The 121,896-nt window shown below is 36.4% G+C and overlaps 1 protein-coding gene across 1 annotated transcript; it reads right to left on the bottom strand.

Moving 5' to 3' along the window:
- Positions 1 to 287: 287 nt before the first annotated feature.
- Positions 288 to 112,179, bottom strand: LOC150079440 (polypeptide N-acetylgalactosaminyltransferase 13-like). The gene is made up of 12 exons (XM_090383718.1): positions 111,762 to 112,179; positions 101,330 to 101,498; positions 91,955 to 92,121; positions 90,001 to 90,056; positions 72,146 to 72,297; positions 64,823 to 64,993; positions 47,959 to 48,076; positions 30,863 to 31,043; positions 22,169 to 22,308; positions 20,384 to 20,482; positions 14,156 to 14,290; positions 288 to 812 (listed from the first exon to the last, which is right to left on the bottom strand). Exons 1-12 carry the CDS (start codon positions 111,982 to 111,984, stop codon positions 666 to 668), a joined length of 1,758 nt encoding a protein of 585 aa, XP_090239844.1. The 5' UTR covers positions 111,985 to 112,179; the 3' UTR covers positions 288 to 665.
- Between the last annotated feature and the right edge of the window lie 9,717 nt (positions 112,180 to 121,896).

Below are 121,896 nucleotides of genomic sequence, written 5' to 3'. Positions count from 1 at the left end.
AACAAAGGTTTGGGATAAAAAAATAAAAATAAATCACTCCATATTGATTGGACTATTCATACACATTTTCTTTGATAATATCCTAAACCATATTTTCTCTTTTCTGCTGAAAAAGACTATATTTGAAAAAGGTATGAGCAATAGTGACTAACATAAACTTATTATTGGCAACTGTAGACATATCCCATTCCCAGAAACAACAAAAACAACAAAATTTTCCCACTGTATTACTCAAAATATCACAACCTTCCCAAAACCTCTAATATACAGGAACATCATTAACAATTTTAAACAGCTTAATAAGTGGAATGTTTTAATACTGTCAACACCTTTCTCTCTCTCATCTTGTCCTGCCCTACTAATGTTCAATTTATTGAAGAAGTCACTGTTCATATTTTGAAGGCACAATTGTGGAGGAGAGAGAGAGAGAGAGAGAGAGAGAGTAAGGAAATGGAGGAGAGGGGTGAATATTTTAATGTCTTGTTGTTGATGAAAAACCATTTTTTTACAAATCAAAAGCACCACTTTGGCAGCAATCCTGCTTATACAGTTGTAATGGAAGACCATGCCTAAAGTCTAATGGCTGACGGACCCACCACTTTATTTCAACTGAATGATAAATGAGCACTGTTCAAAGGATGAAGGCGAGAAAGTAATTTGGCATGTTATGATGCTTGCCACTTGAATCTTCCTTGCATTATCCATTTCTGGGAGTCACGTCCATCACAGTCTTTCAAAACTGGTAAAGAAACTTCTCTATCATCTGGTTTATCTAAACATTTCCCTGTGTTTGTATGCTTGATAGTCTGGCTCTAAAATAAGTAAAATACAATTGTTTGTTTATACATATTTTTAAAAGTATTTATTTTTAATAAAAGAAAAATGCAAAACAGGATTAAATAACAAAATTAAAATAACTAATGCTAATTTATTTCCCTTTTAATAATTTTAAAATATAGTGCAGTTACCATGTTTAATTAGTATTAAAATGCCATATAAAGTAAGGAAGTGAACTTATTTTGCAAAAAAAAAAAAAAACCCTCACATAATTCCCATCACCAATAAGTGCCTATCCAATTCCCTGAATTTTGGAAAAGTCTGCCTTGACCAACCACAGGCAACTTATTCCAATGTTCCACAATATGCCCAAAGGTAAACTCCATAAATATCTATTCCATTGTTCTTTACCTAAAATTTTATAGTTATGCCCTCTGATTCTTGTACTATACTCACCAGTGAGAATATTCCTTTCACATTTTATTATTCCCTTTATGGTTTAAACACTTCAATCAAATCCCTCCTAAGATGTCTAGTTACTAAGCTCTGAAGACCACATCTTCAAAGCTGTTCCTATGTGGAAACAGTTTAAAAGGGGTTGTCTTCAGAGCATAGCAGAAAACTCAGAACTGGCATAGATCAGTTCTGAGTTGGCTGCTACAGATTATAAAAAATTGTGATAAGTGCTCTTCACCAATCAAGTTTGTTTTTGTTTTTTTGTTTTGTTATTTGGAGCATTAGCAACTAAGGCCATATTGCTTCGGAATATGTGGTGGTCATTCCCTGACCTTTCCGCATCCTCTGTATTTGGTGGTGACGGGCTCGAACCGCGGTCTAACAAGATTGTTGTTGTGGGGGTTTTATGGCGCATAAGCTGCTTTGGCTATAATGCGCCTATTCTTTTATTGTAATAATATATAAGAAATTCTTGTCACGTCAGAAAGGGCAGTAATCAGAAATGACTAAAAACTCCAATTTGTTTCAGAAAGTTAAAAAATTCCGGAATGTTTGCATTGTCACCAATGATATTCTCTAGAGTTATTGGTTTTCGAGGGTTAACCAAAGATTGTATTTCTGTTTTGTTTATAGTATGGACATTCAATGAGAATGTGTTTCACTGTCAAATTTAGAGAACAATGTGGACACTGTGGTGGATCATCTCCTGTGAGTAAATGAAGATGGGTCAGGTAGGTATGACCTATTCTTGCTCTTGAAAGAATTACTTCTTCCCGTCTTGATGTCCGGACACTGGAGAGCCAGATTTTCGGAACCTGTTTAATCTGTAAGAGTTTATTATTCGTTTGGGAATGCCATAGTGCTGTCCATTCTGATAGGCATGCAGCATGAATCATTAGTGCACAGTCTGAGGCTGGAACAGGGATATTGGTTAAATCTAAGCTGGTTGGGTTTTTTGCAGCTTTATCAGCCTGTTCATTGCCTAAAATACCAGAATGTGCTGGTATCCAGCAGAAGGTGACCAGTTGGTGATGTTCTTTTATCTTTAGTAATAATTTTCTAATCTCATTTATAACAGGGTGAAATTTATCTGAGGAACTACACAAAGCCTTGATTGAGCTGAGGGAATCAGTGTAAATTACTGATTTTAAAGAGCAGTCAGAAGGGAGATTTTTTAAAGCTAGTTTAATTGCGAATAATTCAGCTGAGAAGATACTGAATTCAGGAGGAAGGGCTGCTGATACAACTGTATTCGGAAACACTGCAGCTGCTCCAACTTTTGAATTGGATTTAGAGCCATCTGTGTATATTGGTAAAAAATCAACATACTTTTGAGTGTGAACAGCATGAACTTGTCTGATATTTGATGATTGCAAAACATTCTTCCCCCACTGACAGAGGTAAGTGTCACAGGTTGGTATAGGAGGTTGAACCCATGGTGGTTGAGTACAAGTGGCTACTTGTTGTACGGAATGGATGGATATATTCCAAACCTGCAGTAGTTCAAGAAGGCGATGACCAGCTGGTTTTCCTATGCTAGGTTTATTTCTATACAGATTTTCTAATGGTGGATTGAAAAGATAAGGTTGAATGGGATGCGAAGCACAACTTTGTATCTTGACAGAATACTTTAGCAATAGCAATTTCCTACGTAAAGATAGTGGCGGCTCGTGAGCATCAATGTAAAGGCTATGTGCTGGCGATGTTCTGAATGCGCCAAGTGCAATCCTCAGTGCACTGTGTTGTACTGGATCAAGCCAGTGTAATGCACTCTTTCTGGCAGAGTCATAAATGGGAGCTCCATAATCAAGACGAGATCTGATTAACGCCCTGTATAATTGAAGAAGGGAGGTACAATCTGCACCCCACGTTTGTGCAGATAAGGCTCTGAGTATGTTTATCTTTTTTAAGCAGGCAGTACGTACTTTTTTAATGTGCTCTAAGAAATTTAGCTTGTTGTCCATGATTAAACCTAGAAATCTAATGTTACTAGTGACTGGGATGGAGATATTAGAGATGTAAAGTTCAGGATCCAGATGAAGTTTGCGTTGTCTACAAAAATGGATAGCAATTGTTTTCTGCTGCGAAAGCCTATAGCCGTTAAGACTGGCCCATTGCTGTATTTTATTTAATGATATCTGAAGCTGTCGTTCAATAGATCTCATATTTTGGGAATGACAGGAGATGGAAAGGTCATCTGCATAAAGGTAAGTTTCTACAGTATTTGGAAGTTGTTTAGTGATAGAATCTATTCTTAGAGCAAAAAGAGTGGCACTCAGTACTGATCCCTGTGGAACACCTTCTTCCTGAATGAAAGTTGTAGAGAGGGCATGTTGGTATCGTACTTGAAACGATCTAGTGTGTAGAAAATGCTTTATAAATATAGGAAGGTTGCCCCGCAGACCAAGAGAGTAAAGATCTCTTAGTATGCCATACCACCAGGTAGTATCAAAAGCCTTCTCTATATCTATGGAAACCATTACTAGATGTTCATGCTTAATAAAGGCATTACGAATGGCAAATTCAGCCTTCACCATAAGGTCCAAGCATGACCTGTTTTGACGAAAGCCATACTGACTATTGCTCATTAACTGTTCAGACTCAATGATCCAGACGAGTCGACAGTGGACAATTTTTTCTAGAATTTTGCTGAGGCAGCTTGAGAGGGATATTGGTCTATAGCTAAGGGGATTGGTTGGATCTTTTCCAGGTTTTAGGAATGCCAAAACAGTAGAATGATGCCAAGAAGTTGAATAGACGTTTTCTAGAAAAATACGATTGTAAAAGAGCAGAAGGAGATGCAAAGCTTTGTCATCAAGATGTTGTAGCATGACGTAATAGATTCCATCTGGTCCGGCAGCACCATTGTGGGCTGTTCCGATCACATGCAAGAGTTCGGAATATTGTAGGGGTTTGTTATACGGCAGAAGGAGGGCAGGTTGGAAATTAATAGAGTGCTGTTCCGCAGTGTTTTTAATTCTCTGGAAAGGTGGAGTATAAGCTGCTGCCGCTGAGATTTCAGCAAATGTGTTGCCCAAAGCATTTGCGATATCTAAAGGACTAGATAGATCTTGCCCATTACAGGACAATATTGGTGAAGGCACAGTAGGAAACTTACCAGAAAGCTGTCTAATTTTTTTCCATATTATTTTGGTGTCAGTGTTTTTGTTAATGCTTGATGCAAAACGGATCCAGGATTCTTTCTTGGCTTGCCTTTGTATGAAACGTGCTTTTGCCTTTGACATTTTATAATTTATTAGATTGGGTGTTGTTGGATTTTGCCGAAACAAATTCCAGGCTTTATTTTTTGCTTTTTTGGCTTTTGTGCATTGCTCATTCCACCAATAATTATGATGTTTACGAACCGAGGGATTTGAGAGTGGTATTGTGTCTTTAGCCACATTTAGGAGATGTGATGTGATGTATTCTGTCACATTATCGATAGGTTGGAGACGGATTTTTTCCTCATCAAAAGATATTGATGACCGGAATTTTGCCCAGTTTGCTCGGGCAAATTTCCATTTTCTGCAGGGTTCAGCTGGAGGAGGCTGTGCTATTAACAGGTTGCATACGATTGGGAAGTGATCACTACCCATTGGATCATTTAAGACATACCACTCAATGGTCGGGACCAGTAATGGAGAACAAATGGAGAGATCTATGGCTGAGGTATGTCCATTTGGGAGCTGAACGCGAGTGTGTGTGCCAGTATTGAGTATGATGAGGTTTACGGCCTCTATTAGGCTCTCAATGAGTCGACCTCGTCTATCTAATTTAGGATCGCCCCATAAGGGGTGGTGCCCATTGAAGTCCCCTAAAATACAGAGAGGTGGAGGTAACTGTATAAGGAGATCTTCAAGATCTTTTAAACAGTAGGTATGGTTTGGCTGTAAGTAGATTGATACTAATGTTATTTCAATATGGAGCATTATACGCACAGCAACAGCTTCTATTTCAGTTTGAAGTGGAATATGTTTAGTTGGGATCTTTGAATTTATCAGGATTGTGACACCACCATGGACAGCATTTGTTGTATTACGATCCCTTCGAAAAAGGCAATAGTTTTTTATCGATGGAGATATTTGCAAAGTTAAGTAAGTTTCCTGAAGACAAAGGGCTACTGGTGAAAACCGATTTATTAGATCTTGGATATCGTCTGTATTGCAACGAAAACCTCTGCAGTTCCATTGTAAAATACAAGGCATTATCTGTGTTTAGTTGATGGAGCTGATTCTGACTGCTTTTTGAAAGTGACTGGTTTATGGCGTTCCAATTTCTGTTTGTCTTTTTTTTGGAAGACTGGCCGACCCGTGTCCATTTCTTCTTCTTCAGCATGTATTTCTAAAATAGGATCTTCCTGTATAGATGTGCCAACTGTGTCCATGGTTGTGTCCTGAATATTTTTCACAGTATCTGTGTTTGTAATACAAGATGTGGTAGCAATCACTGGTGGAGGAATTACCGCTGGTATTGTCAGAGGTGTATTATTTGCTTGGTCTGTGGTCTTGGATTGTTGCTTGCGTACAGTTGGTTGCATCTCAGAGAGGATATGTCTGGCCCAATCAGAAATTGATTTATTAGTGGGGACTGTGACATCGGTTTGAACGGAGACTGCTTGATATTTTTTTACAGCATTTGCATAGGTAATATTCTGGTTTATAGTTGGTGCGACTAGTTTTCTTGCTTGGTAACTGACTTTGTTTTCAACCTTGTATTTTACTATTTTTTTCTCGGTTTTCCACTTTTCACATATTCGTCTACTGTGGAAGCCTTGCGTAGCCTATCGGAATCAGCAGCAAACTGCAATAATAAATATCTTCTAGCCATCTCTGTTGACTTCGCTGGGGCGTTCGACACCATTTGGTGGCCGAGCGTACTGGCAAGACTAAGGCTGGCACATGTGCCGATCAACTTATATTCCATAATTAGGTCTTATCTCTCCGAGAGACGCATCATCGTGGAAGCACCTTATGGTAGAGTGAATCGTGATGTCCACAGGGGCTGTCCCCAGGGTTCTGTTCTGGGGCCGCTCCTGTGGAATATGGTTTTGGATGGGTTCTTGGCTTTGCACCTTGGTGATGTGCGCTCCCAGGCCTTTGCTGATGATTTGGTCCTCACCATTGCTGCAGATAGCCGGGCCCAGCTAGAGGAAAAGGCCAATCAGGCAATGCTGATATTGCAAAACTGGACCAGAACCCACTGCCTGACGATATCAACAACAAGGACGTCCTCTGTCCTGCTAAAAGGCAAGCTTGATATACGTAGACCGCCACAAATAAAGGTGGGACCTACCACAATAAAATTAGTGACCCAGTTAAAATATTTAGGAGTTATACTGGATGGTAATCTTACTTTTAAACACCATCTAACTTATATCAGAGCCAAAATCAAAAGATACTCTGGATTGGTGGCTAGGATCGTCAGGCGGGACTGGGGGTTAAACCACGCACCCTGTCATTGTTTTATAAAACAACCTTCCTACCGATCATCACTTACGCCTCAGCAATATGGTTTTCCAAAACAAGAACTGTAGTAAACCGACGCATCCTTGATGCAACGCAAAGAACAATCCTACTGACAGTTACACGTGCTTGTAGGACAACCAGTACCCACGCGCTGCAGGTCTTGGCCGGAGCTCTTCCCCTTGACTTAGAGATCATGCGTAGGGGAATGAACTACCACATAGAGAAAGGAATATCTTGTACATACCATGGCTATACCGTGGACGTTAATGCACCACAAAAAAATGAAAAGACAAGGCTGCAAAAACACCTGATGCAAGTTTGGCAGGAGCGCTGGGCCAACTCAAATAAGGGAAATATCACCAGGAAATTCATTCCGAACATCGACAGGATGTACCCCAGTCCCCCAACTTGGTTTCAACCTGGCTTATACACCACCTATTTAGTGACTGGTCACGGGGCCTTTACAGCCAAGCTGGCAGCGCTGGGGATTGAGGTGGATCCGAGATGTGCCTGTGGGGAGCTTGAGTGCTGGGAGCACATTATGTATGATTGCACCCATTATGAGGATCTCGGGTGCAGACTGATCACTGCAATACACTACCTCCCCAAGAACTTGGACTCACATCTATTGGACTCACTTGAGGAATACAGGGAGCTAAAGGAATATGCCCAAAAACTATTTGGTAGGCGTAAAACATTGATAGCCATCTACAGAAGGTAAAAAAAAAAAAAAAAAAAAAAAAAAATACAGAACATGCGTGGAGAGGACTCAAGGAGAACCTCGCCCAGGAACCTGCTTACTACTAATCATCTAAAACCAGCGATCGCAAGAATAACCCCATGGAGCTGCGGATCTTCCCATGATGAAGAGAACCACAGCCATAGCTAACAGACCAACAATGGACCTGACCAGTGTTCATAGCTGAGGAAAAATATGGCTACCAATGACAGAGAAGACCAACGAAGATAGAGAACTCCAAGTTGCTGCCTCAACGGAGCCATATTGGCTCTATGCTCTGCACTCTCTTGTGCAGTGCAATTCTTTTACTCCCACACCCGGCAGGGGTGGGAGGTGACGGCTTGCTGTCGCCTCTCTTCCCTGCCACACCATTTCTTCCCTCTGGTGGGGCATGGGCATGCCCCACTGAAAAATTGGGGGTCACCTACCCTATCGACCCTCTTCTTCCTATTTCACCCACCAGCCTTTATTCTCCCCTCCCAGCACTTTTTCTTGCACAGCGTATAGCCCTACACGTCCAAATTTAAATACACCAAAAAATTTCGCCCAACCTTTTAGGCACTTCAGAAACAGGCTTTCAGCGTCAACCCCATATTAGTGCTTTAATGTAAGTGATTTAAAATCAACCGCGGTCGTTCCAATTTTATTTTAGGTCCTAGCCACTAAAATCCCAGGAAAGTAAGTGGCAGGACCAGCCAGAGTACAATTGACTCGATGGTAACACCCGGCTAGCCTCCACGTGGCGAGGTATGGACAACGTCTGGTCCCATTAGGGGCCTGGCGGCCAATAAGCCGGATAAACAATGGGCACAACATATAACACTACTCATGACCCACACACTTCTAAATCTCTGGCTTTGACAGGGTACTGTCACCAATACATAGAACATTCGCGGAGATGGGAGAAATCCCAGGAGCCGCTAGACCCTCAACATACCTCATATCTTCGAATATGCAGGATGGTCGCCTTTGCAATTTGTACATGTCATTTTTGTAGCAGTACAGTCATTTTGTATATGGTCTGAGGATCCACAGTTGGGGCAGACAGGAATTCCTCTACATACAGTTTGAGAATGCCCATACTTTTGGCATTTATAACACCTTAAAGGGTTGGGAATGTATGGGCAAATGCGACAAAATAAATAACCTGCTTTTACAGAGGAGGGTAAGTTTGGCGTATTGAAGGTGAGAATAATATTTCTTGTCGGTGTCAGTTGATTATCTTTTTTAATCATTATTCTTTTCGCTTCAATTACGTTCTTTCCCTGCAATTCTTGGGTTATTTCTTCTTCGGTAACATTTTATAAATCCCAACTCGATATGACACCCTTAGATGAATTTAGGGTTGCGTGAGGTGATATTTTTACAGGAATTCCAGCAAAGCTTGTTAGTTGTAGAAGCTTTTCAGAATGTCTTTGATTCATGGTTTCTATAAGTAAGTCTCCTGATTGCAGTCTCTTCACCGTCTTGGGAGATCCTGCTATACCCTCCAGATGTTTCTGTATAACAAAGGGAGACAATTTGCTCATAGGCTGGTTACTTAGAGAGTGAAAGATTAAGAAAGATGGGCAGGGTTGCTCCATCCGATCTGTCTTCAATCTCTTTGGGTTGTCATTAATTATGTCATTTTGGTCTATATTTGCCATTTTTGCTCCTTTTTGCCCATGGCAAGAGGACTTTTCTGCCAAGGTTTCCGGCCCCGCCACGGGGAGGCAGGAGCAGTGCCGCAAGGAGGCCAAGTGGTTAGAAAGGTTAGTTGTTAGTAAAGAATATATAATATATATAATAAAAAGAAAGGTGGATTTCCTTTCTCTGTCCTTACTTGATACTTTACAAGTGCGGAACTTATTTATGATAAATAAACTGCTTATACAAAACGATATAACTTAAAAAGAACTTTTCTCTCTCAGAAAGATCACTGTTTGATTCGCACTAGATACGCTTGACCTCGGATTCGCTTGGCACCCGGGGCCGGTCTAACAAGAAGCGTGTGCTACATGCTGCTGCTCCTTCCCACCTGGCTACGGAGGCGCCGCCAATCAAGTAACCTCTCTTTGAACCCTCTCTAGAAGTTCTATATTTTTCTTTAGGTGCGATCTCCAGACATGGATACAATATTTCAAGTGTGGTCATGCCTTTGGGTCTATGTCAATTTGTTGCAACACAATTCATTGTATGACAGTTCAGTACAAGACAGTTTGGTGTATGCAACAATTCAGTGCATAGCAGTTCAGTATATGAGACAATCAGGTGAATGACATTTACCTGTATGTGACAATTTAGTGATTTTTTTTTTTTTTTGATTTTGATAGTTGTTGGCGCATCGGCTTCTGTGGCCATATTGCACCTCCCAAGGTTTTTGCAGTACTTTGATCCAAGCCCGAGGCGGGAATCGAACCCGCGACCTTTGGGTTGCCGGGTAGGTACTTTACCCACTCGGCTAGCCCGGTCGGCTGACAATTTAGTAAAAGATAATTGGTGGCTACATATCACACAGAGAGCAGAAATTAACAAAACCAACAAAGTAAAAGGTTTAAGACAAGAAAAATTTTGGCAATTTAGAAAGGAGGAATGCAGAAACTAAAAATAATTTTTATTTTTTCTAAACTTGTATCCATATATAAATGGAAAGAAGTTTATTTAAAACTTGTATCCATTTATTTTGTATAAAAGGATTCACACCAATCTTTCTCATAGGCAGGTTGAAAAGTGACTGTGCCTATTTCAACCATATTGTAATGCCTTTAAACCAGATAAGATTATAGTTACTCTTTTATGAAGCAAAAAAGCAGGCAAAGACAAGTAGTAGTAGTAACATGTGATTCAAGAAAGCAAGTGTATGAGCTTATGCAGCATCAGCCAGACAAAAAAAAAAAAAAAAAACACCATTCCCTCCAAATGCCTGTCCAGTTCCTCTTTAAATTAATATAACCTATCAACTTGCATAACAACAGATAGAAGTTTGTTCCCGCAATTAACCACCCACTGGCTAAGGGAAAATTTCCACACATCTATTCTACATCTGTCTTTACTAATTTGAATTTATGCCCCCTAAGGTTCGAACAAGTGGAAGGATCCCATCAGAATTCAGCGTGCTCAACCCATTGAAGGCCTTATACACCTCGATCAGATCACCACGCAGGTGCCTAGTCTCCAGCCACTGCAATTTGCAGAACTTTAGCCTCTCTTGGTAAGAGGATCCCTTCATTCCCCTCACCAATCTTGTTGCCCTTCTCTGTACATGCTCAAGCAAATCGACATCCTTCCTAAAATGAGGCCTCCAGACCTGTACGAAGTACTCAAGGCGTGGCCGGACCATTGCCTTATACAGAGGGACAATCACCTTTTCCCTGCTAGCAAAATTCCTATATATCATTGACAAAACCCCATGACCTGGCCTGGCAGCCTGTCTGCATTGCTCAGAAAACTTCATATCTGACTGCACAATTACTCCCAGGTCTTGTACATTATCTACCACACAGTTGGTATGTTTCTCTGGGGTTATTTCTACCCATATGCAGTACTTTGCATTTGTCAAGGTTAAACTTCAGTTGCCACTTCTTAGCCCATCTGCCCAAAATTTCTAGATCCTGTTGCAGTAGCACACTGCCATTACTGTCATTAACAACCCTGCAAACCTTTGTATCATCTGCAAACTTCGACACTAAGCCTGATATACCTTCATCAATATCATTGATAAATATACAAAACAACAGTGGACCCAACACCGAACCCTGATTGATTGATTGTTGATTGTTATTTGGTTTTTAGGAGCATTAGCAACTAAGGCCATATTGCTCCGGGATATGCGGTGGTCATTCCCTGACCTTTCCGCATCCTTCGTATTTGGTGGTGACGGGCTCGAACCCCGGTCTAATCAAGAAGCGTGTGCTACACACTGCTGCTGCTCCTTCCCACCTGGCTACGGAGGCGCCACCGAACCCTGTGGGACTCCACTAATAACATTAGTCCACAAAGAGCAGCACCCATTGATTACCACCCTCTGTCTTCTCTTACTCAACCATCCTTTTATCCATTGTAGCAACTTACCTTTAATACTATTCTGCTCCAATTTGTACAATAGTCTTCAATGCACAACAGTGTCAAAAGCTTTCCTGAAATCCAAATATGATATCAAAAGTATGTTTTGCATACAGTTCCTTTGTAACCACATCATCCTATCAAATTTGTCAGACAAGACTTTCCCTTAACAAACCCATGCTGTGTCTGAATTATTGCTGCAGTCTTGTCTAGATGATCCTGCAATGCATCTTTAACCAGTGACTCCATTATTTTACCTGGAACAGAAGTTAAACTAACTGGTCTGTAATTACTCGTGCCACCCTTCGATCCCCCTTTGTGAATTGGGGATACATTTGCACATCTCCAGTCTGTGGGGACCTCCCCTGAGTCCAAGGATGCCCTCATAATTATGGCTAATGGTTTGCTTAGTTGCTTTGCCGCATCCTTTAATATAACTGGATAGATCCCATCCACCACAGGTGCCTTTCTTATGTTTAACTTCAACAATTTCTCCTCCACTTTGCTCTCAGTTATTACAAAATTAATAAGCACCCTGCTACAATTTGATAACCTTCTGCCATTTTCAAACCTTAATAACTCCTCGTGTGAATGTAGATGCAAAATACTCATTCAGTTTGTTTGCTATCTGAGCAGGATCATCAACAGTCGAACCACTGAATTAAGTAATCTGAATTTGGAATTACGAGGAAAAAATAAAAATGTGGGTGACATGATTAATAGTATTTATGCATAATAAAAAAATTAATTTTTGGCAATGGCTAATGATCTAAAAGAAAAAGAATTTGATCATTTTGCAAATATGCAAGGTCCTTTGCAAAAATATCCTGTTTTTGAATGTAATGGTGAGAAATATGTTTCTGAAATTGAAAGTTGTGGATGATTTTGAAACCAGATTCGGTAATTTTAAAACAATTGAAGACATCGTTAAATATATTTCTTATCCATTTAATGTCGACTTAGATACGAGACAAATTGCAGAAAAAAAAAAAACACTGAGATTTTTCACACGGAAAAGATATTACTTGAAAATGAAATTATTACATTGTGAAACGATATCTTCCTAAAAGCCAGCTCATCAGAAAAAGACTTTTGGAAATACCTTTGCCGAGAAAAGTACCCAAATATATATATATATATATATATATATATATATATATATATATATATATATAAAAAAAAAAAAAAAAAATGCAGTGAATTTTTAAATTCTTGTTTGGTTCCACATACCTATGTGAATCGGCCTTTTCGTATTTGAAACAAACAAAGACAAAGCATTGCTCTACTCTTACAGACTTGCATACAGAAGATTCTTTATGGTTGCAGTATATCCCCGAGTTTGAAAGCTTGGCAGATAACACGAAGACACAAACTTCAAATAAATTAAAAATTGAAATACGTATGAATTTAAAATAAGAATTCTGAATTGTATTAAATTTTAAAAACAACATTTTTCAATATGTGTTGTTGTTGTTTAGTTTTTTAGGAGCATTAGCAACTAAGGCCATATTGCTCCGGGAATATGCGGTGGTCATTCCCTGACCTTTTCCGCATCCTCTGTATTTGGTGGTCACGGGCTCGAACCCCTGTCTAATCAAGAAGCCTGTGCTATGCACTGCTACTCCTGCCCACCTGGCTACGGAGGTGCCTCAATATGTGTTGATTAATTCTTGAGATGGTAGATCGTGGCACATTTTGAAAAAAAAAATGTAGTAACAAATTAAGTTGACCACCCCTGTTCTATCATATCAGCTATCAAATGGGGTATGACACGATGTGGATCCCCCTAACAGAACTAATACTTTTATTTAATAGTAAACTTTACTCTATAATGAACAATTTTATGCACACCATTAATATAATTAATTAATGGTGTGCAGAGTTTAAGCTAAAAATCATTTTGTTTTTAATCACTAGTTTTACAGTCTGGCTGGAACTGACAATTTCAGGCAGTTGAAACTGTCAGTTATCCAACTTTAGGATAACTAAAAAAAGTTATAAAGCAAGAAAACTTGGAGATGGTAATAAATGAAACAAGTACAGCTCAGAAAATTTATGAATAAAAGTTTGAGAGTGACCTTTAGATCTGGCATATTCTTTTGTTTATGACAGCATATTTTCATCATTCATTATTTCTGGAAAAATGAGATCACATCTAAATGGCCAATTTTAGAAATATACTTTGAAGATTCTGTTTTATCAATCTTCAGAGCGGTGTTCTGAATGGAACATTAAAAATCTGGACAAAAAAAAAAAAAAAAAAAAATTGGATGAGGGAGAACAAGATCGTCAACTATACTGATATTCAGAATTAAACAGTTACCCTGCAAAAGCATTTTGCAGGAATAGCAAAATGTACAGAAACTGATTCCCAAATGTGGTTGAATTAACCCTCCCCCCACCCTTTCATTTTTTGTAAACTGCAGTGTAGAACTATAGTTCTACACTATATACTCCCATAGTGTAGAACTGTAGATGAAAAAAATAAAGCATTTTATCAAAATACATTTAAAAAATTACTCTTAATATTATACAATGAGATAACAGCTGAAAATGATTAAGCTTAATTAAAGTTATTAAACTCATTTTTTGAATGAGTTATTATTAATTAACAGACTTTCCATTACATTATAACATTTTACTGTATAAATCCAGCTAGAAATGTGGTCACACTTACATCTTTGTTATAAGTCCATAACTGATTTCCTCCCATCCCATGGCAACGTATTAGCTTTACTGGACCTTTTGGGGAAGCCGAATCCAGACAACTGTCATCTGACATTATTTGCTGACGTTTAGTGTAAGCAAAAACCTAGATTAAAAAGATATCAAACTAAAGTTTAACCAAAGAAGCACATTTAAAGAATTAGGACATTAAGCCTCATGTCTATCAAAGAAAGCTACCAAAGTAGTAATGGTTTTGGGATTATATTTCATGCAGGTATCAAAATAATCTGAAAACTGCATATATCTCTTAATCGCTTTAACTGATGTTACCTAATGTTTCAAATAAAAAGTCAAATGTCAAAAGTTAAAAGAAAACGTTATTCATTATAAAAGAAATTGCAAGCACTCTTTATACAGGCCAGACAAAGCTTGTCTGAAAATACAAGTATTTTACATGGTGTTGGTGTCTAAAGTTATGTAATTCACAAATTGCATTAGTGCCATTGTAAATAACATTATACTTCTCTTTAAGTAGGTATTACCTACCTAAAGAGAAGTATAATGTTATATAATGCAGCACGAAGGTAATTTGTTGTGACAGTCAAACAACCTGAGAGATCAATGCCATATACAGTCCATTCCGGTTATTTGGGACACATCAGGACTAGTGCATTTTGGCCCGATTACGCGGCTGCCCCAATTATCCGAAGTTTCGCGTAAATAGTTAAAAATACAATGTACCCTCCCCCTTTTAACAATTGGTTCACTGTACAATCAAATCACGTTACGATGCAGTCACCATAGTAAAGTACTGTTCGCTATACGATGTGCAGTGAGCACGCACGCATTGCTGCTCCTTCCCACCTGGCTACGGAGGGGCCTGTGCAGTGAGCGCCTGTCATTGTGATCACGTTTGTGAACTGAATTTTAATTCTATTAAACAGTATTTCTAATTAGCGAAAATAGGAGGAATATTATCCACAGGCTATAAAAGCAAAGATATATTAAGCAGAAATTTACCCTTTATTACCTTACCAATTAAAAATACGTGAAAATCGGAAGAATATACGTGATGATCGGAATAATTAATACGTACGCAGTGTCGAGTCACTTTAGTGTGACATAAGCATTGGGAGATCAAAATTGAGAGTAGGAGTGTGCTATAGGCCTAATGACTCTGATGATTATAATAAGAAACTGTACAGGGAAATAGAGTGGTCCAGTAAATCAGAGAGTCTTATAATGGGGGATTTTAATTTCCCAGATATTGACTGGAATTTGGGGGCTGGTCACTCACACACTAGCAAGGCTTTTGTGGATTTATTGGATGATTTTTTTCTACATCAGCATGTTCGGGAGGCAACTAGAGGGAGTAATACTCTTGATTTGATTATCAGTAGTGATTCTTCATGCATTAAGAATCTGCAGATAAATGAACCACTAGGTAGCAGTGATCACAGTGTGCTGAAGTGGGATTTACTCAAAGAGGTAAATACCATTAGGGGAAAAGGGAAGGGTTATTGCTTTCGTAAAGGCGACTATGATCGACTGAGACAGTATTTAAAAATTCTATGCAGTGGGACCAACTGATGATGTTACCAACAGCAAATTCAAAATGGGAAGCATTCAAAGAACTTATCTTGGAAGCTACTAGGCTTTACATACCAACTAAGAAATATTGTTCAAGGTTTAGGCCTAAATGGATGTCAGATGAACTAATGAGACATATGGCAGAGAAGAAAAATGCATGGGATACATACAAATTAACACGTGACACAGAAGCCTATGATAGATACAAGTTGATCTGTGACAGTATTTAAAAATTCTATGCAGTGGGACCAACTGATGATGTTACCAACAGCAAATTCAAAATGGGAAGCATTCAAAGAACTTATCTTGGAAGCTACTAGGCTTTACATACCAACTAAGAAATATTGTTCAAGGTTTAGGCCTAAATGGATGTCAGATGAACTAATGAGACATATGGCAGAGAAGAAAAATGCATGGGATACATACAAATTAACACGTGACACAGAAGCCTATGATAGATACAAGTTGATCTGTAAACAAGTTACAAAGGAGGTTAGGCAGGCGAAGGCAGATTACGAGAAATCTTTGGCAAGGGATGCAAAGAAAAACAGCAAAGAGTTATTTACTTATGTAAACTCTATAACAGTTGACCCATCGATATCAAGTGGACCAATCTGATGAATCAGATTGGTCCACTTGATATTGATGGGTCAACTGTTGATGATCCTGCTCAGGTAGCTAACAAACTAAATGAATATTTGCATCGACATTCACACATGAGGAGTTATTCAGCGAGGGGAATGCCCGAGGTGTATTCAACTCTAGCAGTAAGCTAGAGAACCTTGTAATAACTGAGAATAAAGTGGAGGAGAAATTGTTAAAGATAAACACAAGAAAGGCATCCGGGGTGGATGGGATCTATCCAGGTATATTAGAGGAGGCAGCAAAGGAAGTAAGCAAACCCTTAGCTATAATTATGAGAGCTTCCTTGGACTCAGGGGAGGTACCCACAGACTGGAGATGTGCAAATGTCACACCAATTCACAAAGAAGGATCAAAGGCTGACACAAGTAATTATAGACCTGTGAGTTTAACTTCTGTTCCAGGAAAATTAATGGAGGCACTAGTTAAAGAAGCACTGCAGGATCATTTAGACAAGACTTCAGCTATAGTTGGGACACAGCATGGTTTTGTTAAGGGGAAGTCATGCCTGACCAATTTGAATGGATACTATGATGCAGTCACAAAGGAACTGGATGCAGGGAATAACTTTGATATTATATACTTGTATCTTAGAAAGGCTTTTGATACTGTTGCACATGGAAGACTGCTGCACAAATTGGAGCAGTGTGGCATTGGAGGCAAATTGCTGCTATGGATAAAGGGGTGGTTGAGGGGCAGAAGACACGAGTGGTAATCAATGGACACTGCTCATCGTGGACTAATGTTATTAGTGGAGTCCCTCAGGGTTCAGTATTGGGTCCATTATTGTTTTCTCTATTTATAAATGATATTGATGATGGTATGTCAAGCTTAATGTCCAAGTTTGCAGACGATACGAAGGTTGGCAGGGTTGTCAAGGACACTACTGACACTACGCTGCTGCAACAGGATCTGGAAAGGTTGAGCAGATGGGCTGAGAGGTGGCAAATGAAGTTTAACATTGACAAATGTAAAGTACTATATATGGGAAACAGCAACCCCAGAGCAACGTATCAACTCGGTGGTACTACACTGACAGTGGTAGAGAATGAAAGGGACCTGGGGGTGGTTGTGCAGGCAGATATGAAGTTCTCTGAGCAGTGCAGAAGGCTGCAAGGGTAGCTCATGGCATATTGTGAATGATATATAGGAATTTTTATAGCAGGGATAAGGAGGTGATTATTCCCTTGTATAAGGCAATGGTCAGGCCACACCTAGAGTACTGTATACAGGTCTGGAGGCCTCATTTCAAGAAGGATGTAGAGCTGCTGGAACGAGTACAGAGAAGGACAACAAGATTAGTGAATGGAACAAAGGGGTGCTCTTACGAAGAAAGGCTTAAGTTTTGAAAATTAGTGTCTGGAGACTAGGCACCAGCGAGGTGATCTGATAGAGGTGTATAAAGCCTTGAATGGTTTGAGCATGCTCAATGCTGATGGGATTCTTCCTCTTGCTCAGAATAATCACCTGAGAGGGCATAAATTCAAATTGAGGAAAGACAGATGTAGGATAGACGTGCGGAAATTTGCCTTTAGCCAGTGGGTGGAACAGACTTCCATCCCTTGTCGTGGAAGTTGATAGCCTAAATAAGTTTAAGGCTCAGCTGGACAGGTATTTTGAACGAACAGAGGGGTGAAGTGGAAGTGGTTATTTTTTATTTATTTATTTATTTTATTTTTTTTTTTTGGCTGATGCTGCATAAGCTTGCATTCTTGCATCAAATGCCTCTACTAATGCTAACAGGTGACTGCTAATTGTTTTATGGTTGTGACCTCCAAGAATTTCAACCAAACCACGTAGTACTGTCGGAGACAATCATAAGGTAATCTCCAGTGATGCGGTCTCCTGCCCCGATTAAACAGCGGCATGCTGTCCCAATTAAGCGAAGTAAACCTTGGCTATTTTCTCAATTGGTTTCTGTTTTTTAAGATTCACCCCAAATAAACAGCTGCCCCGATTAACCGGTGGCCCAAATAATCGGAATCCACTGTATATACAAAGACTTCTCATTCAGACAATATTTTCCTTGTCCGGTTCCTCTATATAAAAAAAAGTGCACACAATTGCTGTTATAATGGATATGTGATCCAAAGAGCATATTATGTTAAAGATAAAACATTGTTAATCTAGGTAAATTAATGTTTTTTTTATTTTAAGGATTTGTCAAATTAGTGCTGCTTTCATATGTGTCATTTTTAATATTGTCTGTATTTCACAATTATGTAGAAAATGAGAATAACATACAATATTTAACACAACAAAGAATGAAGATTTTCACAGCTTCAAATGGTGTTAAGACTCAAAGAAACGGGAAGGGAACAGTTTTATAAAATTTAGTATTTGCTTGTTGTTATACAGTTAATATAATTAATGTAAATTTATTACTGTACAACTTATCCAGTACCATCATGCTTTACTTTCTTTTTTCTAGAACAAGCTAGTTAACTGGCTAAGTAAAAAGCATTTTTCTTAAGCTAACAACAATATACACTGCACTACCAAAATATTACAGAATGTATCTAATAGCATATACATTCACTTTTTAATAAGAGTAACAGTGGCAATCCTGCATGGCATGGATTCAGTTAGCTGCACTTATTTTTTTATTCTCAGTAATGTATAATTCTTGTACTTCACTGGCTGCTAACTATACTGCACTAGTTCAGTCCATAGTCTTTTGTTGCATGTTTTGTAGGCAGAAAAATCTAGAATAACTCATGGGGTAAAATTTCTATACTTCCTCTGCCAGAGTATGGCTAACTATAGCTATAACTGAGGAGACTTTTAAGAATTCCTGTGATCTCCAATGGGAAACAAACACTCAAACCTCTATATATGGGTAACAAGAGGTTCTCACAAGAGGTTATTCCATTTCAGTTTGAGAGCATATTCTTTTGTTTTTGAACCCTATCTCAGATCCCACAGATTCTTGATGTGCCTAAGCAAAATCCAACTGCTTATTGCTGAAAAAATGCTCTGCATACCATTCTGCACAATTTGCATGTCCTGTGGGCTGCAGTACTGTCATTTGGAAACAATTCATCACCATCTTGGTACAATGTCACCATTATGAGGTGAACTTAGTTAATGCTTGTTCTACTTTTCTTGTGTTAAATCTTTTTATGTCGTCTTTGATGTTCATAGTTGGTGTTCACAATTGACATTCATAGTACTCCTGATCAGACTACAAATAATTAAATTACAGGTTTTTGATGGTGAAGGGCAGCCAGAGTGAGGATCATATTCAATGGACAAATGGTACTTTTTAAACTCTGAGAACCACTGAAAAGTCTTTGAACATCACATAGTACATTTTCCAAAAGAGGTTTTTTAACATTTTCGGGAATTTCTTTTGTACCTTTCACTGATTTGAAACAAAATTACTACTCAGTAAAATCACATTTTAAAATGCAATGAAACACATAAAATACCTATTCACTGTGAGCTAATTCAGATTGACTGCAGATAAATGGGCAAATCACATATTACTGTGTCTAGAAGAGTCATTGAATGCGTCGCAAGAATTCGTAACTCTACAATGATGCAATTTCAAAATAAGAAATCAGTCCTCAAACTTTTAGATCACACTTCACATGCTGTTGGAAAAATATCCCTTCTAATAGCCTAGTCTGCAGCAGACCACAAGGTCAATGTAACTTTCTATAGTAAAAAGAAGACTGAGTTTGGTGATCACCAAATACTGTGGTCTTGTCTACAATGTTTCCTGATTTTTATATCTTCAAATACTTTCTTATTTTTAAAATTTTTTATTCACAAATTTATTATTTCTATAATTTTATAATATTACTATATATACTGTATTGTAATTAACATTATGAGTTGTTAGCACAATATCGCTGTGTGGGTTATCTTCCACATAAAACTGTTTCATATAAAGTCATTATTTCTAGGAATGTATCATTGTCATGTGAGGACTACTTGTATTTACATTCAGATTTTTTTTTTTTTTTTTTTTTTTTTACCAAGGAGTATAAAATATGGTTACCTGATTGCCTCCCAATCCATGACAAGAACCCATGGCTACATTTTCTCCACTCTTCCGGCCAAATGTATCCAAACAGTTTCCTGTCTGTACATTTTTTATCTGAAATACAAAGAAAGGCTATTTCAGTAGTTATCAATGCAAGCATCTATAAATCACAATTTGAAAGGGAATGATGGATCCCCCTTTATTAAAAAAAAGTACAGTTTTAGTGATATTTAGATATTACTAAAATTATTATCCCAATTATACACACTTCTGTACTTACATAATTATCCATATTTGAGGGTATGTACCTTAATTTCTTTGTTGGTTGAATTCTAAGAGCATTGTATACAATCCTTATTTTCGTCAAAGGCTGTCATATTCATCTTTTTCCATGTTGAAAAAGTTAGATCAGCTTGTGCTACAAAGCAAAATTTTTTTTTTCCAGAAAGCATTCAGGCAAAAATTACTGACCTAGAAATTGGTTTAGATCATAAATAACAAATACATTCCAATTCTGAATTTGGAGCACCTTCTAGACACGCCAAATATACTGGGAAAGTTTGAAGACGGAGAACATGGATCAATTTGAGTTCTTGAAAAAAGGGTCATTTCCCTTGAAGGAATTAAGTCTGGGAACTCATCTGGCCTCAAAAGCCTACCCTCTATATGCAGCATATATGGTAGGATTACTGAAAGCAGAATTCACCAAGTTCTAAAAGAAGTAGTTAATTTTGCTGACTATATAATATTGTATTCGATATAGTGTTGCCAAGGTGACATATTAAAAGCTGCCAAACAGACAATTAGCAAATCTGACATTGCAATATAACTACTGCTTTTCTGCAGCTCTCTCCTAAGCAAAATCCAGAAGATTCCAAGTTCAGCAAGCTGAGAAAGCTAGCATCTTGCAGACTGACATACTGACGAAGAAGAAGAGAGAATAATTATCAAAATATCTGAGTTCTGCATAATTATTATAAGTGAATTAGGAACTGTAAATATACCTCATATTTCTTATATACCTCCACAACTCCTTCCTGCAACCTCAAAGAGCATTCTCAGTAAAAATTCCCTGAACCATCATATGTCTTATCAAAGTTTTCTGCTTCTTCATTAGATACCTGTTTTGCTCCTCTATCAACAGAACCATAAAGCAAAATATAATTCTAATGTCTCTTCAATAGTTTACTTGATATTTTGAAATGCAGTATGTGTCCACCTTGTTTACAGATCTTAAGGGAATGCATCATCATTTCAGAGGCCTATTTTTGAGAGTAAAATTCCTCTTCTTCAAAAAAGTATAATCAGTTTTTCTTAGGAGTTTGAACATATACTGCCATTCCTTGGCCAAAAGCATGCTAATGTCAAAATGGGCATGGTAATGCTCAGTAGCATAGTTACCTAGAGTATACTTGAGTGTTAGATATTTTTCAATGTTATCAATGTTAGATATTTTTCTAAATGTAGAATAGTGTTCTTTTAATTATTCTATACTTCCAAGCAATGTTTTTTCATCAAATATATAGAGTAATTTTCATTAAATATTATTTTAATTTCACTAATATTTATGAGCCCAATGAGTAAACTACACACTGATCCCAAAGCAAATCACAAATTAATTTTTTTTAATTTATTTCATTTTCTTCAAGTTTGTCAAACCATGCAGATCAAGAGGTAAGGCTCAAAACACAAGTATCTGAGACTTACCTCTTCTACTAAGTTAATTATTCAACATGATTTGAAGCATTATCTACAAATACAACAGTTAAATATTGCAATTAAACTATATGAAATACCAACCTCTCCTAAATAATAATAATCAAGTGGCATCTGTGATTCTGGATATATATTTTCAAGGTACCATCTAAACGATTTACACTTCAAATTGTTTCTAAGGTTCTTACGTGGTGTAACATCACCAACATCTGCTTGTTTGGCCCCTGTTATTATAAAAAGCAATAATGTCAGATTACAATATAGTTACAAAAGGTCTACCACACCTGCCAAAAGTAAACCTAAAAATTTGGTAATAACCTAAGATATTACTGGGAGTTCAAATCCAGATAAATATCTAATATGCCACAAGCTAAAATAAAGAGAAATACTAAATTTAACTTCATTTTGGCTTGTGTCATTACTTTTATCTGTTACTGATGACAAACCTTCAAAAATGTTGTCACCACTAACAGATAAAATTAACTTAGTGGTAAGAATACATTTTTAATCAATAATGTGTGTATACTAAATCAAATGCTTAGAGGTTTGAATTCTGCCTATGCATGGATGAGCTTTTTCCAATAATTTTTACTTAACACTTTTACTGCTGACTTTTTCAATGACCATTTTTGACCCAGGATTGAAAACCGTGGGATTGAGTCAATCTGGATTGGAGAAAGCAGTGACATTTTTGGGCTTTCTTTTTACTATGACTGAATTAGTTAGCCTCCAGCAAAGGTTGCTTGACAAAAATATCTAGTTTTTCTTCTGTCAAATTGGAAGAAAAAAAGTTTCAAAAGTTCAATGGTTTATCCCTCCAAGTGGATTAAAAACCCAGTGCCATATACAGTGGAACTTCTCTATTGCGAACTTCTATTAAACGAATTTCTCTATATACGAATTCGCAAAACATTGCACCTTGAAACCCCATATAGTGAAGTGTTAGTCTCTCTATAATGAATTTTTAAAAAAAATTAGTAAAAGCATTTTTGAAGATTTTCAAGCATTTACTGCTAAACAGCTGCTCAAATATACGGCCTCCTTCCCTCCGAAATTGCTCATTAGCATCTGGAATTAATCATCCTTTTAGTGAACACTTGTGGACATTGACGTCCATAGGAGAGTCTTTGTTTCATTTTTTTTACAGTTATAAAACCAAATGGGTTTTCTTAAAAGTGGTCATAAACTACAATAAGTAAGGTAGTTTTGTAAATTGATGTTGGCTAAAGGGAAAACAAAATTCGCTGCAGTAAATCTTTAGCATGCTGCAGCGGAAAATACATAGAATGCTTCCATAGTCAGTTTTTAGTAACGCCTACTGAGTGACATTCGCTTCTCACCTCAACCGTACCATGTTACCTTCCTGTCAATAATTATATGATATGTCCGTTCTCATCTAACTGGACTTCCAGTAGATGGTTTCATGAATTTTTTTTTTTTTTTTTTTTTAAATTTCATTCTTTTAGAACAATTTGTCATCAATCACAGGCTATATGCTCTTGTATTTTTTTTTTTTTTGTCTGAAAAGTAACATACATTAACCATAAATTTTCTTTCGTGTATATATGAATGAAAGCAGAATAAAAGAAATTCACAAAGTCATATTTCTTCAAAGTGATTGATAGGAAAGGTCACATGATACTATTGAATTGGCAAGCGAACATCATTGAGTAGGCGGTACTAACAATTCACTATATGGCCAGCGCAGTGATGTTTGCAGTGTATGTATCAGCAAGAGCTGCAGTCGAGTAATTTTTACAGTTGTGGAAACAATGTCGAAGAGAAAGTGTTTAAGTATTAATGATAAAGTAAAGATTCTTCATGATACTGACCAGGGTTTTAAAAAAAAAGATATTGCAGAGAAATATGGCATACCTGCAAGCAGTTTATCTATGATTTCAAAAAAATTGAGAATCAATTTTAAATGCAATTGAAGGAAGAGCAGACAAGAAGCGAATTAAGTTGTGTATATACAAAGATGTTGATAAAGCTGTTCTAAAATGAGTGCAAATGATACCTGAAAAGAATATACCAATATTTGGTCCAATAATTAAGCAACAAGCTCTGAAAGTTGCACAGTCCCTTGGACATACAGAATTTAATGCGAGCACTGGATGGTTAGATAAATTTAAGAAGTGCCACAGAATTGTGGAAAAGGTTATTTGTGGAGAAAGTGTTAATGTAAGCAAAGAAGATTACAACAGTTGGAGGAACAACACCTTAAAGAAGATTTTGGAAGAATATGGACCTAAGGATGTTTTTAATGCTGACAAAATGGGTTTATTCTTTAAATGTTTACCGAATAGAACACTTGTTTTTAAGGATGATAAATGTTTTGGCAGAAAACAAAGCAAAGAAAGAATCACTGTGCTAGTTGTTGTAAATATGACAGGAAGTGAAAAATTAAGACTTTTAGTCATCGGAAAATCAAAAAACACAAGATGTTTTTTAGAGGCACAAAATCTTTGGAAGTTGACTACGTCTTTAATAAAAAAGCATGGATGACAAGTGATATTTTTGAAGAATGGATATTAAAACTAGACAAGCGTATAACAAAAGAAAAAAAAAATCGTGTTGGTGCAGGATGTGCCGGACTGACAACTGTCCGGCACATCCTGCCAGTATTTCTGCCAAACTTAAGTGTGAAGTTGTTGTTTTTACCACGAATGTAACACCAAAACTCCAGCCAATGGACCAAGGCATTATTAAAAATTTTAAATTTCATTATCGAAAGAGAATAATAATGAAGATTGTCAATGCGTTATCAGAAAATAGAAACTTGGAGGTTACAATTAACCTTACAGATTGCATCTCTAAACTGGCAAAAGTTTGGACAAATGATGTCACTGAATACACTATTCAAAATTGTTTTTCAAAAGCGGGATTTGCATTGAATACAGAAGTCAAACAACTGGACAAACAAGATGAACTGCCCCTTTCACAACTGAAAAACTTGGATATTATTAGAATCGTCCGGAAACATCGAAAATGAAATAACACTGGATAGTTATTTTACATAGATCAAGATTTGACTACAACAGAACATTCAAATCAAGATGAAATACTGCTGAACAGTGTCAGATGTGACCATGATCACAAAGAAATTAATGATGACTCTGAAGATGCATCAGAACAACCCGTAGAAAAGTCAACTCGCAAAGAAATGATTTACGCTTTTAAAACAGTTTGTCTGGGTCTACAGTTTTGTGAAAATGTTCCTGATACTGTTTTTAATGCTCTGAATAAATTTGAGGTTTTCTTTGAGAATCAGACATTTTTTAATTGTACTGTGCAAATGAAAATTACCAATTTTTTAATTTGTGATACTTACCAGCGAAAATTGTGTAAACGTAATTTAAATAAGTATGTTTTTGAATATATTTTAATAAAATATATTAAATATTTTATTAAAATATATTTAATAAAATATATTAAAAATAAATGTAGATTCGTTTTCATTTTCTAATTAGATAAAAATTTCTAATAAAAAAGATACTCTGTATAACGAAATTTCTCTATAACAAATTTTTTCGCTGGATTTATTGAATTCATTATAGGGAAGTTTGACTGTATTTGTATAATGAAACAGTGTAATGTTGATTGAGCTAATCTCAGACACCATGCAATTAAACTTTTTATTCTGCAAAGCAGAGTTGCTGAGTTATTTATCTAGTGCATCAGAATCTAAAGCCATATTGAGCAGTGTGTGTGCGCGCGTGTGTGTGTGTGTGTGTGTGTGTGTGTGCGCGCGCGCGCACACACATTAATAGGTCAGCATGTTGTGCAGGCTGAAAAATACTGAAAAGCTCGCATGGGAAAGTTATATTCCCTCAGCCTGAGATTTGATAATTACAGCCCCTGATTGAAACTAACATTTATAACACATGCACTGTAGGCAGAATTGATACATCAGATAAGCTGAAAACAGAACATTTGCAGACTAAGGTCTGCGTATATTCTATTCTTATGGAATTAGCACAGATAAGCAAACAGAATTGCAAAGAGCTTCAAGACCTCATACATTGTACTGTTACAGCAAGATATTGTCAATTATGGAGATTAAAAGCTATCCACAACTGGAAAACTTAAGAGTTATGGGAAAAGCAGGCTTCAGTTCCTGACTCCACAGTTTGTATACAGAGTGTGTGTGTGTGTGTGTGTGTGTGTGTGCGCGCGCGTACACACACACACACACAACCTAACAGGCTGAATGCTTGAATCAAAATAAGGTGAAAACACTCTGGGGGAACATTTGGATTAAGGGCTTCATTTCCAAGATATAATGCAAAACTTTTATGACATTACTTGGGCAAAGCTGTAGGCCAGCACAATGTTTAATCGGGATTAGGACACCAATACCTACTATACAATGTGTATCCTTTCAAACTCTGCAACGTGTCCAACCATTTTCATTTTGAAGATGGTTGGACATACAAAAGACTAGACATTATGTTTTACAACAGAATTAAGGTGTAGGAGTAACAAAGGAACTGGATACCATCTTCAAACCATGCCTTTTATTAAAAACAAAAAGGACTGCAAGAATGAAACACCTGATGAAGGCTGGGAAAATCTACTACATTCCTACAAGTGTTCTCAATGTTAGAACCTTGAATAACACAACACCACAGCAGGCAGAGGTGTCTAAGAATACTGACTTGGTTGCATGGCAATGTATTTTTGTCAAGGATTAAAATTGCTACACGTATTTCACAAGTTCCACCAAATTATGGGGTGCTGAAACGAATATTAACTTTAAATATCGCCAAAAGGAAAAAACCCAGAGAATTAAGACCAGGAGACATAAGTGGCCATGGTAGAGCATTGCAATCACCAACACATCCTAACCATTTTCCTGAGAATCTTATTCAAAAAAACTGTGCTGGTTTCATAACAGTGCACCCATACACCTTTGAACCAAAATGTGCAGGTGCACCCTCATGTTGAAACTAGAGCAGTCTTGATGAACCATCAACAGAACACCTTCCATCAGTATTAGTAACACTTCAGTTAGAATGATTTTTTTTTTTAGGAGCATTAGCAACTAAGGCCATATTGCTCTGGGATATGCGGTGGTCATTCCCTGACATTTCTGGATCCTCCGTATTTGGTGGTGACGGGCTCGAACCCTGGTCTAATCAAGAAGCGTGTGCTACGCACTGCTGCTCCTTCCCACCTGGCTACGGAAGCGCTGTTAGAAAGATATCTAGGCTTATTAGCGGCAGTGTAGTAAACACAGCCAAATGATATATTCTCCTAAAATGCCAGCTCAAACATTACCTGATGTCACTCTTCAATTGAGGTTTTGGTTAACTGATCTTAGACAGGATGCAGGATAACCCCCCCCCACCCCAATTATTCTGGGTTTCTGCTCACAAAACATGTAAACTGGCTTGTGCTTCTACAAACAAATAAATTATATGCATGTGAGCAATAATCCTCTCTGCCATCAAAATAATAATTTTAAAATGAAAAAATGTGGCCCAATAGTCTACAGTAGATCATCTTTCTGTAGTAATCAAAACAATTAGGATAATCTGAAGGCTGCAACTCTTCTACCAGTAAGTACTATAAAGGTCACACAACTTTGCTCATCGACCGGGCTAGCCGGGTGGGTAAAGTGCCTGGAAAAAAAAAAAAAAAAAAAAAAACTTTGCACCACATGCTGGTTTGGATAGTCTCTGGATGCAGCCAAAATCATCATCCTACTGCCTATAAACTACCTGTAAAGTTTCTATGAATGTGTCAATTCCTTCCTCCTTGACTGTATATATATGCCTGGAGTACACCTGCCATTCATCTTCTGTGCATGAATTTGACTCTGCCTAATCCCCTCCACCTCTCATCAATCTGTGATCAAGATGCCAGATCAAATTCATTCATATTTGGATGATGGACTAGAAAGCAGTGGACATATTTTGCCATATTTGCGAAATTGCCTTTAAATGCATCTAACATCGGGTACATGCTAATGTTAGAAAACCAAGTCAAAACAAGGATAAATTAATATTTAAAAAGTGTTGATTTTCACAAAACTTCAAAATTTTGTAAATGTTCAATACACAGAGCACACTGCCACAGAAATTCGCTATCTGTAGCCAGAAAATTCACTACTGCAGACCCATGCACCTTTGGCATAGAGAATATACTGCATGAGCCCAGCATATCCCGAAATTTACTTGTGAAAATGATTAATCAAAGGGCTCAATGCATTTTTGTTAATGATATTACAATTTTGCAATTTATTTAGTATGCATACCCCCATAGCCATATTTGGCTATTGTCCTATTAGGACAAAGTCTGCTACACAGTTAACAGAAAGAGATTGGAGATATTTATACCAGTTTCTGCATACAAACCTTCATATCATTGTGTTCTAATTTATTTCAGCATACAATTTCATTCAATGAATGGAATGACAATTTAGTGTGCATTTCATGCTTCTTGGACAGAATGAGCATGAAGGAGATGCCCTCTTAGAATATGCAGTGACTGGAGATGAATACTGGTGCGCTATTACAAATCAAAAAGCATATGTGTAATCTAGGTTGCTGGGGACCATACCACACTAAAGTTACTACCAGTGCACACCATCCATAATGGTAACAAAAGCATTCCTATATGCTTACAGTAGCTTACTTTTGATGTGCCATGTTCCAAGAAAGCCCCAATTACTGTTCACTCTGGAGTTACTTGGAACATTTTCAACATACACTGATCACAACTTACATCATGAAGTATGTATGACATAAATATTTACATAAACATTGTTTGCACATTTCTGTGATCCCCAATTTGTGTGTGTGTGTATGTGTGTGTGTGTGCGCGCACGCACACACACACACGCACGTACGTGTAGTCGCTGACCACCAATTTGGCTTAAGATATGTTGAGTATAAATGTAGGGCTCACTTTTAAACTTTTTTTTTTTAATCAATATTACCTTATATTATTATTAAAAATATATTTTTATCAATATATAAAAATTATATATGTATGCATCTCATATATAATAAGATACATATCATATATTGTTTGCATTTAGTTATTGATTATACAATATCAATAATTAAAAGTTTAAATTTTTCCTTATTACTCAATGTGTGCATGAAAACGTTAGGAGGGCACCTTCCTATAGGTTGTGTAATTTGTAAATAATAAAATAAATTAAAACATATGTTAGTGCTAAAAATAAAACACTAATTTACAATATACAAATTCCTCTCTTCCAATTATTGTCTCACCACTAACTTAACAACTATTAATATGAATTCCATCAGTTTCGATCCACTGATGATACCTGGGCTTATATTAGTCATCTTCAGATAAATTCCATGAACTTTGGAAAAACTAAAAATAGTTGCTCTTGATATGACATTTTTCATAAAGATCTAAATAAGCATTATCTCATGGAACGGCTTGCAACCAGCAAGTCAGATTTCTCTCAGCTTGCTCACTATATATAGACAGATTGCTCTTTGTCTTTTTAACTTCTCAACTTATGCCGGAGTTCCGCAAGATTCTGTTTCTTTCACCTACTTATCCCCCCCCCCACACCTATGTATTGACCTTTCATTGACTGGAAATGAAATCCATAGTTTTGCTGATAATGGTATGCTATATTCCAGTTTAAACTCTGCTCAAACAGTTAACTTTTTGAACATCCATTTCAGTTCCTTAAATGCTAATCTCTTGATAATTCTCCAATGGGAAAAAAAAAAAAGCTCAGTTAACTTCAATCCTTTTAAAAACCAAGTCCTCTATATATATATATATATATATATATATATACTTCGAGAGAGAGAGAGAGAGAGAGAGAGAGAGAGAGAGAGAGAGAGAGAGAGACTGTTGCTCCAGCACAAATCTACCCTATCATGGAATGTTTCTAACTAACATATCTGAGGTAGCAATTCCAAAATCTCTTAAAATCTAAGACCATCCAAAAGAGGCCTGTCATGTTAATTATTCTTCACTCACAAATGAAGTCCACTGATTGTCAACACAAAAATGTCCAGTTTCATTTGTATGGGCACTGTTCTTCTGAATTAGCATTTATAACTGCACTTTTTTTTTAATTAGTCTGAATTACTTCTGCTAATCTAGCATTGTTGTGATTGACAATTTTACTTGTGCCTCCAGGAAATGTGACCAAATTAACTTTTCCTTATTGTATTTTATCCCTTCTACTTTTGTTCTTTGGAACAATCTTCCTTTATGTGTGTTTCCTAAAAAATTACAAGTTATGGGAATTCGAGTATCTTCTGTTTTTTAGACCTTCAGCCTCCACACAGTACTCATGATACTATAGATTTCAATACCTTTAGCATTAAAGTCACTATGGAGAAAAAAAAAACACAGAAATAATAATTTAAAAATAAATGGTGCCCATATTTATTTTACTCTCATGACTGAATTAGAGTCTGTACATTTATATTTTATTATAATAAGATTCTGCCTATTGGTGCAGAAATGTGGTGGAAAGCAAATTTTGAAGAGCACCTGACTTATGATGGACAAAGCATGACCTTTAAATATTTTCCATGAATAATCAAAAAAAAAAAAAAAAAGAAAAAAGATAAACCACATTTGGAGATGTGCTATTGTATTTAATTCATACATTTTCTCTCCTTGCCCCTTCCTCCACATTTCATGGTGAATTTAAAATAAGCCATAATTAAATAAATAAAGAGATATCACTTTAAATTGGGATCATATTAAATATGTTACCAATACATTTTAAACTTTTTATATTGAATTATATAAATAAGAAACACTGGCCTGGATTAATAGCATAGTAAAATTCCTTCCATTCATCTAACCAAACTTCTGCTAATCTAGCATTGTTGTGATTGACAATTTTACTTGTGCCTCCAGGAAATGTATATGGAGTAGATTTACGAAATACATGACCAACATGAGAGCACGTAACTATTTCTAGTGTTCCTCCACACATCCATATCTGTAAAAAAAGTTATTTATACAATATTATTTATAATTAAAATGAATTGTATTTGAAACAAAAAGTTTCAAATGTGTGTATGTAACCCCCCCCCCTCCCAAATTTGTTCATATTATTTAATTTCCCTTTCATTTATGTATAATTTTTTTTTTCATCCTTTGTACAGGGTGTCTCAAAAATATTGGTACAAACATTTAGGGGAGGTAGGTAACAACATCTAAAGGAATGTGAATCGCATAGGAACCAGAAACGTCATGGGAAAGTAGTAGCAGAGGCACAAGAAGCAGAAATGACACAAGACAGTAATTAGTGGCAAACATTTATTTGACATAACATTAACAATGGAATACGAGATGGATGCATTTCATGATGTTACAACATCTTGAAGATTCCACCATGAGACGCGATGCATGCATGAATGACACCGACGCAGCATGGATTGGCGGGCACGGTCGAACACACCTGGAGTTTCTTTGACAGTAGCAGCAGTGCAGACGAGTCTTGCCACGAGATCCATTTCCGTCTCCACAGGCGATTCATATACAATAGATTTGAGGGCCCCCCCACAGAAAGAAATCAAGGCTCGATAAATCAGGTGAGCGTGGGGGGGCCAGGCAACGGGTCCACCACAGCCAATCCATCGATGCCCAAAATGCCTGTTCAAATGGTCACGAACACACCTTCCATAATGGGCAGGCATCCCGTCATGTTGAAACCAAATGTTGCGCCTCACATTTGCTGGAACATCGTCAAGTAACCCTGGTAGAACTTGCTCAAGAAAGATCCGATATTTAGCAGAGTTCATGCGGGATGGTAACAGGTATGGGCCGACTAAGCAGTCACCGACCATACCTGCATTTACTGCGAAGCAATGTGCCGCATGGGGGCACACACCGTGTGGGTTGTCGTGAGTCCACACATGAGCATTGTGCTGATTGAATAAGCCTTCCCAAGTGAAATAAGCCTCATCCATGAACAAAATATAGACTGGAAAATTGAAGTCTTGAACACTTGCTTGGAGAAACTACTGCAGGATGATTTTGGGGGAGCAGTAACTGAACCCTTTGGAGATGAAAGGGGTGTAAGCAATTGTGGTGCCAGACATGCTGTACACTGCAACGAGACACTCCTAAGGCAGAGGCAATGGCACGTGTGCTGGTAGTAGGATTATTCTGGACAGCATTCAACACACTTTCTTCCATGGCGGGAGTTCACGTCGAATGTGGTCTGCCCGCACTACTCCTGTTACCTCTAAATGACCCATAATCGCACAAATGTTGATGCACACATGCAAACAAACGGTGGTCTGGTACATGTCTGTCTGGGAAGCATTCTCCATAAATTCGTTGAGCGGCTCGTCCATTGCCCTCTACTAATCCATACACTAGGTGCATGTCTGCCAGCTCACAGTTTGTATATCGATGCATGCTCTTCGTGCGGCGACTACTGCTTGAATGAGTAAACCAGAAATTTTCCCTCTTGCGAACTGATGAACAGCACCATGTACCGACTTAAGGTGACATTTCCGATTATGGATTCCTATGTGATTCACATTCCTTTAGATGTTACCTACCTCCCCTAAACGTTTGCACTAATATTTTTGAGACACCCTGTATATTATTCTTTTCTACATCATTGTTTCTCAACCCAAAAATGTATGTGGAGAGGCAAATTAATTATATAATTTAAAAAATTTTTTTGGCATTTGTTAAATTCTTCAACCAACAAAAAATATAATAAAATAAAGTGTAAAATGTTTTCGGGTCAAACGGCAGCAGGGGTTTCCCCCATCTCCGCGTATAAAATAATGAAATTTTTTCACATTCATTAATGTTTTTTATCATCAAATCAAGCAACAGAAATAATATATTTTTAAATAGTACAGTAGCAGTTATAAAATACTTCTGTAATGTCAGTCAGCCTACAGCCACTAAACAGCATGTCTCTTGCATGTCATTTGTTGTGTTATGTTTTTCAAAATGTTGACAATAGTGCAAAGATATTTTTTAGTGGAGTTTCTTTAAAAATGGTGATTATAGTATTTTATACTATAATAATAAAAAAAAATAATAAATACATATATAATCATAAAAAAAGTGATAAATACACAGAAGAAATTAAGCAAAAGTTCCAGGAATGGTTTCCAGGTGTAAGATCACCTCACTAATACTTTCCAAGATTTAGTGGGAAAATTTTACAAAACCAGTTCTGCACATGATGTTTACAGAAGTCGAAGGCAAGAAAATTAGAAGATAAACAAGAAAAACAGGCTAAGTTGGATGACATTAGAGATCAAATACTGCAAGGCTCATCAAAATCACACAGAAAATTAGTGCAACAGACTAGTTTAAGCTAGAGGTCAACTAAAAAAACTGTTAAAGGAGGAACACCAAAAGAAACTTACTGTTGATAGTTTAAGAATTTTATTGCACAATACAGAGAGGATATTTTTGACAAACTTTTACATATACGAGGCCTAGTTCCACCTATCCAAATATATAAATTCATAAAACATGTACCTGTGGTGTTCAGAAAATCTCCATAAAATACAGGGCATACCTTTATGCATACAAAATCATCATTTGGGTTGTGATTTCAAGAAAATATCATTCATCTCATCTTTTGAGGCAACAACTTCAGAAATTTTATACCTATTTGTCACATAGTTAAATAATATCAAATACAGAATGCATGTTTCCAACAAGAAAGTGCCATGGCGCACGCACACGCTGAAATTATTGAAAGAAGTTTTCACATACTGCATCATTTTGAAAGAGCTCTGGCCTCCACTTTCATCTGGTCTTGTGCCACCTGACTTCTTTTAGGGAGCAGCCAAGTTCAAAATTTAAGAAGCAGAGGATAATCACAATGTGGTTGTTTATTTTTTTTCTCACTCACTAACTTTTCAGTTCTTGAATACATAGGGGCCAAAACAGTAACCGGCCGATTCCTTTGTTTTGATTTTATTATTTTCATGGTTGTGAAGTGATTTGCATAAGAATATGGTTGGGAAAAAAAAGGGGAGGGGGAGAATCTTCATTGCTTTTTTGTGGAGCGCTGGTTACCCCACCTTTACTTTTACCCAAAACTGAGTTATGTTTTTATTGAATTAAAGAATGAGTTTAATTCTAAATCTAGGAAGAGTTCAATCAGTTTTTCCTTTTCGATGTCTAAATTTGGGCTTTCCACTAATGGACTGATAATTCACTAATTCCTTGATTACGGGTCTTCTTTTCTCATAGATTATTATTATTATTATTTGTTATTTATTTGGTTTTTAGGAGCATTAGCAACTAAGGCCATATTGCTCCGGGATATGCAGTGGTCATTTCCTGACCTTTCCGCATCCTCCGTATTTGGTGGTAATGGGCTCGAACTCTGGTCTAATCAAGAAGCGTGTGCTACACACTGCTGCTCCTTCCCACCTGGCTACGGAGGCACCTTTTTCTCATAGATGATTCAAGAAAGCACTTCCAGGTGTTCACAGACAATACTCATGATGCTTCTAATATCCATATTTGCTAAGCTAATGAAATCTGAAACAATGGGAATCTATTGAAGTGTCCAACAGAAAAACTAATCATACTGAACAAGGGAAAGCCTGCCAGGAATAGATTAGTGGATAGGCTGCATCCAATTATATTAAAGAATGTGGCACTATTACATTAGGAATGTTACTGAGATCACTTGATTCTGGGATGATTCTTTTGGACTGGAAAATTGCAGTCTTGCACATTCATAAAGGAGGGTCTAAGTTGGAAATGGGTAACTACAGACCAGTGAGTTTGACTTCTATAGTGGGAATTGGTGGTGTTAAGGATGTAATACAGTCTTTTCAATTCAATCTTGACAAGAATGAAATCATAACGGGATCAATGGTGCAGATTTGAGTAAGTCTTGCCTGACAAAGTGATTTACTATGATGAAGTAATAAAGCATTGAAATGCAGGAAACAATTTTTACACTGTACAGCTTGATTTTAGTAAAGTAATTTTAGCAGTCCCTCACTGGGGAATCAAAGATTAAGGCCTCCAGAGAGAAACTACTGCACAAACTGGAGTATGGGAGTATGCTGGGATTACTGAGTTCATTAAGTAGATCAGGGGCTGGAGCAAAAAAGAGCAAGGTGAGATTCTTCAGGATTCACTGTTGGAGTTCCCTTTTGTTTCTGATCCTCCTCAATGAAATTTATGAGGGGTTATACAGGGAAAACTGTTAAAGTTTGCTGATGATTTAAAAGTAGACGTGCGGAAATTTGCCTTTAGCCAGCGGGTGGTTGGTTGGTGGAACAGACTTCCATCCCTTGTGGTGGAGGTTGATAGCCTAAATAAGTTTAAGGCTCAGCTGGACAGGTATTTTGAACGAACAGAGGGGTGAAGTGGAAGTGGGCTTTTTTTTTTTTTTTTTTTTTTTTGGCTGATGCTGCATAAGCTTGCTTTCTTGCATCAAATGCCTCTACTAATGCTAATGCTAAGTACATAGGATGTTAAATAAGTGGGAAAGAGAGCCCATGGTAAGCTCCTTCCTTCTTTCTGAAATAAAATTTTATTTAGAAGGAAATTCTGTAGGTTTCAGCCATTGCTTCTACAGAAATGGCAACCATATTTCAGTATTAGTAGCAAAATGATGAAAGGAAGCAACCTTATATACAGCATCAACCAAACAAGCAAATTTTCACACATCCATCCTGCAAACATCTTTTCCAATTTAAATTTATGTTCCCTTGTGTGTGTGTTTCAGAAAAAGGGTAAGGATGCCATTAGCACTTAATTTACTCAATCCATTTAAAGCCTTAAGCACTTCAATCAGGACTCCTCACACACATCTAATTTCCATATGTTGCAATTTACAGAACAAGTCTTTCTGGGTAAGAGTACCCTTCTGTGTTTTTAATCTTGTTGTGCTTCTCTGCACAATTTCAAAAGATCTATATCCTTCTTAAAATGAAGATTTAAGATGCAGCCTAACCATTGCCCCTGCCGGAAAAATTCCTATATATCACTGACAGAATCTTATGAGTTCGTAACAGCCTGTCTGCACTGCTTCATGTCAAACTGTAAAATTATCCCTAGGTCTCTTTCATTTTCTGCTATCTTGAATGCGATACCACCCAATTGGTATAAATCTGTGATTACTGCTACTCAAATGTAGTACCTTGAATTTATCAATATAAAACCACCCAATTGGTATGTAAATCTAGAAATGCTGCTATCCAAATATAGTACCTTGCATTTATCAATGTCGATTTCCACTTTTCAGACCATCTGCTTAACGTATCCAGGTGTTGGTGGAAGTGGAATAGCATATTCTGATTACTCTTATTAACTGCCCTGTTAACCTCTGTATCATCAGTAAACTTGATATGCCTTCATCAATATCGTTAATAAATACTGAAAGCAGCAAGGGCCCTAATAATGAACCCGGAGGGATTTCTTTAATTATATCAGCTCCTGAAAAGCAGTTTCCATTAATAACTACTGTTTCTTGCCACTGAACCATACCCTTATCCCAATGTAGGGTATCCAGTCATCCCAGTTTTCAGTATTTCATCCTGGTGTCCTGAAAGTTTATTTTTGGGATTTCCAGCTTTCCAAAATTTTAAACATAATACCTACCCAGCAGTTTTATCATCTCCATTTTCATTTTCTAGTCTCAAACTACATAGATACCAAATACTACCAACTGTGAATACCTTTATAAAAGGCATTCATATTTCTAGTGATGGAAAAAAGATTTATGCATGTAAGTTCATGGATGGTTGATTCTAAGAAATATTTATTTTGGAAAAGTTTTGAATGCTTTATATTCAAGCAATTTTTAAGTATGAACCTAATCTCTGAAAAGCAATATGGGCCGAAGAGGGAAGAACAGAGATGCAGTCTACAAAGTTATAAACTGTGCATGAATATTTGAGGCAGATATCCTGGTTTTATTCATAGACTTCAAGGGTGCATTCAATGCCCTGGTAGGACAGTATCCTATGCAGAGCTAGAATTGCTCTTTGTCCCAGAGATTTATATTCCATCTCAAGAGATCATTTCTCAGACAGAAACACTGTTGTGAGGACCAGATTTGTTGAGGAGGTATACACTTCGTGGAGCTTGGACATCTCTAAGGGTTTACGTTCATGCCCACAATGTTGAGTATCATTTAATATGGCTCTGGAGTGTAATACGAAGGGAGTGGAGATGACCTGGTCTTTTTAGTATGTAGCCAGAGCAGCAGAAAACAAATGGAAGACAGAGTTGCAACTATTCTGGGACAGCTTTTCAAATGGTGTCATCAAAGCTAGTTGTCTCAAAGTCCAAGATGGTGGATGTACTGTTGAAAGCTTGTCTTAGTTTGACTCAGCCACCTCTTGTAAGAAATGGAGATTTTTCTCTTAGAATGTGCACAAGATTATGATCTTGTATGCTAGGCTTTGGAGGGCTGTCATATCAGAATGGAAGTTGAGGGTAGGTCACCAAACCTGCTCTATGAATATTTATTTCTCCATATCATGACTTATGCCTCTGGAGACTGGTGTACAAGAATTGTTAATAGTGCAGTCAAGATATTTTGTCTGCTTAGCATTTCACACTTCTGAGCATAACAACTTGGCCTTGCCAAATGGTATCCAGGGATGCCTTGAGTGTAATAACCAGTAACTTGCTAGCAGATCTATTTGTGATCCAGGCTGGCTTGGTTTAAGGTGTTAGAAGAAATCTCTCCACGGAGACTGTGTGTATAAGATCATGCCCAGTTGATGGGGCAAGCGTACCATCTGAGCAGAGGCATACCAACAATGAGCTGATGTCAATATGGCAAGATACTTTGAAAAAGAAAGATTTACCTTCCTTCTTTCAATAGACTACAGGCTTAGATCATGGTTACAGTTTGGATTGAATTTGTTTTCTATAGTCCAGACCAACCTGATTTGAGGTCTTGGCTGAATCATCTGGATCTTTTTCTGGCTCCTCACGTCATGCTTCATTGCAATAGTTATGTAGATTTAAAAGAGCATCTTGAAAGAGAGAGTGTATTGAAGATAATCTATTTCAAAAATTCAACAAGTTTTTAAAAAGAGCCTTAATGCCAAATAATAAGTAATCCTCCTCATAGGGATGGAAACTTGGAGCACTGGATGAGCAATTTCCTTACCCCAAGGTTGAGAGGCCAGCTCCCCTGTATTCAGATATTTTAAGTTATATGAATTTATATTTCACCAAGTTTAAATTATGCATTTTGCAAAATTGTCAATAATCAACTCAAATGATGACATCCTCTGTGGTATTTGAACACTTGTCTTAACATTACATGTACAACAGTTTCCACCTCTTACTGTCCATTTTGTTGGGGTACTTATTTAATTAACACAATTAAAGAAACTGTGCCGAATGAAGAATTGTTGCTAGTCAGAGCTATTTGGGAAGTTGATTATACATAAACTTATACAGCAGACATATAAGCTTGCCTTCTTGCATCATTTGCCACTACTAATACTATATTGGAGGATTTCAAGTATTGCACGAAACAACGTGTAGAATTGGCTTTGAGACAGACATCACGTAGATGATTAATTAGAATTGTGTAGCATGCTTTACTCAGCACTCTGTATATTTTGATACTCTTCTCCAGAGCTGCACTCTGTTTTCCCAGAATAGCACTATTTACTCCAAATGCCTTGGAGGGGTTACCATTAGGAGGTGTCTGGCTGCCTGAGAGGTTCTGTTGAAAAAAAAAAAATAAATAAATAAAATAAAATTATCATAATCTCTTAAATTTTCTAATCAACAGCAATTCACAGCACTTGCCTTCAAAGCTGTATTCTCTGATTTCAACCAATTTTGAAAGAAAATGGCCGATAATTCAGTCAAACCAAAAATGCAGCAAAGGAATTCCAGTTTAAAACAAGAAGAAAATTTGAAACATATCTGTTTATTGACATTTCTGTGTTAATTTTTCTGTGGCAGAAGTTTCTTATGTCCATAGCTGTAAAACACTATGGTTATTCAATGCTATAGGCAGAAAATATATCAATGTAGTCACTGCATTCTTTCCTGCATATAACAAAAATATTTGCTTTATACATCACCCTGCCCGGTGGTGTTATTGAAATGAGAGAGCTCACTTGGGGATTCTAATTAGTACTTTGAGTAGTACTCGGAGTACTTTGTGCTGCGCAGTACTTAGTAGCACTGCTCAAAAATGCTGATGCTGTTTTCAGTTTAGTTTTGGTTTACATATAGTTTATGTGCATTTTGTATCTGAGTGATTGATTTTTGCTTATCATGTAGGGAGTTTCAACTTCTCTTTGTTTTAAAATGGCCTCAAACAGATCAAGTGATTTTAAATTTGGGATGGCACTAAATGTAGCGCCATCCCGAATTTAAAAATTCAACAGTATCACAAGATGCTATTATAAATAATGTGAGTCCAGTATATATACAAAACTGCATAATTTTAAAGTAATTGTCCTTGCATTTCATTGAACATATACTATATTTATGTTTTATCACATGATTTATGCACTTAAATTTTATATTTAAAGCTTTAAATATTTCTGCTACATTTAATATTGTTGTATAGAGAAATGGTACCTTAAAATCAACCATAAATATGGGTCATGCCAACAAGTTAAATTTATTTACATAATGTAAATAATTTCAGACTATAATAGTCTATGAATGAATCACCCCCTGCTTAATGCGGATTCACTTAGCACTCTGTTTTCATGGGCCCAATTAAGAGTGCTAAGTGAGAGATGCCCATAGTCTGCTGTATCCAACTTGCAGAAACTATTAATATTAACAGTGGAAAACGATGTGCAAAGAAGCAAGCTTATACAGCAACAGAAAAAAAAAGAGACAGAGAGAAGAAGAAAAAAAAAAAAAAAAACACACTTCCCACATTACTTGTTCATCGGCGCCTCCATAGCCAGGTGGGCAAGAGCAGCAGTGCGTAGCACGCGCTTCTTGATTAGACCGGGGTTTGAGCCCGTGCCCACCAAATATGGAGGATGCGGAAAAATCAGGGAATGACCACCGCATATCCCCAGAGCAATATGGCCTTAGTTGCTAATGCTCCTAAAAACTAAATAACAACAAACAACAACTTGTTCATCCTCTCTAAGAGCTAAACAAAATATTAAATTATATGAGGGCATGTATAGTCAGACACATGGGTTTTTTTTTTTGGCTGGTGCTGCTGCACTACTAATACAAACTCAGTTTGATGTACATTGGACACAACTGATTATTATTTATAATTAAATGCCATGTCAACCATTTGAAACTATTTCACGCAAATCTTGAAATTCCCCACTTTACTTCCCGCGTATCCAGACTGGTGGCAATTCTTTAATCAGTACAATTTCTTTAACTATTTATCTTCCTGCCACAATGATCACTAATTATACATGTTAATAACAATGATTAAAGAGATATAAGCATCAGGTGTTTATCTTTTTTTCTGTTTTCACAGAAAAACTTAAATATGAACCTTTAATTATAATCGTTATAATTATGTTTTAGTGTATATTAACATAAAATATAAATGTAACCTTTCACCATAATTATATATTTTTAATGTTACATAATTAAAAAACATCTCATTACATATGTTAGTTAGTTAGTTAGTTATTTGGTTTTTTACGAGCATTAGCAACTAAGGCCATATTGCTCCGGGATATGCGGTGGTCATTCCCTGACCTTTCCACATCCTCCATATTTGGTGGTGACAGGCTCGAACCCTGGTCTAATCAAGAAGCGTGTGCTACGCACTGCTGCTCCTTCCCACCTGGCTACGGAGGCGCCACATATCTAAGTGTTTCTATCAATATGAAAACAAAGGGAAATGCTAGATGCTTATATCACTTAATCATCATGACAGGGAGACAGTTAAACTAATTGTGCTATATAAAGAATTGCTGCCAGTCACAGATATTCAAGAAGTAAAGTGGAGGATTTCATCTTGTGTGAAACAAAATATGAAAATGGATTTTAGATGGTTGGCATGGATGCGATTAATTATAAACTGTCAACTTTGTCCAATTGAGAACAAACAGGTTAGTTAAATAAGTATGGCTGAAACAAAGGACAGTATGAGATGAAAATGCAGTATATATTAGGAGAAACGTTTGACATAATTCCTTCTTTGCTGGCAGCTTTCTAACATTGCAGGAGACTGTACTTGTGATTTACTGTTGGGTACTTGACATACCTCAGCATGTAGTACTAGTGGCATGTGATGCAAGAAAGCAAGTGTATAAGCTTATGCAGCATCAGCCAAAAAAAAAAAAAAAAAAAAAAAATTCACACAACCATTCCCTCTAAATGTTTGTCCAGTTCCTCCTTAAATTTATTTAACCTATCAACTTCCACAACAACAGATGGAAGTTTGGTCCAGCAATTAACCACCCGCTGGCTAAAGGCAAATTTCCACACGTCTACTCTACATCTGTCTTTCCTTAATTTGAATTTATGTCCCCTTAGGTTTGTAATCTGAACAAGTGGAAGAATCCCATCAGAATTCAGTGTATTCAACCCATTCAAGGCCTTATACACCTCAATCAGATCACTGCACAGGTGCTTAGTCTCCAGCCACTGAAATTTGCAGAACTTAAGCCTCTCTTGGTAAGAGGATCCCTTCATTACCCTCACCAATCTTGTTGCCCTTCTCTGTACACGCTCAAGTAAATCTACATCCTTCTTAAAATGAGGCCTCCAGACCTGTACGCAGTACTCAAGGCGTGGCCTGACCATTGCCTTATACAGAGGGACAATCACCTCCTTTTCCCTGCTAGCAAAATTCCTATTTATCATTGACAAAACCCCATGACCTGCCCTGGCAGCCTGTCTGCATTGCTCAGAAAACTTCATATCTGACTGCACAATTACTCCCATGTCTTTTTCATTTTCTACCACCTTAAGTGTAGTACCACACAGTTGGTACGCTTCTCTGGGGTTACTTCTACTCATATGCAGTACTTTGCATTTGTCAAGGTTAAACTTCAGTTGCCACTTCTCAGCCCATCTGCCCAAATTTTCTAGATCCTGTTGCAGTAGCACACTGCCATTGCTGTCATTAACAACCCTGCCAACCTTTGTATCATCTGCAAACTTCGACACTAAGCCTGATATACCTTCATCAATATCATTGATAAATATACAAAACAACAGTGGACCCAACACCAAACTCTGTGGGACTCTACCAATAATATTAGTCCACTAAGAGCAGCACTCATTGATTACCACCCTCTGCCTTTCCCCACTCAACCATCCTTTTATCCATTGTAGCAACTTACCCTTAATACCATTCTGCTCCAATTTGTGCAATAGTCTTCCATGCGCAACAGTGTCAAAAGCTTTCCTGAAATCCAAATATATGATATCAAAATTATTTTTTGCATCCAGTTCCTTTGTAATCACATCATAATATCCTATCAAATTTGTCAGACAAGACTTTCCCTTAATAAACAAACCCATGCTGTGTCTGAATTAATGCTGCAGTCTTGTCTAGATGATCCTGCAATGCATCTTTAACCAGTGACTCCATTATTTTACCCGGAACAGAAGTTAAGCTAACTGGTCTGTAATTACTCATGTCACCCTTCGATCCCCCTTTGTGAATTTGGGATACATTTGCACATCTCCAGTCAGTGAGGACCTCCCCTGAGTCTAAAGATTCTCTCATAATTATGGCAAGGGTTTGCTTACTTCCTTTTCCTCCTCCTTTAATATAACTGGATAGATCCCATCCACCCCAGGTGCCTTTCTTATGTTTAACTTCGACAATTTCTCCTCCATTTTGCTCTTATTACAAAATCAATAAGCATAATTTTGTAATAACCTGATGTAATTGAACACGAGGCTGATTTCCTGCAAATAGCAGCTACCACTGATTAGTCAAATTTTTGTTGCAAAGAATGAAAACCGTATTCAGAGAGATTGGTGGCATAGTCGAGAATGGCAAGTCCACTATCATTAAAATTAATGGGATAAAGTTTTTTCACAGAAGTACCACAGAGAGCAGTGCCACAATGGGCACTGGGTCTTCAGTGGTACTGAATGCAATTCAGGTGTTTCCTGGTAGAGGTTGCAGACAGAAGGAGAGCCATGCTGGATGCACTGATGCTGCACTACATTCTACCAAACAGCCACATTATTTCTATGGATTATTTCTGGTGTATGCAAATATCAATCAAATAGTGAATGGAGTATAACAGCACTCCATCACCATTCACCAAACAAACTTCACTGATCCACAGAATGCTATGTCCACACTAAGAATAAGAAAGCATGTAGATGCATGTAAAATGCAAACTGAAGAGAATCTTTTTATGTTTAGAAACCTTTTTAAAAATGAATGTTTTTTCCAAGCGCCTCACAGGCATTAGTGAGAATTATGGATTATAGCAGCATTTACAAGTTACAATATTTTTATTATTATATTAATTTAATAATAATATATTATCATGCATAATTACATGATTATGCATGATAATAATAATACATTGCAACACATGCATCTCTAAGTATTTGCATGTAGATTCCAATACCACCAATTTTAAACACACACGCCAACCGTTTATGACTGATTGAATAATGAAATAAAATAAAATAAAATGACAGAAAAGACTGTAAAATAATATTTGCAAAAAACTTTTAATTATTTACAAAAAACTAAACTATAACAAAAGTAAAAAAGTTAAAATGCATTAAAATATAAATATAAAAGCGATAAAAAGACAATAAAAAACACTACTAGAGCTTTCGGAGGTGTCTTCCTCCTTCCTCAGTAATAGTGAGACTTAAACAACACATCCTTAAATACCAGGTTCACGGCACATGTGGATGACCAGGCACATACTCAGCATTCCTTTCACTTGTACCAGAACCGGAAGTGGTCTGGACACGTGGAAAATTAAAACGTTTATCTCTTGTCAAAACCACCGCCTCAAAAAGGGGGTGAAGCCTAACTCCCCTGTCTCTGTTTATACTATTGTTACCAGAGGATCCAATCCACAGACTTTCCAGCCACTTACGGTCCCAGAATCTATGCGCCCGGTCAAGGATGACAGCGTTGTCATCCTTGACCGGGCAAGGATGACAGCGTTGTCGGGGGAGATCTGGTGTTGTTTTTCCCAATAGTGCTCGGCAATGGTGGATTTATTGAGCTCTGTGGTCCGTATCGCTCGTGAATGTTCCCCCAGACGTCCTTGAGACGCCGTCCTGTCTCCCCCACGTAACATTCCCCACACTCCGGGCATGTGATCTCATATACGAACCCACTACTAGAATCCCTAGTAATGGGGTCTTTGACCTGTGACACTACTGTGTGCAACCTCCGGCCCGGAAGCTGCACACAGCGTGTCTGAAAGTCGCGAAGCATCCTCGCAATGCAATCTGACAGGCCCGGATAGTAGGGAACATACATTGTGGTAAGCGGTACAGGCGGAACTACCCGATTGGGCTCTTCCTCTCTGTTGTATTCATCAATGACCCTCTGGGGGTAACCGCACCTCATAAGATCCGCCGTGATTTGCCTAATTTCCTTCTCCCCCTCCTCAGGGGTACTGCAATGTGTTCTCACCCTACCCAAAAGTGCTCTGGCCACACTATTTTTATGTTGGACAGTCTGTGCCGTCCTATAATGTGTGTACTGGCCCCTACACATTGGTGTCCTAAAAACCTTAGTTCTAAGTCTGGGGCCTTCCCTATATACCATTATGTCCAGAAATGGGAGGGTACCATCTATTTCTACCTCCGAGGTAAATTTTATAAAGGGAGAGAAACCATTGAGAAACGAGACCACATCTTCCTCTCTCCCCTTCTTTACAATAGTAAACGTGTCATCAACATATTGTTTCCACTTACGCATAGGGAACTCCAATCTTGCGAAAACCCTATTCTCAAATTCCTCCATAGCCAGATTTGCAACAATGGTGCTGATTGGAGAACCCATGGCTGTACCGTGAACCTGTTTATACATCACTCCTTGGAAAACCAAGGTTGTACTAGAAATACATAATTCAACAGCACCACATATATCTTCTATGTTTAGGTGGGATCTAGCACTTAAAGTATTATCCTTTTGTAAAGCCAACCTTACACATTCTACCCCATGTGCTATGGGGATACACGTAAATAATGATATAACATCTAATGACATCATCATCTCGTCCTCCCCTATTTCTTGACTCCTTACAAAGTTCACAAATTCCGCACTGTCTCCAATGACCAACGCGGACCGCCTCACAACCGGGGAAATCACCTGCGCCAGATATTTTGATAAAGCATACGTAGGGCTACCAATGAAGGAAACTATGGGCCGTAATGGAACATTCTCCTTGTGTGTCTTAGGTAACCCATAAAATCTGGGCAGTCGACACCCTGTTGCATGCATGGACCAATACTTGTCCTTTGGAATCTTTTCCATTCTTAGCCAGGAAAGTAGCATCTTATTTACACGCTGTTCTAAGCTAGCCAAGGGGTTTCTGTGGACAATCTTATAAGTACAATTATCACCTAATAAGTCTAACGCTTTCTTGTGGTAATCTTCTTTGTTTAATACCACAGTTGATCTGCCTTTATCTGCTGGTAGGATTATAATATCTTCGTCCCGTTTAAGTTCTTCTAGTGCTTTCTTCTGTTTCGGGGTAAGATTTGGAGCAATCGTTTTTGCTTGGCCCAGGATGGCGACAGCTTTAACACGAATTTGATTAGCAATATGTTCAGGTAACTTGCTAATTTCCCTCTCAATACCCATAGATGTTTCGGTAATTGGAGGTTTAGGGGGTAGCAATGCAAACTTAGGTCCAAGAGCCAATAGTCTCTCTTGTTCTTGGGTTAACGATTTGCCACTTAAATTCTGAATAAAGTTGGAATGGTCGCTACCCCTAAATACAGTGGACTGCTCCTCTAATAACGTGTGAAACTTCCTAATATGTCTCTGTTTATATGAATAGGTAATCCTATTCGTCCTCTCCAGAACTAACCTCTTCACACCTATCAGGTGTAGGGGGGGACAATCTACTACTAATATCACCTAATGCTACATCAATCAATCTCCTACTATGTCTCAAGTCATCATGAAGTTTCTGAATCCATGTATTCAAAACCTTCTTTTGATACCATGTGATAATCCTGGACAAACAGGCATCTTTAAATGGTGCCTTGATCCTAAATCCATGTGGCATAAGATTATGATCCCTGCAACGGTAGGCAAACCTTAAGTGCTGTTGCTGTTTGGACTCAGCTATGCTACATCTCTGGAACCTTCGGATGTGCCGCAAAACTGTATGGCCATAAACATTAACTATATCTGCAATAAGGCCTCTGAGGTTGGGATTATTCATACCACCAATTTTAAACACACACACCAACCGTTTATGACTGATTGAATAATGAAATAAAATAAAATAAAATGACAGAAAAGACTGTAAAATAATATTTGCAAAAAACTTTTAATTATTTACAAAAAACTAAACTATAACAAAAGTAAAAAAGTTAAAATGCATTAAAATATAAATATAAAAGCGATAAAAAGACAATAAAAAACACTACTACAGCTTTCGGAGGTGTCTTCCTCAGTAATAGTGAGACTTAAACTACACATCCTTAAATACCAGGTTGAGCTCTGCGGTCCGTATCGCTCGTGAGGGGGGGGAACATTCACGAGCGATACGGACCGCAGAGCTCAATAAATCCGTCATTGCCGAGCACTATTGGGAAAAACAACACCAGATCTCCCCCGACAACGCTGTCATCCTTGACCGGGCGCATAGATTCTGGGACCGCAAGTGGCTGGAAAGTCTGTGGATTGGATTCTCTGGTAACAATAGTATAAACAGAGACAGGGGAGTTAGGCTTCACCCCCTTTTTGAGGCGGTGGTTTTGACAAGAGATAAACGTTTTAATTTTCCACATGTCCAGACCACTTCCGGTTCTGGTACAAGTGAAAGGAATGCTGAGTATGCGCCTGGTCATCCACGTGTGCCGTGAACCTGGTATTTAAGGATGTGTCGTTTAAGTCTCACTATTACTGAGGAAGGAGGAAGACACCTCCGAAAGCTCTAGTAGTGTTTTTTATTGTCTTTTTATCGCTTTTATATTTATATTTTAATGCATTTTAACTTTTTTACTTTTGTTATAGTTTAGTTTTTTGTAAATAATTAAAAGTTTTTTGCAAATATTATTTTACAGTCTTTTCTATCATTTTATTTTATTTTATTTCATTATTCAATCAGTCATAAACGGTTGGTGTGTGTGTTTAAAATTGGTGGTATGAATAATCCCAACCTCAGAGGCTTTATTGCAGATATAGATTCCAATATATTGTTTTAATACAATTATATGTAATATGTTATGATTCTATTTTATTTTCTCCCCCTTTTTTTTTTTTTTTTTTTAAAGAAAGTCATTCTTCAGATAAATCTATATAATGAAGAGTATGGTATTGATACATTGCAAAATTAAACAAGGCAGTTACACCATCTACTGACAAAGGTAGAACTGGATCATGCTGTTTAAATGCAAGATTACCATATTAAATCTATAAAATGTGATATTTTATCATGTTCAATAAACTTTATGCTTTTAAAATGTTGCTTATCATTTTATTTGCAAATTTACAATCATGCCTTGGCATATAATTTAGTTTCACGGTTAATCTGCACAAACCTGTATTAAGACATGAACACAAGACAATTTTAGTTTTTTAAATGTTACGGTTATTCAATACAAATCACAGATGGGTAATGGACAAATTCTAAATTCCACTGTTTCTCTACATTCCTTAGAGTTAAGGAAGTGTGCCTACAACAGACTACATGTAAGACAGATTTAAATTAAAGTTTTAATTTTTAAGAAATATTAACATTTACAATGTATTAAGAAAACAGAGCAAGAGTAAAGCATTTAAATATATAACCTACCCTAAATGAAAGCTCCAAATTTTCACCTCCCCAAATATCCATGCCTTCGTCATATTTTCCTAGCTCTTCAAAATAATCACGGTCGATTGAAAATAGTCCCCCTGCCATTGTGGGAGTTCTGCATGTACATTAAAATAAGAATTTTAGTCAACAAACATAGAAAAGAATAATGATAAAATATTAAAATTTTCTGAAGCTCATTTACCAATGATATGTTTTCAAACCCTGTAATTTATATAAATTGTTGTTTTTAGAGGAAGATCTGCAAAAAATAAAATCTGAGACAGCAGACCATGAAAATCAAGAACTACTCGTCTAAATGAGTGATCAATAACTTTAACAAAATTAAATAAATTTCTTTTAATTGCCAAATTTTCCTATCTGAAATTTGTTAATATTCTTAACTAAATATTCCACATCAATGGTTCATTCATTCATTTTCTTAACTTTTAAACAAGAGCATGGGGGAGGGGGATTATATTTCCTCTCCCTGCAAGATGGTCCAGGTAGCATATTCACTTTTTTTTGGAATATAGTGAATATGTAATAGATAATGTTGCAAGGAGAGGAGTATATCCTCCCTATGTCCTTTTTTAAAAATTGGAAAATGAATGAACCAGAAAATTATCACTGCTTCCCTTTTCACATTGTTACCAATAATCTTTCAGGGATAGGGAATATATCCTCCCTTATGTCCTTGTTTAAGTATCACAGAAGTAATAATTAGAGAGTGCCATGAAGAGAAGTAATAAAATAATATCCTGGTTCATTCACTTTTTTAATAAAAAAAAAAAAAAAAAAAGGGAACAGAGGAGATATATTTCTTATCCCTGCAGAGTTATTCACTATGTTCAGAGAGCCTAATATACATAGCACTTCGGTCAGATAATGGAAATTTCAGGCTTTTACCAAAGTGAATTGGTAAATCCCAGGATTTACAAGATTTCGGACATTTACATTATCAAATATATTTCCAGAATATGGAAATTTCCTGTCACTTCCCAATACAGCCTTTTCCATAGTAAATGTCACTTCATTGATTTGGTAGGAAGCCAGGTATTAAATTAAAAAACAAAAAAAAAATTTATGAATTAAAACTGCAAACTATAATTCTTAAAAAACAATGTACAAAGTCATTACTGACAAGAGACCTGCAAATATTAAGCTTTGTACATATCCTCCTTCTCACCACAATTAGAATGAAGAGGGAAGAATTTCATAAAACTATAAAAGTTAAGCTATACATACAGTTCTGTCCCACACGGGAAGAAATATAACCTCGGATTTCTAATTGTTCACTATAAAGTATATCGCAATTGGCTTCAATTAAAATCTTCAGCTTAATCTTCTGCCTACTTTAAAGCTTGGAATAGTCAAAAACAAGTTAATAATAAATGCAAAATCAATTTTAAAAAGTCCAAAAATAGGAAACTTGCTTCTTGTACAAACCACAGTAAACCTCAGTCTTTTTAAACACATAGGCCACAACTGCTATCCATCCATACTTATACCTCTGTTACACCTTGATAGTTTTGTTACATATTCTGTTGGAATCAGATCTGGACTCTGCAACAGCTAAGCCAATTGTGAAACCTTTTCCTCAAACCAGAAGCATATGTTTGGCTTTGTTAAAATAAGATAGATCATACCTTTTTGTAGGAAATTTCTTCACCTGATGCTCACATCAAACTGATCCTGTTAATATAATATAATATAAAAGATCTAAGTTAATAATGCAAAAATATCCTCATTAAAAGATTGTAAAATTATGCATTTTTTTTTATAAAACTAATCTTGTCTTCAATTCCCATTGTCTACTTACTGCAACCAAGGAAGAGCAAAGTATAGCCCATGTACACCAATCTAAAACAAACTAAACCCAAACAGCAATGATAGACTAGAAACAGAAGACAATTGTCAAACTATCCTAGTTTCATGGGATACATATAAATTAACACGTGACACAGAAGCTTATGATAGATACAGGCTGGTCTGTAACCAAGTTACAAAGGAGGTTAGGCAGGCGAAGGCAGATTACGAGAAATTTTTGGCAAAGGATGCAAAGAAAAACAGCAAAGAGTTCTTTACTTATGTAAACTCTAGAAGGAAGGGGATGAACCAGATTGGTCCACTTGATATCAATGGTTCAACCGTTGATGATCCTGTTCAGGTAGCTAACAATCTAAATGAATATTTTGCATTGACATTATACATGAGGAATTATTCAGGGAGGGGGAATGCCAGAGATGTATTCAACTCTGGCAGTAAGCTAGATAATCTTGTAATAACTGAGAGTAAAGTGGAGGAGAAATTGCTGAAGGTAAACACAAGGAAGGCACTTAGGGTGGATGGAATCTATCCAGTTATATTAAAGGAGGCGGCAAAGGAAGTAAGGAAACCCTTAGCCATAATTATGAGAGCTTCCCTGGATTCAGGGGAGGTACCCATGGACTGGAGATGTGCAAATGTGACCCCAATCCACAAAGGAGGATCAAAGGGAGAGACAGGTAATTACAGACCTGTTAGTTTAACTTCTGTTCCAGGGAAATTAATGGAGGCACTGGTTAAAGAAGCACTGCGGGATCATCTAGACAAGACTTCAGTTATAGCTCGGACACAGCATGGGTTTGTTAAGGGGAAGTCTTGTCTGGCTAATTTGATTGGATACTATGATGTAGTCACAAAGGAACTGGATGTAAAGAATAACTTTGATATCATATATTTGGACCTTAGAAAAGCCTTTGATACTGTTGCACATGGAAAACTGCTGCACAAATTGGAGCAGTGTGGCATTGGAGGAAAATTGCTGCTATGGATAAAGGGATGGTTGAGTGGGAGAAGACAAGAGTGGTAATCAATGGACACTGCTCTTTGTGGACTAATGTTATTAGTGGAGTCCCTCAGGGTTCAGTGTTGGGTCCATTGTTGTTTTCTGTATTTATAAATGATACTGATGATGGTATATCAGACTTAATGTCCAAGTTTGCAGACAATACAAAGGTTGGTAGGGTTATTAATGACACTAATGACAGTACACTGCTGCAACAGGATCTAGAAAAGTTAAGCAGATGGGCTGAGAGGCGGCAAATGAAGTTTATCACTGACAAATGTAAAGTACTACATATAGGAAGCAGTAATCCCAGAGTAAAGTATGAACTCTGTGGTACCACACTGACAGTGGTAGAGAATGAAAAGAACCTGGGTGTAATTGTGCAGGCAGATATGAAGTTTTCTGAGCAGTGCAAATGGTCTGCAAGAATAGCTCAAGGTGTCTTGTCAATGATATACAGGAATTTTTCTAGCAGGGATAAGGAGGTGATTATTCCCTTGTATAAGGCAATGGTCCAGACCTGTATACAGTACCTTGAGTACTGTATACAGGTCTGGAGGCCTCATTTTAAGAAGGATGTAGAGATGTTGGAACGAGTACAGAGAAGTGCAACAAGATTAGTGAATGGAACAAAGGGTTGCTCTTACGAAGAAAGGCTTAAGTTTTGCAAATTACAGTGTCTGGAGACTAGGCACCTGTGAGGTGATCTGATTGAAGTGTATAAAGCCTTGAATGGTTTGAGCAAGCTCAATGCTGATGGGATTCTTCCTCTTGCTCAGAATAAATCGCCTGAGAGGGCATAAATTAAAATTGAGGAAAGACTGTTGTTGGACAGATGTGCGGAAGTTTGCCTTTAGCCAGCAGGTGGTTGATTGCTGGAACAAACTTCCATCTGTCTTTGTAGAAGTTGATAGCTTAAATAGATTCAAAGCAAAACTTGACAAACATTTGGAGCGAGTAGATGGGTGAAATAAGGGGTTTTTTTTTTTTTTTTTTTTTGACTGATGCTATATAAGCTTGCTTTCTTGCATCATGTGCCTTTGCTAATGCTATATTAAAATATTTTTGACTAGACTTCTTTATACATGACAAGGTATTTCGGTTATGAACCGTGCTCACAAGTAAAGTAATAATTTAAACAATATCCACTCTCTTATACTTTAAAATTAGTACCGTTTAGTTTCATTTCAAATGTTTCAGCTATTAACAGTTTTATGTATTCATTGTGTATTAATTAATTTAGCCTCATTAAAAAGAAAAACATGGTTTTCCTGGATGGCGTGAAAGGAAAGTTCAGATGCACCTGTCCTTTTCACCCTCACAAATGCCCGGTGTCGTTGTAAATGCATCGAAAGATAATTTTGGGTAGAACCGATGTAAAAAGAGTTGCATTCCCCACAAGCAATGTAGTAGTAGTGGCATATGATGCAAGAAAGCAAGTGTATGAGCTTATGTAGCATCAGCCAAAAAAAAAAAAAAAAACACCATTCCCTCCAAATGCCTGTCCAGTTCCTCCTTAAATTTATTCAACCTATCAACTTCCACGACAATTTGTTCCAGCAATTAACCACCCGCTGGCTAAAGGCAAATTTCCGCACATCTATTCTACATCCGTCTTTTCTTAATTTGAATTTATGCCCCCTTAGGGTCGTAATCTGAACAAGTGGAAGGATCCCATCAGAATTCAGTGTGCTCAACCCATTCAAGGCCTTATACACCTCAATCAGATCACCACGCAGGTGCCTAGTCTGCAGCCACTGCAATTTGCAGAACTTTAGCCTCTCTTGGTAAGAGGATCCCTTCACTCCCCTCACCAATCTTGTTGCCCTTCTCTATACACGCTCAAGCAAATCGACATCCTTCCTAAAAATGAGGCCTTCAGACCTGTACGCAGTACTCAAAGGGATGTTCATCATAACCTCAAAAGTCAATCATACTGCATGATGGAAGAGATGGGAAAGGGTTGACCAGAACTTAGCTCTAGAGACTAAACATGGGTTCCACCACTTCAAGCCTCCAATAAGCAAAATGGTGGTATTGCACCGGTTGATGAGAGTCATCTACCACCTAGTACTGCCTGGTAACATAAAGGGGCGGCATTCCTCCATGTGGTGTGGGCGTCACACCTCTACCGCTGCTTACGTTCATTCACATCTGGATGGTCACCCACCATGTACTTGTGCATGGAGGTTATATCCAGGATTACTAACAGTCCCACCATCGTGAAGGTGCAAGCAGAGGATTTGGCTGTCACAGACCGTCCGGACTTCGCCGAAATTGGGTCCACTTGGCTTGAGTGTTACCCAAATATCAGTTCCATCATTATAACTAAAACTAAAAGTTTAACTTTTAGTTTTAGACTCACAGGTAGCAAGTACAGCTTATCTGGCATATCTGAGAGAATGTCTGTGACAACCTCAAGGACTGAAGACTATATTGGTTTGCTCCATGTTAGAGACTGAGGTTGGTTTCCTTTGCCCTCGATATTGTCTGGAGTTTACTTGTCAACTTTACAAATACAGAATTCAAAATAGTTGTGCAACTATTTTGAATTCTGTATTTTTAAAAATGTTAATAAACTGTTCATACCATTGTTGTACATAAGGAACTTTAATAAAATATTTATGTGTAGTGTTCTTACTAGGAGGAACCAATTTGGATTTTTGTTTCACCTGTCACTGAATGTTCCTAATTATACCTAGTGTATATCCCCTCTTTAAAATCTTATTGTAAGTTCCCTGTGTTCGTCATTAAGAGTTTCTTGTGTAGAACTCTGTAAAAGGGTTATCTTAACTCTATCGAGCAATTACACTTAAATCCTTATATTCCTGGGTTAACATTTTATGGTAGTTACTTAGATGATATCCTGTATTTCACATGAAGACAACGTAAATAATCTTATGTGTTCTTTTAATAATATACACACAAGACTTAAATTCAGTTTGGAAAAGGAAAAACCAGGTGAGAACTCTATAAATTTTCTTAACTTTACATTAACAAGAGTCAATGATGAGAAAAAAAAACCTTTTACGTATAAAAGGAATATCATTTTTAACCAATTTTATAATACTTACAGATGCAGTTCTACACAAGAAACTCTCAATGACGAACTCAGGGAACTTACAAGATTTTTAAACAGGGGATATACACTATGTATAATTAGGAATATTCAGTGACAGGCAAAACCAAAATCTGAATCAGTTCAGCTTAGTAAGAACACTACACATAAATATTTTATTAAAGTTCCTTATGTATAATAGTATGAACAGTTTATTAAAATTTTTAAAAATACAGAATTCAAAATAGTTGCACAACCGACAAGTAAACTCCAGACAATACTGGGGGTGAGGAAACCAACCTCAGTCTGTAATATGGAGCGAATCAATACAGTCTATAACATTGCTTGTGGAGAATGCAAATCCTTTTACATCGGTTCTACCCAAAATTATCTTTTGATGCATTTACAACAGCACCAGGCATCTCTGAGGGCAAAAAGGACAGGTACATTTGAACTTTCCTTTCACGCCATCCAAGAGAACCATGTTTTTCTTTTTAACGAGGCTAAAGTAATTAATACACAAAATGAATACATAAAACTGTTAATAGCTGAAACACTTGAAATGAAACTAAACTGTAATTCTATAAATGTGCGGAAACCATACAAAATTGAGAACGAGAGTAGCCTTGTGCAGGCGAAGTTTTTTAGTGCTCCTGGAATAGAGAAGTCTCCACTGAACGAGAAGTTTTTAGCCATATTTAGCTGCTTTATTGACCAATTGTTATATCAAATTATTTTCTATAATTAGCTTATAGACCTAGTTAGGATCCTTAGTTTATTCTGAATTGAGACAGCGAGATTTGGAAGTTAATTAATTCTTAAGTGTCTGTAGATTTACCGTTCGTAAGTTGCCGCCACTGTTATACGATACAACGTTATATACCAAACTAGATAGCGTAAGCTTAGTATAGTATATAATATAGTCGATTAATCAGTAAAATATATTACTCTTGTTAAACTTCATTGTCAATTAAATTGTACTTTTTAACTAAATACATATAACGACTTAGATTACAAACATAACATAATTAATTAATACATAACTTGATATGGAAGTTATATAAATGGAACTTGTAGATAATACTCGATACTGAAAAATATATGTGGCGTTATAACTGTGTTGGAATACAAGTTTAGGGTTATAATTTTGTACTGAAATTGAAATTTTATTGAAATTAAATTGAAATCAGACCAGAGCAGCAAAGCAAAAGGCTTAAGCTAATGGGATGATGTGGCTCAGGGGAGAACTGAGAAGGGGGCAGTTGCCCTCTGAATCACAGCCCTTTAAAATGCACTGCTTGCATGATGTTTGTGGAGAAATCAGGTACGGGACATATTGCCATGGGGAAATGTCTTTGTGTGTGCGCGATGTAAGGAAATCAGGTGACAACTCAGCGTTATTATGGGCCTATATGAGAGCTTGAAGGACAGGATGGATGCCCTTGAAGAATCTAAATTGAGGGGCCCATCAAGCTCTCAGCTGCCCACATCAATGCCAGAGCTTGACCTTGGTCATCACGCAACACAGCAGCAACCCCAAAGCAGAATGCACTGGTCCCACAGGAACTAGTAGTTGTTGGTCACTATTGTCAGGGAAACGGGGAACATGCTTTGTGAAAAGGATAGGTGGAACAGGACCAGGGTCAAAGGTTGATGACATTGTAGAGCGGATATCATCTTTTAAGGGCACAAAAGGTGATATAGTTGTACACGTTGCCACTAATGATAATAAGAGTAGAAGACCGGCAGAATTACTTAACAAGTACAGGTCACTGTTGAAAAAAAAGCCATGAATTAGGATTGAATTTGAAAGTGTCTGCAATTCTGCCCGGACACGATGGGAGGGAGTATATGATGAGAGACTAGTCGATCAATTTGGCCCTGGAAAGATTGTGCAAGGCTCAAGGGATAGAATTTTTTTCAGCCTGCTCTATACTTGTTAACAGGAGAGACTGCTTCTACAGGGATGGGATACACTTAAATAGAAAGGGTGCAAGAATATTTGCTGATGCTATCAAGGCACTGTTAGGCAGAGGTGAAAAGTGATTCTCGCACTGCTTCTATTGGAATGAGCAGCAGCTTGGAAAACAAGATGCAGGATATTTCAGAGACTGCTGGGAGTCATTGCAGTACAAGTAAACACATGGGTTGTGTTAGGGTAGCTAAGAATAAAAACAGGTGCATGTATACTTGCATGTACACCAATGCTAAGAGTTTGGTAAATAAATTTGATGAATTTGAGGTATTGCTCAAAACATCAAAGGCAGATATTGTTGGAATATCAGAGACGTGGTGTCACACAGATATAAGGAATGCAAAACTGAAATTTGGGGAGTACAATGTGTACAGAGAGGATAGAGAGGATAGAAAGGGAGGAGGGGTTATGCTATTAGTTAAGAAAAACATAAATCCAAGGAAGTGAAGCCAGTCGACATCGCTGAACAGTGCAGTGTCGAGTCAGTTTGGTGTGACATAAGCATTGGGAGATCAAAATTAAGAGTAGGAGTGTGCTATAGGCCTAATGACTCTGATGAGTATAATAAGAAACTGTACAGGGAAATAGAGTGGGCCAGTAAATCAGGGAGTCTTATAATGGGGGATTTTAATTTCCCAGATATTGACTGGAATTTGTGGGTTGGTCACTCATACACTAGCAAGGCTTTTGTGGATTTATTGGATGATTGTTTTCTACATCAGCATGTTCGGGAGGCAACCAGAGGGAGTAATACTCTTGATCTGATTATCAGTAGTGATTCTTCATTAAGAATCTGCAGATAAAGGAACCACTAGGTGGCAGTGATCACAGTGTGCTGAAGTGGGATTTACTCAAAGAGGTAACTACCATCAGGGGTTTTTGGGGAAGGGTTTTTGCTTTCGTAAAGGCGACTACGATGGTCTGAAACAGTATTTAAATTCTATACGGTGGGATCAACTGATGATGTTACTAACAGCAAATTCAAAATGGGAAGGATTCAAAGAACTTATCTGGAAGCTACTAGGCTTTACATACCAACTAAGAAATATTGTTCAAGGTTTAGGCCTAAATGGATCTCAGATGAACTAATGAGGCATATGGCAGAGAAGAAAAATGCATGGGATACATATAAATTAATGGGTGACATGGAAGCCTATGATAGATATAAGCTGGTCTGTAACCAAGTCACAAAGGAGATTAGGCAGATTATGAGAAATCCTTGGCAAAGGATGCAAAGAAAAACAGAAAAGAGTTCTTTACCTCTGTAAACTCTAGAAGGAAAGGGATGAATCAGATTGGTCCACCGGATATTGATGGTTCAACAGTTGAGGATCCTGCTCAGGTGGCTAACAAACTAAATGAGTATTTTGCATCTACATTCACACATGAGGAGTTATTCGGGAAGGGGAATGCCAGAGGTGAAGTAAACTCTGACAGTGAGCTAGATGATTTTGTAATAACCGAGAGGGAAGTGGAGGAGAAATTGTTGAAGATAAACATAAAAAAGGCACCTGGGGTGGATAGGATCTATCCAGTTATATTAAAGGCGGCAGCAAAGAAAGTAAGCAAACCCTTAGCCATAATTATGAGAGCTTCTTTGGACTCAGGGGAGGTACCCATAGACTGGAGATGTGCAAATGTGACCCAAATTCACAAAGGAGGATCAAAGGCTGACACAAGTAATTATAGACCTGTGAGTTTAACTTCTGTTCCAGGAAAATTAATGGAGGCACTGGTTAAAGAAGCAATGCAGGATCATCTATACAAGACTTCAGTTATAGCTCGGACACAGCATGGTTTTGTTAAGGGAAAGTCTTGCCTGACCAATTTGATTGGATACTATGATGCAGTCACAAAAGAACTGGATGCAGGGAGTAACTTTGATATTATATATTAGGATCTTAGAAAGGCTTTTGGTACTGTTACACATGGAAGACTGCTGCACAAATTGGAGCAGTGTGGCATTGGAGGAAAATTGCTGCTATGGATAAAGTGATGGTTGAGGGGGAGAAGACAGAGTGGTAATCAATGGACACTGCTCATCGTGGACTAATGTTATTAATGGAGTCCCTCAGGGTTCAGTGTTGGGTCCATTGTTGTTTTCTGTATTTATAAATGATATTGATGATGGTATATCAAGCTTAATGTCCAAGTTTGCAGATGATACAAAGGTTGGCAGGGTTGTTAAGGACACTACTGATGTTATGCTGCTGCTGCAACAGGATCTGGAAAGGTTGAGCAGATGACTTGAGAGGTGGCAAATGAAGTTTAACATTGACAAATGTAAAGTACTACATATGGGAAACAGCAACCCCAGAGCAACGTATCAACTCTGTAGTACTACACTGACAGTGGTAGAGAATGAAAAGGACCTGGGGTAATTGTGCAGGCAGATATGAAGTTCTCTGAGCAGTGCAGACAGGCTGCAAGAGTAACTCATGGTGTCTTGTCAATGATATACAGGAATTTTTCTAGCAGGGATAAGGAGGTGATTATTCCCTTGTATAAGGCAATGGTCAGGCCACATCTTGAGTACTGTATACAGGTCTGGAGGCCTCATTTCAAGAAGGATGTAAAGCTGCTGGAACGAGTACAGCAAAGAGCAACAAGATTAGTGAATGGAACAAAGGGTTGCTCTTATGAAGAAAGATTTAAGTTTTGCAAATTACAGTGTCTGGAGACTAGGCACTGGCACGGTGATCTGATAGAGTTGTATAAAGCCTTGAATGGTTTGAGCATGCTCAATGCTGATGGGATTCTTCCTCTTGCTCAGAATAATTACCTGAGAGGGCATAAATTCAGATTGAGGAAAAACAGATGTAGGATAGATATGCAGAAATTTGCCTTTAGCCAGCGGGTAGTTGGTTGGTGGAACAGACTTCCATCCCTTGTTGTGGAAGTTGATAGCCTAAATAAATTTAAGGTTTAGCTGGATAGGTAATTCGAACGAACAGAGGGGTGAAATGGAAGTGTTTTTTTTTTTTTTTTTTTTGGCTGATGCTGCATAAGCTTGCTTTCTTGCATCATATACCTCTACTAATGCTAATGCTATTTCGGACTTGTGAGCCTTTACGCGCATGTGTGAATAGCGCGATTCACATTGGTTAATGCAAATAATCTTGTCGCACTGCACTAATTTTAAAGTATAAGGGATATTGTTTAAATTATCACTTTACTTCTTGTGAGCACAGTTCATAACCGAAATACCTCGTCATGTATAAAGAAGTCTAGACAAAAATATTTTAATATAGTTTGACAATTGTCTTCTGTTTCTAATCTATCTTTACTATTGGGTTTAGTTTGGGGTAGATTGGTGTACATTGGCTATGCTTTGCTCTTCCTTGGTAGCAGTAAGTAGACAATGGGAATTAAAGACAAGATTAATTTTATAAAAAACCGCATAATTTTAATCTCTTAATAAGGATATTTCCGTGTTATAAACTTAGGTCTTTTATATTATATTATATTAACTGGATCAATTTGATGATCATTGGTGAAGAAATTTCCTAAAAAAAAAGGTATAATAATCTATCTTATATTTTAACAATATTACTTAAAGTAGAAAAAACTGGGCTTCATCGCTCTTATATTTTGAAATCTTATTTTGGCTTTGTGGAACAGATTGTTTGATTTTGGTTTTGTTGGCACATCAGCAACGGAAGCTATAGTGCATCAAAATTCTACTGGGACAGAGCATTAATTTTCTAGAATATGACAAGTTGGGTACCAACAGTATTAGAAAAGCTTACCTGCCAGATAGTTGTCCAAAATATAAATATATGACACAGCACTGAGGGTTTTGATGCTTTCTGATAAAAAAAAAAAAAAACAAAAAAAAAAAAACATCCAATGATACTTTCTCCTAAAACCTTAACTATTGGGATAATGCAATTCAGAAAGCAGCAGCATTCTCCGGGCATTCCTATACCCCAAGTCAACTATTGAATTGGAACAATTTTCAGCAAGACTTGTGCACTATAGGCTTTTAACCTAACGGACCAGGGTTCATGTTCCTGTTCGGGCGTTCAAATTTTGGTCCTTGAGGTTGTCACAGACATTCTCTCAGATATGCCAGACAAGCTGTACTTGCTATCTGGGAGCATAAAACGCTGATGGAACTGATATTCGGGTGACACTCAAGTCAAGTGGACCCAATTTCGGCGAAGTCCGGACGGTCTGTGACAGCCAAATCCTCTGCTTGCACCTTCACAATGGTGGGACTGTTAGTAATCCTGGGTATAACCTCCATGCACAAGTACATGGTGGGTGACCACCCAGGTGTGAACCAACGTAAGCAGGGGTCGAGGTGTGGCGCCCACACCACATGGAGGAACGCCGCCCCTCTATGTTACCAGGCAGTACTAGGTGGTAGACGACTGTCATCAACTGGTGAAATACCACCACTTTGCTCATTGGAGGCTTGAAATGGTGGAACCCATGTTTAGTCTCTAGGGCTAAGTTCCAGTCAACCTTTCCCTATCTCTTCCATCATGCAGTATGATTGATGACTTTTGAGGTTATGATGAACGTCGTGGCAAGATCCAATATTCCTTACATTTCGAGGGTACAGCTCTAAAACGGTGTTCGCAGGCCAGCCGGTAGTTAGTACACCGGACTGAACCTATTGGTAACTCTCTAGGAAGCTTCCGGTTCAGCTAGTGTATAATCTTGCTGCCTCTACTCTGCCAGATAGTGACTGGAGGGAGTCCGAGTAGTGTGTATGCGGGGAGCATTGTCGAGGCCACGTTATGTCAAGGATCTGGGTATATTCTTACCACATGTACACCATATCCAAAAATTTCATTACTTCATACAGCATGTCCCACCTACTTTTTCTTACTATTGAATACACCATGAATTGTCAAACTAATAGAGCAAGCTTATCTGCGAAAAGATCTAAACCTCCCAAGGACTTCCTAATTCATTTCACAAATATACGTGGTCTCAATTCTAATCTCAACAATGTCCATTTCCACTTGCAGTCTGCCAAACCCCATGTACTTTTTCTGACAGAATCTCAGTTATCGGTTGATTCATCTACTGCTCATCTCAGATGCCCAAATTATTCGCTGTATCATTCCTTTCGCCTCAAAGGTGGTACTTGTGCATATGTCCGTTCTGATATTCCCTGTCAGAGACTTGGCAATTTGGAATCTCCTCTCTTTGATCTTCTCTAGCTTAAAATCTCTCTACCTCATTGTGTCAAATTCATCTGTTGTCTCTACCGTTCTCCCAACTCCACTAATCACTTGGAGCTCTTTGACTTCCTCTCTTTGCAACTTGACTTTCTCCAGTCCAACTTTCCTAACAGTGAAGTAATTTTACTTGGTGATTTTAATGTTCACAACTCCAGCTGGCTTCCGTTTTCTAGTCACACCGACCCAGCAGGTCGAGATGCTGAGGCTTTTGCAATTACTAATGACCTAGCACAGATTGTCCATTTACCTACAAGAATACCGGACAATCCTAATCATACAGCCAATACGCTTGATCTTTTTCTCACAAACAACCCTTCTAAGTACACAGTCAAAGTGAGAGGTCCTTTAGGCACTTCAGATCACAACTTGGTGATTGTCTCTTCTCCAATGGAACCTTTATCTCATGGCTATTCCCAACCACGTGTTGTTTGGCATTACAAGAATGCAAAATGGGATGACCTGCGAGACTTCTTTTCTTCTTTTCCTTGGTCGGATTACTGTTTCAAAACTTCTGATGTCAACGTTTGCTCAGATCGTGTCAGTGAAATTATTCTTGCAGGAATGGAATCCTTTATCCCACACTCCACTTTAAAATCTCGTCCTTATCTAAACCTTGGTTTTCCAATAAATGTGCTAAGGCTGTCCAAGAGAAGAATGTTGCATATCGTAATTGGCTTGTTTCTAATTCTTCAGTTTCATTTTCTGCCTACACTAAAGCTCGCAACAGATGTAAAGCAGTTATTAACCAGTCCAAACTAGAGTTTGAACAGGCTAAGAGTAGAAAACTTGCTTCTTGCCCTAATGGTAGCCGAGCATTCTGGTCTCTTGCCAAAGCTATTGGCCGCAACTTTTGCCCATCTTTGCTCCCACCTCTGTCCAAACCAGATGGTTCTGTTGCCACTTTAGCCAAGGATAAAGCTGACCTGCTAGCATCCCATTTTTCTTCCAGCTCACGTATTAATGATCTTGGTAAAACACCTCCCACCATTCCCAACACGCTCCATTCAATGCCTCCTGTGGTCTTCCGTCAAAAGGATATCAGAAGGATTTTGATGAATCTTGATGCTAAGAAAGCTCCAGGTCCTGATGGTATTTCTCCACTTGTTCTCAAAACCTGTGCTCCTGAACTTACTCCTATTCTTTGCCGCCTTTTTTCAATTTTTTATTCCAAAGGTGTTTTTCCTTCTGCTTGGAAATTTGCTCATATCCAGCCAGTTCCTAAAAAGGGTGACAAATCCCTCCCATCCAATTATCATCCCATTGCAATTACTTCTACTCTTTCTAAAGTAATGGAGAAATCAATTAACCGCCAATTCTTAAACTACCTAGAAACCTTCCGTCTGATCAACGATCACCAGTATGGATTCCGTCAGTGTCGATCCACTGGAGATATTCTGGCTTATGTTACCCATTTATGGACTAATTCAATGGAAAGGTTCGGTGAAACACAAGTAGTTGCTCTTGACATCTCAAAGGCTTTTGATCGTGTTTGGCATAAAGGTCTTCTAAACAAGCTTCCATCTTATGGTTTGCCAACTGTTTTTAGTAATTGGTTATCCAGTTTTCTCTCTGATCGCTCACTGAGGGTGATGGTAGATGGCTCTCTGTCTTCTAACTTCTCCACTAATGCCGGTGTCCCCCAAGGTTCAGTTCTTTCCCCCACTCTTTTCCTCTTGTATATCAATGACCTTCTTCCATTGACTGAAAATCCTATCCATAGTTTTGCCGATGATAGCACATTGCATTCAACTTTCCATTTTGAGAAACCTTGTCCTGCTCAATCTGCTTCAACTTCTCGAAAATCTGCTACCAATTCCTTAAATGCAGATCTTCAGGTAATTCTCCAGTGGGGCAAAGACAACTTAGTTGATTTCAACCCTTCTAAAACTCAGTCTTGTCTTATATCTCGCAAAAAGGATTCTTCTGCTCCTATACTTATCTTTAGTGACACTCCGATTTCTAGGCAAAATGATATCTCTTTTGGGGATTACCCTGACTTCTAATCTCTCTTGGCATAAGCACATTACAAATATTGCTTCCTCTGCATCTAAAAAACTTGGTTTTCTCTTTCGCTCTCGGTGTTACTTTTCTTCCAAACAGCTTCTCACTCTGTATAAATCGCAAATTCGCCCTGCCATGGAATATTGTTCCCATATCTGGGGTGGTACCCCCAAAACCTCTCTCCGGCTTCTTGATTCCATTCAGAAGAGGGCAGTTAGGTTAATTAATGATTCATCTCTAACAGAGTCTCTCCACTCGCTTTCTCATAGACGCACTGTTTCTGCTGCATGCCTCTTCTACAGATACTTCCATGGGCACTGTTCTTCTGAATTGGCTTCTATAATTCCTGCTCTCTCTTTCAAAACAGTCCGAACACGTGCCGCCACCAGCCAACATCCATTTACTGTCCAACTTCAAACCCACAGAACCAACTTTTCATCTTCCTCATTTATTCATTCAACTGCCGTTTTCTGGAACAACCTTCCTTCATACATATTTCCTGAAAATTACAATCTACAGAAGTTCAAGTCCAATGTCAACAAATATCTTCTTTCGTCTTCTTAACCTCAAACCCAAGCACGGTACTAAGTACTATAGGTTCTAATACCTCTCGTGTTTGGGGTTCACATAAAAAAAAAAACTATAGAACCTCTTTCCGCTGTTCTAAGAAGTGCATAAATAATGGGCTATACAACACTCTAAATAGCACCTGTTTGTGTTTCATTGAGCTAATCAGCAGAGCACGCATGCATGCACACCCCATCCTACTAGAAATTTAGAGCTCAGATATCAGACTTTGTAGAGATACCTAAAGGAAATGATGCAACCACCTTTCGGAGCTTACCTCTCTATCATTTATTTTCTTGGCCTACCAGATTGTGATGTAACTGCTCTATTGCCCTTAGTCTTCAAACTTTTCGTTTCACTTACTGCTCACACTGAAAGATAGTCTTCTGTAGTATGCAATGACAAATTACTGACACTGATCAACCAATAACCATACCTCTTTGGAACTCCAAGCCTCTTACTACAACTCATACTGCTGCTATTGTTTTCTCTCTCTCTCCTCTGCCCTCCTCTGGTGTTTCCTACACTCTTTTATATATGTTCCTAATCATACACCCAGTTGCTATTTCTTATTACCTTTAGAGTGGCATCCAAATACTTCTGAGAGGATAATTTAGTACTCGAAATGAAAAATTAAGATTATTATAACACGGCAGTATGGAAAGTTTTAAATATTAAATGTGGTTTGTCCATTATGGTTTAAAAACAATCTTTTTTGGTGTTGTGTGAAAGTTCAGAAAATGAACAAACTTGACAGTATAAGCAAACGAAAGAAACAGTATAAAAATACACCACAATAAATATGAAAAGTAAAGACAGCATTTCAAAAATGGCAGAGAATAAATAGCAGCTGCTGTACTCCACTATTATTGGATGTGTATGTTATTTAAAATTTAAATTAAAAAAAAAAAAATATATATATATATATATACATATATATATATATATATATATATATATATTTTTTTTTTTTTTTTCATGTTGTAATGTACTCTGCAGTTGGGATGTTAAAAATTCACTACTATTCACTATAAAGTAGCACATCTCAACTTATACCTTCTAATTTTGGCTAAGAGAATTTAGTTTTATTTTACTATTGAAATACTACAGAAAACAAATTCAGCACAAACATTATCAGAACATCAGAACAAATATTCAAATAGACTTATTGTTAATTATAACACAGAAAAAACCAGAGAGCAATATGACATTGAATTCTCTTTAAAAACAAATACCTAAGAGGAAGTGTTCTGTCACCACCACGACGATCTACCTCTCTTTGTGGAACCCTATACCACCGAAAATTTAACTTCCAGTTGAATCCTCCCCATGTCATATCAGAAGCAGGAATATACTCAAAAGTTTCGTCACTTATAACATCAATGATTGGGCATACTACACGAGTTCTGAAACATACAATAATATTCTGTTAGGCAAAAAAATATTCCATTTAAAAATATTTTTCTATTCTGTTCTTGTTTGAAAAATATCAGTTAAAAAGGAAGCATATTTCAGATTACATGTTTGTTTTTAACAACAAAGTTTTTAAGTACTTTGTTGATAATTACTGTGTTGATATTATTAATTAATTATTTAATTAAAGATTAATGAGATAGAATAAATCTCAGAAAATCTTACAAATCAATACATTATTTTCTCCTGGAGGTGATGGCATATACCCAGTAATTTTGAGGAAGGCAGCAAGAGAGTGCATTGAACAATTAAGGTTAATTCTGAGGACATCTTTAGCCCCAAGAGAAATTCCTTTGCACTGCAGATGTGCCAACGTATCACTAATACACCAAAGCAGTTCTAAGAGTAAAGTGAATATCTACAGACTACTCAGTCAAACTTCAGTGATAGCGAAAATCATGGTGTCAATGATCAAGAGTGCAATGTAGGGATATATATACAGATATGGAATTTTGAAGGATACACAGCACAGTTTTGTTAAGGAAAATCATATATAGCTAACTCTTAACTATTTTTACAATCACTCATTGTCAGAATATAGGAAATAATTTTGACATCGTTTATTTGGATTTTAGCAAGGCATCTAACTCAGTTCTGCACAACATATTACTGTGTAAGCCAGAACATGTTGGGATCACAGAAAAGATCCTAAGGTGGATCACAGGGTGGCTGTAGAGCAGGGGGCACTGAGGACCATAATTAATGGCCCTTGGCCCAACAATCACTCTGCAGATTACTCTTGAGCCTGGTTTAACATTAGTGGGGTCCCCAAGAATTGGTTCTAGGACCACTGTTGTTTCTGATTTTCATATATGGCATTGACAAAGGGATAGAGGGCATATTGTCAAAATTTGGAGATGATGTGAAGGTCAGGAGAGTGATTACTGATCAACACCCAACAGTGCACCTTCAGGGCAACTTGGATAAACTTCAAGAATGGTCAGAAAAGCAGCAGCTATGTTTAAGTACAGTTAAATGCAAGGTAGGTAAGTAAATAAGGCAATTTAAGATTTCAGTTAGAGAAGTGGCCAGTAAGGAGACCATACCCAAAAAGAAAGACAGTGAGCTTCTTGAAAGAGTCCAAAGACAGTAACTCAATTGGTACGATCCACAAAAGAGTGCCCATATGAGGAAAGACTCCGAATTTGTGGGCAACAGAGCTTGGAAACTAGGGACCATAGAATGGACCTGATTAAGGTCTATGAGGTTCTGAAAGGGGATAGTAAAATGAATGAAGGCAAAATTTTCATTGTTATAAATGATTCCATAACTAGTGGCCATAAATTAAAATTGCAGGAAGGTAGTTTAAGACTGGATTCAAATGAATCCAATCTAAAATTCCTTTCTAAATGAATCCAGCCTAAGGCTCTTTCAAATGAATCATTCAAAAATACCTCATGTAAGACCATTAACCCCATCAGCAGTCACTGAATAATTTAAATTCCTCCATGTGCACAAAAAATTGGAAAATTTGGAAAAAGAAAAAAAAAAAATCAAAATTAAAAATTGTTAATTTTTTAATGACATCAATATATTCAATCTTTTCTGGACAAATATAAAAAAAAAAATGTTCTATATTAAAAGCATATATGTTTAATTAATTTTTGAAAATTAAAACTCCCTTTAGACTTGTCACCAAGCAAATGTAAATTTAAAAATCATGCGTTCAACCTAAGCGTTGATTCGAGAAGAACCTGTCCGTAACAGGACAGCTCACTGCATGAATTGTGAAGTGTGCAAGTAAACAGTTTGATTCCAGATGATGCATCAATATCATGAAGCCAGAGGGCATTACTGATTGGATGAAATGCATGCGGCAGTAAAGCCGGATTACTATCAATAACTCTTCATGACATATATCAATCAACACATGCATATAATTAAGTTTAACTTAATCATGAATTTTTTTTCTAACTGTGCGATAATTAACAGATATTTCTGGAATTTTCTGCAGAAAATTCACAGAAAACATTTAACAACAGGTATTAGGAGTTTCAGCTGCGTGGGCAGAGTAGATGAAGCACATATTTCTGAAATATTGGCAGGGTTGAATCAACCTCATGTGACTAGTACAGAATTAAAATCATTGACAATATTCACATGGATAGATTATGTCGACAGATCATGTTAAAGTGTTCTAAATACAGGCTGGCCTCAATTAACGCGATTAATTCTTCCCGCGAGCATATCGCACAAAACGGAAACACGTTAATCGAATATAACAAACAATCAATAGGAAAAATTATAATTGGTCAGTGACCTTCAGGAATGTCCATAAAGAATTTTAAAAATACCTGTTAAATAACTTTTTAACTGTATACCATGTAAAAGATAATAAAAATAATTACAGAATTAAATGTTTATTGCATAAAATACATATTGAAGAAACTAACTATTTGCTACGAAAAAATTGGAACACAGTCGTTTGAACAGTTTTGGCTTTTTTTTTCAACATATAATTTCTGATAGCTGACAATAAGCTTCTCTAGACCCTGGTGAAATAACACGCTTCTTTCGATGTTAGGATCAACATCCATTACCTTTTTTTTTTTTTTTTGGGGTTCTCTGCTATATGAAAGATTTCACCTAGTTCTTTCCATTGAGGTAACATTTTCATCTGGCTCACACTCTTTTTCTTCAGCTTCTTCGTACGCATGCTGTTCCTCTAATTGAAGGAGATCATTGTCACTTAGCTGTTCTGAATGCAAATTCAGTGATTCTTGAATGTTAGCTGTATCCAAGCTTTTGAAACCAAGGTCATTACCAATAGTAGTTATGTCTTTAACAACTTTTTGAGCTACATCCTTGCTCATATTGCTGGCTGTCACTTCTTCCCATGCTGTATGAATGTTTTCAATGCTCACTCATATGTTATATTTTTTCCAAAATTCCGGTACAGAAATTGCATTGTCTCCTGTTGTAGCTTCAAGTGCCTGTACAAATGTTCTACGGAAATAGCAAGCCTTGAAAGTCGCAATTGTCCCTTGGTCCATGGGTTGCAATAATGAAGTCATATTCACAGGTAAAAAAACAACTTTCACATTTTTATTTAAGTCGCCAAGTGCAGAAGGATGTCCAGGTGCATTATCTAAAAGCAAGATTATTTTTCTTGCAATAGGCTTCAAACTGTTGGACAATTGCAACTTTCGAGGCTTGCTATTTCCGTAAATTTCAAATAGGGATTTGGTCATCCATGCTTTTTTATTTGAATGCAAAATGACTGGAAGTGTTCGATGGCTGTATCCTTTTAAAGCCCTAGGATTTTGTGTACAGTACACAAGCACAGACTTCAATTTAAAATCACTTTCAGCATTATCTCCTCATCAATCTCAATAAAGTCTCATTCTTTTGAGACTTTATACCCAGGTTGTGATGCTTCATTTACAGCCAAATAAGTTTTAGTTGGCATTTGTTTCCAAAATAGGTCCATTTTGTCTGCATTAAATATTTGGGGATCGTGGTATTCACCATCCTAATTGATTTTTTTGCAATTCTGCAGGAAATTTGGCTGCTTCCCCCGTTACTTTAACATTATGCAGTCCTGCTTGATTTTTGAAACGTTCAAACCACCCTGAACTAGCAACAAACGTTTCAGTCTCCCCTTGATATTTTGTTTCTTTGAGCTTAGTAAAAATGTTAATAGCTTTGCTCTGAATATTTTCCTTAGATAATGGAATTAATTTTTGATGATCTTCTATCCAAAATGATAAAAGACTTTCAATTTCAATCATTATTGAAGTTCTATTTCTGGTATTTTGTAAAACAAAAGAAGTTGATGAAACTTTACCTTTCTCTTTATATCCGTCTTTATGGCTCAAGACAGTTCATACCGTAGACTCGCTGTATCCTAGATCTCTTGCAATTTTCGAATGGTTTGCACCACTTTCATGTTTTTTAATAACTTCGAGTTTTTCAGCTAAAGTAATAACTTTTCATTTTTTTTTTATTGCAATCACATTGTTTTTCACTCTTTCTTTTATCCATAATTAACAGGGGTAGAAAATCAGAATTTTTAAATGTATCTACATGTGACTTTATTAGCAAACGACAAGCAAGTAACACGTTTGCTTCCAATGGTTGAAGGAATACACTGCGGCAGGCAGCGGGCTTGTTTATTGGCTGCTTGTTTATTGTTAAACAAACGCTTGTTTATTGGCTGCTTGTTTATTGTTAAACAAACGCTTGTTTATTGGCTGCTTAGCACGATTCGAATCATTTTCAACTATCACATAAAAAAAGATCGCGTTAACTGGAAATTTGCATTGAGTAAAGTAAAGTGGTATAATTTTTTCAAATAGCAGTAATTGAAAAACACATTAATCGAATTCGCATTATGTGAGGTCTAGTTGTAACTAGAACTAAAAACAAATGCATAATGCTGAGCTTTGTAGCATGGTACCTGTTAGGTTCACACACTAGTGTTACAAGTAAAAATTAGAGAAATGTGGTGTCTAGCATGAATTAACTCATCTTGTTGACGAGTCAATTCATGCATCTTGATGCATCTTGTTGCACAGATAAGGATTGTTGTGCTGGAAACTGCAGCTGTGAAATCTGCTGTATAAAAAAAAAAAAAAAACCTCTAGAAAACAATAAAAAAAAAAATGATAGCAAGTAAAAATTTGTTTATATTTAGGGATGTAAAAAAAAAAAAAAAAAAAAAAAATTCAATTCACAGCTTTTTATCTTTGACAAATAGTTAATGCAGGCTCATTATTTTCAAGAGGAACCGCACTGGTCCTGTGCCACCAATGCAGTGTTAAGATATACAAATGGAACTATAGTTCAAGTAAAACATCAGGGTAATGAATATACACTCAACTGTGAGTGAAATGGCTTTTAGGCATTCCATTTTGAAAATAATAAAATGAGCTAATGTCATAAAAATAACAGTCCACAAGCTACAAGACACATGCTAATCTAATCAGCAACATTTTTCTCTACTATGTTGTGACAGTGAATATCTGATATTCATGAAAGCAGTGAACAAAGTATCATTACCTGTTTGAAACTTTTGTCTCTTCAAACAATACCTAGCGAACACCAAATGTGCAAGTTTAAAATATAGAACTATACTGGGGGGGAGGAAGCAAGAAGATACTGTCCTAAAATAGGAATATCTGGAATACTAATTTTTGGAAATTTACACTAATCTTGCTTCCTGCAATTCCTACCTCTGTGTACTTCATCCTCACTAAAATATACAGTTTTTTTATGCCTCTACAGCCTTCCCAGCATACTACTTCACTTAGCCCTATAATGTGCATTCCTTTCATTTCCATCTCATGTTTTAGGTTTCTCCAGTCTTTATATTCCATGTTCCTATTTAAGATCTTTCTCTCTTCCTCATTCCTGCATTTTAAGAGGATTTTGATGCTTGCAAACTGGGGAGCCATATTCTCTCCTGCCAGTAAGGTCCCCAAGCTTCCTTCACTCACAACAGCATTTCTATATTATAAATAAGTAAATTATATATATATATATATATATATAGAATATCATTAGAAAAAGTAAATCAATCCAATAATAAGAATACCATCAAGGACTTAAGAAAACGCAAAAAAAAAAAAAAAATTATTATTATCGCTTTTTACCGACAATCTAGATGACTTCAACTGGGGCTAACCACCCAGAATGAAGGCAAAAAACGACAAGAAGTTCTCTGTTTCTGTGATGATCAATATATGCTAAGTAATTTAAATCTAAACCAATTATAAACCAGTATAGGCCGAACATAAATCGAATATAAATAAATCGAATGAAGATAATTAATTAAGAAAAATTTTGAAATATTAGAATCAAAGGTAAGAAATATAAGTAAAATATAAATGTAAGCATATATTAATCATCGTTGACCCGACAGAGAACGTAATTTAAGGATTAAAACAAGATTAAATATATAATACATACTACATTTGACCGTATCTAGGACATAATGTAATAGTCGTCAAAATAATATGTGGTGCCCCCTATGTGATGGATACGGTAAAAATAAATAATTAAATTAAATTAACGCAAAGAGAAACATGCAGATAGTAAGAAGAAAAACTAAAGGAGTAGGAAAAATAGAACCTGAACTCCACAAAGGCGAAAAATAGTGGTATAGATAAGAAATAGTTTCTCCTACGTCCTCGGATTGCCCTAATAATTTCGGAGAAATAAAAATAAAGAGTGTAGGACAGCTTAAAGGCATTACAAGATATAAGTTGTGGCTCGAGTATGCCCGAGCCACAACTTATATCTTATTTTGACGACTATTACATTATGTCCTAGATACGGTCAAATGTAGTATGTATTATATATTTAATCTTGTTTTAATCCTTAAATTACGTTCTCTGTCGGGTCAACGATGATTAATATATGCTTACATTTATATTTTACTTATATTTCTTACCTTTGATTCTAATATTTCAAAATTTTTCTTAATTAATTATCTTCATTCGATTTATTTATATTCGATTTATGTTCGGCCTATACTGGTTTATATTTGGTTTAGATTTAAATTACTTAGCATATATTGATCATCACAGAAACAGAGAACTTCTTGTCGTTTTTTGCCTTCATTCTGGGTGGTTGGCCCCAGTTGAAGTCATCTAGATTGTCGGTAAAAAGCGATAATAATAATTTTTTTTTTTTTTTTTTTTTGCGTTTTCTTAAGTCCTTGATGGTATTCTTATTATTGGATTGATTTACTTTTTCTAATGATATTCTATAGACATTGTGGGTGTATTGCATGATTGCTTGCAACTGCATTAACCCATAAATATTAGTTATTGTCTTTTAACTTTCTTGCTTTGCTTTATTTCTTGCTTTCCTTTTATCACTAATATAACTATTAATATATATATATATATATATATATATATATATATATATATATATATATATATATACACACTGCTAATATCTGAACCAAGTTACCAGTAAAATAATCAACAAGACTTAACACTTAGTGTAACCTTAACATCTGGAACTTTCAAACAGTCTTTATACCTTTTCTTAGCATTAAAATTATAGATTAAGAAGAGTTAAAATTAACATTTAATTAAAAAAAAAAAGGTAGAGTAAACGGCAGAACACCATACCTGTCATCAGCAACCCTTGCTAACAAAGGTTCCAGCCATCCCTGGGTACACTCACAGTGTGCATCAAGAAATGTTATTACCTGTCCTTTAGTAATAGCAGCTCCAAGCAGGCGAGCTCGTATTAGCCCAGATCTCTTTTTTGTCCTCAAAACCTGTAATGGATAAAGAAACAGGAGGAATAAGTTTAATCTTGATTTTTTACATACACAAAACAGAACAAAATTAAAAATAAATATCAACAGTTAGTCACAGCTACTGCTGCAAAATACAAAGTTAGTGGGGGGGGGATAGAAACACTTTCACACATCTCATGCATCACTGGACTATTTTATGTTCATCAAACTACATGAAGCTTGCATCTGATTAATGGTTTTATACTGATCGAATGCTGGTGTCAATCAAGCTATTGGGTGTTTGCATACTGCCTGGCCACTTTATTAGAACCATGGTAATTTGAGATACATGCAACAATCTATGCAAAACATTTGGCATAGATTATTGCATACAGTCCAAGAGTAAGATGTTAATATTAGTACAGGTAACCCTCATATAACGAGGGACGAGGCTAGTAGGGGCCCGATGTGTTCAAAGCCACTGTGGATTTTTTATTATTTATTGATTTGAAATTATTGTTTTTCTAAAACTTTTGATTTAAATTTAGTAGTATAGCATTATTTTGTGATTTTCTGATTAATTTGGTGTATTTATTCTTTACTCGGCCTTTCAATTACATAAAAGTATTGGTAAGGGTATCCACGTGTTACAAGTCACAACTCCACTGAACAACAAGTTTTTTTTAGCCATATTTAGCTGCTTATTGAATATTGTTTACATCAAATTATTTTTTGTAAGTAGCTTATAGACCTAGTAAGGATCATTAGTTTATTCTGAATTGAGACAGCGAGATTTGAAAGTTAATTAATACTTAAGTGTCCATAGATTACCGTTCGTAACTTCCCGCCTTTGTCTTTGTCATACGATCGTTATATATCGAACCTAGATAGCATTAGTATAGATAGGTTATAATACTTTCAGTGATCTGTAAAATCTATTAAACTTGTTGAACTTCGTTGGCATTTAAACTGTACTTTTAACTAAATACATATACCGACTTAGATTACAAACGTAACATAATTAATTAATACATAACTGATACGGAAGTTATATAAAGGGAACTCTGAGATAATTAATACTTGACACTAAAAAATATATATCCCGTTATAACTGTGTTGGGAGATAAGTTAGGGTTATAAACTGAAATTGAAATTTTATTTAAATTAAAAGAAATCACGACTCAGACCAGAGCAGCAAAACAAAAGGTTCAAGCTAATGGAAGTGCTGTGGTACAGAGGAGAACTGAGGGGGGCAGTTGCCTTCTGAATCACAGCCTTCTAAAATGCACAGCTTGCATGATGTTTGTGGAGCATTCAGGTACGGGACATGATATTGCCAAGGGGGGTGTGTTTGTGTGTGTGCGATGCAAGGAGTGTATCGAAATCAGGCAACAACTCAGCATTCTTATGGGCCTATATGAGAGCTTGAAGAACAGGGTGGATGCCCTCGAAGGAACTAAATTGAGGGGCCCATCAAGCTCTCAGCTGCCCACATCAATGCCAGAGCTTGCACTTGGTCGTCGCACAACACAGCGGCAATCCCCAAGATTTTTTTTTTTTTTGATTTGATAGTTGTTGGCGTATCGGCTTCTGTGGCCATATTGCACCTCCCAAGGTTTTTGCAGTACTTTGATCCAAGCCCGAGACGGGAATCGAACCCGCGACCTTTGGGTTACCGGGCAGGTACTTTACCCACTCGGATAGCCCGGTCGGCTGCAATCCCCAAGGCAGAATGCACTGGTCCCAAAGGAACTAGTAGTTGTTGGTGACTATTGTCAGGAAACGGGGAACATGCTTTGTAAAAAGGATAGGTGGAACAGGACCAGGGTATGTCTGCCAGGGGCAAAGGTTGATGACGTTGTAGAGCAGATATCATCTTTTAAGGGCACAAAAGGTGATATAGTTGTACACGTTGGCACTAATGATATCAAGAGTAGCAGACGGGCAGAATTGCTTAACAAGTACAGGTCACTGTTGAAAAAAAGCCGTGAAATAGGGTTCAATTTGAAAGTGTCTGCAATTCTGCCCAGACACGATACGAGGGAGTATATGATGAGAGCCTTGTCGATCAATTCGGCCCTGGAAAGATTGTGCAAGGCTCAAGGGGTAGAATTTTTTTCAGCCTGGACTGTACTTGTTAACAGGAGAGACTGCTTCTACAGGGATGGGATACACTTAAATAGAAAGGGTGCAAGAATATTTGCTGATCTATCGAGGCAGTGTTAGGTGGGTCGGAAAACTGCTAGCTTGGGGGGAGACAAAGACGAATACATTAACAGTAGCCACTGGCAGAGGTGAAAGAGATTCTTGCACTGCTTCTATTGGAATGAGCAGAAGCCTGAAAAACAAGATGCAGGATATTTCAGAAACTGCCGGGAGTCATTGCGGTACAAGTAAACACATGGGTTGTGTTAGGGTAGCTAAGAATAGAAATAGGTGCATGTATACTTGCATCTAAACCAATGCTAGGAGTTTAGTAAATAAATTTGATGAATTTGAGGTATTGCTCAAAACATAAAAGGCAGATATTGTTGGGATATCAGAGACGTGGTGTCACACAGATATAAGGAATGCAGAACTGGAATTTGGGGAGTAAAACGTCTACAGAAAGGATAGACTGGATAGGAAGGGAGGAGGGGTTATGCTATTAGTTAAGAAATACATAAAATCCAAGGAAGTGAAGCCAGTGGACATCGCTGGACAGTGCAGTGTCGAGTCAGTTTGGTGTGACATAAGCATTGGGAGATCAAAATTGAGAGTAGGAGTGTGCTATAGGCCTAATGACTCTGATGAGTATAATAAGACACTGTACAGGGAAATAGAGTGGGCCAGTAAATCAGAGAGTCTTATAATGGGGGATTTTAATTTCCCAGATACTGACTGGAATTTGGGGGCTGGTCACTCACACACTAGCAGGGCTTTTGTGGATTTATTGGATGATTGTTTTCTACATCAGCATGTTCGGGAGGCAATTAGCGGGAGGAATACTCTTGATTTGATTATTAGCAGTGATTCTTCATGCATTAAGAATCTGCAGATAAATGAACCACTAGGTGGCAGTGATCACAGTGTGCTGAAGTGGATTTACTCAAAGAGGTAACTACCATTAGGGGTAAAGGGAAGGGTTATTGCTTTCATAAAGGCGACTACGATGGACTGAGACAGTATTTAAATTCTATACAGTGGGACCAACTGATGATGTTACCAACAGCGAATGCAAAATGGGAAGCATTCGAAGAACTTATCTTGGAAGCTACTAGGCTTTACATACCAACTAAGAAATACTGTTCAAGGTTTAGGCCTAAATGGATGCCAGATGAACTGATGAGGCATATGGCAGAGAAGAAACATGCATGGGATACATACAAATTAACACATGACACAGAAGCCTATGATAGATACAAGTTGATCTGTAACCAAGTTACAAATGAGGTTAGGCAGGTGAAGGCAGATTACGAGAAATCTTTGGCACGGGATGCAAAGAGTTCTTTACTTATGTAAACTCTAGAAGGAAGGGGATGAATCAGATTGGTCCACTTGATATCGATGGGTCAACTGTTGATGATCCTGCTCAGGTAGCTAACAAACTAAATGAATATTTTGCATCGACATTCACATTCGAGGAGTTATTTAGTGAGGGGAAAGCCAGAGATGTATTCAACTCTAGCAGTAAGCTAGAGAATCTTGTAATAACTGAGAGTAAAGTGGAGGAGAAATTGTTAAAGATAAACACAAGAAAGGCATCCGGGGTGGATGGGATCTATCCAGTTATATTAGAGGAGGCAGCAAAGGAAGTAAGCAAACCCTTAGCCATAATTATGAGAGCTTCCTTGGACTCAGGGGAGGTACCCACAGACTGGAGATGTGCAAATGTCACCCCAATTCACAAAGGAGGATCAAAGGCTGACACAAGTAATTATAGACCTGTGAGCTTAACTTCTGTTCCAGGAAAATTAATGAAGGCACTAGTTAAAGAAGCACTGCAGGATCATTTAGACAAGACTTCAGCTATAGCTGGGACACAGCATGGTTTTGTTAAGGGGAAGTCATGCCTGACCAATTTGATTGGATACTATGATGCAGTCACAAAGGAACTGGATGCAGGGAATAACTTTGATATTATATACTTGGATCTTAGAAAGGCTTTTGATACTGTTGCACATGGAAGACTGCTGCACAAATTGGAGCAGTGTGGCACTGGAGGCAAATTGCTGCTGTGGATAAAGGGGTGGCTGAGGGGGAGAAGACAGAGAGTGGTAATCAATGGACACTGCTCATCATGGACTAATGTTATTAGTGGAGTCCCTCGGGGCTCAGTGTTGGGTCCATTATTGTTTTCTGTATTCATAAATGATATTGATGAGGGTATATCAAGCTTAATGTCGAAGTTTGCAGACGATACAAAGGTAGGCAGGGTTGTCAAGGACACTACTGACACTATGCTGCTGCAACAGGATCTGGAAAGGTTGAGCAGATGGGCTGAGAGGTGGCAAATGAAGTTTAACATTGACAAATGTAAAGTACTACACATGGGAAACAGCAACCCCAGAGCAACGTTTCAACTCTGTGGTACTACACTGACAGTGGTAGAGAATGAAAGGGACCTGGGGGTGGTTGTGCAGGCAGATATGAAGTTCTCTGAGCAGTGCAGACGGGCTGCAAGAGTAGCTCATGGTATATTGTCAATGATATATAGGAATTTTTCTAGCAGGGATAAGGAGGTGATTATTCCCTTGTATAAGGCAATGGTCAGGCCACACCTAGAGTACTGTATACAGGTCTGGAGGCCTCATTTCAAGAAGGAAGTAGAGCTGCTGGAACGAGTACAGAGAAGGGCAACAAGATTAGTGAATGGAACAAAGGGGTGCTCTTACGAAGAAAGGCTCAAGTTTTGCAAATTACAGTGTCTGGAGACTAGGCACCAGTGAGGTGATCTGATAGAGGTGTATAAGGCCTTGAATAGTTTGAGCATGCTCAATGCTGATGGGATTCTTCCTCTCACTCAGAATAATCACCTGAGTGGGCATAAATTCAAATTGAGGAAAGACAGATGTAGGATAGACGTGCGGAAATTTGGCTTTAACCAGCGGGTGGTTGGTTGGTGGAACAGACTTCCACCCCTTGTGGAAGTTGATAGCCTAAATAAGTTTAAGGCTCAGCTGGACAGGTATTAGAGGAAGTGGTTTTTTTTTTTTTTTTGGCTGATGCTGCATAAGCTTGCTTTTTTGCATCAAATGCCTCTACTAATGCTAATTGCTAACATGGTAGTTAGGTTCCTATAAAATGTTGTGTTGTGCAAAACAGTGTTATACGGGACTAAGAAGAAGTACAAAAATGGGGGTTACATTCCAAACAGTAACAAAAATACACCCTTTCGTTAACAAAACTAACAAAAATACACCATTCTATATTTTGTGCATTTTCTGCTCCTTTAAAATATGAATAATCTGGGTTTGTTTGCTTTTGTTTGATAAATCTTTGTGAATTTCATTGTATAGAAATAAGCATTTTTGAAGCCCTTTTGAACTTTGGGCTCCTTTCATTCAAGAATCTGCATTCAAAAAATAAGATTCTAATTGCTCGGCTAACTTTATGCCATCCCGTATGCTTTTTGGTGTAAAATTTGGAAGTTTAGAATTTTCATCTGCACTATCATCCTCTGAATTGATTTGGCTTTACCTCCAATGCCATTTCCACCAAATCAGTTTGCCAGCCTCTTTTTCTACTAGTAATTCTTGAACACCTTCAGTTATCATATCTATTTTTATTTTTTTAAGAGCATCGGCAACTAAGGCCATATTACTATGTGTTTATTGTCTATAAATTACGTGTGTCTTGAGGTCAATTTTCTGTTTTGTTGAACGAAAAACACTAGTTTCTGGGAGAAAAAATCATGTTACCCTCGCCTGACTAACTCAGTCACTTGGTTTCCACGGTGTGAAAAATACGAATAAAAATTCCTTCCATCATCAACGGGATTCGAACTCAGTTCTTGAATGGAGTGGCGGGCGATTCTATCAACTGTGCTACCCATGAGGGCTTCAGTAGTCATATCAAAACCTTCCCCTCCTACCGATGTAGAAAGTTCTACTATTGCACCGATTCTGTTTTCTGCCTATTTGACCATATTTCCTGAATGAACTGACTCTGGCCATACAATTTTACACATGCATTTAACATTGACGGTTTTATTTCTTTCAACAATAAAGCTATGATTCTGATATAGTCCACAATTGAGAAATGTTTCCATGCCTCCATTACTTCAATATATTCAGAATCAAATTTTTTTCAAAATCCTTTATAACGATTTTATGATGTAATAGTTTTAAAGGTGGATATAATGCCTTGATCTTATGGCTGAATGAAAGAAGTTGTATTAACCTAGTACAGTACAACTGTGGTGGTAGGAACATAGGTACAAATGTGGTGGTAGGTGGATGACGTAAATCTTTTGGATGGCCTGGTGTGCTATCCAATAGTGATAAAACTTTGAAATCTAGATTTTTCCACAAGTTCAACAACACAGAACGTAACACGGGGATCTCCCAACAAAATAAAATACAGGGATTTCTCAATAATATCTGTTTTGACTAGTGAGTGAACAGTGGGGATTCAAAAAGAGTGGAAATGTTAAAAATTTACACTCAACATAATAGCAGGGTTTTCCTCGCACAAAAATACCCGTCACACGAGGTTTACCAAAATTCTCTAACCGTGTTAGAGCGAAACCATGTTGTATACAACTACCATGTTGTGTGAGGATTGCTGCAATTTATCAATCGTGTTAGAGCGAAACCGTGTTGTGGAAGTACCACGTTATACGGGGGTTGCCTGTATTAGCAAATGATGCAAACTTATACAGCAGCCAAAGAAATAAAATAAAATAAACAACAAAACAAAAAACTTCATAGAGATCATTCATATTATTCTAAGATTATTAATTTATTTTAAGTTATTCAACTCTCCTTGCTTAATTAAGTGTGGTGTGTTATAATTTTCTGATTAGTAGTCCAAATCTATTAAAGTGGATGGTCCAGCAGAGTCTGCATAAGAAGAATCTTGCTACATTCATTCCACAGTTTTGATTTTAAGGAATCGCATATAGGTAAGCCTTCATTATGTGAAACAGGCTTTACTGCAGAAGATGTATTGGGATATTTTAAGCCGTGCTTGCTTTTTTTGGACATCCCTGATATTAGTGACTTGACTTTACTGCAGGCTAGTTTGGTTACTGTAGATTTTTGTGTCCTGTCTAAACCTTACACAGCATCTCTTAGATGGCATAAAAAGCTTAGTAGATTCTATGATTATTCCCTGAATGCTTCCCATTTAGAATTTGCAGTTGGTAATATTATCAGTTGGCTCTACTGAAGAACATTTAAAAATTTGTTTAAAACTGCTGTAGTCACCTTTACAAAAGCAAAATCTTTTCCCTTTACCCTTGACAGAAGTTATAACTTCAAGAAGATCCCACATCAATATATTGCAATCACTGCCACCTGGTGGTTACTTTATCTGGATATTCTTAATGCATGAGGAGTCCCTGCTGATAATCAGATCTATAGTATTAGTTGCTGACACAGTCGTGCTACTATGTGAGTGACCAACCCATAAGTTTCACTCAATAACTGGGAAGTTAAAATTCCCCACTATAAGATATTCTGATTTACTGGCCCACTTTATTTGTTCATATAATTGTTTGTTATATTCATCAGTCATTTGCCCTATAAACACACCAAACTGACTCAACACTGCACTGGCTATCCATGTCAACTGGGTGCACCACCTTAAATTTTAAAGGTTTCTTAACCAAGAATATAACTCCACCACTTATTTCTGTCCTGTCTGTCCTGTGGTGACCGAAGGGGTGGAAACTGATGATTGGTTTAGTACTGTTCAACGGATAGTTGGGGAACTTTTTCCTGAGGATGTGTTGGAGTCGGATACAGTTGATCAGGCCAGAATACGTCTGAGTAATCTGGTGTATGATGGTTCATCGGAGATAAGTTTGTTTTCGTTGTTTGAGCTGGGGGTAGCCACCGCGAGGTTGAACACTAAAAAATGTCCAGGGTTGGATCTGTTAGAAAATAAAATTGTGTTGAAGTTTTTTGAGGTCTGCCCAGATGTATTGCTCAAAATGTATAATAAATGTTTGTTGGAGCGAGTGTTCCCGAGATCGTGGAAAGTGGCTCTTCTCAAGATTCTACACAAGCCCAGTAAGCCTCGTGATGATCCTCGAGCTTATAGGCCAATTTTGCTTTTATCAAACCTCGGTAAGCTGTTCGAGAGGTTATTGCTTTCTAGAATAGTTGACGTCCTGACTGTTGGTAATGCTGTATCGAATTTTCAGTTTGGCTTCAAGAAGGGTCATTCGACCGAGGAGGCAATATTGACATTAATTAATCATGTGAAGTCCTCTTCCGAGAAATATGTTTTGGTTATGTTTGTAGATTTTGAAGGTGCTTTTGACTCCGTGTGGTGGGAGAGTGTTCTGAGTGTTTTGAGGAGGTCTGGCTGTGACCGGTATTTATATGGAGTAATACGTTCATATTTTAGAGATAGATTGGTAAAGGTATGCGCGAAGCACCTAATGTATAGCTATTATGTAGGCCAAGGATGTCCACAGGGATCAGTGCTGGTCCAATTTTTTGGAATGCCGTACTGGATCAGTGGTTGCAGAAGTCTCTAGCTATAAGTTGTTTCCGTGTGGCGTACGCGGATGATTTGATTGTGGGGGTCCCGGGTGGATCTAGAATTGTGTTGGAGCATAGAATACAGGAAGTTTTGGTGGAGCTTGCTGATTGGGCTGCCTGGAACAAGTTGAAAATTTCATCCACAAAAACTAAATTCATGGTATTTAAAAATCATTTTAATTATAACCGCCCACCTAGAGTAGTTTTTTTTTTTTTTGATTTGGTAGTTATTGGCGCATCGGCTTCTGTGGCCATATTGCACCTCCCAAGGTTTTTGCAGTACTTTGATCCAAGCCCGAGGCGGGAATCGAACCCGCGACCTTTGGGTTGCCGGGCAGGTACTTTACCCACTCGGCTAGCCCGGTCGGCCCTAGAGTAGTGTTAAACAGAAGGCAAATTCCTTTTGTGTCCAACATTAAGTACTTGGGGGTGATACTGGATAATAGGATGAGGTTCCATTTACATGTTGCACATTTGAATGACAAAATAAAGAAGTTTATTTACTCAGTTGTACGAATTTCAAGAAGAGAATGGGGTCTTAGTAAAAAAACTAAGAGTTTATATTACAAGACGATCTTTTTACCAATTATTGCTTATGCTGCCGGTGTATGGATTGCGGATGTGTTCAAGGCCAGAATCCAACGTAAGTTAATGTCGTTGCAACGTTCTATGATACTGACTTATTTGTATGCACCACGGACTGTGTCTACGGTGGCACTTCAGGTGATTACTGGATTGTTACCTCTGGATTTATATGTGGTCTATAGAGGAATGATGTATGCGATGCGGAAAGGTATTCCTGCACAATATCTAGGGATGTCATTGAATCTTACAGCTACAGTTAAAGAGGAGAAACTTCGAATTTGGACTGGGTTGGTCGGAATATGGAGAGCACGGTGGAGTTCTTCAGAGGTGGGAGAGATAACCAGGAAGATCATTCCTGTGGCAGATTTTGCCATTACTAAACCGGTGTCGTCGTGGTTCTATCCGTCTATGTATACCAGTTTTTTGCTAACAGGTCATGGGTCGATCAGAGATAAACTGTATTCTCGAGGGTTGGAGCCGGATCCATGGTGTTCTTGTGGAGCGGTAGAGACTTGGCAGCATATTTTGTTCTCTTGTCCTTATTATAATGCTGAACGGTGTCTTTTGGGAAAACAGATAGCTAATTTTAATGAAGATAACGTACATAGATTGGTGCAAGGAGTTAACAACTTTCAGGCCTTACAAGAGTATGCAAATGCTGTGTTCCCTAAAAGATCTATCATACGAAACCTCACGGACATTGAATTGGCCGTCTACAACCAGAATCTTCATTGATTGCATCAGGGCTTGGGAGCTTCAGACCTGGAAGCTTTTGGTCGGGTCTGGGGCTCCTGGGCATGGACCACTTAAGTGGTTTTTTTTTTTTTTTTTTTTGTTCGGCTGTTGTTCAGTTCTTGGATTTGTGCGGACAGCTGGCACTCAACGGTCTAGCACTCTCTCTGTTGAGTGTTTAATTGCGCTTTGGCGCTTCAGCTTTTAAAGACAGAACCAGGTCCGGCTCCACGTGCCAGGGACGGGCATCAGATTGCAGTTGAAGAGTTCAGCTGCCTTTCTGATGGCAAAGTGACCTGACATAAACAACATACTACATTCACAAACATCTCTCTTATATTTACTTTTATTCATTCCTATTCAAAATTTCTTGTTTATACACTTAACTTAGCTTAGATTATGAACTTAACTTAAATTTTTTTTTTTTTTTTTTACTTTACTTCTCTTTTCAAAAATATGTTTTGTCTTCTTATTTCTTAGCTATCTTTTTATTTATCAGATCCACTTTACAGATTTTCTGTTTTAAATGATTTAGGTGGAGATGGGCATTTGCCTGGGAACCACCCTGAACCAGTACACACACACACACACACACACACACACACACACACACACACACACACACACACACACACATCCTTTCTACATCGTCTGCGCAGGTGGCAACTTGGGATGAAAGCTCACTCAAATGAATGAAATGTCCTTTCTACACAGTCTGCGCAGGTAGCACAGTGGTATCGTCACCATCCTCCCCACACTGGGTGGAAAAGGCCTGGGTTCAAATCCTGTCGATGACGTGAAGAACTTTAATGGGCTTTTTTCACTCTGTAGCTGAGTTAGTTGGTCTCAGGCATAGATAGCAAGGTTTTCCCCCAGAAACTGGGGTTTTTTCATCCAGCAAACACAGGCAAATCAACCAGAGAACACACGCAATTTACAGACAAAATACATATATGGGTATATATTAGAAATAATGGGTGGCCCTAATATAATAATTTGATTTGTCCTTTCTACACCCAAATCGGTCCCCTCGTTTTTAAGCCTAATTTGAAAATTGCCCCCTGAAATAAACTAATTATTTCTATAATTTCTACTGAATCTACAAAATTGAAACTCTCAATATACATAAACAGAAGTGCTTTCTTTGATTTCCCAACTTTAAATTTCAGAAAAAACTATTAATTAATGCAAAAACAGCAAAAATGTAAGATCAAGTATGCATTTTTTAAATTATTAGTAGGCATTGACCTTGATTATAGAATGCGTCACTGCATTTGTTTGAATTTACCACGTGTGTACGTCACTGCATGCTAAAGCAAATCAACTTACACAGAACCATGAATTACACTGAAGCCGACATTAGTCATCCTGATACAGGGGGGGGAATGCATGCAACTGTTTCTTGGATAAGACGCAATTGCACATTATTGCTTCATTACAATATTTTGCTTTATTGCTTTACTGTAATTGTTGTAGGCAACAAAATCAGTACAACACATTTTCTGGATGTATATTTTATCTTCTAACAAAATTTCCAGAAAATATTTCTATCGATAGCTGCGTTATAAGTTATAAAATAATTTGCTATTGTGTGGGTAGTGGAGAACATTTTCTGCTTCTAGCATGTACTTGTCAATAATCCCTCTGGAAATATTGGCAAGTGAGCTGCATTATAAATTTCAAACATCGCTGTACAGCTTGTCCTTAAAAGTAAATGACTATGGTTGCTTTCGAGTGACCAGACGTTTTCGCCTTGTACAGATGTTTTATTGTGGAAAGTTCCTTGTGGTAAAATCAATCAGTAGTACTTTATTGTACCTAAAGTAATTCGTTATGGTGTGGGAATATAAATGGTTTTTGCTCCTAATTGATGTAAGCACTTTCCATTTTCCCAAAGCAGATCATCTGAACACAATGTAAATTAGAAGACAATAAAAGAGTTGATAAATAGTGCCATCTGGACAGCAGTCAAACAAACAAATTCTGTTTATACTCTGGGACGACCACACAGTCAGAGGAGTTCACAAGATAGAGAGAATACAAGAAACAGCACTGCATTTTGCAGTCACAGGCTTGATTGCGTGAAATAACCTTCCCACAGTAAAACAGAAGAAATAGGGAGTAAATTTATTTTTCAATAGGGTATATCTTTTTATTGCAGCTCAAAACAGGAAATGCAGACTTCATAACAGCATATGACACTGGATGATGAATTTTTCTTGGCTTGTGTAATAAAAAGAATTTCTCCCTTCGTGATAACATCAAATGCATACCAAGGAAACATTGAAATATTTTCTAACAATAAAAAAATAATAACAATATATTTTGAACAATCCACCAGTAGGCGTAGCATTCTTTATATTGTTGACAATATAAACAATGCTTTATATTGTTGACAATATAAAGAATGCTAATGATACATAAAATGATAACAATACATGTTTCAAAAAACAAAAAAAAAAAAAAAAAACATTCATAGCAGATGATTTTTTTTTCTTTTGTACAACAGTTTTAAAAGTTTATAACACAACTATCAATAGAAATATTTTCTTGAAATTTCATTAGAAGATCAAATATATATCCAGAAAACGTGCTGTACTGATATTGTTCCCTAAAAACAATTACAATAAAGCAAACTTTTTTTATTATTATTAAATGCACATTGTAGTAATTAGTTTTTACACCAGTTTCTTCTGTTTCCAGTGTGGCTTCCAATAGATGAATTTTCTTGGTTTTGTGTTAGTAGATACAATACATATTGAAGAAAGGAATACAGTCTTTTTCCTTTTTCAAAAACAATTGTTGCGATTCTTTTGTTTTTTTCTTATGCCAACAAACAGTTGCGTGCATTTTTTTTCCTTGCCTTCTTGATAACACTTTACGAAAAACTATGATGCAATGCCAAAGAAGCGTTCACAGTGCAGTGTAAAAATAACTCCCTTTTGTAAACAGAGGAGCATGCTCATCTAAAAAACAAATGAACAGAGTATTGTGTTTCATGAGCATTAGGCTAGTTAGGATGGGGGTGAAAAAAAATAACTGAAAAAGGCTTAAAAAAATGCACAATTGATGGTACATTTTTGTTGTTTTGATAATGAATAGAAATTTCTGAAATTTGCAGTGGGAAAATTAAAGAAAACAGTTCTGGCTCCAGCTATACTGAATTCAGCTCTGTGGATAGAGTAAAAATTATAGAATTTATTAGTTGAAATAAACTGGGTAAATATTTACCTCAGAAGATGCATAAGGCTTACAAATTATAAATTGGCTAGAAATATGTACTTTAATTGTATATAGAGAAAAGAGATTGGCTTGGAATTGCCTGATCAAACAGACTTTAGATAAAAAAACCTTTAGGATTAGCTTATAAGCTTGTTGTTGAGAAGATCCATCCGGATGAAATCTTTTCATCTGTCTTAAAGCCTGACAATTCTGAAACACTTTCATGGGAGGATTACATAAATGCAATTCTGGATGATTTTATTAAACAAGATGTTACCATACCTGAGAGTTCTGAGCAAACCCTTCACAGAATGGACCACTTAATGTATAAAGAACCTGATTTTGAGGAGGATTTTTTGCTAAATGAAGTTGGCTCTGTGGCGTGTTCAATGAGAGATGTAAATGTCCTGATCTTGATCTAATGGAAGTAACTATTTTGAAACGAGTTTGGGCAAAGTGTCCCCAATTATTCCTAAATTTATTTAACACTTGTCTTGGTGAAGGATCCTTCCTTATTTCTTGGAAGAAAGCAAATCTCTAAATTCTTTTGAAAAAGTCCGGATAAACCAGCTAATCAGGCTTCCTTGTATCATCCCATTGCTTTGCTTCCAGTCCTTGGCAAGGTACTGGAAAAATTAATTGTAGAAAGATTCACAAAATACTATAGCAATAAAAACTTACAGGTACAGAATCGATTTGGCTTCACAAAGGGTAAATCCACTGTGGATGCCATAAAGTATATTATGGATTCAGTTTCAACTTCTTCTAGTAAATATATCCTCGGCCTCTTCGTGAGGCCTTTGACACTGCTTGGTTGTAGAGCGTTCTGGTGAGGTTTCAGAAGGGTCTCTGTGCTCTTATATTGTCTTATAACTAATTTCCAAAATAGGTTTCTTGTTGTCTCACATGGATTTAGTTCTGTTACGAGACTGGTGACCTGCAGCTGCCCCCAGGGATCCATTCTTGGACCTATCTGTTGGAACGTGGTCCTTGATGGGTGGCTGGCTAATGAATGTGACAGAATTATAAAGGTGGCATATGCCAATGACTTTGTTCTTGGAGATTCTAGACTTGAACTTGAAACTCGTGCAAATGATTTGTGTCAGACACACAAGTTAAAGCTTGAAATTTCAATTATAAAAATGAAACAATGTTAGTTATGGGTAGAGTGGACAAAAATAGAAAAAAAAGGTTAAAACTCTGACCGGCAAGTCGATCAAAATTACAAAGGGTTCAAGGGGTATAAAATCTTCCACACTTAAAACAATATTGTAAGAGTATTTTTATTCCTATAGTATGTTATGCTGCAGGTGCATGGGGCTCCAGCATAAGTAGATCATTGGTAAATAGATACTTAACACAGGCACAAAGGTTCTTTCTTATAGCTACATCTAGATCTTGCCGGACAATATCCACTTCGACAATTCAGGTTTTGTCTGGTAAATGACCAATTAAGTATGAGGTTATCTTCAACTACTTACAGTATCACAGAAGGAAGGAGCTGCCTGTGGTACTTAATAAGTATTATATCAATTTAAACCTCTCTACAAAGGATGACATATCTAGAATAAGGAATCAATTTATGGGAGAATGGCAAAACAAATAATCAAATGCCTTTACAGGAACAGTTACATTTTTGTTTAGGCCAAATGTGGCCAAATTTAATAAGTACCAATTGTCATGGTTCAAACTTGACCTTTTTGTTGTCTGGACATGACAGTTTAAACTCAAAGTTATTTTCTTCGGGTTTAGCTGTCTTTCCAATGTGCAAATGCGGCTTTCCGGAGACTGTCCAACATCTAATTTTTCAATGTAATTATTATGTAGATTTAAGAGCTGAGCTTCAACTGTTAACTAGAATATATGAATATATGATCAATGTGACTTAACAAAATTCCTTGAAAATCAGAATTACCTGCTTTGGCAAGTTTTGCTGACAGGGTTTTCCGATGCAGGAAGAGAACTGTTGACACAATGTTGTGTGTGTGTGTGTGTGTGTGTGTGTGTGTGTGTGTGTGTGTGTGTGTGTGTGTGTGTGTGTGTGTGTGTTGTTGAATAAGAGTGAGGTCAAGCAACTGTAGATGAAAATTTAAGGTGATAAAGCAAGGTGCTTGACATCCGAAGCTGATGTTGTTATTTGGTTTTTAGGAGCATTAGCAACTAAGACCATATTGCTCCAGGGATATGCAGTGGTCATTCCCTGACCTTTCCGCATCCTCCGTATTTGGTGATCATGGGCTCGAACCCCAGTCTAATCAAGAAGTGTGTGCTACGCACTGCTGCTCCTGCCCACCTGGCTATGGAGGCATCATCTGAAACTGATGATCAAGTGTAATTGTTACCAAATGCTGGAATGTTAACCTCCCAATTCAATGTGAGAACACTACAAAAGGCATCAAGTGCCCACACTATATAAAGAACTCAACAAAAAATGCCCTATGGGTGTAAGAGACCTTCATATCTCACACACTAACTAAAAAATACTGCTTTATTGGTTACAAAAAAAGAAAGGATGGGGGGCAATGAGTTCTGATTTATGCTTTTCAGCACTGATGAAAGCAAACTACAAGGGCCTGGAACCATCCTACTGTGCACCAACAGTACAGATTACTGGAGGTGTAAGGGTGTGAAGCACATTTTTGTGATGTATCTTTAATCTAATATCAATATGTAAAAAACTTTTAAAAATAGAAAGTACACCAATATTGGTCTGTGATATGAAACCATGTGGGGGCAAAGCATTTTTGGAACAGGAACAGATGGAAAATAATCCAGTTGAATAGTCAGTATAAAAGTATAAAAAGAAATCAAAAATATAAAACCAGTAGTCCTGGCTACATAACAGTATCAACAGCTGAACAATCTCTTAGAGTTAATAACTACCACAACTGATTTTCTGACCTATGTCAGAAAAATAGAAAAAGAAACCAACACTAAAATCAACTGCAGAATACTTTCAGTTTTACATCAAGGTTAATACACTCATCTAAATTAAAATTCTCGGTGGGTGGGGAATGGAACCAGTTCTGAGAAAAAAAATTCTAAACCTTTTTCTAATTCTACTAAAAATTCTACCCTTTTCTATTAATTTTCATCACAGTTAACTCTCTTATAAGATCTACATGAATACTGCTTTAATTTAAGCAAATGTGAAAGACCAAATTCGACAAAGGCTTACTAAACTAAGAAATCCTACGAATATGATATGAAATCCACTGTAACATCCAACACCAGGTAAGCTCTATAGGAATCACATAACAAACTGACCTGGAAAAAGCGCCAAAGGAATGGCAACAAGGGAATTAACATACTTAGGCAAATAAACCCTCATCATGAAAAATACTAGATTCGACCCTACGTACTGCTGAGAAAACTATGGTACCCAATGAGAATATTCTATAGTGGGTACACTTGTTAATGTGAAGAGAATGGGAGAAGAGAATAGTTTAACCTGGCACTTTACAATGTTTGAATAAACACAGTTCGATCTTGCACCATTCCTTGGGGAGTGAGAAACTTCAAGAATACTAAAAACCTGCAAAATCACACTATTTTAAACAATACCAGTAATTGAAGGAAGACAATACATCCCAATAATAAGTAACTGAAGATTAGTGTAATTACATCCAACTACCATCCTATCAAAGCCTCATTCATTTGAGAAAACTCTTCCTGATATGAAAAATTACTCAATAGACTATAAGTAAAATGCCACAATTACTACCACTGGAATGATTCAAGTGGGCGACCAATAGTTAAGTTACCAGCAGCAGAAACAATACCACTATAAGCATACAGTCAGGTTTCAACAATCCCAATAAAATCAAACGTATAAAGTAATATAATATCAACGAGTTACTAATTTATTCACAATGCTTCTCACATTTTGTAAAAAAAAAAAAAAAAAAATCATAAACCTACCACAAATTACAGAACAGGAACCAAACCAGTTTTTCCAAAACTGGTCTGTTCTACCACAGTGAATAGATTTTAGTAAAAATAATAACTTTGAATTGCTATAAAACAACTTACTAATGTCAGAAGGAATTTTGCAATGGGAATAATATAAAGAACAACCAAATAACATGGATGAAACTTAAGATTCTTTTCCGTGATCCAAGGATCAAAGAATAGTTCACGAGTAGCATCATGATGGATCTCCTCACCACAAAAAATTTCAAAGAACATCAGCTACCAAGGTTATGATATTAGCAGAGCTCAAGCAATGACGGATGGATCAGACAAGCTGTTTACCAAATACTGCACCATCTTTATGTCTATGAATGATTTCTATCAATTAGTTTTCCTCTGTAAATGTGTAAAAAATGAATAATTATAATCATACTGCACTCACAACTTATTCCTAAAATAAACAATTATAAAATACAAAATTTTTCTGTAACATAAAAAATTATGTTTGTTAAAAGAAAATTAAAAAAGGCACATCAAATTCAATTCTTGAATCTAAAATACAAATATAATAAAAAAAAAAAAATTACATTCTACTCACTTTTACTGGAACATCTAGATTGCCAACATAATCCACCAACTGTTTACCAAGATAATCTAAAACAAATTACAGATAATTATCAGATTTATAACAAAAATACTAATCCAATATTTCTGTGGAACAGTTGGACTGCTAATGAAATTGAACTGTTCGCTTGAAAAAAATTAATCAGACAGATATTTTGTTATAAAGAAAAATGACCTTTTCACAATGCAAAATAAATCAGAAATAAGTTAGGAATAAAAAAATTTTCTAACATTTTAAAAACACTATTTTTAATACATACATACATATAAAGAAATGATTATTTTTTCATGCACATAATATTAATACAATCAGAATTATATATTTTGTAAAATATTAGGTAATATTTTGTTGTACACTGGACTTTAGAGTATACTGTTCGTAAAAATGTTTGCATTTGTTTAAGCACTCAAATATATTTTCAGGAACATCCTCTTTACACTGACAAAGAGTAGTATTATTAGTAGTAGCAGAAAATGATGCAAGAAAACAAGCTTATACAGAATCAGTCAAAAGAAATGGGGGAAAAAAAGGAAAGCTTTCCCTTTCACCTCTCCATCCCGTCTAACAGTTTATCTAGTTCTTCCTTGATTTTATTCAAACCACCCACCTCTAAAACACCAGATGGCAGTTTGTTCCAACAATCAACCACCCTCTGGCTAAAAGCAAATTTCTGCACATCTGCCCTGAAACCATCCTTCCTCAATTTAAATTCTGCCCTGAAACCATCCTTCCTCAATTTAAATTTTGCCTCTCCATCCTTGATTTTAGGAATTTACAAAATTAGCCAAAAACATTGCCTTATGTTGTATGGAGTCTAATGCCTTTACGTTATTATTATTAGCCATATGGTGCAAGGAAGCCTGAGGCTTTTGCTGCACCAAACCAAAAAAAAATTTGAGTTGCCCCTCCTGAGAGAGAGAGAGAGAGAGAGAGAGAGAGAGAGAGAGAGAGAGAGAGAGAGAGAGAGAGAGAGAGAGAGAGAGAGAGAGTCAGAAATAGAAGGGAATCACCAAGAAAGAGAAGAATGATGATATCCAGCTCAGGACCCTGGGTGTGCCAATTCATACTCACCAGATGTGAGCCCCTGGGGGTTTCACAAATCAACAAATCAAACAATTTTTTTTTTAATATAAATATAATTTTAATAAATATAATGTCATTTTATATTTATTTGCTTTCTCCATTAAGCTGTGATATTATGTGAAGGTGATCCATAGTTGAGAATTCTGTCCTAAAGCCAGCTTGCTCTTTCAGTTGATTCTCATCAAATACTCTTTCTAATCTGTTAGTAACGACCCTTTTGAACTTGTAATGTGGGACAACAAGCCAAATGGTCTATAATTTCTGATTTCCCTCCTTTCTTATGCAGCAAAATTGTGATTGCATTATTCTACTCCTTAGGCATCACACACCTTTCCTAATGTATTTTGTGAAGTGTCTTGCCAGTTTCTGTGTCATGTCTCTTCCTCCTAATTTTAACAACTCTACAGTAACCACCTGGGACTTTTTTGATTCTTCATTTTCTTCAATGCATGTTCTACCTCATAACTGAGATCATGGATACTTTGAATCAAAACAGATTTTACAATGTTTTGCATTCCCTTGAAATAATATAAACAGCTGCTATTTACCAAATTTTTTATTTTCTATGGGAAGTTATTTTATGCTAATCCTGAGAGAGAGAGAGAGAGAGAGAGAGAGAGAGAGAATACCTCGCAAAAGCTGAATAGTTTAGACAGCTGTGGAAAAAGTCATGCATAAGTACTGCATATAAATTTGAACAACATGGAAATAATTTAAATTAATTTTTATATTCATATGTATGATTTTGTCAATAAAAGTAAAATTCACAACATACTATATAAATACCAATGTTCTGTAGAGTATTAACACACATTTTAAAAAATAAGATTTTGTTTTCACAAACCTCGTTCACTAGAATCATCTACAAGGATTATTTCTTCTAATAAAGCTCTGGGAGACATTCTAATAACACTATGGACTGTTCTCAGTAATGTGGACCAAGCTTCATTATGAAATACAATTACAATACTAGTTGTAGGAAGATGTTTAGGATAGTCTTTCTTCTTACATCTATACAAAAAATTTCTATATAAGCAATTCTGTCACTGATATTTCAAATTGGAAGCATCAATTTTAAAAAAAATACTTTAACAATATTACATTATTCAGTTTACAAAAGTGAGTGTAAAAAACTGCTTTTGACTTTTTTTTATAATTTAAAATCTTGTTTGAAATAGAACATTTCACATGATCAAGTTTAAAATATGATATCCAAACATTTCATAATGAATAATTTATTTGGACTAATTTTTCAATTATTGTTTGAGGTCTCTGACATTAGTCATTCAAGTGATTTTGTGTGTTTGAGCAAAAAGGATATTAAATTACTAATATATTTTATGTAGAGTCAATCACGCAATTGTGAAAAAAGAGACTGAGGGAGTCAAGCAAACTGTGAACTGATCCTGTTCATGGTGAACATGTTTACTGGAATCATCAATATCATGGAGAAAAACAACTGGCTGACTGTTTTAGTTATAGCACTAAGGCAGCCTACCCGAGGCCATGAACGATTGGTATATAATGTTTGTAAATTGCATGCATTTTATGGTTAATCTGCTTGCTTTTCTGAAAGGGGAAAAAAACCAAATTCAAGTTTCTGAGGGGGGGAAAAAACCTTAGAAACCCTCATTCAAGAACAACTTACTTCACCACAGGATTAAAAAAAAAAGCCCATAAAAATAACCACCCATAAAAATCCTGACTCAGGCATTTTTCAAGTGGCATGGAAGGCAGCAATCATAGCCACTATTCTAGCCAAAGGGTAAGAAAAATAACTGGAAACTATTCCTGAAACTCTTGTGATCACCAGTAACGAACTTCATTACTAGTGATCACAGTGCTTGGATATTTAGGTACTAAAAACTGATGAAAAAGAAGAGATAAGAATTTAAAATATGCTCAATCTCCAAAAAAAGGCATTTATAACTTAACTTGTTTGGTACTAATCCTGTCATAGACTGGAGAAATTTCTTCAGAAGCCTCTTCACAATCAGGACTATAATTAGTCAATCTCAGGTGGAAGAAGTTTTTCTTTCCATATGAATAATTCCATTAAGCTGTGATATTATTATACAATAATATTATTGTATAATTATACAATAAAAATCAGCCCATGAACAGACAACTGACATACTGGCTAGATAGCTTAATTAGGGGACCAAATACCAACTCTGGTATCCTAGTCAATTACCTCTTTTTGGAAGAAAATAAAGACAAATTTTTAAAAAATAACAAGTCTTCTGAAAGCTAATTTATAATTTAAAGCTTTTATCTGGGACTTTACCAACTAGAATGCTCAAGTAACCCGTAACTGTCCAGGTACCCATCTATATGTTTGCCGAAACAGTCACTTCTGGACTTAAGACCATCTCTCTCTCTCTCTCTCGCCCCCTCTCTCTCTCTCTCTCTCTCTCTCTCTCTCTCTCGCCCCCTCTCTCTCTCTCTCTCTCTCTCTCTCTCTCTCTCTGATTTGTGGCAGACAGGATTTAAAAAGTGCCTAATAAATGTAATTGTCTTAATGCTGACAGCAGAATGAATTTTGCCTTTATTGTGAGTTGCCTCGGCATGGTACTGCTTTAAAAAATGGCTATTTATCATTTATTTTAAAGGTGAGACAGCATCTGTCTCATCTTTAAATGAAACAATAATAGAATAGCAATTTTTAAGCAATTGCTATTCTATTATTATGAAACAATTCCCTAACAAAAGAGTAGAAAAATTATTCAATGTGGGTTCTATTTGGTGTATAACATTATAATTTCAAAATTATAAAATAGCCAATGCTATTTTGGCCTTCAGGAAGCAGGAATAACTAGTGGATCAACATTTTTGTAATTTATTTGATTAAAAATAGTGTGATAACAAGGGAACCAGTGGTGAAGATGAAATTTATCTTGTTGTGAGCAGTGGCGGCTCGTGACTCTGATGTATGGGGTGCTGCCTTCTTAAAAGTTACATTGAATTGCCTTGATTATAAGAAATGTAGACATAGATGGTAATAATAATAATAAGCAAGTTAAAAATACTACTAAACATTAACTGGACACTTACCATTAACAGACTTCGATAATTTTGAAATTTTATTTAAAAATAAAATCCATTCTTTGGCTTTTATTTGTTGAAAATAGATTAATAACTTTTTCATTCAAGTTTGGTGCACTGTTCAAATTGGCACTGCTCACTCCACAGTTCCTTTCACTCATTTTTTAGATCACACAACCATTCCCTCTAAATGTTTGTCCAGTTCCTCTTTGAATTTATTTAAGCTATCAACTTCCACAACAACAGATGAAAGTTTATTCCAGCAAATGAACAAGCTAAGCAAAGTCATTAGTAACTGCAAAAGCACTGGCATTTCAACCAGCTGGATTCATGTAACTAGAAAATTGGAGCCTCCTGGAGTTGTACATTTAAAATCACCAAGAAAAACTACCTAACTGTTAGGAAAGTTAGACTGGAGAAAGTAAAGGAAATGAACAGAGTTGAATTTGACAGAATGGGACAGAGATATTTTAAGCCAGAGGAGATTCCAAATAAGGAGGTCTCTGATATGGAATGTCAGAGAAGACACATGCACAGGTACAACCTTTGAAGTGAAATGAATCAGAGCATATAGTTAGGGTAACTAAGATGGGTAGTGGCTAAAGCAGTCAATAATTAAGACTGTCAGAAAATGTAAGTGGGGCTTGGCAGATTTTAGGCAGAAATTAACATTTATTAAGATTGGAACTGAGACCATGTATATTTGTGAAATGAGTGAGGAAGTGTTTGGAAGGTTTAGATCTTTTCACAAATACGACTGTTCTATTAACTTGACTATTCATGATGCATTTAATAGATTAAGTAAATTTAGTATTAATCATATTGATGATGGTATATCAAGCTTAATGTCCAAGTTTGCAGATGATACAAAGGTTGGCAGGGTTGTTAAGGATGCTACTGTAACAGTATCTGGAAAGGTTGAGCAGAGCAGATGGGCTGAGAGGTGGCGAATGAAGTTTAATTTAACAAATGTAAAGTACTACATATGGGAAACAGTAATCCCAGAGTAACGTATCAACTCTGTGGTACTACACTGACAGTGGTAGAGAATGAAAAGGACCTGGGGGTAATTGTGCAGGCAGATATGAAGTTCTCTGAGCAGTGCAGACGGATTGCAAGAGTAGCTCATGGTATCTTGTCAATGAGATACAGGAATTTTTCTAGCAGGGATAAGGAGGTGATTATTCCCTTGTATAAGGCAATGGTCAGGCCACACTTTGAGTACTGTATACAGGTCTGGAGGCCTCATTTCAAGAAGGATATAGAGCTGCTGGAACGAGTACAGAGAAGGGAAACAAGATTAGTGAATGGAACAAAGGGTTGCTCTTATGAAGAAAGGCTTAAGTTTTGCAAATTACAGTGCTTGAATGGTTTGAGCATGCTCAATGCTGATGGGATTCTTCCTCAGAATAATCACCTGAGAGGGTATAAATTCAAATTGAGGAAAGACAGATGTAGGATAGATGTGTGGAAATTTGCCTTTAGCCAGCGGGTAGTTGGTTGGTGGAACAAACTTCCATCCCTTGTTGTGGAAGTTGATAGCCTAAATAAATTTAAGGGCTCAGCTGGACAGGTATTTTGAACGAATGGAGGGGTGAAAATGGGTGTGTGTGTTTTTTTTTTTTTTTTTTTTGGCTGATGCTGCATAAGCTTGTATTCTTGCATCATATGCCTCTACTAATGCTAATATGGTGCAAGAAAGTCTGAGGGGTTTGCAGCACCAACAAAAAAATAAATAAATACAAATAATAAATAAAATAAAATAAATAAATAATAAAATAACAGAACAAAATAAAATAAATACAATACAAAAGAATAAAATAAAATAATAAAAAAATCCACCTATTTGACTCCCTCCTGCTGTAGATACACTCCAACTGACTTCCTTTCAGTCACCTCACGCTGTCAGCCTCAACCAGCAGTGAAGGCAACTTAGTTAAGTAATCAACAACTTGCTGGCTTAAAGAAAACTTCCTGTAATCCAGTATAAACCTCTTCCCTTGTAATTTGAAATTATGGCCCCTAGTTCTGGAATCATTTATAACAGTGAAAATATCATTCACATTCATTTTACTTTCTCTCCTCAGAGTCTCTTATACCTCAGTCAGTTTTCCTCTAAGGTGCCTTGTTACTAAATTCTGCAGCCAACATATCTGAAGTTGTTCCTTATATGGATGCCTGTTTGCCTGCCAATCCTACCAAGTGCATTGCTCATCTTTGAACCCTTTCAAGAAGCATAACATCATAGTTTAGGTGCAGTGTCCATACTGAAACAGTGTTTCAAGTGCAGTCTTACAACTGTCTTGCACAGTGGTATTATGATATCTCTACAAGACAATGTATGACAAATCCATATCACCTGCACTGCTCAGAGAGCTTCGTATCTAGCTGTATCACAGCTCCCAAATCCCTTCCTTCCTTTACTGTTTTTAATTCAGCCACACAAAAAGTATAAATTATTTTGGGGTTGCCATTCTCCAAGTGTAAGCTCTTGCATTTTTCTGCATTAAAACTTAATGCAGCAAAATGCTGTATTAAGGTTAAAAATGAGATGGTTAGAAAAGCTGCCACTTTTCTAACCATTCCTGAAGTCTATGTCATCCAGAAGAAGTGCTGCTTAAAGCTTATTGTTAAATGCTCTTTATCCCTCTGTTAATAATAACAGCCATATAGCGCAGGAAAAAAGCCACATCAAAAACCTGTGGCAGGGAAGCCACAGGTTTTTGCTGCACTAAAAAAAAAAAAAAAAGTAAATAACATACAAATCATTTACTTCCCTTCTCACATAGGTAACTATCCAGTTGTTGACCTCTGAATTTATTCAAACTCTCATCCTTAACTACTTGCAAAGGCAACCTGTTCCAGCAATCACTAACTCACTAGCTAAAAAAAAAACTTCCTACAATCTAGTCTCTCTTCCTCTTTAATCTAAATTTATATGACCTAGTCATGAAATTCTTTAAAACAACAAAAATTTTGCCTTAATTCATTTTAATAATCCCTCTCAGAGCCTTATAAATTTCAATCAGGTCACCCCTGAGGTACCTGGTTGCCAAACTATGTCCACACAATCGGAGTCTTTAGTCATATTTTCGCCCTTTTCCTGATCTCACCATGCAAGTCGTTCATCTATGGACCCTTTCAAGAAGCTCAATGTCTTTTTTTTTTCAGATGAGGTCTCCATATCTGAGCACAGTATTCCAATTGTGGTCTATGACTTCGATAAATCATAATAGGACACCGTGCACTTTCCTGGCTGCCTGTTTATACTGCTCAGAAAACTTCGTATCTGCCCATATTATAACTCCCAGATCCCTTTCTTTCTCTACTGCTTTTAATTCAACCCCACCATTTGTATAATTTATTTTGGGGTTGCTATTCCCCAAGTGTAAGACCTGGCATTAAAACACAGTTGTCACTTTTCTGACCTTTCTTCCAGCCTGTTCAAGTTGTCTTGAAGGATGTGCTGCTTGGTACTAATCATCAACTACTCTATCAATCTTTACGACATTGTCTGCAAATTTTGACATCACGCCTTCCATTCCTTTGTCAATGTCGTTTATTAAAATCATAAACAACAGTGGTCCAAGAACCAATCCTTGGGAGCCAATAATTCTGATTTCACACCAATCTGAAGAACATCCATTAATCACAACCTTCTCTACCCTGCAGCCACCCAGCAATCCATCTTAGAATTTTTCCAATAATCCCAACATATTCAAGCTTATACAGTAACCTTTCATGAGGGCCCGAGTCAAATGCCTTGCTAAAATCCAAATGTCAAAATAGCCTACTATGTTAGTTAAATACGATTTTCCCTTAACAAAACCATGTTGTGTTTAATTCGGAATAACATCATTTAATAAAATCAAAAACAACAATGATTCCAGTGCTGATCCTAAGGGAGCCCCATTTTCTACATTGACCCAATATAAAGAATAGCCATTAATCATAATGCTCTTTCTCTAATTCTGACACAATTCAGCATATAGAGTAAGTTCTCGAGTGGGACTGAGTCAAATGCATCGCTGAAATCCAAATAAACAATGTCAAAATTATTTCCTACATCCAGTTCATGAATTTCTATCAAAAAAGCTAAACAGGTTTGTTAAACATGATTTTAAATTTACAAAACAATTCTGTATTTCATTTATATCCAAATGATCCTGTACTGCACTCTCTGATTACATGATTTTCACTAGCACTGAAGTCAGACTGAGTGGTCAGCAGTTCCCACTCCACTTTTAGAATTGCCTTTATGTATTGGCAATACACTGGCACTTCTCCAATCCAAGGGAATCTCTACTGAGTCCAGTGATTCCTTCATTATTAACCATAATGGTTTAATGCACTCTCTTGTCGCCTCTATCAAAATTAGTGGATATATGCCATCAACTCCAGGGGCCTTATTCACTTTTCAGAAAAGTTTTTCTGAAAACTTGTTTCCCTTCCCTACGAAGGCCTTTCTTCCATAAATATTAATACAAAATACCTATTCTATTCACCCACAACTGCGTTAGTTGAGACTTTCCCAAGCCCATCGCTCAAGGGTCCAATCTGAGTCATTCTTCTCTTCTTAGTATTCACATATATGAAGAATTCCCTGTACTTTGTTCTCTTTGCAGCAATTTCTCATAATCTGCCTTTGCCAACTTAACCTTTTCTATGTAGGCAGGTACAAGTTTATCTGTAAAAGCAGGGGAGGGGGGGGCATGAATGAATTAATAAAATTTTTGGATATGGTGTACACACAGCAAGAATATACCCAGCTCCTTGATATAACGTAACCTTGACAATATTTCTCACGTACACACTATTTGGACTCGCTCCGGTCATTATCTGGTTTAATAGAGGCAGGAATATTATACATTAGCTGATCTGGAAGCCTCCAGAGAGTTACCAACAAGTTAAGTTAAACTATTTAGCAGCCAGCCTCTGAACACTATTTTAGAGCTGTATCTTCAAAAATGTAAGGAATATAATAACTATCATAACCTCAAAAAGCATCACTCATACTACAAGATGTAAGAAAAGGGTTGCCCCAGCTTTTCTCTGGAAACTAAAAACGGGTTTCACCACATTAAGCTTACAATAAGCATGGATAATATTGCAGTCTAATAAAACTCATCTTCAGTAGATGAAATATTAAAATGTCTGATATATTTCAGCTTCTATTATAACTGGATTTTTTTTATATATATATTAAGAACGATTGCTCATAAAAATCTGTAGATTGTCTTCTTAGAGAAAGTAATCTGAAAAGATTAAAAAAAAACAAAAAAACTGCATATATATCTACATATAAATTTGCAGAAATGGTAATGTCTGGTGAGTGGCTTAAAGGTGTACAGAAAGAATTTTGGGCTCACTCATTTTAAACTTCTAATTTTACTAGACCTGACATCTCCAGTTTCTATAAACTTTTCTATTTTTTTTTTTTTTTTTTTAAATAAAATCAAAACAACCCTGTTTTTTTTTTTTTTTTTTTTTTTTTCACTCTTGGCATTACTTTTCTTCTAAACAACTACTCATTCTGTACAAATCTCAAATGTGTTGCCAAGGATATATTGTTTCCACATCTGGAGTGGTGCCTCCGAAACCTCTCTCAAGCTTCTTGACTTGATTCAAAAGAGGGCAGTCAGGTTAATTAATGACCCATCTTTTGTAAAGTCTCTCCACTCTGTCTCAAAAACATTCAGTTTCTTTTGCATGCTGTTTCTACAGATACTTCCATGGGCACAGTTCTTCTGAATTGGAATCTGTAATTCTTCCACTCTCTTCCAAACCAGTTTTAAGATGTGCTGCAGTCAGCATTTGTTCACTGTACAACTCCAAGCACAAAGAACCAACTTTTCATCTTCCTCATTTATGCCTTCCATTTCTATTTTGTGGAACAACCTTCCTTCCCATGTATTTGCTGAAATACTGTAGTTCACATATTTTCAAGTCTAATGTCAACAAATATCTTCTGTCTTCCCAACCTTCAACTTATACACAGTGCTAATCACTACTGGTTTTAAAACTTGTTTGTGGGTTCACATAATACACACACATTAATCCAACGACTGCAATAATATATCAAATACAATTTTATAAGAGAAATAAATACAGGGTAGGATCAAAAAGTTACAGGAATAATTTTAAAAATATCTGAACACACATAAGAAAAAGTTATTTTATTTGTAGCGGTAATGATTAGCATTTTTTGCAGTAAGTCGCACTTTGCTTGCAGGAGAGCAAAGATTTATTTTTATCTGTTGCTAATGGCAAGTAGAATTAACTTCAATCCACGAGTTAATTAAAAATGTGTTACTTTTAAGCAAACAACATCACTGAAAAGCTTTGTTAATTATATGAGACGTATAATGCTGCTAAAACAGCCTATTATTATTTATTTATTTTTTTTTTTTTTGCCAAAGCAACTAAGGCTATGAGGCATCAGTGTATTGTCATCAGTGCTGGTTTGCTAGCTGATAAACTTATCTGGGAGAGGGGGGGGGGTTAAACTGTGCCAATATGTAAAATTCCTCCAATCTTGACAGAATTTGAACCCAAGTCTTTTCCAACTGGCATCGAAGGGCAACAATCATAACTGCTGAAATACTTTAAAGATCGCTCTTTGAGGTTGTTCTTGTCAGATAGCAGGTGGTATGAATTATGACAGTATCATAAAAAATTCAAGACGACTTGTGAATACTGAGAGTTATACTACTTGAGTTCCTAAAGTAGTTCTCGATTTGCTAAATTCATTTCTATGGCCTTATAAAGCTTTTGCTATAATTAAATACTAGAAGTTTTAACATCTTTATATAAAAGATTTATATTACTAGATTTTATAGCAATCCACACAGAACTGCTTTATTATTCACATGCCATCAAATATATGCACTAACACAACCAGTTATTATGAAAGATTGGTAAGTTTTGAAACAGACTGCCATAACTGTGGTTCATATCTCAAACAAATACCAGAATAGCCTCTTGGTGATATAATCCATACAAACAAGTGCATTTAGGAAACTTGTTTACTAATGGCAGTCAAAAGTCTGCTAGCTGCATAAACATACAGAACAAGACAAGCCTCAATTTACTAAATTTATTCCTAATAACAGAAGCTATATTTAATATAGCTTCTGCTAAATTAAATAATTAAATAATATTTACAGAGCCTTACCCATCCATACGTACATCTACCAGAGATCGGTTTAGAGCTATTCGGTCACTAGCTAAAAGGTTAAATTGATTTAATTTGAACTTTTCATTTTTGAGTGCTTCTTCTTCTTTAGAAATAACTACAGCTTTTCCCATCTCGCCTGGCCAATCAGATGGATTTTTTTGGAGTTCTATAATAAAGATAAGACAGGACAAATAATATATTTGTGGAGACTTCAGAAATATACTCAGATATTAAAACTTTGGGCACATTTTTAATCATAAATTTAAAAACAGAATGCTTACAATGTCAAGTTTATTTTTCATTCAATGCAAATCTAAAAAGACATGATCTGTATAGATTTATATTGAAGAATATCAAAATAAATATCAGGGACATTTTGACTACATTACAGGTAGTTGAAAAACAAGATAAGCATGTGGATAGTAGTGATGATAATGGTGATGTTGCTATTTGGTTTTTAGGAGCATTAGCAACTAAGGCCATATTGCTCTGGGATATGCGGTGGTCATTCCTTGACCTTTCCGCATCCTCCGTATTTGGTGGTGACAGGCTCGAACCCCGGTCTAATCAAGAAGCGTGTGCTACTAATAATATTAAGAGTAGGAGACCGGCAGAATTACTTAACAAGTACAGGTCACTGTTGAACAAAAGCCGAGAATTAGGGTTGAATTTGAAAGTGTCTGCAATTCTGCCCAGACACGATAGGAGGGAGTATATGATGAGAGCCTTGTCGATCAATTCGGCCCTGGAAAGATTGTGCAAGACTCAAGGGGTAGAATTTTTTTCAGCCTGGACTGTACTTGTTAACAGGAGAGATTGCTTCTACAGGGATGGGATACACTTAAATAGAAAGGGTGCAAGAATATTTGCTGATGCTATCGAGGCAGTGTTAGGTGGGTCGGAAAACTGCTAGCTTGGGGGGAGACAAAGACCAATAGATTGACAGTAGCCACTGGCAGAGGTGAAAGATTCTTGCACTGCTTCTATTAGAATGAGCAGAAGCCTGAAAAACAAGATGCATGGTATTTCAGAGACTGCTGGGAGCCATTGCGGTACAAGTAAACACATGGGTTGTGTTAGGGTAGCTAAGAATAGAAACAGGTGCAGGTATACTTGCATGTACACCAATGCTAGGAGTTTAGTAAATAAATTTGATGAATTTGAGGTATTGCTCAAAACATCGAAGGCAGATATTGTTGGGATATCAGAGACGTGGTGTCACACAGATATAAGGGATGCAGAACTGGAATTTGGGGAGTAAAACGTCTACAGAAAGGATAGACAGGATAGAAAGGGAGGAGGGGTTATGTTATTAGTTAAGAAACACATAAAAACCAAGGAAGTGAAGCCAGTCGACATCGCTGGACAGTGCAGTGTGGAGTCAGTTTGGTGTGACATAAACATTGGGAGATCAAAATTGAGAGTAGGAGTGTGCTATAGGCCTAATGACTCTGATGAGTATAATAAGGAACTGTACAGGGAAATAGAGTGGGCCAGTAAATCAGAGTGTCTTATAATGGGAGATTTTAATTTCCCAGATATTGACTGGAATTTGGGGGCTGGTTACTCACACACTAGCAGGACTTTTGTGGATTTATTGGATGATTGTTTTCTACATCAGCATGTTCGGGAGGCAACTAGAGGGAGTAATACTCTTGATTTGATTATCAGCAGTGATTCTTCATGCATTAAGAATCTGCAGATAAATGAACCACTAGGTGGCAGTGATCACAGTGTGCTGAAGTGGGATTTACTCAAAGAGGTAACTACCATTAGGGGTAAAGGGAAGGGTTATTGCTTCCGTAAAGGCGACTACGATGGACTGAGACAGTATTTAAATTCTATACAGTGGGACCAACTGATGATGTTACCAACAGCAAATTCAAAATGGGAAGCATTCAAAGAACTTATCTTGGAAGCTACTAGGCTTTACATACCAACTAAGAAATATTGTTCAAGGTTTAGGCCAAAATGGATGTCGGATGAACTAATGAGGCATATGGCAGAGAAGAAAAATGCATGAGATACATACAAATTAACACATGACACAGAAGCCTATGATAGATACAAGTTGATATGCAACCAAGTTACAAAGGAGGTTAGGCAGGCGAAGGCAGATTACGAGAAATCCTTGGCAAGGGATGCAAAGAAAAACAGCAAAGAGTTCTTTACTTATGTAAACTCTAGAAGGAAGGGGGTGAATCAGATTGGTCCACTTGATATTGATGGGTCAAGTGTTGATGATCCTGCTCAGGTAGCTAACAAACTAAATGAATATTTTGCATCGACATTCACACATGAGGAGTTATTCAGCGAGGGGAATGCCAGAGGTGTATTCAACTCTAGCAGTAAGCTACAGAATCTTGAAATAACTGGGAGTAAAGTGGAGGAGAAACTGTTGAAGATAAACACAAGAAAGGCACCCGGGGTGGATGGGATCTATCCAGTTATATTAAAGGAGGCAGCAAAGGAAGTAAGCAAACCCTTAGCCATAATTATGAGAGCTTCCTTGGACTCAGGGGAGGTACCCATAGACTGGAAATGTGCAAATGTGACCCCAATTCACAAAGGAGGATCAAAGGCTGACACAAGTAATTATAGACCTGTGAGCTTAACTTCTGTTCCAGGAAAATTAATGAAGGCACTGGTTAAAGAAGCACTGCAGGATCATTTAGACAAGACTTCAGTTATAGCTCAGACACAGCATGGTTTTGTTAAGGGGAAGTCTTGCCTGACCAACTTGATTGGATACTATGATGCAGTCACAAAAGAACTGGATGCAGGGAATAACTTTGATATTATATACTTGGATCTTAGAAAGGCTTTTGATACTGTTGCACATGGAAGACTGCTACACAAATTGGAGCAGTGTGACATTGGAGGCAAATTGCTGCTATGGATAAAGGGGTGGTTGAGGGGGAGAAGACAGAGAGTGGTAATCAATGGACACTGCTCATCGTGGACTGATGTTATTAGTGGAGTCCCTCAGGGCTCAGTGTTGGGTCCATTATTGTTTTCTGTATTTATAAATGATATTGATGATGGTATATCGGGCTTAATGTCCAAGTTTGCAGACGATACAAAGGTTGGCAGGGTTGTCAAGGACACTACTGACACTATGCTGCTGCAACAGGACCTGGAAAGGTTGAGCAGATGGGCTGAGAGGTGGCAAATGAAGTTTAACATTGATAAATGTAAAGTACTACACATGGGAAACAGCAACCCCAGAGCAACGTATCAACTCTGTGGTACTACACTGACAGTGGTAGAGAATGAAAGGGACTTGGGGGTGGTTGTGCAGGCAGATATGAAGTTCTCTGAGCAGTGCAGAAGGGCTGCAAGAGTAGCTCATGGAGTATTGTCAATGATATACAGGAATTTTTCCAGCAGGGATAAGGAGGTGATTATTCCATTGTATAAGGCGATGGTCAGGCCACACCTAGAGTACTGTATACAGGTCTGGAGGCCTCATTTCAAGAAGGATGTAGAGCTGCTGGAACGAGTACAGAGAAGGGCAACAAGATTAGTGAATGGAACAAAGGGGTGCTCTTACGAAGAAAGGCTTAAGTTTTGCAAATTACAGTGTCTGGAGACTAGGCACCAGCGAGGTGATCTGATAGAGGTGTATAAAGCCTTGAATGGTTTAAGCATGCTCAATGCTGATGGGATTCTTCCTCTAGCTCAGAAAAATCACCTGAGAGGGCATAAATTCAAATTGAGGAAAGACAGATGTAGGATAGACGTGCGGAAATTTGCCTTTAGCCAGCGGGTGGTTGGTTGGTGGAACAGACTTCCATCCCTTGTGGTGGAGGTTGATAGCCTAAATAAGTTTAAGGCTCAGCTGGACAGGTATTTTGAACGAACAGAGGGGTGAAGTGGAAGTGGGTTTTTTTTTTTTTTTTTTTTTTTGGCTGATGCTGCATAAGCTTGCTTTCTTGCATCAAATGCCTCTACTAATGCTAATGCTACGCACTGCTGCTCCTTCCTGCCTGACTACGGAGGCGCCTGAGTATCCATTAATTTATATCAAAGTCTAAACAGGCTGAATCTATTAGTGATAATAAACAAAGGAAATCCCTTAATACAGAAAGAAATCACTGCTGACATTGGCCAAACCATAAATTATTCACAACTTATACCACTCTAACAACATTTTGGTTTATGAAGTGAAACCTGCTGTCATTCAAAATCTAAATACTACATGGAAATATTTTGCCACCTATATCCTACCTCACTCGTTATATGCAGCACTAATCTGGTCTTTCACCTTGAAACTGCCCTTCAGCCTATCATGTCAGCCAAATATTTTCTAAACAGATGGTAAATGCCAAGCTTGAACATGCTTATTTTGTCATCTCGACATCAACAGTACTGTTTGCTGGAAATACAAAGTGATTCAGTGTTTTGTAACTCTGATCACTGGCCAAAGTAATGTCCTTAATATCTGGGACTTTCTTCAGTAGCAAATTCCACACTCTGTCTCTTCAGTCTAAACTCCAAAATAAACAGATCTGATTCTTCATTTTTATCAATAACTTCCATTAAGCTATCCCCCTAATTTGATCTTGACCCAGATGTCTGGATTCATGAAAGGTGTACAGAAAAAGCATTTCAGATTCACACACATCAAATTTTTAACTTTTGAAGACTTCTTATCTCCAGTTTCATTGGGCTTGTTAAACAGGCAGTTCCAGCTTTACAAGTTTTCACTTTATGAGTTCTTGGATTTAAGATGTTTTTTTTTTTTTTTTTTTTTTTTTTTAAGTATTAAGTATCAACAAAATTGAAAATATGATCATTAACTGCCAATACATAAATGCTAAGCATGCATAAATAAGGCATTTCACACAACTCATGTAGCTATACAATACAGTACTACTGTGTGCATCTGTTTGTTCAGGTAGATGAGAGCATCTCACTGACTCACATAACATAAAGTAGTTACCACACTGATGTTACAAAGAGTAATGTATTGCTCTTCATTTTCACTGTCTTGTCTTATTTCAAATTTATCCCACTTATTAATACTGTACAGTATGCCAAAACTAAGTAATGCTACGGAGGGCAATGTTAATAAAAAGAAACAAGGAAGAGGAATAATATTGGGGAAAAAAAATGAGATCATAAGCAAACATGCAGCCAGAACTACTGTTAAAGATCTTTGTGCGAAATGCTATCGTGAAATTTATAAAGAAAAGAGAAGACTGTCTTGGAAACAATCGACACTTGAAGTATTTCTGAAGGAGAAGACGACTTCCATGTGCTTCCAACAAACAAACAATGAGTGCCAAGCCGAGTGTTGAACCAACAATGAGTGATGAATGATCAACAAGTAAGGAACCATCAAGGAGTGTGCATTTAGTCAATGATGATGAATAAACATTCTTTAACATTTGTATGACACATAACATTTCTTTATTATTATAATTTGCTTGATTTCATTTCTTTGGATAAATCATTGTTTAAGCATAAACTATTATTTTGTTGACCTTTATTTAACATTACTATGATAAAATTTCATTGTTGAGAACGTAACCCCTGTTTTTAACATTACATCTATGGGAAATAAATTCCCACTTTATGAGTTTTTGCTTTACAGGTGTGTACTAGGAACGAATTAACTCGTAAAGTCGGGAACTACCTGTATTTTACTGTATTCCTTAGTTAAAGCCATATTTACCTATTTCATATGTTGTTATTATTATCACTTAATTTATGTAGATCTCTCTAGCTTGGCTGTACTGAGGTATTTGCCTTTACTTTATTGGATGGCAATAAATGATTTTATATATATATATATATATATATATATATATATATATATATATATATATATATATATAATATTAAGGGTAATATAAAGAACCATTAGAATAAGCAAATCAATCCAATAATAATACCATCAGGGACCTAAGAAAACGCAAAAAAAAAAATTATCGCTTTTTACCGACAATCTAGATGACTTCAACTGGGGCCAACCACCCAGAATGAAGGCAAAAAACAACAAGAGGTTCTCTGTTTCTGTGATGATCAATATATGCTAAGTAATTTAAATCTAAACCAAATATAAACCAGTATAGGCTGAATGTAAATTGAAAGATGATAATAAAAGTTAAGAAAATTTAGAAATATTAGAATCAAAGGTAAGAAATATAAGTAAAATATAAAAGTAAGCATATATTAATCATCGTTGACCCGACAGAGAACGTAATGTAATGATTAAAATAAGATTAAATATATAATACACACTACATATTGACCGTATCTAGGACATAATGTAATAGTCGTCAAAATAATATGTGGTGCCCCCTATGTGATGGATATGGTAAAAATAAATAATTAAATTAACGCATAGAGAAACATGCAGACAGTAAGAAGAAAAACTAAAGGAGTAGGAATAATAGAACCTGAACTCCACAAAGGCGAAAAATAGTAGTATAGATAAGAAATAGTTTCTCCTACGTCCTCGGATTGCCCTAATAATTTCGGAGAAATAAAAATAAAGAGTGTAGGACAGTTTAAAGACATTACAAGATATAAGTTGTGGCTCGGGTATGCCCGGGATCGCAAACCCGTTCCTATAGTAGGACCCTGAGCTGAATTTGCATGTTATCTCAGCGTGAACATAAGTAAATTTAAATGAATTTAACTATATATTAACTATATATTAAAAAAAAAAAAAAAAAAAAAAAAAAAAAATGATACACTAATTTGCAAGCCGGTGGGTACAAGTTTTCTATGCCGTAAGACACCAAGAATGCAAAGTGTATCCTATTTACATATATACATGGCACTAAATATAACGATTATATTGAAAATTATATTAAAACAATAGGTTCAGAAAACAAATTTTTGAAATTAATTATGTTTATCGCTTTCCTGAAATGATATTTTAGGTAAGCGATAGGGAAATTATTATTGATCAACCTGCCGTACAACGCTGTTAAGCCCGCTGAACAATTTTTATTACTATTGCAGATATGAGCAATCCTTAGACATTGCGATAAAATTATATTAGCATGCACTGATTTTGATATATTAGATTTCCAATTTGTAAGGCTGACTACGTTAAAATTAAATGCATCTCTTTTATTATATATGTTTACGTCTATATTATTATTATGGAATATTTCTATATGAAGATCCAGATAATTTGCTATAGTATCGGAACTATTAGTTCCGATACTATAGCACGTGTTTGCCACAAACCTTCATTTCATAGATACGTGGATCCTAACCATAATCACATTATAACCGGCAATTTAGATATAATCCCATATCCCGAACTTAGAGATATTTTATCACTGGGTTTTAAATTTCGACCTAATTTACCTATTAATAAATCTAACTTTAAAAAATTGTTATATCTAGATTTACTTAAATACTGCATAAGATCAGCATACAACCATAATATACCGGTTGAAGCATACCACATGTGGTTATTTACAATGCTTAATATCATATCTAGCAAATATAATCAATTGAAATTCATACAGGATAATCTATATAATACCAAATTAATAAATAGGCAGCTCAAAGATATACATGAACATTTTGTAATTACTCCCGTTGACAAAGCTGCTTGTAATTATGCAATCATATGTAAATCATATTATATAGAAATTTTAAAAAATGAACTACAGTCTAGCCATACATATAAACAGATAACATCTTCCTCTAATATAATAATCAAAAAATTAATTTCATTGCATAAAAAATTAAAGTTAAAGTATAATAACCTAAATTATCCATTTATATATGGCATACCCAAATTTCATAAAACACCGATTGCTTTTAGATTCATAACATCATGTAGAGATAGTGATGTTAAATTTCCCTGAAAAACGTTAGAAAAGCTACTTAAAATTATATTAAATAACTTAAATAAAACTATTATAATAAATAATAACTTACCTATTATAAATGCTCTAAAAAATAACAATATTCATCAAATACAAAACATTTGACTTTAACAGTCTATTTACGAGCATTAATCTTGATAACTTAAGTCGTCCTCCAGAAACTATATTTAGAAAATAAAAATGCCATAAAGGTTGATTTAACCTATTGGGATTCTCTAATAAAATTATGCAACTTTAATAATTATGTATATGATGGAACATCGTTATACCTACAAGTGACTGGCACCCCTATGGGAAGTCCAGCATCAAGCATAAACGCAAACCTTTATCTACATTATACAGAAAGAGAATTCCAAGATAACCTACTTATATATAGATACGTAGATGATATGTGTTTTTAATTGTCCACATTTTGTCCAGGATTACAGTAAATTATATCCAGTAGAACTTGTATTGGAAAAAACTAATAGTTCCGATACTATAGCAAATTATCTGGATCTTCATATAGAAATATTCCATAATAATAATATAGACGTAAACATATATAATAAAAGAGATGCATTTAATTTTAACGTAGTCAGCCTTACAAATTGGAAATCTAATATATCAAAATCAGTGCATGCTAATATAATTTTATCGCAATGTCTAAGGATTGCTCATATCTGCAATAGTAATAAAAATTGTTCAGCGGGCTTAACAGCGTTGTACGGCAGGTTGATCAATAATAATTTCCCTATCGCTTACCTAAAATATCATTTCAGGAAAGCGATAAACATAATTAATTTCAAAAATTTGTTTTCTGAACCTATTGTTTTAATATAATTTTCAATATAATCGTTATATTTAGTGCCATGTATATATGTAAATAGGATACACTTTGCATTCTTGGTGTCTTACGGCGTAGAAAACTTGTACCCACCGGCTTGCAAATTAGAGTGTATCATTTTTTTTTTTAAATATATAGTTAATATATAATTAAATTCATTTAAATTTACTTATGTTCACGCTGAGATAACATGCAAATTCAGCTCAGGGTCCTACTATAGGAACGGGTTTGCGATCCCGGGCATACCCAAGCCACAACTTATATCTTGTAATGTCTTTAAACTGTCCTACACCCTTTATTTTTATTTCTCCGAAATTATTAGGGCAATCCGAGGACGTAGGAGAAACTATTTCTTATCTATACTACTATTTTTCGCCTTTGTGGAGTTCAGGTTCTATTATTCCTACTCCTTTAGTTTTTCTTCTTACTATCTGCATGTTTCTCTATGCGTTAATTTAATTATTTATTTTTACCGTATCCATCACATAGGGGGCACCACATATTATTTTGACGACTATTACATTATGTCCTAGATACGGTCAATATGTAATATGTATTATATATTTAATCTTATTTTAATCATTAAATTACGTTCTCTGTCGGGTCAACGATGATTAATATATGCTTACTTTTATATTTTACTTATATTTCTTACCTTTGATTCTAATATTTCTAAATTTTCTTAACTTTTATTATCATCTTTCAATTTACATTCGGCCTATACTGGTTTATATTTGGTTTAGATTTAAATTACTTAGCATATATTGATCATCACAGAAACAGAGAACCTCTTGTCGGTTTTTGCCTTCATTCTGGGTGGTTGGCCCCAGTTGAAGTCATCTAGATTGTCGGTAAAAAGCGATAATAATATATATATTTTTTTTTTTTTTTTTTTTGCGTTTTCTTAGGTCCCTGATGGTATTATTACTGGATTGATTTGCTTATTCTAATGGTTCTTTATATTATCCTTAATATTATAGACATTATGGGTGTATTGCATGATTGCTTGCAACTGCATTGACTCAAATATTATTTACATATTAGTTACAGTTATTGTCGTTTTAACTTTCTTTACTTTTTTATCAATATATATATATATATATATTTATTTATAAGAATTATTGCATTATTAAAAGATCATTTTGGTAGAAGAATTATCAGTGTGTGTGTGTGTGTGTGTGTGTGTGTGTGTATATATATATATATATATATATATATATATATATATTATTTGACATAATTATTATGTCAAATAAATAAGCTTTCCTTCATATTACTATAAAAGATTACTGTTAAGGAATTATGTGAAAAAGGCTGTATCTAGGCCCAAAAGATGTTACATGAATAAAGAGAACAATCCAAATAGATAATGAATGTGACCCAAGATCTGCTTTCCTCCACTATTCATAATTTCATTACTTGAATTAGAGCTGTTATAGAACAGAGGAATGCTCAGCAACATTTGTTGCAATGTAAATTGAGGCTCCACAATAAAACTTGATTATTATGTTTTCTTATATACAGATTAATATGTACGTCAAAAAAAACCTACATATTTTTATATTAACTTAGTTTATGGTTCCTATGGTATATTGAAGGCAAAATTACTGTAAGCAAAACTGCAACAAAGAAAGTTCTAATTGGTGATTGAGGCACACACACACACACACAACATGGCACAACAGAACTTTACATGCATATATTTTTTTTTTTTTTACAGGAAAAAACAAAAAGTTCTCACCTACTGGATTCCAGACTTTAAAGAATCCCCTAGGGGCTTTTGGCGATTTTGTAAAAGGCACTTCATCATCAAGTTTCATAGCTCTTCTCATCCTTCCAGTTCTATCACAGCCAGTATTTCCTATACAGTCAGTATAATACATAAGAAGACCAACTCCTACCATCAGCCACACCAGAGATGTAGCCAATATTATTTTACATGTGTGCAGTCTTATCCGCCGCATTATTAACTGCTTCAACAGGAGAAAGCTTATGCTTATGTTACCTTTCCGACATTGAAAATTACAGTTTAAGCGTGTATGTGGATACAATTAATTTTCTAGTTTAGAATAACCATATATACAACACATCATTGGCATGTACAGATTTTCCTAAGAATTGTTTTAAAAACTATGCAATTTGTTGCTGCATGATTTGAAATTGATCATCTTTGGCTTTTTTTTTTTGGACTGAACAGATTGGTGATGGAAGGAAAACAAGTCTGCACATCTGAAAAAAAATAATAATAATAATTAAATTTTAAAAAATAACACACATAATTAGTTCAAACAAAAGTATATCATTATCTAATGTGTAAATCTTTAACACATTTCTAAGATGGAATATTTTTTAAAATTTGAAAGAACACTACATTTTTAATTTAACATTAAAAGCAAAATTAAATGCGGGGAATTTTCACTGAAATCTTCACTTTCACTTAAACCATAATTTTTTTACTTTCTTCTTTCACATAGCTAATTCAATAGAACTGTACCCTGCTCCTTAGAGAAACAGTTGGCATAATTATGTCAAAAAACAGGCTAGGGCAGATAGTTTTTATTCACAGCTGCACGCACTTTTATTCATATCCAATCATTTAATCTTGCTTATAAAAGCTACTCCAGTAAGATATTACCTATGTCATAACTTAAGTAATCACTTGAATGTTTACTTGAAAATATTCCCCCCCCCCCATGAATTCCTCCATCAAATATATGGCATCACTTCCAATTAATACATTATTGCAAAGTGCTTTAAAAGTCTCATGATGTTATTTCAGATTCTGCATTGCTGTAAAATGCTTTTACAAATCTCATAACAGTTCCAGTTTATATTACTTGTTGGGGTGGGGTCAGTTCAATGATAAACTGAAACTGTTGAATGTATCAAATAAGTATTTTCCTTCATATTAACTATGAAGTATGAATAAAAAGTTCAGGGCCTGAACTAATATTTGGAAATGAAGCTAACCGGCTATTCAGATTGAACTCCTTGACACTGCATACATTTATTCATTCAAATGCTTTTGCAACTTCTGGAATGAAATTCCCGATGGGCTTCTTTTGGAATTGTTAATAGTTCTGGTGCCAAATTCTGAATGATTTCCTTAGTCATTGTAAGTCTGTGATCTTCCAAGGGGGCTTTAAGCTTGAAGGAACATTACAGGCAACTAAATGCAGTGAATATTGTGTGTGTGTGTGTGTGTGTGTGTGTGTGTGTGTGTGATGGCACATACATAAGCTTCTGTGGATATAGTGAATGGGGGAAGGGACCATAGTGCTAAAATGCTGCACAACAAATTCTTCAATGGAAAGCACAAATTGTGCAGAGGTGTGGTCATGATGCAAGTTGAAATTCCCAAAAGCCCACTTTTCTGACTGTTTTCTTCAAAAAGCATCATACAATTTCCATAAGACATTTTTAAAAATGTTTTATGGAAATAAAAAAATAAAATAAAACTGTTTTATGGTATTCCTGATTTACTGTTTGACCATGCAGGAAAAATTCATAATGAGTAATAAGATAAGCATGAATAAATAAAATAATCATGCTCAATAACATAAGCACATGCTTCGTTATTTCATTGAGATTGCCGTGCTTTTTTATTTATTTATTTTTTTTTTTTTTGAGTCTTGGGAAAGGCAGGCCTTTGCTTCTGGGTCACAGCCATACACCCACAATTTTTCACCAATAATGATGGGAGAAACAAGTGTAGGTCAGCAGTAGCACAGTGCCAAAGATCCTGACATACAAGAACTTGCCACACCCTGTGATCAGTTAGGATGTGGGACACAAACTTGGCTGTAATGTAACACATTCCCAAATCTTGTGTTAAAATAGATAGACATAACCTACAAGAAATACCCAGATAAGTTTGGTAATCATGTCATATAATAAAATTATCTATTTATAATTGTATATTTTATCCATATCTCCTTTTAAAATAGTTTTCTGGTATTCTGTGAGGATCAGACCAATTTGTACTGCAGGCTGTTCTATTCTTTCCAATTCACTTTGGGTATATGCTGCTGCATAAAAAAAAAAAAATGCACATTAACTGATTTTCCAGATTTTCATCTGTTATTGAAGCTCGAGATTTACGTTTAATAAATTTCATTTTTGAAAAGAAAGTTTCACAAACATATGTAGATCCGAAGGGGGGCTCAATTTTTTGTGCAAAAAATCTTAATTTGGGATACTTTTCTGCTGTCACATAGGGGTTGTAAAAGTTGATTTTTGATGTTGTGGTGTGAATGAGTTTCAACTCATTGTTGCACTGTAAATCAATTACTTTCATCTGCAGAGTGTTCGGTTCGAAGAAGGGAAGGAGTGGTGGAGATTCAGGGAAGTACAGCTGGTCTAGTATTATATTTCTTGTTATTTATTGTGCCTAGTGCAGCTAGTGAATGATTTCCCACTGATGTAGTCAGTAGTATGAAAATTATCTGGCAGGCTGCCTGCTGGCCTTGTTTTAACATTATAGAAATTTGTAGACAATTCTAGAGTATTTTGCAATAATATAAATGGAGGAGTAAGAATTGTAATTTATAAAATCAAATGTCCTTCATTCAGAAAGAGTGTTTGGTGTAAGTTTTGGGTGTTTTGTGATAAACATGGAACTGAGCGTTGAAAAAAAAAGTGCTATTATAACTCTGTATAAAATTACTCTGAGAGAAGTATTGGTAAAAAACTAGGTGTTTCATTTAAATTAGTACAAACTACAATTTGACAATTCAAAGAGACTGGAAGTTTAAAGGACAAACCGCATGTAACAAGGGAAGAACAAGATACTGATTTTAAATGCAACCAACAATTTACTGCACCTGAAATCCATGATGAGTTCAATAGGAAGAGAGAAACTCCCATGACTGCATCCAATGTAGAACTTTATCTTAAACAAGCAGGACTTCATAGTCATGTAGCAGTCCAAAAACCCTTATTCAAACCAAAAAATCAAAAGAAACAGTTTGTTTCAGCTAAGAACCATCAAGATTATACAAATGAAGAATATAAAAATATACAGATAAATACAAATTTGAAATTTTTGGATCCAAACAGTTTGTGTGAGATGAACAACTGAAAAATGAAATGGTACCACACTCTTTACTGCCTACAGTCAAACAGTGGTGGTTCCATCATGATCTGGTGTCTTCTGTTTTTCTGGAGTAAGTGGCAACATCAGAATTGAAGGAATTTTAAGAAAAGGTTATAAAAACATTCTTGAACATAATGCAATATCCTCTGGACTTCAACTTTGTGAAAGAAATTTTACATTACACAAGATAATGACCTGAAGCACAGCTCTAATTTGTGCAAGCTTTCTAGCAACTAAACAACAGGAGGCCGTGGGATAGGGGGATTGCAAATTATGGTGTCATCATCATCAGCCATTTTCAATCCACTGCAGGATGAAGGACTCTCCAGCAACTTTCCAGTTCCTTCCGTTTTGAGCACTGGCCATCCATTTACTACCCAGAAACTCATGAATTTCATCTATCCATCTCTGACTTTGTCTTCCAGGTTTTCTTCTAGCTCCTCTTGGATACCATTCTGTTATTTTCTTAGTCCATCTGTCATCATGTCTTCGAGCTATGTGTCCTGGCCAAGACCATTTTAGTTCTTTAGTTTTGATAAGAATGTCCTTTACTTGAGTTTGCTGCCTAATCCATGTGTTTCTCTTCTTATCTAACAGTCTGATTCCCAATATAATTTGTTCCATTCTTCGCTGTGTAGTTCTTAGCTTCTCTTCCATTCTTTTGGTGAGTGCCCAAGTTTCACTTGCATAAGTCATGGTGGGGAGTATACATTGATTCATTATTTTACGTTTCAGACAAACTGGGATATTGCTCTTCAGTATGTGATTATATTTCCTGAATGCTATCCATCCAAAATTTATTCTTCTCTTGACTTCCAGCCATTTATCATTATTACAGCTAATGACTTGTCCCAGATAAGTATATGACTCCACCTTTTCAATTACTGCTCCTTCAATCATTATTTCCCTTTCCGTGGCATACTTGTTCATCATTACTTTTGTTTTAGCCATATTCATCTTTAGTCCAAAATCCTTACTAACTGTGCATAACTGATTAAGATTTTCCTCTAATTCTTTGGGATCGTGGCTTATAACTACAATGTCATCTGCAAATCGTAAATGGTTTAGGTACTCTCCGTTCACATTGACTCCTTTCTGTGACCAGTCTAATCCTCTGAAAGCTTCCTCAAGGGCAGCAGTAAACAGCTTCGGAGATATTGTGTCTCCTTGTTGAACTCCTTTCTCGATTTTAAATTTGCTACTGTCTTTGTCTAGTCTAATAAAGGAGCTAGCACTCTCATATATTTTCTTCAAAATCATAATATATGGAGTATCTATGCCTTTTCATAATCCACAAATGCCAGGCATAATGGTGTTTTATATTCATTTGCTTTCTCCATTAGATGTGATATTACGTGAAGGTGATCCATAGTTGAGAATCCTGTCCTAAAGCCAGCTTGCTCTTTCGGTTGATTCTCATCAAGTATTCTTTCTAATCTGTTAGTAATGACCCTTGTGAACAACTTGTAGATGTAAGATAACCAGCTAATTGGTCTATAATTTCCAATTTCTGATTTATCTCCTTTCTTATGCAGCAAAAGTATGATTGCATTATTCCACTGCTTAGGCACTTTATGAAGAGCCTTGCCAGTTTTTGTGTTATGTCTCTTCCTCCCAATTTTAACAACTCTACAGTAACTTCATCTTCCCCCGGGGCTTTCCGATTCTTCATTTTCTTCAATACATGTTCTACCTCATCAGGAAGAATATCGGGTATGTCATATGTGTTGCTACTTTGCAATCCATCTTCCCCAATGCTGGTATCATTCCCTCGCTCCTTGTATAATTCTCTATAGTAGTCTTCTGCTATTTGAATTATGCTTTCTCTGCTGTTTATAAGTACACCATCGCTATTCTTCAATTTCAGTATCATTTGTCTTTCTGTATTACTGCTCATGGCTGCTGATTTAAATCCTTTGTTTTCCCTTAATGCTTGTTCTACTTTTCTTGTGTTAAATCTTCTTATGTCCTCTCTGAGTCTCTTTCTAATGGCTTTGCATAACTCAGTATACTCAATTTTCTTCCTGTCAGTGTTTTTCTTGCTCTTCATTTGTCGTCTTCAGTTCATCATGACAAGTGTTTCTTGACTAATTTTTTCTTCTTTGGATTTCTGTTTTCCTATAGGTTTCTTGGGCTTTATCACTTTCAGAAAGTTGTAATATTCCTCATCGATATCTTGGTCCTGAGCAGTCTGCAGAAGCTCAAACTTGTTTTTAAGTTCCAGTACATACTGCTTTTTCTCCTCCTCTGTTATCTCAAAGACCTTTGTATTATTTACTCGAGTCAGTTTTTTCCTTTCCTACATCTATATCAAGTGTACATCTTACAATTCTGTGATCACTTCCAACATTTACCTTATTCAGGACGGTAACATCATTCACAATATATCTTCTGTTAGTGTGTTATCCTGTGTGTTATCAGACACTCAGCCTAAAAAAAATTATAGTGTAGTTGCCCCCCAACTGCCTGACAAACCCAATAGGGCTTTTATGGGATCATCTAGAGTCTTGACTAACATAACCAAACAAAGTCTTCTGAGGATGGGAAGACTTCACAAAAGTCTTCCTACAAAATTTATAGGGAACTTTGCAGATTGTTCTGTCCAATTACGTTAGTCAAGACACTATTATAAAAATTAATCACCAGAATGCCACTTCTGTGTAAGGCAGTGATAAACTGTCATGGAGGATATTTTAATAAAAACTCTGTATAGTTGTTAATATTAATCATTTTAATATTTTTTGCTGTAAATTTTTCAATGCTTAATGAAAAATCTTAAAATACTTTGTGTGTGTTTTTTTTTTTTTTTTTACATTGCCACAGCTAATTTAAAAAAAATTAACTAAACTGTTGTCATATATGCTGTGATTCCAAACTTTTAGGGGAGTGTACATATTTAAGCAACATTATAAAGACAGTTAGACATCGTTGTGTTTCCAAGACTAATGTAGAAAAAGAAACACTAAATATACAATGAAACTAATGCAGAAAATTAATGCTAAAATTATGATTACACTTATAAAGGTGGGATTCTGCTATCTGAATACCAATATAGTATTCATACTATATTAGTATTCAGGTAGCAGAATACCCGAAAAATCAAAATAAAAGAAAGAAAGAAACAAAGCAATACACCCCCAGCAGTACAAATGCAAAACCTCTCACCCAAGGAAAAGTACCCTCATACCCACTGAAGTATGAGTGTCACTTTCACAATAAATGAAATTTATTGTGAAATGAGTTGAGCAAACTGGGTTTGCAAAAACCTACGTTCAGAAAGGGGCTATGTCCAACATGTACAATAACTTTATATTACTTCTCTAACTTGATACTTTGCCCAGACTTAATTGTCTACTTCATTTACTGGGCAATCTCACATATTGTGGATATATCTCGTCACTGGGTTGTTGAGGCCTTTACACAATGCCTACTTGCCCTGATGGAATCCCAAATAGGATATTGAAACCTAGATCTGGGTAGTGGCATACACTTTAAATAGAAAGCAATATACTTTTTCATCAGAGCAAGGCTTTTTATTTATAGTGTAGTATGAAGGCAACTCACGGCAAAGTGCCTCCACAATACAAGATCAATGCACTAAGTAGAAAACCCAGTTTGCTCAAAGCCATGTCAGAAAAAGGCTATGCCTGATGTGTACAATGACTTTATATAGCTTGCATAGCTTTACATGTTTGCTCTTGATTTAATTATATACCTGAATTTGATTAACTGAAGAATCAAGGATGAAAAGATGCAGATACTATTGGATACATCAAGGAATAAAACCCAGCAAGATAATTAAAACTGATTCCTACGTTTTGGCCACATTAGGAATCAGAAATAGCTTTGTATTGCAAACTGAGGCATCACTAAATTAGATTAAAATCAACATCAAACTTTTTCAAATCATATTATCCTCTCTTTCCAGGGCTCTTCCTCTATTCTCGTAGTCCCTTTTAGCATTAGCATTGGCACATGACGCAAGAAAGCAAGCTTATATAGCATCAGCCAAAAAAAAAAAACCCCTTATTTCACCCATCTACTTGCTCCAAATATTTGTCAAGTTTTGCTTTGAATCTATTTAAGCTATCAACTTCTACAAAGACAGATGGAAGTTTGTTCCAGCAATCAACCACCTGCTGGCTAAAGGCAAACTTCCACACATCTATCCAACAACAGTCTTTCCTCAATTTTAATTTATGCCCTCTCAGGCGATTTATTCTGAGCAAGAGGAAGAATTCCATCAGCATTGAGCATGCTCAAACCATTCAAAGCTTTATACACCTCAATCAGATCACCTCGCAAGTGCCTAGTCTCCAAACACTGTAATTTGCAAAACTTCAACCTTTCTTCGTAAGAGCAACCCTTTGTTCCATTCACTAATCTTGTTGCTCTTCTCTGTACTCGTTCCAACAGCTCTACATCCTTCTTAAAATGAGGCCTCCAGACCTGTATACATACTCAAGGTGTGGCTGACCATTGCCTTATACAAGGGGATAATCACCTCCTTATCCCTGCTAGAAAAATTCCTGCATATCATTGACAAGACACCATGAGCTACTCTTGCAGACCATCTGCACTGCTCAAGAAACTTCATATCTGCCTGCACAATTACCCCAGGTCCTTTTCATTCTCTACCACTGTCAGTGTGGTACCACAGAGTTGATACGTTACTCTGGGATTACTGCTTCCCATATGTAGGAGAAATTGGGGAACCTCTCATAGGTTCTCTAATTTCCCTTCCTCTCACTACTACCAAGGTCAAAAAAAGTTTAACAATTATCACAATCCACAAGAAAGGGCTGGCCATTCACTGATGCAGAGAGCACTGACTGTGCTCTAGCAAGAAATCTTGGTGCCAGATCAAAGCCAAAAAGACCACTCCAAACTGTGATGAGTGCCTGAACCTTAGAGATCCAAAGATAACACTGCTTAAGATTTGCCTAATAACATTACTGGCAGCATATAAACTATGAGCAAAGCTCCCAGATAGCCATAATGAAACCTCACAATTATTCATTAAAAACTTCTTTTATAGTTTAATTTTAACAATTAATTGAGCTGCACCCACAACATTCATTTTTGCCTAAGCACAAAAGTTACATAACAAAAAAGCTAAATAGTGAATCCTAGAGAATTTAATTATGAAAGAAATTTAATAATGAATGAAATTTAAGTAAATATTTTTAATTAAAAATCAATTTATATATATATAAGTTAAAATTCGTGGCACTGCATAATATCGTAATATACTGAAATCACGATTTAAAAGGACAAAAAGTATTTTATAACGAGATCAAAGCAAAAATAAATTTGGAATAGTATGCAATGTTAGAGGTTAAACCCTTATCCGAAACGAAAAGAATTACGATTTCTATTTATCTTTAATTCATCAATGCAGTAAGTGGTAAAAAAAAAAAAAAAAACCCTCGGAATAGTTAACGCTGCAAGAGTGCAAAGAAAGTAGTTGCATCCTTGGATGAAAACCAAGTTAAACGGCTCTTATTAAATCCTAGATTATCAGTAAAATCAGAAATAACTATAGCACCATATATCTAGACATCAGTAGCAGCAGTATAATCTGCGTCAAGGTGGATTATTATTTTATTATTATTAGCCATATAGTGCAAGGAAGCCTGAGGCTAATGCTGCACCAGCCAAAAAAAAAAAAAAAAAAAAAAGTGTACAGTATTCGATATGTGAGCAGTGGGTACGTTTTGATCGGCCTTACGACTTTTCACAATTAACAATAAACACTAATTTTAACAAATTAAAAAAGGCAATTTCTATTTCCAAACATTTAGATAAAACAAAGCCCCAGGGGGTGCACGAGCTTACACAAGATATAAAAACAACCACAGGGACAGACACACTGTTCACAAAATTTAAGAATCCGGTATACAGTAGTTCAGTGTTTCTCAATCTTTTTACTCTCGTGGCACATTTTCCAAAGGAGAAAAATTTCGCGGCACACCTACGTAGTCATAGAAGAAGAAATTTCTAAATTAAATAAATAAACGAAAAATAATATTAACAATTTTTTTTATTTATACTTGTATATCTGTGTTATGCAAACAATTCTTACAACCAAAATAAAATATTCGGACAATGATGTTAAAATAAAAACGACGCTAGTGTTTTTTTAAGATTTCGTGGCACACTTGGAAGATTTTGCGGCACACTAATGTGACGCGGCACACCCTTTGAGAAACACTGCAGTAGTTTATACTTACCTACCTGTAATCCGTAACGTCACATGTATTACCTACATGTGATGTTACGGAAAATAATTGGTTTAAGATACAAGTGAATTGTGATTACATATTGTTTTACTAACCGAGCCATTTCCACTGTGTGAAAATTAATCCCTAATAATATACATATGTTTGGCCGTAATTACAAAGCACTGTTCCCATCATGCACCGCATTATATAGTACAGTATTAATCACACGTCAACATAACCACAGGCTTTTCCTGAACTAACCAAAATAAATAAATATATGATCATGTGATTCCCTCCTCATGTGGGCACCTACCCAGCTAACCTTTGAATTTCTCCCAACTGTCAGCCTCAACCATCCATGCTGACAACTTTTTCCAGTGTTTAACAATTCGCCGGCGAAAGCTTCCTACAATACAGTCTAAATTTCTTAAATCAATCTCTGGAGGGAACAGAACGTTCCCAGTGACAGTCAGTAACACACTTAAAATATGTATTTAATTTCTGCGTTTAATATTCCCAGCAATCCTATATTACAAATCTCTTTCCTGTAATTCCAG

This window comes from Mastigoproctus giganteus, chromosome 10 (assembly GCF_048544385.1).
Source record: "Mastigoproctus giganteus isolate SK-2022 chromosome 10, ASM4854438v1, whole genome shotgun sequence".
NCBI classification, from domain to species: domain Eukaryota; kingdom Metazoa; phylum Arthropoda; class Arachnida; order Uropygi; family Thelyphonidae; genus Mastigoproctus; species Mastigoproctus giganteus.
This window is presented reverse-complemented; position numbering and strand designations above follow the sequence as displayed.

What these genes read in the sequence shown, in the direction of transcription:
- LOC150079440 (XM_090383718.1), bottom strand. Translation starts at nt 111,984, where the DNA reads ATGCGGCGGATAAGACTGCACACATGTAAAATAATATTGGCTACATCT. An exon ending in GACAGAACACTTCCTCTTAG is followed by an intron (nt 48,077 to 64,822) that starts GTATTTGTTTTT and finishes ATGTACATGCAG; the next exon opens with AACTCCCACAATGGCAGGGG. An exon ending in TTACTATGCTATTAATCCAG is followed by an intron (nt 22,309 to 30,862) that starts GCCAGTGTTTCT and finishes TTATAATAACAG; the next exon opens with GGGCCAAACAAGCAGATGTT.